The sequence below is a fragment of the Cynocephalus volans genome, chromosome X, assembly GCF_027409185.1.
Source record: "Cynocephalus volans isolate mCynVol1 chromosome X, mCynVol1.pri, whole genome shotgun sequence".
Taxonomy (NCBI): Eukaryota; Metazoa; Chordata; class Mammalia; order Dermoptera; family Cynocephalidae; genus Cynocephalus; species Cynocephalus volans.
The window spans coordinates 116,903,063-117,024,958 of record NC_084478.1 but is presented as its reverse complement, the minus strand read 5'-3'; the positions used below and the strand labels follow the sequence as shown (position 1 = coordinate 117,024,958).

The following is a 121,896-nucleotide window of genomic DNA, read 5'->3' as shown; positions in this document are numbered from 1 at the left end:
AGTCCATATCAAATAATATTTTTAGTGTCACCAAATAAGAATTTCAAATTTCTTTAAAATGTTTTTCTTAATATGAATAAACGCAGGATAGTTCCTACAACAAAATAAAAGTGTTTAAGGGAGAACATATGCTCAGATTTTTCCTTTATCTTACCAAAGGATTTCAATGTATATATCTTATGTGCCAGCTAAAATTAGAAACTTCAGTAAGACTGTGGACCTTTGGTAGACTACATAATATTTCATAATTTACTAATTGATTTGTTAATATAAAGGTGGCATCACAGTAGTATATTTGTGCTGCTCTGGAATTAATGAACACATATTATTACTTGAAGACAAATTCTTCTGATGGTAGCGTGCTATTTTTCTTAGGAAACTGCCATATTAGCTACCCAATTTTGCAACAACTGGAAATATGGACACAGATGTTTAACTCCAAATTTGGATAGAAACATTACTAGAACATAAAATAAATTGCCAGGCAAGTTTTTAAAACTCCTAAAATAATAAAATAATTCTTATTTGCCATGCAATATAAGAACAACATTTAAACCTGTGTGTAGGTTCGAAATATCTGCCTGAGGTTTTCAGTCAATAGCTATTTAAGTTTTTTTTCCTCTCTCCAACATTTATGTGGCATTAAAATTGAATTGCCTTTTAAAAGTTATAATAGCTTAACATAAAAATCTAGATTCTGTTTGACAAACAACAGTCTTCAAATCCATATGGAAGAATCCTCTTGACTCATTTAGCAGGTACTATATAGCTCCCAAATATGGAGGAAACTCTACCAAATACATTCAGAATGAAACAGGAGACCAAAAAAGTTACTGTATTTTAACTTCTTTAATAAAAACGTTATTGTATTTTAATTTCTTTAATAGTACACTCAAAATAGTAACATCCACTATTTTAATTAACATTTAAACACAGTTATAAAGAATAAAAGACTGAACACATTTATTAACAAACCACAGTATATCTTCAGGTTCATAGGCTGCCCAACACATTTAAAATGTATAGCATATGAAGTCTCAGAACTACAGGGCTACTAGGAAAAAACCCACAAGTTAAAAGCTTAACTACAATCAGATTCATCTTGAAACAATAATATTTAAACTCAATTGCTGGTCATTTTAGCTCATCTAACAACCATGTAGATGTCAACCACAGTGTCCTGCAAATGCAGAGTGGCTAATTACATTTAAAATGAAGTATAATAGATAACCAGAATAAAATCAGTTATCTTAGTTACTGTTTTCTACTTTCAATATGAACACATAATTTTAATATGAGATAACATTACACATACTACAAATGAATACAGCAAGAATACAGACACACGCAGCCTCTGGCTGTAACATCATACACTGGTCAAAATATTCACAAATTCAGAGAATATGAAGTCAAAATATGGGACGGAAAAACCTTAAGACAACTTAATTCGGCCCACTCATTTACAGCTGACCAAACTATAGAGCAGGGGCAACTGGAACATAACAATCCATATGCACTTTTGAAAATGATAGAAGCTACTGTGGCTGTGAGAAATGCAGGTTGACCACATTAGGACAATTTAATCTTCAAATTGGCAATTCAAAATTTCCTAATATTTGTGAATAAAATTGGAAGGATGTTAAATCTCCACGAAAAGTTACTCTTGTAAGTCAGAACGACTTATACTGAGGCTTTAGAATAAACATATACTTCACAAATGGAACAGAGAACATAAATTCTCACACGTCAAGATGATAGTCATTTAGAAGTAATGTAAATTTTTTTGATACACAAACTTGTTTTGATGACCTTTTCCAATAATGAATCTAAAATGAAGTGTGTTAGCTCCAAGTACAAGATGAACATAAAACCACTTAATAACTTTAAAGCTCATGTAGTAATATTCCTGCTGAAAACAGTTACTGAAATTACCAACAAAATGACAGAATTTCTTTAAAGCAATGTTGTCTTTATAACCTGTAATAATTTCATTTGCCAATTTTTAAGAAGTATTCTCTGGACTATAAATTTTCTGCAAATAGACTTCCACTTTGTTGTTACCCAAATTACAGATATCCAAGATACCGATGATATGTACTCTATCCAGTTCAGTTACTGCTTTTATAATATCACCTAGAAGTAAAAAGCAGATGGTAAGTATTGTAAAATAGTTAAATATTTACTTGTATTTAGTATCACATGAGTTGATTTTTTTCTTATAATATTAACACTGTCCATCTTCCTCTTCCCTCCAATTCATCACATGCATTTACCAAAGTTATGATACAGTAACACCTGCAGATAGAGGTAAACACATCAAACAGATGCTACCAATAATGTCAAGACATGGACTGGTACTCTGAAGCCATATTTAGTTTTTGTGTCATTTTTATTTTTGTTTGTGGTTAAACAAAGTAAATCTACATATTTTGGGGGTCATTTATAAGGTTCCAAATAAACAACTTATTCTTACACTTCAAAGAAGTGCAAAGATAATGTTTTCTATTTTGAAAATCCATTATCGATTTTTATTTGCCAAATCTATAAGCCATAAAGCAAAAATATATTTACCTAATACATTTTAGTTGCGTGTGTGTGTGTGTGTAATTAAAGTTTCTTTAAAAGTGTATTTCCTTTGAAGTGGCTTAATTAGCTAAGACTTAGCTTTAGATACTCTCAAACTTTATCAAAAATATAGGTGATTTTATTGTTCCATATAAATGTCTGGATAGTTTTTTCCATTTCTGAGAAAAATGTCTTTGGAATTTTGATGGGGATTGCATTGAATTTGTATATCACTTTGGGTAGTATGGACATTTTCACTATGTTGATTCTTCCAATCCAAGAGCATGGGATATCTTTCCATCTTCTTGTATCCTCTCTAATTTCTCTCAGCAGTGGTTTGTAGTTCTCATTATAGAGATTTTTCACCTCCTTGGTTAACTCAATTCCTAAGTATTTTATTTTTTGGTGGCTATTGTAAATGGGCAGGCTTTCTTGATTTCTCTTTCTGTTCACTATTGGAGAAAAGAAATGCTACTGATTTTTGTGTGTTGATTTTGTATCCTGCTACTGTGCTGAAATCATTTATCAATTCCAGCAGTTTTTTTGTAGAGGTTTTAGGCTGTTCGATATATAGGATCATGTCATCTGCAAACAGGGACAGTTTGACTTCATCTTTTCCAATCTGAATGCCCTTTATTTCCTTCTCTTCTCTGATTGCTCTGGCTAGTACTTCCAACACTATGTTGAATAGGAGTGGTGAGAGTGGGCATCCTTGTCTAGTTCCTGTTCTTAAAGGAAAAGCTTTCAGCTTTTCCCCATTCAGGATGATATTGGCTGTGGGTTTGGCATATATGGCTTTAATTATGTTGAGATACTTTCCCTCTATACCTAACTTATAGAGGGTCTTTGTCATGAATGAGTGCTGAACTTTATCAAATGCTTTTTCAGCATCTATAGAGATGATCATATGGTCCTTGTGTTTGAGTTTATTAATATGGTGTATCACATTTATTGATTTGCGTATGTTGAACCAACCTTGCATCCCTGGGATGAATCCCACTTGATCATGATGAATAATTTTACGTATGTGTTGCTGTATTCTGTTTGCAGCCTCTCTGGAAAATGGTATGGAGGTTCCTCAAACAATTGCAGATAGATCTACCATACAACCCAGCTATCCCACTGTTGGGAATATACCCAGAGGAATGGAAATCATCAAGTCGAAGGTATACCTGTTTCCCAATGTTTATCGCAGCACTCTTTACAATAGCCAAGAGTTGGAACCAGCCCAAATGCCCATCATCGGATGAGTGGATACGGAAAATGTGGTACATCTACACAATGGAATACTACTCAGCTATAAAAACAAATGAAATACTGCCATTTGCAACAACATGGATGGACCTTGAGAGAATTATATTAAGTGAAACAAGTCAGGCACAGAAAGAGAAATACCACATGTTCTCACTTATTGGTGGGAGCTAAAAATTAATATATAAATTCACACACAAACACACACACACACAGACACACACACACACACACACAAACGGGGGGGGGGGAGGAAGATATAACAACCACAATTACTTGAAGTTGATACGACAAGCAAACAGAAAGGACATTGTTGGGGGGGGGAGGGAGAAGGGAGGGAGGTTTTGGTGATGGGGAGCAATAATCAGCCACAAATGTATATCGACAAAATAAAATTTAAAAAAAAAAAATAATAAATAAATAAAATAAATAAAAAATAAATTGAAAAAAAAAAAAAACAAAAATATAGGTGAGCGACATCACTGAAAATGGCAAAGTTAGGGAGCTTTTGTTTCACCTAGTTTGGAGCATTCCCACAGTTGGGGTGGCTTTCCTGATGGTGGCTTTTGTTGAAAGCATATAAAGGCAAAAGTATTGGCAAGGGCAGCTGGGTAGGGCATAAAGTTGGGACAAGCACCAGACAAAACAAAAATACTAGCTAGAAAGAGGTTGGGAAAAGAGATATATGGGGGAATAAAGGCTTTTAAAGGCTCCTGTGTACACTGGGGAATCAAGAAGGCCATATGCATACCGAAGGCTGGACGCATGCTTAGGAAAGGCCTGAGAAGACACTAATTATTCATCTTTAGCTGACCTTCAGGCTCTGAGCAAGCAGGAATTAAAGGCTAAGGCAGAGTTGTAAACAGTCTGGCTAAGTATGGAAGGAGTGCCACTACTCAGGGCCAATAAGCAAAAGCTGGGAGAGTATTTTTTTTCTTCCTTTTTCCTTTTCTTGGCTCCAGGTATTTAAGGAAGCTCTGTCAAAACACTAGCCAGCTGTTACCAAGCTAACAGTGGACTCCAGTGGCTACACACGACACAGACTTTATTTTGAATATGAGCAAACTAAAACACTTAGAGTTTAAGTAACAAGCAAGATCACATGGTGATTCTAATCCAGACGATCTGGCTTCAAGACATATTCTTTTAATCTTTTATGCTACAGCTACCTCTCTACAAAATTGTGCTAAAATCCAGGAATGTATCCAGGTTTTGTGGAGCCTAAAGGGTATACTATTTGAGGGCCCTTTTTATGAAAAAATACAAAATACATAAGAATATCAAATAGGCCTTGGAAGAGACCTACACAGCTTAGGCTTCATTAGCTTCACAGTAAATCCACTGCTGCTAGACACATCAAAAAATATAATGAATGATTTTAAATTGTATAAGTTCACTAAAGCACAATGAATATTACAACAACTGCTACTACTATATAATTTTCTTCTTTTTGAATAGGATGGACTTTAATCCAGATGTTTTTGAAAAGCTTTCAAGATCTTCAGATTTGATGCTAATGGAAACAATCCAAACCTTAATAATTCTAATTGCTGTCATACGTTGACTTCTACAAATAATGACTTACATACTACCCACAACATAAAATATAAGTCTTCTGTTTAGGTGACTCTCTTTAGTTGTGTAATACTTTGAGCAAATAATCTTTCTATGCCTCAATTTCCTTATCTAGCACCTACATCATAGGGTGTTTTGAGTATTAAATATATGTAAAGCACTCAGAATGGTGGCTGACAGATAGCAAGCACTCAATTAACAGCGGTGATTATATTTTACTTAAGCAAACCTATCAGGAAATTAGGGTATTACTTACATCACAAAAATTCTTTAAAAAGGATTCGATTTTACCTATAAAATGAGCTTCTATACATTTCATTCTAAATTGTTATAATTATAAGAATCGAACATTTTTAGGAACATCACAAATGCATAAGGTGAGTGTGACAAAGGCAATGTATGTGTTCTCCCCTCTGTTTCCTCTTCTTGGTCACAGGAGAAGACAAAGTGTCCTGGTTTCCCTTGTAGCTAGGTAGGGATCACGTAAATGAGTTCTGGCAAATGAGAATGTAAGTGGAAGTGATGTGTCACTTCCAGTGTAATATAATTAAAAGCCAGCATCTCCTTCATAGCTTTCTTCCTCTGCTTTGAAAACCCTGGAAGCCATTTGTTCCTGCTGGGTCAGCAACTTGATAGAAACAGGCTGGATTCCTGAATCACTGCTGGAAAGGGAGCTGATAACTGACTGCATCAGATTTGAGCAAGAAATAAACTTTTATTTTGCTAAGTCTCTGTGAATTTAGAGTTGCTTTGTAATTGTGGCATGGTCCAACCTATCTTGTGATACAGTGTGGTATTCCTGTCCCTGAAAATAAAATGGGAAATCCTGGCTACCTAGGGAATAACAAAATTGTTTTCTTCAATGTGCTAAGACTCTTCCATATTATGCTATACTTCTGAAATATCTGTATCAATGGGTAAGTTAACTCTGCTTTCAAGGAGGTGGAAGGCATATCTGAGGGTACTTTAAAAAGTTTGTGGAAAAATAGGATTGAAAGGTAATACGAATCTTTCCATGAATTTTTGAAGTCCCCTCATATAACCCTGTACTTCATAGCTAAAGATGATACTAGCAGGATATATCAATAAAGATTATTATTCAAAAAATGATTTGGGATAAATGGCTAGTCATTTGGAAAAAAATATAAAGCTGGATACCTATCTCACTCTCTACACAAGAATCAATTCCAAATAGATTAAAAAGGAAGCCATATGAACAAAAATAACAAAAAATCCAATTCAAAAATGGGTGAAGGACTTGAATAAACATTTCTCCAGAGAAGATATACAAATGGCCAATACACATACGAAAAGATGCTGAACATCATTAGCCATTAGGGAAATGCAAATCAAAACCATAATGAGATACACTTCACACCCACTAAGATAGCTGTTATCAAAAAAAAAAAAAAAAAAATCAAGCGTTGGTGAGGATGTGGAGAAATTGTAATATTGGAATCCTCATGCACTGTTGGTGGGAATGTAAAATAGTGCAGCTGCTATGGAAAACAGTTTGGTGGTTCCTCAAAAAATTAAATATAGAATTACCATATGATCCATCAATTATACTCTTAGGTATACACCCAAAAGAATTGAAAACAGGGACTCATACAGATACTTGTTCACCAATGTTAATAGCAGAATTATTCACAATAGCCAAAGTGTGGAAACAACTCAAATGTCCATTAACAGGTGAATGAATAAACAAAATGTGGTATACACATACAATGGAATTTAGCCATAAAAAGGAATGAAATTCTGATATATATTACAACATGGATGAGCCCTGAAAATGTTATGCTAAGTGACATAAACCACCCACAGACAAATATTGTACAATTCCATTAGCACAAAATACCTAAAATAGGCAAATTCATAGAGACAGAAAGTAAAATAGCAGTTACCAGGGGCTGGGGAGAGGAGGGAATGGAGTGTTACTGTTTAGTAGGTACAGAGTTTCTGTTTGGGATGATAAAAAAGTTCCAGAAGTGGAAAAATAAAATTACTTAAAATACCAAAACAAACCTCTCATTGAATAAATGTCAAGCTGGGTAAAAGTATTTGTAACACATGATAAAGGGTTAATTTAATATGCAAAGAGAATTTACAAATTAATAAGGAAAAGAACACTTACAGAAAAATAGAAAAATTATAACTAGCACAGAAAGTTCTAGAAAGTTCATAAAAAGAAAAAACAAATGGCCAACAAAACATATGGAGATTTTCAAGCTCAGAAATAATTAAGAAGTGCAAATAAAAATAATGATATATTACTTTTTGCCTATCAGTCTGCCAAAGATGATTAAGACCAATAATACCTAGTGGTATTACTCACACAAGGTAATACTCGTGATGTGGCAATACTCGCACAAGGGTGTGAGTAAAGTGGCACTCTGTTAGTCAAACCTTTTGGAAGAACAATTTGACAATATATACTAAAATTTTAAATGCATATACCTTTTTAGTCAGTGACTTCTAAGGAATTAATCTTACAGATGTATTTATATAAGTGTACAAAAACTCAAAAACTACATACACACATACACACATATATATATGGATATTCTTTGCAGTACTATTTGCTAATAGCAAAAACATCTGGACACAATCTAAATGTCCACCAGTAGGGAACTGGATAAGTAAATTTTGCTATATCCAAATAGTGGAACACTTTGTAGTTATTAAAAAGAATGAGGTTACTCTCTATTTACTAATATGAAAGATGTCCAAGATATACTGTCAAAGGGAAAAGGCTGGTTATGAAACCATAGGCTTACTATAATTCCATTTGTGTATATTTCTTTGAGAGAGAGAGAGAGAGAGAGAAATAGAATAAATACTGTTATATGCAAAAATAATTTTTTAAAAGGATTCAAAGAATACTGGTTATCTTCAGAGAGTAGGTGAGTGGGTTGGTGGAACAGGCCAGACCTGGAAAGGCAAGGAGGGGAATTTTCACTTTTACTCAGTACCTTTCTGTACTGTTTGAATTTTCAAATTACTAACATGTATAGCTTTTGTAATAATAAATTAGTCTATGAAAAATGTTTAAAAGATGACACCAGTCTTATACCAGGAGCCACTGTATTCTATCACTATGTAACTATTTTTATCTTTCATGAAAGATAAATCAAGAAAGTAATGAAAAAGTTTGGAGTCAGACAAATCTGGGCTCATATTCTAGCTCTGTTACCCATGCTGGTGAATCACCCCGATTTTCAGTCTAGTTATCTGTAAGTAGGGGATTGTAATTTTCACCTTGCAAGGTTCTTATTAGGATTAATAGTAACTTATGTAAAATGCCCAGGCACAGTGCTTGGCACAGACTTAAATGGATACTATTATTATTATTAATGCTATACCATCATAAAAAACATGGTATTCCACTTAAAATGTATCACTTTGCTTTTGACTACCACTTCATTTTCTTCTGTAGTGATTTTTGTCATTGATGTCAATAATATTAACTGCTTTATCGGAATGGTACCAGGCATTTTTAATGTGACCATGTTAGTGATCGGCACTAGCAACAAGCAGATAACTGAGAACTCTGACCTGATATTTTATATCAATAATAGCATATACATATAGCATAAGACATGTGACAGAAGTGGATATTATATGAAACAAGAACACGAATGCACAAATATTTATTTTATTTTTTTTTTTTATTTTTTTATTTTTTTTTAAATTTTATTTTGTCGATATACATTGTAGCTGATTAATGCTCCCCATCACCAAAACCTCCCGCCCTTCTCCCTCCCCCCCTCCCCCCCAACCATGTCCTTTCTGTTTGTTTGTTGTATCAACTTCAAATAATTGTGGTTGTTATATCTTCTTACCCCCCCCCCGTTTGTGTGTGTATGTGTGTATGTGTGTGTGTGAATTTATATATTAATTTTTAGCTCCCACCAATAAGTGAGAACATGTGGTATTTCTCTTTCTGTGCCTGACTTGTTTCACTTAATATAATTCTCTCGAGGTCCATCCATGTTGTTGCAAATGGCAGTATTTCATTCGTTTTTATAGCTGAGTAGTATTCCATTGTGTAGATGTACCACATTTTCCGTATCCACTCATCTGATGATGGGCATTTGGGCTGGTTCCAACTCTTGGCTATTGTAAAGAGTGCTGCGATGAACATTGGGGAACAGGTATACCTTCGACTTGATGATTTCCATTCCTCTGGGTATATTCCCAACAATGGGATGGCTGGGTCGTATGGTAGATCTATTTGCAATTGTTTAAGGAACCTCCATACCCTTTTCCATAGAGGCTGCACCATTTTGCAGTCCCACCAACAATGTATGAGAGTTCCTTTTTCTCCACAGCCTCGCCAGCATTTATCGTTCATAGTCTTTTGGATTTTAGCCATCCTAACTGGGGTTAGATGGTATCTCAATGTGGTTTTGATTTGCATTTCCCGGATGCTGAGTGATGTTGAGCATTTTTTCATATGTCTGTTGGCCATTTGGATATCTTCCTTAGAGAAATGCCTACTTAGCTCTTTTGCCCATTTTTTAATTGGGTTGCTTGTTTTCTTCTTGTAAAGTTGTTTGAGTTCCTTATATATTCTGGATATTAATCCTTTGTCAGATGTATATTTTGCAAATATTTTCTCCCACTCTGTTGGTTGTCTTTTAACTCTTTTAATTGTTTCTTTTGCTGTGCAGAAGCTTTTTAGTTTGATATAATCCCATTTGTTTATTTTTCCTTTGGTTGCCCGTGCTTTTGGGGTCGTATTCATGAAGTCTGTGCCCAGTCCTATTTCCTGAAGTGTTTCCCCTATGTTTTCTTTAAGAAGTTTTATTGTCTCAGGGTGTATATTTAAATCCTTAATCCATTTTGAGTTGATTTTAGTATATGGTGAGAGGTATGGATCTAGTTTCATTCTCCTGCATAACGATATCCAGTTATCCCAGCACCACTTGCTGAAGAGGCAGTCCCTTCCCCAGTGAATAGGCTTGGTGCCTTTGTCAAAGATCAGATGGCAGTAAGTGTGAGGGTTGATTTCTGGATTCTCTATTCTATTCCATTGGTCAGTGTGTCTGTTTTTATGCCAGTACCATACTGTTTTGGTTATTATAGCTTTGTAGTATAGCTTAAAGTCAGGTAGTGTTATGCCTCCAGCTTTATTTTTTTTGCTGAGCATTGCTTTGGCTATTCGTGGTCTTTTATTGTTCCATATAAATGTCTGAATAGTTTTTTCCATTTCTGAGAAAAATGTCTTTGGAATTTTGATGGGGATTGCATTGAATTTGTATATCACTTTGGGTAGTATGGACATTTTCACTATGTTGATTCTTCCAATCCAAGAGCATGGGATATCTTTCCATCTTCTTGTATCCTCTCTAATTTCTCTCAGCAGTGGTTTGTAGTTCTCATTATAGAGATTTTTCACCTCCTTGGTTAACTCAATTCCTAAGTATTTTATTTTTTTGGTGGCTATTGTAAATGGGCAGGCTTTCTTGATTTCTCGTTCTGCATGTTCACTATTGGAGAAAAGAAATGCTACTGATTTTTGTGTGTTGATTTTGTATCCTGCTACTGTGCTGAAATCATTTATCAATTCCAACAGTTTTTTTGTAGAGGTTTTAGGCTGTTCGATATATAGGATCATGTCATCTGCAAACAGGGACAGTTTGACTTCATCTTTTCCAATCTGGATGCCCTTTATTTCCTTCTCTTCTCTGATTGCTCTGGCTAGTACTTCCAACACTATGTTGAATAGGAGTGGTGAGAGTGGGCATCCTTGTCTAGTGCCTGTTCTTAAAGGAAAAGCTTTCAGCTTTTCCCCATTCAGGATGATATTGGCAGTGGGTTTGTCATATATGGCTTTAATTATGTTGAGATACTTTCCCTCTATACCTAACTTATAGAGGGTCTTTGTCATGAATGAGTGCTGAACTTTATCAAATGCTTTTTCAGCATCTATAGAGATGATCATATGGTCCTTGTGTTTGAGTTTATTAATATGGTGTATCACATTTATTGATTTGCGTATGTTGAACCAACCTTGCATCCCTGGGATGAATCCCACTTGATCGTGATGAATAATTTTTCGTATGTGTTGCTGTATTCTGTTTGCTAGTATTTTAGTGAGGATTTTTGCATCTATATTCATCAAGGATATCGGCCTGTAGTTTTCTTTTTTGGTTATATCTTTACCTGGTTTTGGTATCAGGATGATGTTTGCTTCATAGAATGAGTTTGGGAGATTTGCGTCCGTTTCAATCTTTTGGAATAGTTTGTAAAGAATCGGTGTCAATTCCTCTTTGAATGTTTGGTAAAATTCTGCTGTGAATCCATCTGGTCCTGGGCTTTTCTTTGTTGGGAGCCTTCTGATAACAGCTTCAATCTCCTTTATTGTGATTGGTCTGTTCAAATTTTCTACGTCTTCACGGTTCAGTTTTGGGAGCTTGTGTGTGTCCAGAAATTTATCCATTTCCTCCAGATTTTCAAATTTGTTGGCGTATAGTTGTTTATAGTAGTCTCGAATGATTCCTTGTATTTCAGATGAATCAGTTGTAATATCGCCTTTTTCATTTCTAATTTTTGTTATTTGAGTCTTCTCTCTTCTTTTTTTTGTTAGCCATGCTAATGGTTTGTCAATTTTATTTATCTTTTCAAAAAACCAACTTTTTGATTCGTTGATCTTTTGAATTGTTTTTTGGTTTTCAATTTCATTCAGTTCTGCTCTGATCTTAATGATTTCTTTCCGTCTGCTAACTTTAGGATTGGATTGTTCTTGTTTTTCTAGTTCTTTAAGGTGAAGTGTTAGGTTGTTCACTTGCCATCTTTCCATTCTTCTGAAGTGAGCATTTAATGCAATAAATTTTCCCCTCAATACTGCTTTTGCAGTATCCCACAGGTTTTGGTATGATGTATCATTGTTTTCATTAGTTTCAATAAACTTTTTGATTTCCTGCTTGATTTCTTCTTGGACCCATATGTCATTAAGTAGAATGCTGTTTAATTTCCATGTGTTTGTATAGTTTCCAGAGTTTTGTTTGTTATTAATTTCTAGTTTTAATCCATTGTGGTCTGAGAAGATACATGGGATAATTCCAATTTTTTTGAATTTATTGAGACTTGATTTGTGACCTAATATGTGATCTATCTTGGAGAATGATCCATGTGCTGATGAGAAGAATGAATATTCTGAGGTTGTTGGGTGGAATGTTCTGTAGATATCTGCCAATTCCAATTGGTCTAGAGTCTTGTTTAGATCTTGTGTTTCTCTACTGATTCTTTGCCTAGATGATCTGTCTAATATTGACAGTGGAGTGTTCAGGTCCCCTGCTATTATGGTATTAGTGTCTATTTCCTTCTTTAGGTCTAATAGAGTTTGTTTTATAAATCTGGCTGCTCCAACATTGGGTGCGTACATATTTATGATTGTTATGTCTTCTTGATGGATCAGTCCTTTTATCATTAAGTAGTGTCCCTCATTGTCTCTTTTTATGGTTTTTAGTTTAAAGTCTATTTTGTCAGATATAAGAATAGCCACTCCAGCTCGTTTTTCTTTTCTGTTTGCATGGTAAATCTTTTTCCATCCTTTTACTCTTAGTCTGTGTGAATCTTTATGGGTGAGGTGGGTCTCTTGTAGGCAGCATATAGTTGGGTCCTGCTTTTTGATCCAGTCAGCCAGTCTGTGTCTTTTAATTGGGGAATTTAAGCCTTTAACATTAAGAGTTGTTATTGAAAGGTGTTGATTTATTCTTAGCATTTTATTGGTTGTTTGGTTGTCTTAGGTGTCTTTTGTTCCTTGCTTTCTGATTTACTGTTTGGTTTCTTTGTTTGTTGGTTCCTTAGGTTGTAGATAGTGTTTTTGTTAGCTTGTTTTCTCTTCATGAATGCCATTTTTATTGTACTAGCGGGTTTAGATTTTTCTTAGGTTTTTATGGCAGTGGTAGTTATTTTTCAGGAACCAAACCCAGTACTCCCTTGAGGATTTCTTGTAAGGGTGGTCTTGTGGTAGTGAACTCCCGCAGTTTTTGTTTGTCTGAGAAATATACTATTTGCCCCTCATTTCGGAAGGATAGCCTTGCAGGGTAGAGTATTCTTGGCTGGCAATCTTTGTCTTTTAGTATTTTGAAAATATCATCCCATTCCTTTCTAGCTTTTAGGGTTTGTGATGAGAAGTCTGATGTTAACCTGATTGGGGCTCCCTTATAGGTGATTTGACGCTTCTCTCTTGCAGCTTTTAAGATTCTCTCTTTGTCTCTGAGTTTTGCCAATTTGACTATGACATGTCTTGGAGAAGGCCTTTTTGGGTTGAATACGTTTGGAGATCGTTGAGCTTCCTGGATCTGAAGATCTGTGATTTTTCCTATACCTGGGAAGTTTTCTGCCACTATTTTGTTGAATATGTTTTCAATGGAATCTCCATTTTCCTCCCCTTCTGGAATACCCATGACTCGGATATTTGAGCGCTTGAGGTTGTCTGATATCTCTCTCAGATTTTCTTCCATGTCCTTGATTCTTTTTTCTTTCTTTTTGTCTGCTTGTGTTATTTCAAACAGCCCATCTTCAAGTTCAGAGGTTCTCTCTTCAACTTCGACAAGCCTGCTGGTTAAACTCTCCGTTGTGTTTTTTATTTCGCTGAATAACTTCTTCAGTTCAGCAAGTTCTGCTACATTTTTTTTCAGGACATTGATTTCCTTGTATATTTCCTCTTTCAGATCCTGTATACTTTTCCTCATTTCATCATGATGTCTAGCTGAGTTTTCTTGTATCTCATTCAGTTTCCTTAGAATTATCACTCGAAATTCCTTATCAGTTATTTCAAGGGCTTCTTGTTCTATAGGATCTAGAGTATGAGATTTATTAACTTTTGGTGGTGTACTTTCTTGATTTTTTGTATTTCTGGTGTCTTTTTTTTGGTGTTTATTCATTGTGGCAGGGGGTTTCACAGTCCACCGGTTTAAGACTAATGACTAACTAGGATGTTGCTGTGGTTGCCAATTTGGTATGGCTCCCGCCGTGACTGCTCAGTTGGCCTCTAGTGTCTTGTGTGTGTGGTTGCCTCGGGTCTTGGGCTTCTCCGGGGATCCACCTTTCTGGTCAGCTTGTACTCTGCTGGGCTGGTGGATCACGTACCACAGGGTGTGTGATCTCTGTTGAGCTTTCACTTTCTGTACAGGACTTCTCCCCGTTCAGTGTGCTCTGGCCCAGGCTGTTAGATCGTGCAGTGGCGACCCCACCGGGTGTGTGGTTTCTGTCGAGTCTCCGCCTCCCTGGCCGCACGTCTCCCCCCTCTGTGCACACTGTGCTGGGTTGGGGCGTGTCTTCTGCACCCCTCGTCTATCAGCTGGGCTTTCAAGACCCTGCTCAGCACCGCCTCGCCCAGGAAGTCTACCAGGTTTCTGCTAGGCACAGACGACCAGTCTCTCTGGGTGCCTTTGTAGCACTGTGTAGATCTTTCTCGGGTCTTGTTCACCTTTGTATCCCCCCGGTATAAACCGAATCTAGTGCCCGCCTGCAGCCTGCTCTCCGGCAGGTTCAAGCAGACCTGGGAACTCTCCTACCACACTATTCCCAACCAGAAATTCGTTAGGCTTTTTTCCAAACTGGTGGTCGCAGAGATGGTATCTGCCTCCCAGTAACAGGAAGTTTACCGGGGCCGGAGTCCAGGGTGTGGTGGAGTGACAGTCGGCCCGCCCGTACTTCCTAGCCCTCCCAAAACTGGTCGGGACGCCCCACACCCCCAGCCCTGCCAGAGAACCGTGGAGGGAGTGGGAGAGGAGGTCGGCCCGCAGGGTCCGGAAAGCCCCACGCCAGGCCAAGCAAATGGGCTCAGTGATGGCCGAGCAGGGCGGAGCTGCCCGCACCTGGGAAAATGGAGGCAGCACCGGGGCAATGAGTGGCCTGGTGGTGCAGGCGGGGAGCCGCGTGGGCATCCACCCCCCGAACAGAGCTTTGCCAGGGATCACTCACAGTGCTGTGCCAGGTCGGGCGCTCGCTCTGTCTCTGGTTTGTTGCCTTCCGTGTTCTCGGCGCTGCCGCCTCGGGCTGTTCAGTCGCGGCGCCGCTCGGGCGCTCCCAGGAGTCTTCTTTAATGCCGGCCTGAAACCTCGAATCCTGGATAGGGCAGCTGGCCGCCTTCAGTGCGGCCCCAGCCTCCGGGATCCTGGCTGCATCCACAGCAGCCCTGGCGCCGTGTTCCCTGTTTCAAGACTCGCTTTTGCAGCTAAGAATCAGTTCTTTTCCTGCTCCACACTTCAAAGCTGTTGCCTGTAAATGAGGCAGCCTCTCCTGCCGGGGGGCAAAGTGGCGTTGAGCCCCCACGACCGGCCAGCAGCAGCAGTCCTCCCTTAAGAGATGGCCAGAGAAAGGTCCACAAGTTTCCCGGCTGCCTGAGGCCCAGTGGCCACCTTTTCCACCTCAGCTACTCCGCGCCAGCCGCCGCAGCCGCCGCCATCTTGAAACTCTCCCACAAATATTTAAAATACATATTAGGGCACTAATTAAGAAATTTGGCTTAACATGATGGTTTCCAGTCAGGCACAGAAAGATAAATACCACATGATATTATTCATATGTGAAATCTAAAAAAAAAAAAAAAAAGTGGTTCTCATAGAAGTATATTCTACTCTATAGAGAGTAGAATAATGGCTACCAGAGGCCAGGGGTGGGGGGAGGAGAAGTGGTGGACTAATGGGCACAAAACTATGCTATGTACCCTAAGTGAGTCATTGTGCAATATGTGCATGTATTGAAACAACACATTGTACCCCTCAAATATGTACAAGTAAATGTTAAAATATTCTGAATAAAAAAAAATAAATTAATTTCACCTCAAAAACATTGTTTTTCTTTCCCTGTATCCCATCCAGCCACAGGCAGAAATGAACAGTTGCAGCCCTTCCATGCAGGGGAAACTGCTCATCCAGGGTCAAAGGGCAAGAGAAACTGTGTCCTGAGGCAAGGCCCCTCCAACAAGAGAGGGAAAAGTCACTGAGCACCTTGTTCTCACTCACTTCCTCCCCTATAATCTTGTAAATCACTTGTCCTTTTGGGAAAAGAAGACCCTGCAAAGACTGAAGGGAACTCCTCCTGGGGCATGGGAGCTCCCTCTCCTTAAAAAAAGAAAAAAAAAAAAAAAAAAAGAAAAGAAAAGAAAAATAAAAGAAATTTGGAATTACTGAAAGTCTAAGAAGCTGCAATGCAGGAGATAATACCACAAGTCAACTAATATATCATCTTTAAAATGGACTCTGTGTGGGGGGGGAACTCATCTCATAAAATTAGATACTCAAGTTCACTTTGCAGCTACTGCCAAAAGTTCCTTCATCATCAGGCACAGCTCATAAGACTCTTTCAAAAACAACATACACTCAAGAGTTTCATCAGGTTAGAAAGACCCACTACAAAATCCCAAGAAAATAAAGGTTTTCTTAAAAGCTCTTTTAAATGTAGTATCTTGATAAGCTCATTGAAAACTGCTAGAAACTATACCACATGCTTGGGAATAGAAATAACAACAGCAAGTGAATTGGACAGATGATTTTACAGGTATATAGAAATTAAAGTTTGGTATATTATGCAGTAGCCTAAATAATTAGTTCATTGAAGAATTTCACTACTGGGATTACATACACTCCTAACAGTCCTCAAGGAATTTATTAAATGACGCTTGAATAACTAAACATTTATAAGAGAAAACAATTGTACTGCACTATACTGTGGAGGTATTATGATTTCAGGCAATTATAGTGTAAAAGGACAAATTGTCTTGCCTGAGTTAAAAGGAGAAAAGAGTAGAATTTGCATTGCTCCGTGTGCATACCACTTAGGTCTGATAAAATAATTAGATTTAGAATTATACTGTAAGAGAATATTCTTAATGCCTGCCTGGAACAGAAACAAGCTGTTCAATTTATTTAAAAGGCATATTCTCATTTATAAGTCTTGGGGTACAGTTACCAAATGACCCTTTAATTAAACTACATTACATTTTAAGGCTATAAGTGTTTACATAATAAAATCTTAAGGTTAGGTCGGTCTGTTTACATCTACACAATGGAATACTACTCAGCTATAAAAACGAATGAAATACTGCCATTTGCAACAACATGGATGGACCTTGAGAGAATTATATTAAGTGAAACAAGTCAGGCACAGAAAGAGAAATACCACATGTTCTCACTTATTGGTGGGAGCTAAAAATTAATATATAAATTCACACACACACACACACACACACACACACACACACACACACACACAAACGGGGGGGGGGAAGAAGATATAACAACCACAATTACTTGAAGTTGATAGACAAGCAAACAGAAAGGACATTGTTGGGGGGGAGGGGGGAGGGAGAAGGGAGGGAGGTTTTGGTGATGGGGAGCAATAATCAGCTACAATGTATATCGACAAAATAAAATTAAAAAAAATAAATAAAATAAAAATTAATTATTTTTTTCTGAGTAAAAAGAGCTCTGAGATTATCTTACCTGCAAGTGCTCTCGAACCTGAAAGTTGGTCATTGGCAGTTACTTCCTGTGGATATACACAGCTGTAATTCATGCAGGTTAACAATGTGTCTACTTGAGATGTCCGGAGATCTTCTGGACAATACATGGGCAGAAATGCAACGTCAATTGCTATATCATGGTTCAGACCTGTTGGAGAAAAAATTCACAGATTATTAATAGTTCAATGTGTTTGTATATGGTGCTAATGAGGGCACATTTGCTGGTTTGAACTTAAAGTGCCAAATAGCTTCAGACCTGGAAAAACGTGCATTTCAAAACTGCAGACTCAACTCTTAGCTTAACAAGCAATTTATGAATACATGCTATTGGTTCAAACAGTAGACACTATAGCACAACCTATCACCACTGCTGAAAATAAAAATTCAAAATGTTTTCCATACTGATGGAAGATTGAAATCTTACTATCCAGAGGACTGTCATCTCTTTATGTGGGTCAATGTCAGTTAGGGCAGATAAAAAAAGACTTCCTAGAAGAGGACAAGGGAAGGTTTGATCTGGATACTAAAGGATGAGCAGCATTTAAATAAAGATAGAGAAAGGCATTTCCAACAGAACAGAGAGTAGCACAAGCAAAAGGTATAGACCAGAGTAAGGAGACAATCCTGGCTGGAGCAAGGGTAAACAAACACACAGACCACAGCTTTAAAACTATGAATTCCACCCAGTCACCCAAACCAGAAACCAGGGAGTTTATTCTTAATTCCTCCCTTTCACTCTTCCTGGATATTTAGTCACCTTGACTCTGTGACCTTAACATTCCTCCTATTCCCTTGTAGCGATTCTTAGGGCCAATGATGAGTAAACAAAGTCCCTGTTGTTAAGCTGCAAACTGATCCAGAAATGCAAGTTCTTTGCTTTTTATGGGCAAATGACACTAAATCGCATAGCTTTAATTTAACATACAACTAAAGGCCACTTAAAGCTTTTTAAGGATTACTAAAATTTGGTATTCATAAGCTAAAACAATCATGCTATCCAGAATTTCCTGAGGATTCAATTCAATATTATAAGAGGTATACCTACCCCACAATTCTAAGCAATGCAGCAAAACTCCTGTGAATGTGCACGTGCTGGTATCTTATTTCCTTGATTCTAAAGCTAAACTTAACTCTTAAGATTGAACTTAATAAGTTTTTTTTATAAAAACAAAACACTGCATTAAATGTACCCATTGACCATAAGATGCATTCCAACTTGAAAATGTAAAAAAGAAAGTATGCCTTAGAACTGAGAAAACATCAGAAGTTGGAAATCCTGATATTTTCAGGAAGGTATCTTTATTATCAGTGTGTCTTTACTAATATTTTGAGTTGCTTTCTAAATTATAAAGCACTGTGAGTTTAACTTCAACATTATCAGTGAAATTTGTTCTCAGTTGTTTGATTAAAACTAGAGTTCAGAGTGTAAATGTGTAAGTCAACAGGCATCAGGGCTTCTGTGCTTGCTGCTCCTCTGCCTACAATGTTCTTTCCCCAGATAACCACGTGGCTTGCCACTTCACCTCCATTAGGCTTCTGGTGAAATGTTGACTTTCTCAGGGAGACCTCTGCTGACCATTCTATTTAAAATTTAACCCTTTCTTACTACAGCACACCTCAGCCCCCCCTTTTTTCCCTAGCACATATCACCACCTCACTCTATAATAAACTCTCTTAGGGCAGGGTTTTTATCTGTTGTGTTCACTAATGTAACTTTAGCACCTAGAACAGTGCTAGGCACACACTAAGTGCTCAGAAATATTTGTTAAATTGAGTAAATAAATGTACATTTGTGTGTTTACCTATAATTTTTCCAATACTTAAGACATTTGTCCATTAGTGCTCAAATATAAATTTACTCATATTCCCATTACCAAGAGGCGAACATAAGTATCCTGTACAAATCCCAATAACAAGGCTATGATATGAGAAGAGCTATTAAAATAATCTTTTTTAGTTTTGTCAAAGGATTTTTTTGAACAAAATTTGTCATATGCTTTGTTCTTTTCCTTTTCTCTAAAATGCATTTAAAAGATAATTTAAAATTTTAATAGCATTAATTGTGACATCAAGGTAATGTAATATGCTCTAGTTAAATTGAAATAATAAGACACCACTTATCTTGAATTTTTTCTTCTATTAAAGCAGCCAAGACTGACATAATTCCTTCCCTCCTTGGTATTAGCCTGCAGACTCAGGACCAATTACTTGTATCTCTGAGGTATGCCGAAAGCTTACTTGAACGATTAGCTGAGTAGCACTGGGTTTCCTCACTGTTGGTTCCCTCACCAATTAATGCTATTATTGAAGTTTATATCTCTTGACTTCCAAAAGACAAATCGATGGCCTTCAGAGACTTATAAAAAGCTGGCTGGATTATGTTCCTAACTGTCTAAGTCAAATACAAATTGAAGAGAGGACTCAAATTTTGATAAACTCATAGGATTTTATGGGTGACTAAATCAGTGTTAGTACAACTGACGATATATTAATAACATCTGTAAGTCCAATCAAGCTTTTGAAAAGTGCCTTCTTATATTTAGGGAGAGAAATAATTCTTAAAATTGAAAGAGACTGACCAACAGATTTAAAATTTTGTACCCGGGCTATAAGCACTGAAAATTTAGTTTGTTACTTCATCTCAGTATATTCAAAGTGTGTGATCTTACATAATAGGCAACGGGCTGACGTTTGAGTGCTTCATATCTATGAGGGTATTTCAAAAAGTTCACGAAAAAATTTGTATTATCTTTTCATTTTATTTTTCCATGAACTTCCTCTTATTGATTTGAGGCAAGTGAGACGGTGTAGCAAGGATTTTAAGACAAGAACCAATGCTTCTGGGTTAGGTTTCTGATATTACCACAGTACCGACCTGGTTGTTGAGAGCCATTAGGACTGTGGGAAGGAAGACTAATGATTGGGTTGTGGTCCGAATAACCTTTCTGGCTTTAAGAATAAGGCACTTCAAAATTGCTGGCTCCTCTAGACATTAGCAAGATATGGCAAAGGGATAATAAACCACTAGAAGATAGTATCAATGTAAGTTAGATAATCTTTGTGCTTGGAGAACTTTAAACATCATACAGATTTCTCTGCCTGGACTGGTTTAGGCAGTCTTAACTTAGAACAGAGTCTAGAAAAGAGGTCAGCAAACTATGACCTTGGGGTCAAATCTAGCCTGCATCTGTTTTTGTACATCCCATGAACTGAGAATGGCTTTTATATTTTTAAATGGTTAAAAAATCAAAATAATAATATTCTGTGATACATGAAAATATGAAATTCAAATTGCAGTGTGCATAAATAAAGTTTTATTCAAACACAGTCACAGACATTCATTTACATAATGTCTATGACTGCTTTCATGCTAAAACAGCAGAGCTGACCATCACTTACCTGCCTGACAGCCGAAAGCCAGCATTATACATAACTCTGTCACGACTAATCCCTTTTGTTGCTCCACCACTGGTCATGATGATGACAAAGACTGTTTTCTCTGTATTAACTTCTACTCAGAGGGCTTATGGAGCCAGTTTCCTATCTTTCTTGGATGGGTGGGGGGGTCAGATGGGGTTTTGCTCTGCCAGAAGGTAGTCCAGCCAAACCAGACTTCCTTAATATAGCTTAGTATAGCCCATGTTGTGTTTTCATGGTTCACATTCCTTATTTCTGAAAGACTCAGTGAAGGCTTAGTTACAGTAATAACAGGTTTTGGGATAGTAGTCAACTTTTTTTTTTCATTTGTAGTCACTTCAGTAGTTAAAAATATTTATCCAGAGAAAGGACCCAAGAGACCTGGCCAAGTAGAATAAATAAATAGAAAACTACTTTGTAGATAACATTAGCATGTTGGTTACAAGCCTTGTAAAGGTTGCAATTTGGCATCACCTTTTTTACTTCTCCTGTTTGGCTCTTTTTTCCCCACCAATGATAATTTATTCTTCACAGATTATTTTTAATTTTTAGAAATCATTATTCCATAGTAATTAATTCAGCAACAGCTTGAAAATCTCTGACAAGTCCTTTTCATGTCATAGTGGTCACAAAGTCTTTTTTACTTCAATGTTTAATTGTCTTGAAAAATGTAAAATTTAAAAAAAGATGAAAAATAAAACAGTAGAGCTGAGTAGTTGCAACAGAAATTGTATGGCCTGCAAGACCTCAAACATTTACTACGTGGCTCCCTACAGAACAAGTGTGCCCCTTGTACAGGATACTCTTAAAGTCACCCTTCAGTTTTAAGATTCTACCTTTTAACAAATAGGACATTAATACGAGATTCAGTACTCTCTTCTGAGTTCATTGCTCACATCTATGCTTAAAAGATACGGATCATTTGTCTGGTCTTGTAATACAACTTGGGTTCATACTTTCCTAAAAGATAGGACAAATTCACCTCTTTCACATCTGATAGCTCGCATTTTAACCAGTATCAGAGAATGTCTGTCTATACTTCAAGTACTACTTAAAGAGCAGTAGTTCTCAACCTTTATTTTACTCTTGCATACCTAACAGAGTGCATTCTTGCCACTGGCTCTCTATGATTTAAGTCTCCCTTATGGAGCAGGAAGCTAAATGGGCTGCTTCTCTAGCATGTACCAGAATTACAAGGAGTTTGGGTAGGCCTCCCTCAGATGATTTGGATAGGCTACTCCCTCCCACCAAGATTATATTAGAATCACTAGATCCAGTACCGTTTATCTTGGTTTTCTAGATTTTATCCCTATATTGTTAGACCATTAGAGAGCAAAGTGCTTGGATTAAATACTAATAAAGTGAAAATATACTCATTCATAGAAGTGCCTTACGAAGATATGACAAATGATTATACAGATTATTACAAGGTTGATGCAGGAATAAACTATCTGAAGAACATTTCCATACTTTTAAAAAAGAAAACTGTAACAAGTCAGGCACAGAAAGAGAAATACCACATGTTCTCACTTATTGGTGGGAGCTAAAAATTAATATATAAATTCACACACACACACACACACACACACACACACACGCACAAAAAAAACCGGGCTGGGGGTGGAAGAAGATATAACAACCACAATTACTTGAAGTTGATACGACAAGCAAACAGAGGGGACATCGGTGGGGGGGAGGGGGGAGGGAGGAGGGAGGGAGGTTTTGGTGATGGGCAACAATAATCAGCCACAATGTATATCGACAAAATAAAATTAAAAAAAAAATAAAAAAAATAAAAAAGAAAACTGTAGTTTAACATATCAACCCATTTGTTATCCTGTACTATTTATATAATAATTTCATATAGTAAGTTCAGACTGGAATTTTGTTTGAGAAAAATAAATAACAGGGCTCCTTTATATGAGTGTTCGTTTTCTCTGCAACAGAAAATATGTTTAGAGACTCAGGAGATCTGATTTCTAATCATGGCCTGGCTTTGATCTAGTCAGGAGGGTAAGACTAGAAGATATCCAAGTTTCTTTTAGCTCTAAAATTGAAAATGTTATCAGAAAAAACAACCCCCCCCCCCCAAAAAAAAACCCTTTCTCTCTCCCTGCCAGAAAGCTCAGGGAAAATTACTGCCAAATGGTAGTAATTTGGTTATATTCAAGTACCTAGTAACATCTACTTTTTCTGTTTCCTTTAAAATGTTCTGTTTTGTTTTTTTCATAAACAGCTTATTTTTCACTGTCTTTAACCTGCAAACTGTCCTTGAAAACAGGTAGGATATAAAATTTATATAAAAACAGCATACTTCTAACATGGATTATAGCTGGTGGGCAGAATGATAAATTGGCCTTCTTTGCATTTGATCCTTGTTTTTAGCTGACAAAAAAAAAAAAAGCTGCAAAAGTTTACAATTACATGTAAGACTGATGAGATATGTCTTAGTCAATCTGTTTCAGTGGATCAGTAACATATTAAAAGGAAGAAAAATATTCAATTTATGTTCCCAGATGAACTCATTATTTCCATGATTACTTTTTGTGAGGTATAGGAAATCTTGCTATAATTTTTGTTTCCTAAACATAATACTGAGGTTGATAAACTACCTGGAGAGACCAAGAAATGCAGTCTAGTGAAAAGAAGCAATTGAAACTTAGGTCTGCGATTGTCTAACAAAGTCGGTGGAAATTCATACTTTTAATAAATTATACACATACTTACTCACATGTATGTACATATTTATGTGTGAGAAGGTAGAGAAGAGAGGGTGGGAGAGAATAATTAGGATAAAATAATCTTGATAAAAGTCAAGGCAATTCATTCTAGTACAATAGATGTAAAAAGCCATGAACTACTTTTTTCAGCCATTAAATTAATTTGCTAATAATTTTTCTTCATTTATTCATTTTAAGGTAACAAGACCTAGTGCTAAGATCTTCCTATGAATCACAAACACAAATACAAATTTTACCTTGACTCTGAGAGACATTCTGGCTGAGATATTATTTTAGAATTATTTTTTGTGTAAAGTTTTCATTTATTAGAGACAACCTTAAAAAATAAACTTAAGTTTAAAAGTGTTTTGACTCCTTTAAATTTTTACAAATTCAGTTTGGAGCAATTTGGGAAAGTCAGTTTATTTTCCCTTACCAGACAAGGGAAGTCTTTTCAATAACTTCTTTCTGTTCAATTTAAGTTACTTGAGAATTTTATTTTCTTCAGGGGCTAAACAGACCTCTTTTCATAGGGGCTTCTCTTGATTAGTACCCTTTTTTTTAAAAACTTATACTTTACCCTTCAATGTTTCAGATGTACTGAGAAAGAAGTAGAGAATATGAGCAAAAATGTGGTGGATAAGGGAGAACAGAACAGTCTAGGAAGTAGTCAGTCAGGAGTGAGGAAAGTTCCTTTAGTTTCCATTCTTCTTTCCCCAAATACTTTCCAAGGACTTGCCAGTGTTTAAAAGGCCACAATTAGAGTTTTTTTTAAATTCCAGAATTAGTGCTCCAGTCCTTTTGTTTGAGTCAAACAGGAGCTACCCCCTTGGGCTTAATTTGGCGGGGGAGGGGCTTAAATTTTTAAAGCAAAATAGTACATGTATTTAAAATATGTTAAATTAATAATATTCAGAGAGAAGAATTGTTGACTTACCTAAGATGGTTACTTCAAAATGTCCAAGGCTTCGAGCACTGTTAAAATCATCAAGTTTTAGGGGCCTTCCTTCTGGTGGTATGTATTTGGAAGGCTGAGAATTATACTGCTCGGTAAGAAATTTTCTGTGTTCAAAAATAAATTTCCGTGGAATACTTTCAGGATAAACATGGCTGTAATGTAGGTGATTTTTGAAGCCAAACTTTTTCTCTCTCCACAGCTGACTCTCCCACCTATCGCTTATATTTTTTCTGGCTCTCCCTTGGGTTCTAACACTTGTGCTTTCTTGATCTGTTAAAGACACAATGAGATAGAAACAATTGACTTATAAACTAACCAAATCAAGTCATTCACTACAAAACAAAAAAAGCACAGATTAATGAGGAATAGTTTAAGTAACTTTAAAAATCAAACAACCACCTACAAAATATAAAATGAATATGCAAAAAATCATTCTTATTATAGTGAGGAAAGAACTAAATTCAGTTTCAATATAAAATTTTCCTCCAAAATATTAAAAGTGATACTATACTATTTTCTCTGTCGCTGAAATTATAGAGATTTGTAATCACTGGCTTTATAATTTTTCTGTATTTTCTAAATACTCTTAAAAAAGCATATATTCTGGGCCAACCCCGTGGCTCACTCGGGAGAGTGCAGCGCTGGGAGCGCAGTGGTACTCCTGCCGCGGGTTCGGACCCTATATAGGGATGGCTGGTGCACTCACTGGCTGAGCGCGGTGTGGGCGACACCAAGCCAACGGTTGCAATCCCCTTACCGGTCACAAAAAAGACAAAAAAAAAAAAAAGCATATATTCATTTTATATTAAGTGACAAATTCAAGTTAAGTCATATTCATGAGAATAGTACTTGTTAGGAGATCATTCAGTATTGGTGGAATTTCAGCTTAAAATAAAATTTTGTTAATCTCTGCTAAAAGCAGCCTAAACAAATACATTCTTTTTCTTGGATACATCTCTCCTTCAGAAGGACCATTTATTTATTATATATGACACTCCTTTCAAGTATAAATAATATGGAAAACAAAGAGGAAACTAAATTGAGATGAAAGACACCCTCAATTCTTGCTTATTCTCTACCATCAAGTAAATTTATCATTTATGTACAATTCATCTAACACATTTAGTTTCTAAGGCAGAATATAATTTACCCCTTGTACATTATGATTTATTCACGCATTCAGCAAATAATTATTGAGCACCTATTATGTGTCAGATACTGTGCTAAGGATTTTGGCCCAAATAATATTTTTAATGAATAATATACCCTGAGAACTGAAGACATATGGTAGAAGCAGAAAAAAAAATTGATACTGGAACAAGACTCTCATGTCAGTTCTGCAAGCTGAGGGCAAGCTCACAGCAACTCTATTTCAGAGTTTACCAAGGTTGCTGAGTTGAATCCTTGCAGGCTGTCTTGCCCTAGTGCTGACTCTTATCCTAGCATTAAAAACTTTGCTGAGGCAGAAGGTGGCTTCAGCAGCAAGACTTCCATATGGTTAATATATCACTGCTGCTTTTCAGACTTTATTCCTTATTCTCAGACCACTTGCTCAATTTCTTAAACCCAGCTGGAGACTTATTGAAAATGTATTACAAGGTAAAATATCAGATTGAGTTGTAAGGAAAGATGAAGAATTCAAACACATACTTCTTACTCACCAGGAATTTAAAATAGTGTAATATTACAAAAGAATTGAACACATTTATCTTCCTATAATAATGCTTAATAACAAAAGGGATAAAAAACTTAATCACAAATGAAAAGGAAAGAAAGAAATAAATCAAAGCCAAGAGAAAACCTCAAAGTTAATAGGCCTAACTATGGAAAATGATTTCATCTTTTTTATTTTCTAAAAATTAATCTTCTCTCCTCTAACTAATAAAAGTATATGTTAGAACAGCAATGAATAGCTATTAAAATGATTCCAGCCATATTAAACATTCCTAACAGACTTGTTCTAGAATATCACATGTAAAAGAAAGTTATATGCTATTCCAATTTTTAAAAATTAAGTACTTATATTTACCTTATAAAAAATCCTATGACTGGCCCTGTCAGGAATATGTCAGAATATTTTCTATGCTTATTTTCTTATGTGAATGTTAATATTAAAAACTGCTTTTTCATATAAAAGCTTATATGAAACATTCCTCTAAAAAACATGCTTTATTTTTTATTTTAGTAACTTGGGACTATAATTACCCACCCCCAATTACACTTGTATATTCATAATTAGTTAATACAAATGGGTATAAAATCAATACAGGAGACACTGGCAGTTACTGGTTGTGAATAGCAACATTTCAAATGCAATCATTAGGAAAGAGACAAAATATATCTACAGCTCAGGTTTTTCTAAAAATAAGATGAAAAATCATGAACTAGAATTATCTTTAGCTTGAGTACTACTAAAGTCCCCTATGAAAGATGTTATGTTTTAATGAATGCATAGATAAAATATAGGTTAATTACCTAGAAAAATTATATTTTTATATCTTATAATTATAATTATCACTTTATTATTTTAATTATCTATTTTACCCTTATTTCTGGTGAGACAGGTTTTATGCTTTAATGAGGAAAATTTTTAGAAGACTACATTTAGGTTGTGAGGTAAAAAGGACACAGTTCAAATGTATGTATGTAGGCATAGTGATTTTTCTCCTCACAAAATTTACTCTGAGCATTTCATTACGTGGATAAGAGTGGCAGGCAGGACTGTATGCAGGCATGGGGAAAGTAGAGGAGATATTTTCTTTGCCACTTCCCTGTTGCCTCCAATGACCTCACCCTGGTACAAGATCTACAAGGCTAGAAAGGAACAAATTATTCCAGTCAGTGATCAGGTCTATGCTTGGTAGGAATTATATAATGGACTTTCTGAAGGATGTGTAAGTCACAAAAATTAACTGAACATGGATCAAAGACTAAATCTAAGACCTGAAAATACGAAACTACTAGAAGAGAACATAGAGGAAATGCTACAAAGAATGGGAGTGGGCAGCACTTTTTTGAGAGAGGCAACAAAGATACAATTACCTAAAACAAAAATACATAAATGGGACTACATCGAACTACATAAAAGCTTCTGCATAGCAAGGTACACTGTCAACAAAGTGAAGAGGCAACGTACAGAACGGGAGAATGTTTACAAACTACACATCAGTCAAGGGGCTAATATCCAGAATATATAAGGAACTTTAGCTCACCAGCAAAACCCCCCAAATAACCCAATTAAAAAATGGGCAAGGGACCTGAACAGACATTTCTCAAAAGAAGCCATACAAATGGCTACCAGGCACATGAAAAAATGCTCAAAACCACTAATCATCAGGGAAATGCAAATTAAAACCACAGTGAGATATCATCTCATTCCAGTTAGAATGGCTATTATCAACAAGACAAAAAGTAACAAATACTGGCCAGGATGTGGAGAAAAGGGAACTCTCCTACATTGCTGGTGGGAGTGTAAGTTGGTATAGCCATTGTGGAAAACGCTATGGAGGTTCCTCAGAGAATTAAAAATATATCTACCCTGAACCTAGCTATCCCACTACTGGGTAGATACTTAAAGGAAATGAAATCAATGTATCAAAAAGACATCTGCACTCCCATGTTTGCTGCAGCACTGTTCACAATAGCCAAGAGGTGGAATCAACCTACATGTCCATCAATGGATGAATGGATAAAAAAACTGGTATATATACACAATGGAATACCACTCAGCTACACAAAAAATTAATATCCTATCCTTTGTAGCAACATGGATGGAACTGGAAACCACCATGTTAAGTGAAGTAAGTCAGGCACAGAAAGACAAATACCACATATCACTCATATATGGAGTCTAAAAAAAAGCATTTCTTATAGAATAGAATTCTTATAGGAGTAGAATAATGGTTACCAGAGGCTGGTGGGGGGGGGCAAAAGAGCGGGGAGGAAAAGTGGTGGCCAAATGAATACAAAATTATGCTATCCAGCCTAAGTGAATCATTGTGCAGTATACACACATATTGGAAACAACATACTGTACCTCATAAATATATATAAGTACATGTTAAAATATTTTGAATGAAATAAATAAAGGATTGCATAGGTCAGAGGCTACCTACAATCTTGTGATCTCAATTGCATTGTTCTTGTTTATTGTCAACTTTTCAAATGTATATCTTACCTACTTATTGAGTTACTAGATATAAAGAATAAGATGTTAAACTTAGTGGCCTTTGAAATGCCCAGCACAATCAAACCACTCACATACACATGTTAGCTATATAGTCACAAAATTAATGACTTTTGAATTTACAAGTATAGAAAAAGCCAAAGCTATCATGAAACATAACTGGGACTACATTAGTAACCATGTTGACACATACAGATCTAATTTATTCATTAAAATGGCAATAGGGCATTATAGTGTATTAATATGCTAGTTATATTTTATTTATACATTTTCTATTAACTAACATTTAGCTTTTAATTTTTCCTATTATAAACAATGCTCTAATAAACATCTTAGAACAAGTCTCCCTGTGTGGCCCATATAGGTGAAATAGCTGGGTGACAGAGTATAACACCTTTTCAACAAATTAGGTATTTCCAAATTACTCTTAAACAGTAGTTGTAGCGCATCTATTTAAGAAAGGAGGAGCATAATTCTTCTCCTTCTCTCTGATATATGCACATATCGGCTTATATTATAAAAACAAACAATGGAAGGATATACCATAAAATAAATGTAAAAGTTATCTATAGGGGAGTGAAGGAATAGGATGCACGGAACAGGGATGGAAGCTAAATTCCTTCTAATATATATCCTTTTGTATATTTGATTTTAAAACCATGAAAATAATTTACAAAATTATAAAACAAAATTAGAATGCTTGGCAAGATGTCTGACTAGAGGTGGCCAGCCCTTGCCTCTAGTGCAAAGAAAGTCCAAAGCAGCAAACAGATAGTCACCTAAAGAGTAGTGTGTCTAGGAGAAAACAACAGAATCCCCCTTAACAGTGAGGAAACCACCCCCAAGACCTGGAATCTTGAGACATAGAAGGAACACAGAAGGACAGGAGAAATTCCTGACCAGGACTGGCTTGGAGAAATCCTGGATTGCCAGGACAAGGTAGGCAGGGGAGGGCCGGTGGCTGGTGCCTCCACCTTAGATGCCTACGAACCAGATTGTGGGGTAACTGTGTGGGACTTGTGGACAGTGAGCCCAGCATATAGAGCGCCTAAGAGCCCACAGGACTGTATTTTCCCAGAGGGGATCTATGTTTGATGTCAGCCCCCCCCACCCCCCCCGCTGCTAGAGGAGCCAAGGGATATCGAGTCCCACCAACTCAGTGGCCTGCACACCTCAGCAGCGACCACGGAGGAGTGTACCGCCTGCCTGGATACACACCCTCCTTCTTTCTGAGAGTACAGAGACCTACTCAACACAGGGGAGCTGCCTGTGCCAGCAGAGTTGGAGAGTGTGATGGTTGTCTGGATCCACGACCTCCTTCCCCCCTACCCAGCTCAGAGCCATGCTCAATTCAATGCTGTACCTGCTCCAGCAGACAGCAAGCCAGGGGGATGCGCCAGCCACTTGTGCTGGTTGCCTACATCCATTCTCTCTTCCTCTGGGAGCTGTGTCTGCTCCAGTGGACAAGGAGCCAGAAGTTGTGCCACACCTTTGCACTGGTTGCCTGGATCTATGCCCTCCTTTGGGACCCCAGAGCCCCGCCCAACTCAATGTTCAGTATCCGCTCCAGCAGACAGCAAACTGAGGGCTGCACCAGCCCCTTGCCATGGTTGTCTAGATCCACACTCTCCTCTGCTGGGAACTCAGAGTCCTGCCCTGATTCTGCTCCAGTGAACAATGAGCCAGGGGCTGCACCAGTCCTTTGTGCTGGCTGCCTGAATCCATGCCCTCCTACCCCCAGGGCTTAGATGTCCCCCTGATGCAGTAAGCTCACCGGCACCAGTTGAGAGTGCACTGGGGGTGTAGAAGCTGCCTAGATCCACAACACTCTATGTGAGCTCAGTGTCCCATCTGACAGAGTGGCCCACCAGCACCAGTGGAAAAGGTGCAGGCAGTGAGCCAGCTCTTACTACAGTGCCCACCCAGAACCAAACCTATGTAGCCAAACCCAGCTATCAATATAAAACACTTTTACAGGTTAGAATCTCTTCTCTCAAAAACCATTCCAAAAATTAAAAGAAGCAACTACACCACCACCAGATGCCCAGACATTAACACAGAGATAAGAGAAACATGAAAAGACAGGGAAACATGACTCCCCCAGAAGAAGACTACAATTCTCTAATACTAGACCCCAAACAGGAAACTGGTGAATTGCCCAAAGAGATAACTCAAATGTCAATATTAATGAAACTCCACATGATGGACAAAAATATAGATAGAAATCACAATGAAGTTAAAAAAAAAAAAAAAAAAAAAGAGAGAGATCCAGGACATGTATGATAAATTCAACAAAGAGATAGAAACAATACAAAAGAATCAACCAGAAATCCTGGATCTGAAGAATGCATTCAATAAAATAAAAAATACAACTGAGAGCATAAGTAGGAGGCTAGAAGAAGTGGAAGAAAGAATTTCTGAACTAGAAGACAGGATTTTTAAATTAACACAGTTGGACCAAAAAAAAAAAAAAAAAAGAACTAAAAAAATAAAGAAAGCCCATGAGATCTTTATATGATAACCTTAAGTGTACAAACTTCTGTAATGTGGGTATACCGGAAGGGAAAGAGAAAGGAAAAGGCATTGAAAGCCTATTTAATAAAATAATAGCCAAAAACTTCCCAAGTATGGGGAAAGATATGGTTCCACAGATTCAGGAAGCTCAAAGATCCCCAAACGGATTCAACCCAAAAAGGACCTCTCCGAGACACATTGTAGTCAAGCTGTCAAAAGTAAAAGACAAAGAATACTAAAAACAGCAAGAGAGCATGAAATCACCTATAAGGGAATCCCCATCAGGCTAACAGCAGACTTATCAACAGAAACCCTACAGGTGAGGAGAGAGTGGGATGACATATTCTAAGTCCTAAAAGAAAACAACTGTCAACCAAGAATACTATATCCAGCAAAGCTTTCCCTCAGAAATGAAGGACAAATAGTCCTTCCCAGACAAACAAAGCTGCAGGAATTCACCACCACAAGACCAGCTCTTCAACAAATCCTCAAGGGAGTCCTACATCTTAAATCAAAAGAGCGATATATATCACCACAAATATGAGAAAGAATAAAAACCATTAGTGGAACAGATATGTATAAGAGAAAGAGAAAGAAAATGTATCTTATCACTGCAAAAACCAAACAAACAAAAAAATGCCAAACAGCAAAGACAATAAAAGGGAAAGAAAGGAACAAAAGAAATTCAAACCGTAAAAAATTAGTAAAATGGCAGAAACAAGGCAATACATTTCAATAACAACCCAGAATGTAAACGGATTTAATTTCCACTTAAAAGGTATAGACTAGCTGAATGGATTAAAACACTAGACCCAACTATATGCTGCCTGCAGGAAACTCACTTCACCAATAAAGACACAACTAGACTAATAGTGAAGGGATGGAAAAAGATATTCCATGCAAATGGAAACCAAAAATGAGCAGGAGTTGATCTACTTATATCAGATAAAATAGATTTCAAACAAAGAACTATAAAAAGAGACAAGGACATTATATAATGATAAAAGGATCAGTGCACAAGAAGATGTAACAATCATAAATATATATGCACCCAACATAGGAGCACCCAAGTATATAAAGCAACTGTTATTGGAGCTAAAGGGAGAGACAGACCCCAATACTTTAACATGCTGCTGTCAGCAACAGACAGATCATCGAGACAAAAAATCAACAGAGAAATACCGGATTTAAACAGCACTTTAGACCAAATGGACTTGACAGACATATACAGAATATTTCATCCAACAACTGCAGAATACATCCTTCTCATCAGCACACTGATCATTCTCTAGGATAGATCACATGTTAGGACAAAGAAAAAGTCTCAACAAATTAAAAAAGATTGAAATTATATCAAGTACATTTTCAGACCACAATGGAATAAAATTAGAAATTAACAACAAACAAAACTCTGGAAACTATATAAATATATGGAAATTAAACATCATGTTCCTGAAGGACCAATGGGTCAAATAAGAAATAAAGCAGTAAATCTAAAAATTCCTTAAAATGAATGAAAATACAAGCACAACTTACCAAAATGTATGAGATACTGCAAAAGCAATACTATGAAGAAAGTTTATTGCAATAAATGCTTACATCAAAAGAATAGAAAGACTTCAAATGAACAACATAAGATTACACCTTGAAGAACTAGAAAGACAAGAACAATCCAATCCCAAAATTAGATGGAAAGAAATATTAAGATCAGAGCAGAACTAAATGAAATAGAGACTAAAAACATGATACAGAAGATCAATGAAATAAAAAGTTGGTTTTTAGAAAAAACAATCAAAAGGGACAAACCATTAGCCAGGCTAAGTAAAAACAGAAGAGAGAAGACCCAGATAATAAAAATCAGAAAAGAAAAAAGAGACATTACAATGGATACCACAGGAATACGCACAATCAATACAGACTATTATGAACAAATATATGCCAACAAATGTGAAAACCTGGAGGAAATGCATAAATTTCTGGACATATGTAGACTACCAAGACTGAACCAAGAAGAAATAGAAAACCTGAACAGACCATAACAAGCAATGAGATTGAAGCAGTAATCAGCTGTCTCGCAACAAGGAAAAACTCAGGACCAGATGGCTTCACTGGTGAATTCTACCAAACCTTTAAAGAAGAATTAATACCAATTCTTTTCACGCTACTCCAAAAAAATGGAAAAGAGGCTATTCTCCCAAACTCATTCTATGAGGCCTGCATCACTCTTATATGAAAAATCAAAGACACAACAAAAGCAGAAAAACAGAAAACTAAAGGCCAATTTCCTTGATGCACATAGATGCAAAAATCCTCAACAAAATATTAGCAAACAGAATACAGCAGAACATCAAAAAGATTATACATCATGACCAAATGGGATTCATCCCAGGGATCCAAGGATGGTTCAACATATGCAAATCAATAAATGTGATACTCCACATCCACAATAAAGACCCCGAATAGCCAAAGCAATCCTGGGCCAAAAAATAAAAAAAATAAAAAAATAAAATAAAAATAAAGCCAGAGGCATTACACTGCCTGACTTCAAAATATACTACAATGTTATAGCAACCAAAACAGCATGTACCTGCATAAAAACAGACACATGGACCAATGGAACAGAATAGAGAACCCAGAAATCAATCCATTTACTTACAGTGAACTGATCTTCAACAAAGGCACCAAGAACATCCACTGGGGAAAAGACAGCCTCTTTGATAAATGGTGCTGGGAAAACTGGACATCCACAGTAGAAGAATGAAACTAGACCTGCACCGCTCACTATATACCAAAATGAACTCAAAGTGGATTAAAGACTTAAATATAAGACCTGAAGCTATAAAACTCCTAGAGGAAAACATAGAGGAAACACTTCAGGATGTAAGACTGGGCAAAGATTTTGTGAATAAGACCCCAAAAGCAAAGGCAACCAAAGAAAAAATAAACAAATGAGATTACATCAAACTAAAAAGCTTCTGCACAGCAAAGGAAACAATCAACAGAGTGAAAAGACAACCTACAGAAAGGGAGAAAATGTTTGCAAACTACACATCTGACAAAGGATTAATAGCCAGAATATAGAAGGAACTCAAACAACTTAACAGTAAAAAAACAAATAATCTGATTTACAAATGGGCAAAGGAGCTGATAGACAATGTTCAAAGGAAGCCATACAAATGGCCAACAGGTACATGAAAAAATGCTCAACATCGTTAATCATCACGGTAATGCAAATCAAAACCATACTAAGATATCATCGCACCCCAGTTAGATTGGTTATTATTAAAAAGCCAGAGAATAACAAATGCTGGTAAGGATGCAGAGAAGGAGGAACCCTTCTACACTGTTGGCGGGACTGTAAATTAGTGAAATTAGTGAAATTAGTGCAGGCATTATGGAAAACAATATGGAGGTTCCTCAAACAACTATAGATAGAACTGCCATATGATCCAGCAATCTCACTACTGGGTATATACCCAAAGGAATGGAAATCATCATGTTGAAGGGATACCTGCATTATATGTTTATCACAGCTCTATTTGCAATAGCTAAGAGTTGGAACCAACCAAAACGTCAATCTACGGACGACTGGATAAGGAAAATGTGGTATATATACAAAATGGAATACTACTGGGCCATAAAAAGAATGAAATTCTGCCATTCGCAGCAACATGGATGAGATTGGAGAAAATTATGTTAAATGAAATAAGCCAGGCACGGAGGGAAAAACATCACATGTCCTCACTCATAAGTGGGAACTAAAAAATAAATAAAGAAAAAGATAAAAAAAGAAAGAGAGCAAGAGGGAAAGAAAGAAAGAACAATCACAATAATAATGTGTTGAAATTTCAGAAGAGATCAGAACTGTGATTACTAGATTTGAGAGAAGGGGAGAGGGAGAGAGGTTAGGGAGAAATTGGTTAATGGACACAAAGAATGATTACATTTTGCAATGGTGAATACTATAATCATTCTGATTTGATTATCACATATTGTACACAAATACCAACAGTCAACTCTGTACCCCACGAATATGTATAATCAATTATGTTTCAATAAAAATAAATAAATAAATTTTAACAGGAGTTAAATCCTATATAGCAGTTCTCTGACCACAGTGGAATTCAATTAGGAAACACTAAGAGAAATATGCATGGAAAAATTCTAAAAGTTTTGGAAAATAAACAACATAGTTACAAACAAACCAATGGGTCAAAGTAGAAATCACAGAGAAGTTAGAAAATAATTTGAATTAAATGAAAATTAAACACATACTGCCAAAACTTCTGTAAAGCAGCTAAATCCAAGCTTAGAGAGAATTTTATATCTTTAAATGTTGGTTTTAGAAAAAAAAAAGTCTAAAATAAATGTTCTAAACTTCCTTCTTAAAAAGCTAGAAATATATAAATATTAAATTCTAAATAAATGAAAGTGATAAAATAATAATAGCTTATACTGAACAAATAAAAAAATAGACAAACAATGTAGAAATAAACCAATAGCTGGTTCTCTGAAGAGATAAATAAATACCATGGATCAATTTCTCCCTATATACAGATCAACTGAAAAGGAGGAGAAATATCACCAGTATCAGTTATGTAAAAGTACACACCACATAGTAGATTCTAAAAAACATTGAATAAATGGTTAGATAATTAATACACAAATTAGCCTTATATTGAAATGGAAAATTTATATCTTATTTTCAAAGTCAAGAAAGTGCTTTCTCATAGAAAAGTAATTGTTTTGAATGCTGCTTGAAGAATTTGAAAGTGTGTAACTCTTTCCTTTGACAGTTATAGGTACTCATAGTAAATGGTTCCTTGCGAAAAAAATTTCTATTATAGGGGTTTTTGTAGGTAATGCCATTGAACTGAAATACTGCTTATTTTTTTTTAACTCTTTATTGATGCTAAATATTTTGCATTAGGATTAGTGCCTTCTCCAGATTCATTTAAATATCAATTCATTCAAAATGTGGAACACTTTGCTAGACAGGTGGAAAACATTCTTTTATCCCCCTAGTAAGCAGAATCAAATAACATTGGCAAAATCATATATAGTACCACCCATCAGAAAAAGGGTTTCAGCACCTACCATTTCTCCTATTTCTGGCCTAAATTGGAAGTACTTCTAGATGGTTTTCTTTGATATTTGGCTGTTGTGAAGTATCACTTCAAAATCACTGGGATGATGCAAATATAAGTTGAGACAAATTGCTAATATACATTCAAAATACTTATGTTTTCTCTATATGTATTCTTTTACTTTAAATCAAATTCATGTCATTCATATACATATATGTGAAAATATACTCAATATTCAATAATCTTTCAATTTTAAATAGACTGACATTCTGAAAATGCAAACTAATGTAATACTATGAAATATGACTGAAGAAATGTAAAATATTAATTTATCACCAAATAAATTACAATCATTAAATACATTTGTATTTGCAATAAAGTAGATAAAAACAACTTCACAACAGTTTTTCCATAACCCATCCAGTTTCTGCACTTTTTCTTAATACATTTTACTTCTATATAGACTAGAAACCTCACAAAATATATTTTTATTACTTTCATCTATAATAGTTTAAAACAAGAAAATATCTTTTATTTTGCTCACATAGTTACTAATTCTGGTGCTTTACCTTCCTTTATTTGAACCCAAATTTGCATCAGGAATTATAAGTTTTCTGCCTGAAAAATTTCCTTTAATATTTTTCATTGCGTAGTTGAATTCTCTCAGCTTGTTTGTCCTTATTTTTAAAAGTTATATTCACAGTGTATAGAATTCTAGGTTTGTAGTTCTTTGGCTTTCAGTACTGTGAAGCATTGCTCCACTGTATTGTTGGATTACATATTTTCTGAAGAGAAACCGGCCATCATGCTTGTTTTGTTCTTCTGTAAGGAATGTGTCTTTTTTTTCTTTTCCCTTTGGCTTCCTTTAGGATTTCATTTATCACTGGTTTTCAGTGATTGTGTGTGTGTGTGTGAGTGTGTGTGTGTGTATGTGTATGTGTTTAATGATTTTTTGTCTCTTTGCTCTATTATTTTTAGAGAGGACTGTATTACACTTGCTATGTGTGTCAATTGCTCCTTTAAAATCTACCAGGTTATTTACCTTTTTGGATGTTGTATATTAGATGTATGAGCGTACTTCAAAAAGTTCATGGAAAGATTTGTATTGTCTTTTAATTCTATTTTTCCATGAACTTTTTGAAGTACCCTTGTATGTACGTTCATGATTGTTATCATCTTGGTGGAATGCCCCATCTATCATTCTATATATTCTATCTTGTCCTTCTTTATCTCTACTGACAGTTTTTGTCTTAAATTCTATTTCAACCTTTCTGTTGGTTAGTATACATCAGGTATATATTTTGCCATTCCTTTATTTTCAACTTTTCTATACAATTTTGCTTAAGCATGTCTCTTATTTACAGGTTATAACTGGATTAATTTTTAAAATTGAAATCTGAAAATTTAATGTGTTTACCTTTATTTAAATTGCTGATGTAACCAGATTGCTGATGTAACCCAAGGTTATAAGCCTCTCCTTAAGGCAGTTTCACACTTGCCTTTGTCACTGATTTCACTGATTTCACTGATTTTGGATGAGATATTCGCATTAATTCATTAGCTCAGTGTCCTTACCATTTTAGTCATGTAAACTGTGACCATACTTCCATGCTGCACAGGCCTGAGATTCCAATTTCTCTCAGGTGGCTTTTTTCTACCCATTGCCCAGGGGATGCAGGAAGTACTTTGACACTTCCCCACACAGATGGGCATGATTTTTCTGGCCTTGCATAACCTCCCAACTTTATATTAGTTCTACTTCTTCACATGCAGCAGGCTTGTGGTCTAGACTCTTATTCCCATGTGGTTATTATAACTCAGCTCATGATAATTAAGGCCTCTATCTAGTACTGAAATGCTCTTGAGCAGTTTTAGTTTTGGTTCCTACTCAGTACTAAATTTACATTCCTTTTTTGTTTCTGGAACCTAGGGATTTTTCATTTTTGTTTTGGGCTTGGTCATATGTTTATATTATAATGTTTTCCCTCATTTTCTACATTTTTTTGGGGGGGTGCAGATCCTAGATCATTTTGTGGCTTTTCATTCTGCCACAATGACTAGAAGTCAATCTCTCCTTTTACTACTTGTCTAGCAGGATAATCTTGAGTTTATTTATATCTCTAGCCTAAGACTCAATCAATTCTACTCTTTTATTTCAGTTAGCAAGTGATTGATAAACTTGCAGCTAGACAAAAGTTTCTTCCAAAGCAGTATGAAATAGGAAGGAAAATATGAGATTGATTTCAAATAATCACTCCCTATGAGATAAAATGTATATGGAAATCTCAGCACAGTGCTTGGCACATGAATGTTCAATAAATGGCTGGTACTAGTATTATATAAATGTGGGAAGTACCATATTACTTCCTGTAAGGCAAAAAAGAAAAGATAATTTAGGCAATCATAAAAATTTTTATGAACTTTAATCACCGAAACTGACAAACTGAAGAATAGGAATTCAATTGCTTTCTTGGATATTCAGCAGAGAATCACATTTAAAATTTAGAATCCAGTTTAAATCTATTTCCTGAATAATGCTTCTCTATTTCCAATTATGATTAATTGGAAAAAATTTTTTTCTGAGTCTCAGGATTATATTTTTTTCAATGAAACCTTCTAAAATGCTCATTGAAACTTCTGGACAAAATATTCAAACATATTCAGAGAACAGTCTATCTAGAATACAACATGAGAAAAGAATAAATATCTATTATTAGCTAACCCACATAAATCTAATAGGCAAGGGTTAGCACAGATGGGTATTATTTTTAAAAAAAGATTAAACATTTTTAGAATGGGATTGATCAATAAAATTTTTTAAAAAAGTTCAACATAAAAAAAATGTTCCAATTTCATATCATGTGACAATCAAGAAAAATCATATTAAAATACTTTGGAAGGGTTCATTGAGACATCAAATTTAGGGCAGTTTGGAATAAAATGACAGTATCATTTCTGTCTAGGTGGAGAATGAAAACAAAATAAGAATAACACCAAAAGCAAGAAGATATGAGCTAAAAATATAGTCCAGAGAGATGATCTCTTATAAAATCTGATTTAAACCAAATTACTCTAAGAACACCCTAACAGAACAAAACCATATTATGAAATAATTTCAGAAATGAACACAAAGTTCAAAACAGTCAACTGATAGCAAAGAAAAAAAAATACAATTTACTTTTAAGTTTTAGCTATATCTACTATCAATTAAAAATTAAATTTCCTACTTAATTATTCTTCTGTTAATTCAAAATAGTACATTTGAAGAGATGTACTACTACCAAAGAAACAAACTGATAAGTTCATTTATAGTTACTTTCACTTTGAGGATGATACCAAATTGATCAGTACTTTTGACATTACTAAGCTAATATAAATGACAACCAGCAACAAAAACACCTAGCTATATATCTACCTAAAGCACTTATATCACACTAGTGGTAGGTATGACACAAAAATGCAGAATCAAATCAAATAGTAATCTGCATACAATACTGTTCCATAAAGTTTTCATTAATAATAATAATAATAATAATAATAATAATAATAAACAGCAACGTACATTGGAAGATGCTTGGCATGCCTGGTTTATTTCCTTTTGTTTGTGCAGAAGTGTTTGGCTGAGGTACAGCAACTCTACAAAGGATGAAAAAAAGATAACCAATGGTTAAAAATAGGGACTTGAATGGAAAAAAAAAACTTCTTTGGTTCTATTCAGAATTTATTCTAATTCAATAAATTTAGAAAGTATACAGGTTAAGTTTATTAAAGCAATGCATTAAATATACTCATAATTATAAAAAAACCCCACACATAATATAATTCAAATACTGCAATAGACTTCAATTTTCTTTTAAGGATTATTGCATAAAAGGGAACGTTTAACTTTATTAAATATCAACTAAAAATGAAAATATTTTCATTCTCTGTGATAGAAAATGAAAAATTACTGCAATGGCCTGGTTTTCATGTTTTCTTTGTCAAGAATTATGGAAAACAATCTGGCCTATCTCTCCAACCTCATTTAATAGTTTTTTAATAAGCTCCATGCTGCTTCAAACCTTCATGCTTTTCTTTCTGTCTGGTACAATACTATGATCCTTTTCATTTGCCTAGTTTACTCTTATTCATCCTTCAAAATTTAGCTCAGGCATTATTTCCAAGAAAAGCTTCACCTAATCTCTTGTCAAGGTTAAGTGCTCCTTGTATATGCTGTTATAGCATCATGAATAAACTTCTATCACAGCATTCATCACATTATATTGAAATTACAGGTTTTTAAGTCTGTCTCTTCCATCAGACTAAGCTCCTTACAAAGGTCTAGACTTTATTTTACTTGTTTTTGTATTTCCATCTAGTAGCTGCTCAATAACTGTTTACTGAACTAAAATGAATGGAGGAAAGGGGAAGCGTCTTATTTTGAAGCTAAGGAGAGCCATGCTTTTACAAAGATTTCTACCTTATGGGCTTGTAGCATACTGCTGTGATAAGTTTTTTCTTATTGTTGTATTCCCAAATCTAAAGGCATAAATTGAAACAAATGTCAAGTTGTAGAATGCCACATAATATTTCACAACTTATTTTATCAATAGATATATATGTTGTAATAGTATTCTTAATTCCAATAGTCAGTTATGAACAACCTAAAAAGAAGTAGCACTCATGAAGGACAAATGCACCATGTAACTATAAAATTTTGGCAAGTAAAAACTTTATAGTTGTAGTTTTATTTATTTTTTGATTAATGAAAACATATTTCTAGAAATTAATAAACAGAAAACATTAAGATAAATCTAAATAACTGAAAAATAAATAAATTACATGTATTTTGTGATGCTTAAGCATCACGTGTATACTTTTTAAAAAGTGTGATTATAAAGTGATTTTTTTTCATCTGGAATGAATTAGAAGAAATAGTTTTCAAAACACTAGCATCGCCATTATATTATACGGATTGTTTAAAAAGTGGTTTTGGAGAGTCTCACTGGAATACATAAATCATTCATTTGTATGACATAAATGTCTTAAAGGTGAGGGGCTAAATGACAGAAGTAGTATTATACAATGTCTTTGGGTACTAACTGAGGGAATTAAAAAAAGAGAGACAAATAAATGAAAAATGAAGACTAGAAGGATAACAGGTTAGAAAGGGTAAAGAGGGCTTAAAAAAGAAGATAAAGATGCATATGGTATGTATTATAAAAATTATGTCAGAGGCTATAAGTTGTACTCTAACATTGCCTTTATTACCAATTTATTGAGTTCAGATAAAAATCATATAGATTCTATTGTATGTCATTCCCTCACCTATAACAGGATTATAGTTAATATTATTATAGTCGTATAAAGTGTCTTTCATGTAAAGACATTAAAAATACTTAATACACACATATAAATCCTATATATAATCCTTTGTGAACCTACGATTCCCTCATCTATAAATATGAGATAATTGTATTCTCCTCTCTCACAGGGAAGTTGAGGATCAAATGAGGTAATGTAAGTCATCTTGCTTTGTATATTTAAATGCTCTATACAGTAAGGTGAAGAAATATTTTCAAAGTCTTCTGCCTAAGAAAAGTAGAAGACATTATACAAAAAGGACAAGTATATAAAGTTTTTTGTATGAAGTTGGTAACACAAGCAAATTAGAAACAGTTTATAATGATAAAAATGCTAATGTCTTTTTAGATCATTAATTCAAATCAGCAAATGCTTTTCAGGAAACAACCATTACTTAAAAATCTTTCCTATGGTGCCTTCCGCTTTTCTTAGTAGAAGATACCGAAGATATTTTTTAAAAATAATTTTTAATGATTCATCTAACTTTGGTGTGGTTCACTTTCTCTGTTTATGGAGTAAACACTACCAACAGAATGAAATGAAGAGGTTTTAATGTCCTTACTACATTTTATTTCTTCATTGCTAATTTTTCAGTGAGTTGATGGATTTTAGCTGCATTTTAAAAGCTAACAGAGAGCACCTGGAACCCCTTAAGTTGACTATCTACCATTTGAATTAAAATGTTGGTTCACACAAGCTCTTAAATAGTCATACTGACTGTTATTATACCAACAGGTAATCTACACATTGGAGTTAACAGGCCATGTTTTAAAATACTATGATTAATATGTTCAAGAAAACAGAGGAAAAGATGGACAAAATAAATACAGAATTTCCAAAGAGAACATCTAAAAGAAGAATCAAGTTGGCTTCCTAGAATTGAAAAGCAGAGTAGATGAACTTAAGAACTGTGATGTAGTAAAAAATATACTTTATATTTGTCCCTGGTTCCTGGCAGAGAGTTTCAAAAACACTTGGAATTTCCTAATGATAGGGGTGCCTTTGTTATGCTAATGAGATGACTCCTGGTGAGCCCCTCCATAACTGCAGGATGTGTGCTTGTCACCAGAAAGACCAAGCAACTAATTCCAGGGTTGCAACATGGGGCTACCAGACCTCTGGGGAAGGAAAAGGGGCTCGTTATTGACTTCAATCACATGGCAAATGATTCAATCAATCATGCCTATGTAATGAAATTTAAAAACAACAACAACAAAAAACCACCTCTGGAGAGCAAGATTTGGTGTAGCTCTGTGGTTCGTGAACACACTGAAGTACCAGTAGAATGACATGCTTGGATTACATGAGGAGAGGGTAGAGACACTCTGTATTCCTTCCTGGACCTTGTCCTATGTGTTCCTTTACTTGGCTCTTCTTGAACTGTATCCTTAATAGTAAAACAGTGATTGTAAGTATAATGCTTTGCTGAGTCCTGTGAGTTGTTCTAATAAATTATCAGACCTGAGGAGGTTGGGAGAACCCCAGAATTTGTACCCAGTTGATTGGAAGTGTAGGTGGCCTGGGGACGTCCTCAAGTGTGCCTGGTATCTGAAGTAAGGGCAATCTTGTGGAGGTCTGAGCCCTTAAGCCTGTGGAGTCTGGTGCTAACTGTTGGTAGTTAGTGTCAGAATAGAACTGTAGTATACCCAGTTGAAATGGAAACAGAACAAGTTCTTCAGCTTCAACTGGGTATACTGCAGTTCTATTCTGACACTAACTACCAAGAGTTAGCATCAGATTCCATAGGCGCAAGGGTTCAGTCCTCCACAAGATTGCCCTTACAGAGCAAGAACTCAATGACCTCAACTGACAGGTTTAATAGCACATCAGACAGAGTAAAAAAGTAAATTAAGAGACAGGTTAATAGAAAATATTCAAACTAAAGACAGAATCAAAAAAAGAATGAAATATACAGATGGACCCAATTTATGATGGTTCAATTTACGATTTTTCAACTTTATGATAAGTTTATCAAGTTATTACATGCATTTGCAACTTACAATATTTTTGACTTATGGTGAGTTTACTGGGATGCAACCCCATTGTAAGTTGAGGGGCATCTGTATATATACATATATACACACACATATATATATACACATAAATATGAATAAAACAGAACAGAGTGTAAGAAACATTTGCTCACAGTTAGAAGTGCTAACATGTGTAACTGGAATCACAGAGAGAGAAGATAATGGGGAAGAAAAAATATTTGAAGAGACAGTAGCTGATAATGTTCCAAAACTGATGAAAGACATCAATTTACAGATTCAAGAAGCTCAGCAATCCCAAAGTAGTATAAAACAAAGAAAGCCACTTCTCAGCACATCCTATTTAAAGTGTTGAAAATTAAAGACAGTAAGAATCTTAAAAGCACTTAGAGAAAAAGGATACAATACTTTTGAAGGAGCAATTATAAGACATTCACCTGACTTCTTAACAAAAACAGTAGATACAGCAAAACAGTAGAATTACACATTTAAAGTGCTGAAAGTAAAAAACAACACATGACCCTGTAACCTGGAATTCTGTATACTGTTAAAATATCTTTTAGAAATAAAGATATTTTCAGACAAACAAAAACTGAATCTGTCATCAGCAAGCCACATTAAAAACAAATGCTGAGGGGAATTCTTCAGTCATGGAAAATAATCTCAGAGAGAAGCATGGAAATACAGGGTAGAAATGAAGAGCACATAAAGAAATTAATATGTGGATGAATATAAATGAATACTAACCATACAATACTAATCATGTCTCATAGAGTTTAAAATATGTGTAGAATTAAAATGTAAGATAAAAATAATAAAATGGTAATAAATGAAGTTGAAGTGTTCTAAGGTTCCAGCATTATCAGGAAAATGATATAATTTGTATTTATAATAAGTTAAGTATTCATGTTTTAAGGCAACCACTAAATAATATGGGTAACCACAAATTATGTAACTATCAAAATAAAAGAGGGGAAATTGAATAATGAAAACTATTTGATTAAACATACAGTATGAATATTGATATAACAGAACTATATCATTAATACCATTGAATGTAAATGGAATAAATAAGTAAAAGACTAAGATTATCACATCAGATTAAAAAAAACCAAATATATATTGCTTAAAAGAGATAACTTTAAATATAAAGACACAAAGAAATTCAAAGTAAAAGTGGTTCAAAGTAAATGAAAAATATATGCCATACAAACCTTAATCAAAAGAAAATTGGCATAGGTATACTAGTATTAGACAAAGTAGACTTTAAAGCAGAAAAAATTGGGAGAGAGAAAAAAAAGAACATTTCATAATAACAAAAGGGTCAATGCATCACAGAGGTATCACAATCCTAAATTTGTATTCACTCAGTAACACTACTTCAAAATATATGAAGCAAAATTTTACAGAACTGAAAGTAGAAATACATCTACAATCACAGTGGAAATTTTTAACACACCTGTCTCAATTAGCTGATGGAAAAAACAGACAAAAATCAGCAAGTATGTAAAAAATACGGTCAACACAATTAACATAATTGGACCAAATTGACGTGTATTGAACAGTACACACAATAATTACAGAATTCAAACTTTTTTCCAGGTACATATGAAGGATTTACCAAAATTGATCATATGTTTGCCTGAAGAAAGTCTTTTAACAAATTTCAGAAAATGAAAATCATTCAGAATATTTTCTCTCTCCAGAGTGGAGATAAGTTGAAAAAATAACAAAAGATAACTAGAAAATCTTCATGAAATTAAAAAATATACTTCAAAATAACCTGTGAGTCAAAGAAGTATCACACTGGAATCTAAAATAGTGTTTCTAACTGACAGAATATAGTAGAATGCAGATAAAGTAGTAAGCAGTACTTAGAGAAAACTTTATCGCATTACATGCATATATTAGAAAAGAAGAACCAAAAATCAGTAATTTCAAAATCTAGCTTAAGTAGCTAAGAAAAGTACAGGATGACTGATCCAGGGGGAAAACAAAAAAGACCCCAAACACAAAACTATGAGTACCAGGAACAAAAAATAGCACATCATTATAGATTTTACAAAAAGATGAAAAACAATAAAAACACTACTATAAACAACTTTGCATCAATAAATATTACAATTTAGATGTGAATGTCAAATACTTTGAAAAACAAAACTGCCAGAGGGAGAAATAGAAAACATGAATATCCCAAAATCTATTAGAGAAATTGAGTCCCTTATTCAAAACGCTCCCTCAAAGGAAACCTCTGACCCAGATGGTTTCACTGGAGATTCCATCTAAACATTTGGAAATAACACAAATTTTACACATTCTCTTCCCAATTCTTTTTAACGAGACCAGCATAAACTTGATATATAACCCTGACAAGGGTAATACAAGAGAGAAAATCTCTGTAATAAACATGAATGCAAAATGCTAAACAAAATATCACAAAATCAAATCCACTAATATATGAGTATGACAAGGATAATACATCATAAGCAAGTAAAATTAATGATAGAAATCTGTGGACGATTTAACATTCAAGAAATTAATCAACAACTAACTACATGAGAAGAACAAAAGGTAAAAAATAGTAAGTCAATAGACTCAATAAAAACATCTGGCAAAATTCAACAAACATTTTTGAGAAAAATGAAGCAAATTAGGATTAGAAGAAAATTTACTTAACCTGATATAAATTATTCACCAAATTCCTCAATGGTGAAATCTTGAGAAATTTTCTTCTGAGATCAAAACTGAGACATGGATTCTCCCTGCCACAATTCTATTCATCATTGTACTGGAGGTCCTAACCAGTACAATAACGTAAGAAAAACAAATAAAATGCAAAAATAATTGTAAAGGAAGACGTAAACTGCCATTACTTGCAGAATACATGATTTGTATAGAGAACATAAAAAAATTATAAAACAGAGAAAAAAACTGTACAAACTTTTAGATATAATATCACAATGACCTAGGCATAATATGACCTTATATCTAGCACTCTTAATAAATTCACTTATTTACAACCCAAAACTGTTGCCCAATTGGGCACAGCTACCATAAAAGACTGGAGATTAAAAAAAAATCTTAAAATCAGAAATTATTCTGCATTCTAACTGCTTTATGAGTGTCTGGGGTTTCCTGACACTTTAAAGAAACCAAAACCGATAATCATATACATAATAGATGAGGTTTATGTAGGAAAGACCCACATTCAAACAATTGGTAAACAAATGTAAGCTATAATGTTTTAAATTAAAATAAAATGTTTAAATAAAATTAAAATGCTTATTTTTAAAATAATTCCCTGTTTTAAACTCATTTTTAATTAGCCCATGCTGAGTATGGCATATAAAATATGGGTTAAATGTGTTCCCCCAAATTCATATGTTGAAGTCCTAGCCCTGAATACCTCAGAATGTGACCTTATTTGAATACAGTGTCATTGGAGATGTAATTAGTTGAGTTAACAACTAGTTAAGTCAACTAGTTAAGTCGTACTACAATATGGTGGACTCCTAGTCCAATATGACTGGTATCCTTATAAAAATTGAAAATTTGGGTACAGATAAGCACACAGGGAAAACTCCCTGTGAAGGCAAAGGGTTGAAGATAAGGGTGATGCTTCTTCAAGCCAAGGACCAACAATGATTGCCAGAAAACCACCAGATGCTGAGGGAGAGGCATGGAACAAATTCTTCCACACAAGCCCTCAGTAGGAATCAGCCCTGCTGATACCTTGATCTTTGGCTTCTAGTCTCCAGAACTGTAAAACAATAAATTGCTATTCTTTAAGCCACCCAGTTAGTGGTACTTTGTTACAGCAGCCCTAGCAAATTAAAACATATTTTGGTACTGGGAAGTGGGATGCTGCTGTAACAAATACCTTGAAATGTGGAGGTGGCTTTGGAATTGGGTATTGAGTGGAAGCTGAAAGAGTTTTGAGATGCACAATAGAAAAAGCCTAGATTTCCTTGAGGAGACTACTGGTAGCAATATGAACTTTAAAGGAAAATCTGGTGGATGCTCAGAAAAAAAGAAAAGAGAGAGCTATAGAGAGAGCTTCTATCATCTCAGACAATACATATCATCATGAACAGAATGTGGCTAAAAATACGAATATAAAAGGTGCTTCTGGTGAGGTTTCAGACAAAAATGAGAAATGTGCTACTGGAAAGGTGACCCTTGTTATAAAGTGGCAGACGGCTTAGCCGAATTGTGTTCTGTTAGATGTAAAGTTGAACTTGTAAGCAATGAACCTGGATATTTAGCTGATGAGAATTCTAAGCAGAGTGTTGAAAGCACGGACTACTCTCTCCTTGTTGCTTATAGTAAAATATGAGAGGAGAAACATCAATTGAAGAGGGAATTGTTAAGCATAAAGGAACCAGAATGTGAAGATTTGGAAAATTCTCAGCCTATCTGTATTAGTCTGTTTTGTGTTGCTTATGACAAAATACTTGGAACTGGGTGATTTATAAAGAAAAAATGACATTTATTTGGCTTACAGTTTCTGAGGCTGGGAAGTCCAAAGTCCATCTGGTGGTGGCGACAGTGACTCAGGGGTCTCACGTTGCAAGGTGGTGGAAGCAGAGAGAGTAGAGAGACTCTCTTCTTTTAAAGCCCTCAGAACCATGTCCCTCACCACCATTTTTAATCCATTCATTACTGCACATCCTACAACCCAATCACCTCTTCAAGGCCCCTATATTAGGATATTAGGGAGTTTCCACCCTGTTAACAATTATCATATTAGGAGTTTCCACCCTGTTAACATCCACAGTGGGGGCTAAGTTTCTAATACCTAAAACTTGGGGGATACAATTCAAGCTTCACTGAGTTTCGGGGGGACATAATTCAATCCACTACACTATCCATATTGCAAAAAATGAGAAAGCTTGCTCCATAGAGAGCATCAAACGTGTGGCTGGACAACCATTTGCTCGAGAGATGAGGCTTGTGACTTATGGATCCAATCAATCAACCATCAAAGCAGAAGGGCTGCCAGCTTGGACTGAAGGGGACAGAGATGGAACAAAATGAAGGAAAGCTGTCAGACTTCTGAGATTCTACAGGCAGGAAATGAGCTGACAGAGATATCTGGCTGCAAACAGGTGTTATTTTTCATGAAAAGCGAAGAATGACCCTGAGGGTCAAGCCACTTCCTTGATTCCAGAAGGCAGGCCTGGCTTTCCAATTCCAGAGGGTGAGGCTATCTTTTTGGCTCCAGAGTGTGGGGCCATGACCCAGGGCTGACAGGGTGGGGCTTCTACTTTGGTGGGCCCAGAGGACACAGCATCAAGCCAGAGAGGATAACACTGAGCCTTAAAATCTAACTGAATTTGCCCTGCTAGATTTGAAGTTGCTTGTGACCTGTCACACCCTTGCCCCTTCCAATTTCTCCCTTTCAGGATGGGAATGTCTAACCTATGCCTGTCCTGCCATTGTATTTTGAACAGATAACTTGTTGTCTGATTTCAAAGGTTTACAGATGGAGAAAAATTTTGCCCCAGGATGAATCACCCTGAGTCTCATCCATACATGATTTAGATAAGATTTAGATGAGATTTTGGAGTAGACTTGATGCTGGTATGCTTTAAGACTTTTGGGGATGTTGTGATGGGATAAATGTATTTTGCAAGTGAGAATAATATGAATTTTGGGAGCCAGAGGGCAGACTGTTACGGGTTGATGATGAAGTTCACATGCTGAAGTCTTAACCCTCAGTACCTCAAAATATGACTTTATTTGGAAATAGGTTGCAGACGTAACTGGTTAAGATGAGGTCATATGGAGTAGGATGGGCCCCTAATCCAATATGACTGGTGTCCTTATATAAAGGGGAAATTTGGACACAGACAAAAACACAGGGAGAACTCCATGTGAAGATGAAGGCAGAGGTGGGGTGATGCTTCTACAAGTCAAGAAATGCCAAAGATTGCCAGAAATCCAGCAGAAGCTAGGTGAAAATCAGGGAACAGATTCTTCCTCACAGTCCTCAGAAGGAACCAACCTTGTCGACACCTTGATCTTGGGACTCTAGCCTCCAGAACTGTGAGACAATGAATTTCTGTTTAAGCCACTCACTTGTGGTACTTTGTTATGGCAGCCCTAGCAAACTAATACAGTTATTATCATAATTGCTTATTTTACAGGGTAGAGATGAATCAAAAGAAAAAAACATGCTTTGCATATACTGTACTTAATACAAATGACTTACGGTTTAGCATATGGGCCTTGAAGAATTATTTTTTTCTTGCTTGGACACAAACATGCAGATGTAGTTTGAAAACACTGAGAACTCATAGGCCTGTCATCTTGATGCTGTTGACCATCTCTTTTCTGACTTTCACTTTCTCTTCTAGCTGCTTGGGATGTGGAGGGTTGGTTAGCATTCTAAACCAACAATTCAGAGAAAACATTTTAGATTAATTCACAACAATTATTTCTCGCTTCAAAGACTATACTTTTAGTTTACCCATTTTTCATAATCTTAACATGGTGGCAAAACTTTGCAATCTTAACAGTGCTTTTATAAAGATGATTAAATCTACCTATTAAAATATTTTTTAAAAGGAAGATAAAGTCTTCCTTATACTAGTACAACTGAAAAATTGGATAAAATATTTATTTTTGTATGAATAGTAATAATCCTAGACACAGTTTGTAAAAAATAAACTCGTGGAAAAAAACCAACTTATTTGCCTGATTGTGCCTAGATTCCAGAATTGGCCTCTTCTGTTAGACCATTTATCCTATAAGAGTTATTGCTGTCTCTTATAGAACGTGGGTGAAACTACCATGTCAGATATAAAGGAAAAAACTTCCCGCGGAAGCTTTCCTGTAGTTCTAGCCTGGACAAAAGATAGGAAAACAATGTAGTCATATATGCTACCCGGAAGTTTAAGACATTCATGATAAGCTAAAATTATGCAGGAAGAAAAACAAGATGCCAAGTTTTAAGGGTCTTGGGAAATAACAGAAGCTGCAGATATTACCCTAGTCTGCTCCAAAATAAATGACAGAAAAAAGAAACAAACAAAAAACTAAAATGTATTTTTTCTCTTAGGTTAATATCATTAAAAGTCAAAATACATGTACATTCTGAATAAAATGTACAAGGTACCAGTTGTAATTATGATCACAGTACTTTCTGAGATATACTATTAATTCTCTGGCACCATACCCGGAGTGTTTCTGATGCTGAGGCACTCTCAGTTGCACCACTCGGGGGAATATACTTTATAACAGTAATTATCCCCTGAATTGCAATGCGCTTTTGTTCCCTATACTGCAAGCCTTCAATCTCCTTCCTCACTTCACTTAGAGCTGTCAAGAGCGACTCAACTGCAAAAGAGTAATTCCAAGGAAAATGTAAGTTTTAAAGAACTGAAATGATAAAAATAAGAATTAGATTTGCAATGTAATTTCACAACATGAAATTATAAACTTGCAACATTAACTTAAAACTTAATTTTGTGAGACTCTGTGCTTATATTTGGCATCCCCTTATGTAATTTTTGTAAAATAGGCAAAATGCACTTATCAGTTAAATTGTGATACAGGCTTCCAGTCTGGAGTCTTCATTTGCAACAGAAATTTTGCATACTGAATATAAATTATATATCATATTTCAAACTATAAAGTGTTACCTAGCCACTGCATAGAAAAACACATTTTAATTATTTCAACCATATTCTACATATTGCTAGCATTATGATGTACAAGAGGATGCCAATATTTAGATGACAACAGTTTGGCATTTCAACGTTTCTCTTTTTTCCCAAAACTGTGTAACTATATCATACCTTTAAAAAAAAGACATTGCTTATCTTAAACTTTTCAACTGTCATATGAGAGTATTTCCAAAAGTTCATTGAAAAATGGAATTAAAAGATAATATGAATCTTTCCATGAACTTTCTGAAGTACTCTTGTATATTCATTCTACTAAAAAGTAAATTAATCTTAGGCCTCTCATCAGTACTTCAATTCCAAATTCAGCATCTCATTTATTTTGGTGTCATTTTTTATTTAAAGGTAGAACTCAATTATGTTATACATGATATATATCATTCCACAAGACTAGCATAATACAGTTGTCAGTGTCTGTGTATCAAACTTCCCAGTGTCTCTTTTAGTTATCTTTAGTCTTTCTACATAATGTCATAGGAGTTGCAATCTACCAAGGTCAGATCTGATCTCAATGACATTAAATTAAGATATTATCTCCAGTCAGTCATCTTCTACATTCTCTCTTTTCTTCCACCATAATAAAATCAAAACTAACCTTTAGGAGGCATAACATGTATTTTTAGGTCTGCATTAAAACAAAATTATTATCAGTGAGTGTTGCTACACTTTGGCTTGCTCTCATAAAAGAATAAAGATGACTAACTGAAATGGCACATACCATACGAACAGCATATAAACCTATGAAGGACCGGCAATTATATTAGTACCTTTAACAGAACTACTATACTTGGAAAATGTCTCCGGCACTGGTGGATAGGGATAATATCCACCAATAACAGTATTCTTCACTCCCTCAGAATCAGTCTTTGTTTTAATCCACTGAATAAAGTTTTTTACCTTGGATTCGTAGGTATACGGCTGGCCTCTATGACCTCCTTGCACGAAGGGTAAAGCATAAAAAACAAGAAATAAAAAGGTCACTGTAATAACTGCATAAGATTTTTTTAATAAAAATGGTTTAATATTAAACAGTCTCTTTTATGACCAAGAAAAAAAGTCAAGTTCACTTATTCACTATGTAGCAGATATTTATCCAAAGACAGTAAATAAATCTTAAGAAGGAAATCAGACATATTAGAGTTTAAGTAAACTAAACTGTAGCTGTCTACAGGATGCTAAAAACCACAGAAAGAAGAAAAACAAATAACCTGGATTTTTCTAACTATCCAAATGGGTGGCATCTTTTGAAAAACAATGTTTTTCAAATCACACATTAACCTAAAAGTATGGCATCATGTTTGAACTAAACTGCCTGTGAATATAAATAAATAGCATTTAAATATTTAAATAGCATTTAAATTCCTGTTCTTAAAGCATACTTAAATGTGCCATATTTACATCTGATATTACTAGTATTTATAAAATATTGACAAAGACGTATGCTACACCTTTCCTAGGACTCTGTTTTTGACAAATTTCTTAATGATCAGTATGGTAGCATTCTGGTAAACACCCCAGTCTACACTATTTCCTCACTCTCTCATTTGGAAACTTTTACCTTTATTGTTTTGACTCTGTTATTGGGGAGAATATAGAAAAATCTTGTACTTATAGGCAAGAAGTAAGACTCATCTTGCTATATAAATAAAATGTGCAAATTGGGGACAAAATTTGACACACAGTTTTGTTTTATTTAGTATTTTAAAATATTCTTAAGTGTATCTGTTTTGCTGTATCTGGCCTAATAGTCTTCAATCTATCAAGCAATTTATAATTATCTACATTCTACATCAAACAGGGAATAAAGTTAACCCAAGGACATAAACACATTTCTCCAGCAAGTCACAAAATCACTGACTCAATATAAATAATGTAGAAGCAACATACTTCATAGGCCAAATATTCTTTGTTAATATATTCTTGAATATTATAATGTAAAAGTTAACATGTGCTAAGAGTTCTAGTGAAGACAAAATATATTACACTATTAATAAATTATATACGAAGAAATTACTCACCAGTAATAAACACTCGACTTTCATTTGTAGTGGTAAGGTAAAGCAGTTTAGGTATCCGAGTGTCATTTCTGACAACTTTCAGCTGTGTACACACAAAATATGTCACTGTAGAAAATGAAAACACTTATGAAATTACTTTTGCATTCCAAGGCTCACATACAAAGATCGGTTTCTAACACAATGCTTCTTAAACTTTAATTTTTTAATTTTCTTATTTTATTTTCTTTTGTCAAAATACAATGTGGTTGATTATTGTGGCCAATTACCGAAACCTCCCTCCCTCCTCCTTCTCCCTCCTCCCTCTCCCTCCTCCCTCCCAACAATATCCTTTCTGTTTGCTTATCGTATCAACTTCAAGGAATTGTAATTGTTGTGTTTTTTTCTCTCTCCCCACCCAGTTTTTTGTGTATTTATTTATTTATTTTTAGCTCCCACCAATAAGTGAGAACATGTGGTATTTCTCTTTCTGTGCCTGACTTGTTTCACTTAATATAATTCTCTCTAGGTCCATCCATGTCATTGCAAATGGCAGTATTTCATTCTTTTTTACAGCTGAGTAGTATTCCATTGTGTAGATATATCACATTTTCCATATCCACTCATCTGATGATGGACATTTGGGTGGGTTACAACTCTTGGCTATTGTAAAGAGTGCTGTGATGAACATTGGGGAACAGGTATCCCTTCAACTTGATGATTTCCATTCCTCTGGGTATATTCCCAGCAGTGGGATAGCTGAGTCATATGCAAGATCTATCTGCAATTGTTTGAGGAACCTCCATACCATTTTTCTATTGAGGCTGCACCATTTTGCAGTCGCACCAACAGTGTATGAGAGTTCCTTTTTCTCCGCAACCTTGCCAGCATTTATCATTCACAGTCTTTTGGATATTAGCCATCCTATAGAACAGCCTAAAAACTCTATAAAAAACCTCTAAGAGCTGATAAATGATTTCAGCAAAGTTGCAAGGTACAAAATCAACACGCAAACATCAGTAGCATTTTAATACTCCAACAATGAACTAGCAGAAAAAGAAATCAAGAAAGCGAGCCCATTTACAATAGTCACCAAAAAACACAAAACAAACAAACAAAAAACATAGGAATAAAGTCAACCAAGGATGTGAAAAATCTCTATGATGAGAACTACAAACCACTGTTGAGAGAAATTAAAGAGAATGCAACAAGATGGAAAGATAGCCCATGCTCTTGGATTGGAAGAATTAACATAGTGAATATGTCCATATTACCCAAAGTGATCTACAGATTCAACACAATCCTCATCAAAATTCCAATGACATTCCTCACAGAAATGGAAAAAAAAAATTCTACCTTTTATATGTGTTGGGCTTTAAAAACTAACACCACCTTAAGTGACATTACAAGTGGCGCCATTATGGGCCCACAAGGGTGTATCAACGTGGCAGGCTAAGACGGCACCGGGAGGAAGTAGGGTGGGAGTGTCTGCGGGAACCTTGCCTTAGCCCTTATTGGCCAAATACGTGCTTCTGCACTCGTGACCACTGCGTGGTTGCAATAGCTAGGCACTGAGACAGGATGCATGCCCTTGACCTTTAAGCTGATTGGATTATGTTAAAACCTCCCCTCCCTATCTGCCTATAAAATCAAGTGCTTGTGTGATAATAAATGGAACTGCTCGACAGAACCCCCACCGTGTCTGAGTGTCCTTTAATCGGGCTGTTTTTGGGGGGCCGGCGGTTGTGCTCACCTCTCTTCATGGCTCTCTTCCCCCGTCTCCTTCAAAAGGGGACAGGAGGGAAAGAGGAATCCCGGGCCATTTGCTTGCCCACCGAAAGGAACGAGGCTAGGGCTGTTCAGGTCGGCCAGTGGCAGACCCGACATATATGGAATAACAAAAGACCACAAATAACCAATGCAATCCCAAGGCAAAAAAAAAAAAAAAAAAGAAAAAAAAGCTGGAGGCATAACACTACCTGACCTTAAAGTATGCTACAAAGCTATAGCAACCAAAACAGCATGGTACTGACAAAAAAAAAACCACAGGGACCAATGAAACAGAATAGAGAATCCAGAAATCAGCACATACACCTACTGCCTTTGACAAAGGCAACAAGAATATACACTGGGTAAGAGAGTGCATCTTCAGTAAATGGTGCTGGGAAAATTGGACATTCATATGTAGAAGAATGAAACTAGACCCGTACCTCTCACCATATACCAAAATCAACTCAAAATGGGTTAAAGAATTAAATATACATCCTGAAACAATAAAACTCCTTAAAGAAAACATAGGGGAAACACTTCAGGAAGTAGGTTTGGGCATAGACTTTATGAATAGAACACAAAAAGCAGAGGCAACCAAATGAAAAAATAAACAAATGGGATTATATCACACTAAAAAGCTTCTGCACAGCAAAAGAAACAATTAACAGAGCAAGAAGACAACCAAAAGAGTGGAAAAAAAATATTTGCAAGACAAACATCTGACAAAGGTTTAATATTCAGAATATACAAGGAACTCAACAGCAAAAAAACAAGTAACCCAATTAAAAAATGGGCAAAGGACCTGAATAGGCATTTCTCTAAGGCAGATATACAAATGGCCAACAGACACATGAAAAAATGCTCAATGTCACTCAGCATTTGGGAAAAGCAAATCAAAACCACTTTGAGATATCATCTCACTCCAGTTAGGATGGCTGATATGCAAATGATAGAGAATAATAAATGCTGATAAGGATGCAGAGAAAAAGGAACCCTCCAACACTGTTGGTGGGGCTGCAAAATGGTGCAGCCTTTATGAAAAATGGTACGGAGGTTCCTCAAACAATTACAGATAGATCTACCACATGACCCAGCTAACATACTGCTGGGAATATACCCAAAGGAATGGAAATCTTCATGTTGAAGGGATACCTGTACTCCCATGTTTACTGCAGCACTATTTACAACAGCCAAGATTTGGAACCAACATAAATGCCCGTCATTGGATGAGTGGATAAGGAAAATGTGGTATATCTACACTGTGGAATACTACTCTGCTGTAAAAAAGAATGAAATACTACCATTTACAATAACATGAATGGACTTAAGAGAAAATTATGTTAAGTGAAACAAGCCAGGCAGAGAAAGAGAAACACCACATGTTCTCACTTATATGTAGGAACTAATAAAAATAAATAAATAAATACACAAACAAACAAACAGGGCAGGTGGGGAAGACACAACAATTACAATAATTCCTTGAACTTGTTAAAATAAGTGAACAGATATGATGTTGATGAGGGTGAGAAGAGGAGAGAGGGAGGGGGGCAAAAGGAGGAATTCATAAAGGGACATAAAAATCAACTACATTGTATATTGATAAATTAAAATAAATAAATAAAAAATAATTAAAGTAAAATTATTCATGACACCCCCCCAAAAAGTTATTTCCTACAGAGAAAATGCTTAGTTTTTCCATGATACTTTCACTGATTAACCAAGTGATTATCAATGCCCCCTGAATTACTTCCACTTCTTCCACCAGATAGGGCTATACAGTATTAATTTATATTTGCTTATGCAACTGTTTTATATATCTCATGTACAAGAGTACTTCAAAAATGTCATGGAAAAACAGATTTGAAAGATAATACAAATCTTTCCATGAAGTTTTTGAAAACCCCGGGTATTTATTTTAATTAGACTTTAAGGCTCAGTGACAGGGCTTATCTCATCTATTTATTTTCTTTTCACCATGCTAACTTGATAGCTAAAAAGAATTCCTGAAAATGAAATTATAATGTTTTCAGACTTCAACTACTTTCAAAAGCTATCGAATGTTTTTTAGTTACTTAGTTATTAAATTTCAATAATTCAATGTCATTTTAAATTTTAACTGATTACATGCCAAAATAATTATGGTACTAAAAACTAGGAGATTAAGAAATAAATGTAAATTCTCATAATCACACAAAGTAAGTTTTCACTTGAGAATAAAAATTTCTCTAGAGCATAACTATAAATTGACTTGATATAGCTTACTAGTTCTCTGTTCTGTGCCAATGAAGATAAATAAAATCTGTTCAAATGCTAAGAATTATCTTTTTTCCTTTATTTCATAAACTTTACAACATATGGATATCAATGGCTAAATATGTTGATAAAGGAATATTAAAGAGACCTCTAAGAGCTGTTAAGAGGGTGAGTCACATATTAAGTGTTTTACTACAATAAGATAAATATTAAAAAAAGATAAAGAAACTTCTAATTCTAATTTCATGGTCATTAAAGATCTGAAAGTCAGATCTAACACCTTCTAGCTGTTTAACATCCAAGAAATTACTTGACACTTCTGGATCTTTGCTGTCTCACCTGAGAACTTGTAACATCAGCTCTTTAAAGGGTAACTGGGATTACAAAATGAGGTAACATCTATAAACATCTGGTACATAGTAAACACACAATATTAATTCCCCTTAGTTCTTCCCTTTCCTTAATCAAAAGTGAAAAAGATGCTGTATTATCTAAGGATTGTGATATTTTTCCAGAAAACTCTTGGTCATACTCCCCTTCATGGGCCTGAAGCCCCCTTAATACTCACCATTTAGTTAATGGGTTTTTCCTTCGCTCTTGATCAAAAGAAAATAAATTGTGACTGTTGTCAACTACTGTACTAGAATAAATCTCACCAAGGTCTGTACATACCTTTCTTAGAAAGACACATTTCACACTATCACAAGAAATAGACATACATACTTGGCAAAGTTTCTTTAAGAAATCTTCATCCAAAATTTATGTCAACTTGTTATTTAAAGTGGCTACAAACAGAGGGGCCTGGCCATAAAACCCACCCAAAACATGGTAATGGAATCACCAGAGGTTATCACTGCCAATCATTTGTGCCCTTAGAGAAGTTATATGAGAGGTCATAGCCCACTCATCTTGGAAGCCAATGCCTTGGTTATGGTCAAAACTCTTTCTGTCCCATCCCCCAAAAGTTGGGGTGAGGTTCAATTCTACTCAGATATGTTAAAAAATTTAATCTTACATAGTCTGCCAATTCTCTACAAGTTAATGCCACATTAGTAAAGTCTTCGGCATCTTTAATGGGGTCTACTTAGTCAATTTCCAAATGGAAACAAAGGGAATTGACTACTCGTGTTTTAGTTTTACTGAAACAAACTTTTTTTAAAGTGTGAAATTCTAACAATGAGAATTGATAAGAGCACCTCTTTTCTAGGAAAACCGGTTTCAATTCCAAGTTAATTCTAAACAGACAACCAGCAGTGGTTAGTATCTCTTATACCAAATACAACATTAATACCAAAACAATTTACACATGTTGCTTAAATTGCTAACTCAACATCATGCTACTTCTAAAAGTTAGCTAACTAAGTTAATGCCCCTACTTCCAAAAATAAAAAGATAAAAATACTAAGAATTGAGTACTTGGGTAGATATTTTCAAAGATTTCTGGCTGAGATGTAGAAAACAGTTCCACTATAAATGGTTGCTCTGAAGTCCCGTCAGCAATGTGAATCCAGCGATAAGACCAAAAATCTTCACGGTTTTCTATATGGACAGGACATTAAAATAAATGAAGGTAACTGATTACATTTGAACACAGAACTATTCATTGAAATGCTTTTTAAGATTCTCAATTTTAAAAACTTACCTTTCTTTTTTGACCGCTGGACTCTTCCTACAAAAACTAAAATTCCAATAACATCGCAGATATGATTTTCTGGTATATCATCTAGTTCTGATCTAAAAAAAGCAAAATTATTAAACAGATATTGTATCTTCAAACAGTAAAAAGTATTCTACAACTGTGATTGTGAAAATGTATATCTACATCATTACTATAGCATAACTTTGGGTATATTTTGAGCAAATTACAATGCATTATTTTTCAGTAACTAACACTGAAAATTAATATTTAAGACATTTTACAAAAAATGATTTTACCTTGTGACAAATCGGTGATTTAATATTGGCAATCTCCATTCTGATTTCACCTGCCTTTCTGGAATGATGATTATATTAGTTGGAGGATCTCGAAGGTTCAGACAGATTTCTAAAAATCAAATATATTACTTTAATATAATATTTGATACATACCAAAGAATACACATGTGCATAAATTACATAGCAAAATAATAGAATACTTTTGAGTCCACCACTAAAATCAAGCACTAGATCATTATCAATGCTCTTCTATCTCCATTATCACATCTACTTATATCCCCACCAAAGGTTAACCATACCTTGACTTTTGTATTTTTCCAAGTCCTTAACTTAAAAAAACAAACAAACAAACAAAAAACCCGATTTTACCACTTACGTATTTTTTCCCAAACAAATACTGTTTGGCTTTGTTTTTAAACTTTATATGAATGGGATCATACCATGTATGATATTCTAGGGCTCCTTTTTTCACTCTACATTATATTACTAAAATTCATGTAGCTGCATGGTTTTATTTTCATTTCCACAGTTTAATAATATTTTAGTGTGTGAATATACTACATTTTATTTATCCATTATTTTGTTGATGGACATCTGGATTATTCCCAGTTTTTTGCTATTACAACTATTTTACATACTTATGGTTCATACATGTATCCTCTTCTGTGAAACACCTCTTTACATCTTTTGCCCATTTTTCTATTAGATTATTTGCCTTTTTCTTGTTTATATGCAGGAGTTATTCATATTTTGGATATTAATTATTTGTTGATTATGTAGTTGCAAATATTTTCATCCAGTTTGTGGCTTGATTTATCATTCTTTTTATGGTGTCTTTTGATGGACACGAATACTTAATTTTCAATGTGGTTAGGTTTCTTAATACTTCTTTTATGGCTACTATTTCCTGTGTCTTATCCAAGAAGTCCTTCCTTATCCCAAGGTCAAATTCTGAGTTACTATCTATAAGTTCTTCTAAAAGTTTTGCCTTCCACATTTAAGTATTTGACATATCTGGAATTGATTTTTATATGGGATGCAATAGGAAAACAATGTCATTTTTCTCATCTATAAAAATTATCTCAATAATATTTACTGAATGGTTCCTCCTTCCTTGATGATCCGTATAGCACATCTGCCATATATCAAAGTTTTATATGTAGAGTGTTATATCTCGGCTCTGCATTGTTCACTGGTCAACTTGTCTATACTTGGGCCAATACCACATTGTCATAAATACTATAGCATTATAATAATTCTATATATTTGTAGGACAAATCCTCACTCCTTCTTTAGCTCCCTATTCATTTTCTTCAGCTATGTCTTGGCTATTATTGGCATTTATGTGCTTCCATATGAATTTTAGAATCAGTTTGTCAGTGCTAGAAAAAAATCTGATGAAATAGCACTGAATCTATTGATCAAATCGGGGGGACTTGACATATTTATGAAATTGAGATTGACCTCCTACCTATCAATATGGGATATTTCTCCATTTATTTCAGGCTTTTTAAATGTCTTTCAACAATGTGTCATAATCATCTCCAAATAAGTCTTACATATCTTCTGTCAGATTTATTTCTGGATACCCTATAGTTATTACTGACAATGCAAATGATGTTTTTAAAATTATAATTATAATTATAAAATTATAATTATAAAGTTATAATTTAAAATGATAAATGTCCATACTACCCAAGGTCATATACAAATTCAATTCAATCCCTATCAAAATTCCAATGACATTTTTCTCAGAAATGGAAAAAACAATCCAGACATTTATATGGAATAACAAAAGACCACACATAGCTGAAGCAATGCTGAGCAAAAAAAATAAAGCTGGAGGCATAACACTACCTGAATTTAAACTATACTACAAAGCTATAATAACCAAAACAGCATGGTACTGCCATAAAAACAGACACACTGATCAATGGAATAGAATAGAGAATCCAGAAATCAACCCACACAAGTACAGCCATCTGATCTTTGCCAAAGGCACCAAGCATGTACACTGGGTAAGAGACTGCCTCTTCAAATAGTGCTTGGATAACTGGATATCAATATGCAGGAGAATGAAACTAGACCCATACCTCTCACCATATACTAAAGTCAACTCACAATGGATTAAAGAATTAAATATACACCCTGAAACAATAAAACTTCTTAAAGAAAACAGGAGAAACACTTCAGGAAGTAGGACTGGACACAACTTCATGAATACGACCCCAAAAGCACGGGCAACCAAAGGAAAAATAAACAAATGGGATTATATCAAACTAAAAAGCTTCTGCACAGCAAAAGAAATAATTAACAGAGTTAAAAGACAACCAACAGATTGGGAGAAAATATTTGCAAAATATACATCTGACAAAGCATTAATATCCAGAATATACAAGGAACTGAAAAACTTTACAAGAAAAAAACAAGGAACCCAATTAAAAAATGGGCAAAAAGCTAAATAGGCATTTCTCAAAGGAAGATATACGAATGGCCAACAGACATATGAAAAAATGCTCAACATCATTCAGTATTCGGGAAATGCAAATCAAAACCACACTGAGATACCATCTCACCCCAGTTAGGATGGTTAATATCCAAAAGACTGTGAATAATAAATGCTGGCAAGGTTGTGGAGAAAAAGGAACTCTCATACATTACTGGTGGGACTGCAAAATGGTGCAGCCTCTATGGAAAATGGTATGGAGGTTCCTCAAACAATTGCAGATAGATCTACCATATGACCCAGCTATCCCACTGCTGGGAATATACCCAGAGGAATGGAAATCATCAAGTCGAAGGTATACCTGTTCCCCAGTGTTCACTGCAGCACTCTTTACAATAGCTAAGAGTTGTAACCAGGCCAAATGTCCATCATCAGATGAATGGATATGGAAAATGTGGTATATCTACACAATGGAATACTACTCTGCTATAAAAAAGGATGAAATACTGGCATTTGCAACAACATGGATGGACCTAGAGAGAATTATATTAAGTGAAACAAGTCAGGCACAGAAAGAGAAATATCACATGTTCTCACTTATTTGTGGGAGCTAAAAATAAATAAACAAATACACAAAAAACCAGGAGGGAAGAAGACACAACAATTACAATTCCTTGAATTTGATACGACAAGCAAACAGAAAGGACATTGTTGGGAGGGAGGGGGGAGAGGGAGGAGGGAGGGAGGTTTCAGTAATTGGCCATAATAATCAACCACATTGTATACTGACAAAATAAAATTTAAAAAAAAATAGCAAAACAAACAAACAAATAAATAAATAAAAATAAATAAATAAATTTATAATTTCTAAGTTTTTATTATTGGAGTGTACAAAATACGTTGGCTTTGAATTGATCTCATACTTAGTTTTACACATATCTTATTATTTGTAATTCTTTGTGTTTATGAAGTTTCAGTGTAGAAAATAATTTAATTTGTAAATAATGAGAGTTTTATGTTTTTCTTTAAAATCCTAATACCTTTGATGCATTTTGTCTTCTCATACTGGCTGGGACAGCCAGTAAAACATTAAACAGAAACAGTTGCAATAGGAGGCATCCATGTCCCCCATTTTAAAAAGGAGTGTTTTTAAATTTTCTCCATTAAGAACTGTGTTTGCTGTTTTGCTCTGTGCTTGTAAATATCCTTTATCAAGTTAAGGAAGGTTCCTTCTCTAGCTATTTTCTTTTTAAAATTAATTAATTGGTGTAAAATTTTAACAAACACTTTTCTTGTGCCTATTAAGACGATCATTATTTTCTTTAATCTATTAGTGTGGTGAGTGACACATTTTTATATGTAAAGCCAACTTCGTATTGCTGGGGGAAAATGCAACATGGTCATAGTGCAAGATCCTTTTTTTTTTACATATAAATTAATTCAGTTTGCTAATATTTTATTCAGAATATCTGTATATATGTTCATTGCTAAATATATTCTATAATTTTCCTCTTTCATATTATTCTTTGGTTTTAATTATCAAGGTTATATTGGTAGCAAAAAATAAGTTAGAGAGTATGTCCTCTTAGTCTATTCTCTAGAATAGCTTGTAATAATACATTCCTCAAATATTTGGTAAAATTTACCTGTAAAATAATGTGTGCCTGATATTTTCTTTATGGGAAAATTTTAAACCTCTGATTCAATTCCCTTAATAGTTAGAGAGCTATTTGGGGTTTCTACTTATTTTTATGCCAGTTAGTTATATTTTTCTAAGAATTTGCTCTGTAGCAAACAAAGAGTAAACCAGTATAAAGATACTTGATTTCTAGTCCTGCCTAATACTAGCCATATGACTGAAAAAACTCACTTTACCTTTATGAGTTTCAGTTTATTCATACATAAGCAAGGAAAGTTTGCATAACATGATATTACCTTGCACCTAGAAAACAGTTTGCATGTTACCAAGCTCTTTCATAGTTATAGTATCACTCGATTTTATTTAAGGTCTCTTTCAGCTCTAACATGCGAGGATTCCTAATTAAATAATAGCCCCTCCCTGCCAAAACCCAAAACAATTGATGATATCATCTCAATATGTGTTATGCAATACAGCTTGAAAAATCTCAGGATTTTAAAAGGTTTATTATTTCGGTATGCCAGCTGAATGCTACTTTGTAAAAGGTAGGAAGAATAATATACAAAATGGCAATATACAAAACCACACATTACCAGCAAGTAATATATAATTTGGTTTGCAATAGAATTTTCATCTTTATAGGTTTACATTTATAGTCTTTTTAAAAATTACATCTCAGTTTCTCTAACTTGGAACTAAATGTGTAAACATGAAAAAAAAAAAAACAAGACAAATTGACCCCAATAGTTTTGTCTTCCAACATCAACACCGAGAAGGAAATGATATCACAAATCCCTATTCCCTTACTGAACAACTCTCCCCTCAACTACACACTCTTGCTCATTAATACTGCTCATAACATTTAAACTACCCTGCTACTCTTCTTAACCCCTGTAACACTCTCTCTTATCCAACCCATTCTCCTACTCTCCTGTCCATTCTTTGTTTAACTCCAGTTTCATTCATTCCCTTTTGCCTTTTGTCTATCACGTTTTTTAAATGTTTATTGTCATTAGTCTTTCATTTTACCGTATTTGTTTATCTTACATATCTGTCTTGTTTTTAAGGGTAGAGCTGTATATCAGTTGCCATTCTATCTCCTATGCCTAGCATGGTTTACAGACTGCCTTTTTTCCCCATCAAAAGATCATTAATCACCTTTCTACTCTCTATTTCTATAAGATCAACTTTTTTAGTGAGATCATACCAGTATTTGTCTTTCTGTGCCTGGCTTATTTCACTTAGCATAATGCCCTCCAGGAATCTAAAAAAGTTGATCTCCTAGAAACAGAGAGCATAAAGGTGGTTACCAGAGGCGGGGGCCAGGTGGAGGTGGAGGGGGGTGGGAGAAGAAATGGAGAAAGGGAAGATGTTAACCACAGGGTCCAAAGTTTCAAATAGACTGGAGGAATAAGTTTTAGGGATATATTGCGCTATCTGGTGAACACAGTTAATGTATTGTATATTTCAAAATTGTTAAAAGAATAGATTTTTAATGTTCTCACCATAAAAATAGGTTGGTGAGGTGATTAATGTTAAACAGCTTGATTGAATCTTTCTACAGTGTATACATATATCAAAAAATCACACTGTACCCCATAAATATACACAATTATTATTTGTCAATTAAAAGTAAACAAAAGAAAAAAGATCATCAATTAGTCTGAGGTAGGTAATTTTTATAGATCATAAATACATAGTTCTCAACTCTGCTGTACATTAGAATCAGCCAAGGAGTTTTAAAGACATACCAATGCCTTGGTTCCTTTCTCAGAGTAATTAAATCAGAATCATTGAGGGTGGTGCACCAGTGGTTCTTTAAACATCCCCAAATGATTATAAAGTACTGTACTGGATTGAATTATGTCCCCCCAAAACTCCTTGAAGCTTGAATCGTGCCCCCCAAGTTTTATGTATTAGAAACTTACTTAGCCTTCACTGACTGCTAAGAGGGTGGGAAATCCTATTATGGTAATTGAAAGGTGGAGCCTTGAGGGGTGATTGGATTGTAGGACCATGCTGGAGGGAATGGATTAAAAATGGTGGTCAGGGGCATGGTTCTGAGGGCTTTAAAATAAGAGGAGAGTCTGTCTCTCTCTCTCTCTCTGCTCTCTGCTTCCACCATCTTGCAATGTGAGATTCCTTGGTCACTGTTGTCACCACCAGATGGACTTTGGACTTCTCAGACTCAGAAACTGTAAGCAATAAATTTCATTTTCTTTATAAATCACTCAGTTCAGTGTACTTTGTTATAAGCAACAAAAACGGACTAATAAACATACATTCAGAGTTGAGATCTTCTTATACATATAGGCTGGACAAACTACAGGCTGCAGGTGGCTTCCCAGTTTTGTAAATAAACATTTATTGGAACACAACCATGCCCATTTATTTAATATTGTATATGGCTGCCTTCACTCTACTAAGGCAGAGCTGAGTAGTTGTGACAGAGAACACATTGCCTGCAAAGCCTAAAACATTTACTATCTGGCCCTTTACAGAAATAGTTTGTTGGCCCTTTGACAGAGAGGGAAAAAGTCTTGTTACTTATCAAAAAGGTATGGGATAAAATAGAGACTGCTGCTAACATTAATAAGAAGTAAAACTAAAGACTAAAAGGCACAGTTTAAATATATTCTCATTAAGGCAAGCATTTTAAAAATTAATTTCTGTATCTACAATTATTCACTGGAAAGCATAAATAGTTTCTTGCATATTAACAAGAAAGTTTCCATTATGAAAATCTGACCCTATAATTCTATGTAGCACAGGTAGCATAGTGTGGCTGTTTATCTACTGAGTACATGCTGTCTATTGTCCTGCTTTTCTGTTTTTAAGGTTTAGAAGCAGTTATTAGTACCATACATATTTCTAGGTTTGTCCACAGCCATGTAAAAACTATGACTCAGATTCTCTTTACATAAGAAAACAGTATCTAGTAGAAAGAGCACTGGGCTAGGTATCAGGAGAACTAGATTTTGATTTTTATGATTTATTATGTGTCATCAACAAAGTCACTTACCTTATCTGTTATTGAGAAAGAATGTCTAAATCCTTACTAAAGCAATTTCGTCACTTGGATATGCTTGGTTGGGGAATATAATTTATAATTTGGTAGACATAATAAATACTTGTACATGTTGTAAATTATCTTCCTTTTGCCAAATGTTACCGTATTCTCTCAATTAACTTACAATATCTCAATCAATTTAATTTTTCACCTTTCTATAGAAAAGAGTAATGAGATAATGGACTAAGTGTACCAAAATATTTAGGTAATAACTTCTTCATCTAGCAAGATCTGACCAATGCCTGCAAAATGCAAGATTTTAATAAAGAATCATATGAGGTTTTCCCAAATAAACACATATTTAAGAAAACAATGAACAACTACTACATTTATTTGAAGATTAAGTAATTAAGCTTAATGGATTATCTGGTGAATTTAAAATACATAGAAATATAGGTTCAGAATAAAACTATTACAAGCCAAATAAAATCTTTAAACTTGTGAGTGATGTAATCTACAATTCTGAAAAGTGAAAGTGAAAAAAAATCACATCCACATCTACAAGTAATCGTTTTAATATATTAATCCTAATGTTCCCAAAATATTTGGGATGCCAAGATGTCAAAACTTTGATTTCGATACTAATTCGGAAAATCTCTTTCAAGATTGCAGCAATTGGCAAAAATTTAATATTGACTATTTGTTAGATAACAGTATTGTATCTATTTAAAATTTCCTGATTTTACTAATTGTTCTGTAATTATGTAATGGAATGGTCTTACTCTTAGGAAATATATTCTAAAATATTACTGAAGTGTTTAGGGTAAAAGGGTATGTATGATGGCTGCCACTTTCTCTCAAATGGTTCAGAGGAAAATATATATGATTTATAAGGGGGGGAGAGAGAGAGAGAATGATGAAGCAAAGGTAAACATTAGCAATTGTTAAATACAGGTGAAGGGTATATGGGAGTACTTTACACTATTCTTTCAACTTTTATGTAAGTTTGAAATTATTTCAAAATAAAAAAGTGAACAAAAGCCCTTTCGAGATAGCTCTTAGTAGCAACAGTAAAATATATTCAAGTCATTAACTTAATATTATGTGACAAAACATAAAAGAAAACAAAAATAATACACCCCATTCTATAAGCAACAATAAGTATCTCAGAAGATTTTTCTTAATAAACGTAATAATAAATAAGTATATTTATTATGTGATTGCTTGAAAATTTTATGGATTAAGAGATTTACAGGTTTGTGAGATTCTAAGAGCTTCAGTAATTTTTATAGTCCTTTGTCTGATATGGTACTTTGCAAATTTATATAAACAATATAGCCATAAGAGAACAAACTGATTGAATACTTAACCCATTGTAGAAATTAGTTTGGTCTCTGGATCCACAGGGAGAGGCTGCACCCTGAATGGGTAACTCTTCTTAATGGAATAATCTTGAAGCAGAAGAACTAAACCAACCTGCAAACTTTTATACCACTCAGGACACAGAGCATTCCACATAATCACCGACACCATGCCTGAACTGTCAGCAACTTCCAAAAAGGTCTAGAAAAAAAGAGTAAAAGCACATACATATTTGCTACTTTATCTATACAGGTGATATACAGCATATTATCTGTGATAATTTAGGCTGATAGAAAAGAACATTTAAATTTTAATCCCTTATTAATAATGATTCAGTTGTCAACTCTGCTAATATTGGTGATGTAAAGGAGAGATTGCTACAAGATGCATGGAAGTCCCAGATGTAGTACTATCTTATTTGTGTGATTGTAAGTTCTGTGACACGGGCCAAATCTTATTTAAATTTAGTTCTCCCATAATGTTCAGCACAGTGCCTTAGACAGAGTAACCACAAAATACATTTGTGAAATGAATGAGCAAATCACATTTTAGAGGTTTTAAGTAAAGATGCTGACATCATTCTTAATTATCTGAATCACTGGAGGGCCTTGATATTTATATTACGGATATACAAGGATACTTCAAAAAAGTTCATGCAAAAGATTCGTATTATCTTTAATTTCTATTTTTCCATGAACTTTCTGAAGTTTTCTCATAAAACTAAGTGGGCACAATGCCATTAATACCCTGATTATATTAATTTAATTATAGTGGTATAGACTCTAGTATAAATGACATGGGAATTATTTCTGAAATACTACTTGAGTAATTATGCTAGTAGAAAAAAGGATCATTAATGTCAGTATACATTATTGCTGAGTCTGGGTATAGTTGAAATAGAGAAGTCTATTGCAATAGAAAATACTTTATGGAGTTTTTTTCAGTTTTAAAACATAGTGACAGACAACTTTGGTTCTGCCTGAAAGGCAGTCTTTGAAGTGTTCTCTAGCTCACTTAATTTCTTCTTAAATGATGATGTTACATTCTCAGACCCTTTCTCTTACTAGCGAATATACATTCTGGGTAATTTATTCCTTTATTCATTAAACATTTATTGAGTCCCTATAATGTTACAGACATCATGTTAGGCATTGGGATAAAGAGATGAATCAGACACTATCCCTAATAATAATAGCTAAAATGTATATAGGACTTATTGTGTGCCTGAAACATAGGTAAATATATATTAACCTATATATAATAATATAAATAATATAAACCTATATTAACTAATTCAATCCTCACATCAACCTTGTAAGGTAAGTACAATTAGTATCCCCAATTTTACAGATAAGTAAACTGAGGCAGAAAGAGGATTCATAACTTTCCCTATGTCATAAAGATAAGAAGTGGTAGACAAAACTGAGACTCAAACTCAGTTCATCTGACTACAGGGCATATCCTCTTAAGCACTATACCACACTGCCTCCCTATAGCCAAGGAGTAGGGTCAGCAAATCTATTACAAATATGTGTAACTGGCTTGTGCATGCTCTGATAGATATATGAAAGGGCATGTAGTTGGGTCTTGAATAGACTGTAGTTGATTCTCCCTAGTGACTATGCATACAGTTATACATGGAAAGACTTAAAGCAGAAGTAAGTATTGAACTGAATCTTAAAGATGGCTTTGCCAATCTGATAAGAGTTGAGAGGAAGAGCATTTTATGTAGAAGGAAAAACACAAGCAGAGGCATGAAAAGGTAGAAAACAATTGTTTACATTTGGGAAATTCTAGGTAGGGCAATTTTGGCTAGAATGAGGCATGGAGAGCTCAGGAGGAGATGAGACTGGAGAGGTAAGCAGAGGCAAAATGATGGAGATACAAGGAGGTACAGAAACAAAGGAACAAGCATAGTCAAAACTCCAGGGAGGAAAGTATTTCAAGAATGAGGAAGCAAAAAATTATAGGGAAATAACTGAAAAATTTATGATATCATATGATAGAATCTATAAATATAAAAAATTATGAATGACTTTTGGTGATATGATAAAACACTTAAGAAAATGTTCAGTGATACAAAATTGTATGCACAACATGGTGCCCATTTTGTAAGATAATTTAATGTAATATATGACATACATGGTTACATGCAATACATAATACACATACATATGCACACATATGTGATACATATAATATGATATACATATTATTTGATAGATATATGTATATACATGATATGCATATATATGTGTATACATGAGTAACTGATTTACACACACCCAAGAAACAGAATAAAACACACCACGTTAACAGTGGCTCTTTGTGAGAGGCAGGATTTGGGGTGGTATTATTCACTTTATATGGCTTTCTACATTTTCTAAATTCTCTAAAATAAGCATGTATAATTTTGGCAAAAAGACTGCCTCTTTAATAAACGGTGCTGGGAAAACTGGATATCCATTTGTAGAAGAATGAAACTTGATCTGTACCTCTCACCATATACCAAAATGAACTCAAAATGAATTAGAGACTTAAATATAAGGCCTGAAACTTTAAAGCTCCTAGAAGAAAATATAGAGGAAGTGCTCCAGGATTTAGGACTAGGCAATGGCTTTATGAATAACACCCCAAAAGCACAGGCAACAAAAGAAAAAATAAACAAATGGAATTATATCAAACTAAAAAGCTTCTGCACAGCAAAGGAAATAATCAACAGCGTGAAAAGACATCCTACAGAATGGGAGAAAATATTTGCAAACTATGCATCCGACAAGGGATTAATATCCAGAATATACAAAGAGCTCAGACAACTTTACAGAAAAAAAATGCAATTAAAAATGGGCAAAGGAGCTGAATAGACATTTCTCAAAGGAAGACATGCAAACGGCCAACAGGTATATGAAAAAATGCTCAACATCTTTAATCATCAGGGAAATACAACTCAAAACCACTTTGAGATGTCATCTCACCCCAGTTAGACTGGCTGTTATAAAAAAGACAGAGAATAACAAATATTGGTGAGGATGTGGAGAAAGAGGAACCCTTCTGCACTATTGGTAGGACTGTAAATTAGTATAGCCATTAATGAGAACAGTATGGAGGTTCCTTTAACAACTATGGATAAAACTTCCATATGATCCAGTAATCCCACTACTGGGCATATAACCAGAGGACTGGAAAACATCAGGTTGAAGGGATACCTGCACTCCCATGTTTATTGCAGCTGTATTTACAATAGCCAGGTGATGGAACCAATCTAAATGTCCATTGATGGATGATTGAATAAGGGAATTATGGTGTATATACACAATGGAATACTACTCAGCCATAAAAAAGAATGAAATTCTACCATTTGCAGCAACATGGATGAGCTTGGAGAAAGTTATTCTAAGTGAAACAACCCAAGTACAGAAAGAGAAATACCACATGTTCTCACTCATAACCGGGAGCTGAATCCATAAATAAACAAATGAACAATAAAGAGAGACTGAGAGAAAGAAAGAAACAATAATCATAGTAATACATTGAACTTTTAGACAACTAGAGGTGGAAAAGTTGGGGTAGGGCAGAGGGGCTAATGAGGAATTGGTCAATGGACACAAAGAATGATTGTGTATTATAGTGATGAATAAGCCAACTATCCTGATCTAAACATCGCACATTGTACACAATTACTGAAAATTAATGTTGTACTCCACATATATGTATAATAAATTATCCAAAAAAAATATTGGAAGAAAATAGGTAATGTAGAGATAAAAAATATTAGACTAATAATTCTACGTTGTGTTTATAAATTTAAAATTGAAAATGTATATTGTATAATGTTGAATATACTAATTATTCAGATTTGTGCATCACATATTGCACACAAGAATTGATATTCAATTCTGTACCCCACAGATATGTGCAATCAACTATGTTACAATAAAAAGAAACGTTTTGCAAATAAATAAATAAATAAATAAATAAAAGTTTAATAAACCACTTAAAATAGTTCTTGACAACAAGGGAAAATACAGTATAACATTAAGTTAAAAATAGAACACAAACATATCATCAAGAAAGTAGATCTCATCAGCATTACATGGCACAGAGTCAAGACAATAGAAAAGTGTCAGATTTTACAATTACAAGTTTAGTAATGAAAGAAAAACTGAAGAAAAAAGCCAAACTAATTGTGTTGAGAAGTAAATGGGAGACAAGAATGTGAAAACACTTAGTGTAGGCTACTTCTTCAAGAAGCTTGCCTGAGAGAAAGAGAGAGGGAATAGAGGAATCATAAGGTCAAGCCAGATTTTTTTCCTTTATTTTTTTTTAAATGGAACACTAGAATATGTTTATAGGCTGGTGCAGAAAGCTCAGCAAGGAAAAGGTTGAAGAAAAAGAAAAGGGTATGAAAGGGACCTGCTGGATCAGAGAATTAAAGGGCACTAATACAGAAGGAATTTCTTTTCACACAATAAATTATACAGAAAAATAGTTTGCAATATATATTTATGTACATTTAAAAATGATTAAATTGAATGTATGAAATGTTATTTAAACAAATAAGTTGTCCTAATATAGAGTGGGTCTGTAAATTATAATCTATGACTTTAAATTAACATAATATTTTATCATTACATGTACCTGGTATGGTTCAACCATCTTTTTATCAGGTTTCCCATAGTATCGTAGTTTTGATTTATGCAAGATCCTTACAAGCAATGCAGGAAAATTCCTTCTGTTAGTCCAGGTCATCTCAAGGTGAGAAAGGGAAATTATTTTTGTGTCTAGAATATAAAAAAGAGAAAAAAATCCTACTTAACATATCATCTATTTTACTGGTTAAAAATGTTAGTCAGATTATCTCCAAAGCAACTCGTTCTTATCAACTAAGCAAGTCTATATACTTCTATATAATTCTCCCACACAAATTACATAATTACATATGCCTGGAACATAGGTAAATACTTATATTAAGTAACACATTGTTCCATCTAGAATGCCCTCCACATTACCAAACCATTTAATTACTTCCTGAAAAACTTGGATCTAAACTTACCTTCCTTAAGATGTTTTCTGGAAAAAACTCAATGTAATGGAATATTTTCCCACCAGTAAGCACTTATATTTAATTTATAGAACTGTTTTATGACACATTTCTATATTGTCCTCACCTCAGTTTCATATATAGTATAAGTTATCTTCTCCAAACATGCCAGACATGGTCCTGTGAACAGGGCCTTTGCACTTGCTGTTCTGTCCGTCTTCCCCTTAGATATCCAAGTGACCTCTTCCCTCACCTCAACTTTTGCTCAAAGGTCACTTTTTTTTTTTTTTTGGCAGCTGGCTGGAATGGATATCTGAACCTGTGACCTTGGTTCAAAGGTCACTTTTTCAGTGACATTATCCCTAATATTGCTGTTGAAAACTGACCCCTTTACTTATCTCCTATCTCACTTTATTTTCTACATGGCACTTATTATCTTCTCAAATACCATATAATTTATTTAAAATGTTTTAATTTCCAAACCTTCTGGAAGCACAAAACTGCTTAAAAGATATTCATCATCTTAAAGGATTAACTTGTACTTTTGATTTTATTCTTCCTTGGATACACAATTTGTGGTAATGTGCATGCTGCCAGTGTGAATCTGGCCTTCACATCTTGGTCCTGAGGGGTGACGATCAGCTTTGTATCTCATGAATATTCATAACCAATAAAAAAACCTAGAATATGGAATATTTGAATTAAATTTTAAAAACTTGATATAATAAGGAACTTCATATATAATAAGCTTTTTCTAAGCTTTTGGAGGTTAAAGAAGAAGTGCAATTGAAAATTAGAAAATATGAATAATGAATAACAATAAAATCTCTACACTTCAAATCCTGGGGAATACAGCCAAAGCAGTATCCATGAGAAACCTCAGAATTTTAAAAACCTTTGGAAGAAATAAACAAGGAAATAAATGAACCTAACTGTTCAACTGAAGTAAGTAATACAAGAAAAATATTAACAAAGGAAGTAGAAGGAATTCAAGATGATAGCACAGAGTAGAAAACATCTCCCTAATATAGGTTCCTTTATTAGCAAAGTCAAGAGTCTTTTTAAAAATAACAACAGACAAACCGCTGAAAAGAATGATCATGAGAAAAGGTGAACACACAAACATCAGGGCTGTGAAAGGAGGCATAACTAACCAGATAGATTAAAAAATACAGATTATTATTTACAACTTTGAGTTCTAGGTGAATGAGATCTCCAAGTGAAATATCAACTCTCAAAGATGGACTCAAGAAGAAGCATTATTGGTCTGATTGCTTTCTCTACAAGAAGTGGAAAAGGAGTCATTCCTACCACCCCCTAATCCTGGCCCAAGACACTAGGTTGATAGTTTTAGGGGTAAATTCTACCACACCTTCAATGAACACATAATTTCTGTATGCACAGAAAACAAGGCACACTTCCCAACTCATTCTATTAGGCTAATATTAACCTGATTTTAAAATTAGACTGAAAAAGTAACCCCCCGCCAAAAAACTTGATGGACCAAATTCACTTAAATATACAGATGTAAAAATAATAACCATGACCAAGTAGGAATTAAAAGTGGCTCAACATTAGGAAATCCATCATTGTAATTTAACTCATTCATTCCTTTATTCAACACACACTTACTTGAATACCTAGTATTTGCAAAAAGATTGTTCTGGGTATAGGGAATATGGCCCACAGCAATGAAAAAAAGGGTCAGGGATCTTATAGAAAGGTAGGAGGAGAAAGAAAACCGAATAAAATAATTTCAGAGTGCTATGATTCTATGAAGGGCATTTGCAAAGTGATGTCATAAGAATAAATGGGGAGAAAACACTTATTTAAATAGCTCTTTTTAATGTGTTCATGGAAAAATAGTATTAAAAGAGAATACGAATCTCTCCATGAACTTTTGGAAGTACCCTCGTATTTGAGCTGAAACCTGAGAATGGGAAAAAAATTTCCAGAAAGAGGAAAAAGCAGGTGTAAAGTACCTGAGGCTGGAAAAAAAGGGGACGTTTGAGGATCAAAAAGAAGGCTGGTATTGCTAAACCAAATGGTGGAGGAAAGGGGTTAGAGATAATGTTAGAGGGGATTCTGTAGGGCAGGGCTCCACAAGCTATGGCTGGTAAGCAAATCCCACCTGCTGCTTGTTTTCATAAATAAAGTTCTATTGGAACAAAGCCAGACCCGTTCATTTACATACTGCATATGGCTGCTTTCACCATACAGTGGCAAAACTGGATAGTTGTCTTTACAGAAAGTTTGCCAACTTCTGCAAACTTGTAGGGCCTTGTGGACCCTGGCAGGAAGTTTGTATTGTGGTCTAAATGCAATAGGGAGCCACTGGCGAGATTTAGGCAGGAGAATGGCAGGATCTAACCAGTTTAAAAGCTGTCTTTGAGGTCACAATATGAGTTACCTTATGGGCAGGGTACTGGCCAAGAGGAGGCATGAGGGAATATTTTGGGGTGCTTAAAATGTTCTATATCTTGATGGGGGGGGTGGTTGTACAGGTGTATATATATGTATATGTATAAAGTTATCAATCTGTATTTGTAAGACTTTTTCACTTTAGTGTGTACAAGTTACACCTATTGTGTGTACAAGCACACAAATGTACCATAAGCAAAATTAAGAGAAAAAGGACAAGAGTGCAAGAAAATAATTTGCAGTATATAGCAGACAAAAATTTAATACCCATTAGCAAAGAAATCCTATAAATTAACCATAAATATTCAAAAGATATAATTTAAAAATAGTAAAATATGGAGAAATGGGCACACTCATATATAGGTTGGTGAATGTAAATTAGTATAATCTTTTTAGAAGATTATTTGCTAACATCCACTAAATTAAAAAATTCGAATACTCTTTAACCCAGCAATTTCACTTCTAGAAATCCATCTATTCAACAGAAATACTTGAACATAGTGAATAAAAATATGTGCACATCCTAACGATGTTTAGCACTGTATTTAATACTGAAAAATGAATAATTGCCTAAAATTATAAGTGAGTATAGAAGTTATGGTAAAATCATACTGTGGAATATTGTATGCACAGATGTACATGAAAGATGCCTGAGATACATTTAGTGGAAACAGCAAATTACACAATGCCACATAATTCATTTTTTTTTTTCAAAGATACACACAAAACTGCTCACAGTTTGGAATTTTGAAGAGAAAGTTGAAGGCATGGGGGAAGGTGAAAGAGGTCGGTCACTCCACTCCAACATTTTATAATTAACGATTTCAAACACAGCAAACCTGAAAGAATTTTACAGTGAACACCAATATACCCACTTAGATTTTACCAACGTTTTATTATACTTGGGTCTTACACTTTTAACACAATATACTTTTAAATATACAGTTTGAATTTTTTTAGCACACGGATATTGCCTTTTGTAATAAAATATGATTTCAATAAATGAATAGATATGATTTTCATAATCAGAAGAAAAACAAAATACACTTTAACAAATTATTATCCAGTTAATTATTCTTCTACGGAGCCAAATTTTCATTTACATATTCAATTCTAAAAATAAAAGTGATCAATATTTACAGTAGTAATGCACTACTGCCTTATTCCCTGCTTGAGATAAAAATGAGTCTATTATTTCATCCCGGAAATAACTATCTTGCTTTTAATATTTAGTTATTTAAATCATCCTTGGCTATGTATTTCTATAACATCTTTTCCCCCTTATAACTGGATGTGACTATAATTGCACAGTTTTTGAGCCAGTTATCCTTCACTTTGTTTGTTCATCCTAAGTTTGTTGCTTACACGTCATAGTAAGATTTTCTGTCATGTAGCATTGTGACCACAAAGTAAAAAAAAAAAAAGGACTGAAAAGCAGTAAACGCCGAAAATGATAATCTTTCTCTTTAAAGTCCTTTATTTTTCTGCATTTTATTTCTTCCACATTCTATACGTGTTCATGCCTATAGTACTATCATTCCCCTCAATTCCATCTCTTATAGAAAAAATATTTTAGAGCAGTTGCTGATGACGAGCTGGCATTTTCAGGTTAACTTCCTGCTTCTGATACAGAAAAGCTGAACTTCTTAGATCAGTACTGTGCGTAGTAATAAGATATTTACATAACTGTTACACTGAAAGACACAAAAGTGGCGTTTCAATTAATGTAAAATTATTAAGAAATACCTCACGGTACATCCTTTTCGAACGAAGGTTAAAACATTCAAAGCCGAAAATATGTACAACTTTTATGCTCAATTGAAATCTATATGCTCTTCAACTGACACAATGTACTATTTCCACAACTGGAATGAGAATGAAACTAAGACTAATTCCACCGTAGTCAAACGTATAACGCACGCATGAGAAATAGTAACTTCACAACAGTACGTTCGCCAGATTAAATTTAACATGTAGTCAGACGCTTCCTGAATGGCCACTTTTGCAATCAAACCAAGACACAGGCTGTGAAAATTTCATTAAGAAAGCGTCTCTCCGTCATTCAAGAAAACTTATCAACCACCACTGCTGGCTTGTAATTAACAATCACAAACCAAAGCACCTTCGTTTCCTTTCCCGTTAGCGCAAGCTCCTGAAAACTATTTTTAAAAATCCTCCTTCTTTCCCTCCAATTACTTACCGCTAAAATCGTGCTCCTCAGGTTGCTTGTCGTTTAGCCAGATATCTCCGTATGGATCTTCGTTATTCCACAGAGCCAGATAATGACTCTGCCCACCCCTTAAAGGCCTCTCTGGTTTCTCCTCGTGTGCTCTATTTCTGAAGGGAGTTTCTAAAGAAATTCTGTCCAACGTATCCCCACAGTGGACGTTATCTATGCACAGAATCCCCTGGCCTAATCTTTTCTCGTTGTAAAGACACGAGACTTTAGTTATTTTCACTTCTATGCCAACTTTAAGAATATTTTGGTATACGAGAGAGTTCAAGCTCGGGTCCAGGTAGCACTTCTCCTGGTACACCCCATCCGAGATCGTCACATCATAGCAGTAAAGAGGAGGCTTGGGCACCGTGTCGCGTGGCTCATCCTCTAACAGGTACCTTTGGACGGCCAGCACAGTGACAGGCACCACCTCTGAGGGAGTGACCCACTGGCGAGGTGAGCCCGTTATTTGCTCAAGAACCTTTTGGATCCAGGACCTGGGTCCCCGGGCGCCTGCCCGTCGGATCACTCCTCCCGGGACCCCAGCCTGATTTCTCCCAAAGCTAGGCAAATTGAGCCCAGCATGTGAGGGACCAGCCTGAGGCTGGCCTGACTCACCAGACATTGTGGAATAATTGTGTACTCTCTTCACTCCTAAAAGCTAGTTTGTCCCATCCAAAGGAAAGAAACCAGCGCTCTGGCGATGATCGCTCCTCTGCCTCTGCTGCCTGGCAAGGTTCCGCCCTGTAGCTACGCTGCAAAGTCCTTACGCGTGCGCGCGCCAGCTCTCTCGCCCCTCCCTTTGTCCGCCGCGCGTCCGACTGCGAGGCTCCGTTACTAGGCAGTCACAGGCGCTTTTACGTAGCTAGTCAGCCCTAGTGCCCTCTGGATTGTCATCCGTCGTGGGGAGGGGTAGGAGTGGAGAGGGAGGGGTAGGAGTGGAGGGGGAGGGGGAAATGTTATAGTAAAGGTTCCCAAGGCATAGCTGGAGGGAGGGGGAGGAACGCGCGGGGCTCCTCTTTCTAGGAGGGTTCCTAGAGGCAATGCAAAAGAGAAAATAGAATTAAGCGGGGTGCAGGTAGTCATAGCTCAGGGGGTTAGGAGTTCGGGGGTTTGGGCCTTGGGCCAGCAACAGAAGGTAATTTAGAGTTGGTTAATATACATGAATGTGATAACATTGGTTTCCTGTAGTATGAATAAAACCAGACAATGTATGCGCAGCCTTCAGGACAGTCTGTAGCACAAAAAGTCCTTAATAAACATTAGCTGCTATTGCTGTTAGCATTAGCATAATTGTCTGTAGTGGCTCCCTGAGTGGAGGAAGGGTGAATTAGTGATTAAGTGCAAATGAAAATAGAAAATTGTAGAATTGGTAAAGAGCTGCCTTTAGACTTCCTAAAATGCACTTAACGTTTTATATAGTACCTGGCTTCGCATACAGCTAGGATATAGAATTTCAGAAACTATTTCTTAACTATGAGGCACAGATCAAGAATGAATATAAAGTGAAAAAGCTAAGTCAGAATTAAAAATAAAATATTTATTCGATGTATTCAGATGTGCCAGTATACACAGCATGTAGTAATTGTCCTCTAAGAATACTTTCTAAAGATGGTTATGAGCTAATTTTGTTCATATTAATTTCCTTTTGCTCTCTATTTTATCATTTTTTATTCACTATTTATGAAGTCCCTACTATGAGGCAGGCACTGTTCTAGGCCAGTGGTCATTTAAAAACTCAATCCTGCCATTATTAATATTTAACAAATTCACTTATTCTACACTATTTCTTGATTGTCTGGTCTGGGCCAGGTATAGTCTTGCTATGGAGACCAAAAATCATAGTAAGGGGAAAGGTGGTAGAGGGGGCAGGAGCTAATATTTTATGGAGAATATGATTAGGGACGTTCTCTCTAATAAGAGATTGAACAAAGCAGGAGGTGAGGGAGTGAAACATGGATATCTGGGGAAGCATACTTGAATCAGAGGGAACAGCAAGAGCAGATTCCACGAGACAGAAGCACACTTGATATTTTCAAGGAAATGCAAAAGCAGGTCAGCTGCAGTGGAGGGGTGAGGGGGAAAGAGGTAGGAGATTGAGGCCAGAGAGGCAGCAGAGCCATGGAGGCTTTCCTCTGTCTTGAATTGAGCAGAAGAGTAACATAACACCAGCTTGAGCCCCACTTCCTTCATGACGCCTCCCCTTAACAATTCAGTCTAGAATGATCTTTCTCTTCTCTGGATCACTTTGTATATATCACTCATTTAACGTTTATCATATAATACCTAGTAATTTTTTAAAAAAACTTTTTTTTTTTTTTTGGTGGCTGGCCGGTGAGGGGATCCAAACCCATGACCTTGGTGTTATAAGGTTACACTCTAAACAAATGTGCAACTGGCCAGCCAAAAAACAAACAAACAAACCTTTAATGTATGTATCCACCTGGGTATTCTTGACATTTGTGGGCCAGAAAATTATTTGTGGGGCTGTCCTGTGCACTGTAGGATGTCAGCAGCATCCCAGGGCTCTCTACCCACTAGATGACTGTAACACTTCCCCCTCCAGTTCTGACAACCAAAAACACCCCTGGACATTGCCAAATGTCCCCTGGGGGACAAAATCGCCTCCTCTGGTTAGGAACCACTGATTTATCTAGACTGTAAGACTTTCCAGACAGAAACAGATTTGTTCTTTTTTGTGTCCTATAGTTCTTTCTCTACTGCTATGAATAAAAGACACTCGAATATTTTAAATAAATGAAACATACAATTCCCACTGCCTCTCTACCAAAGGGAATATACAAGTGTGGCTGTTCATAAACAAATAAATACAGTATACAAAAATTGGGCTGGCCGGGTACCTCACTTGGGAGAATGTGATGCTGGTAACACCAAGGTGAAGGGTTAGATTCCTATACCAGCCAGCAGCCAAAAAATAAATAAATTAAAAAATACACACACACACACACACACACACACACAAACTTACAAAACATAAAATAAGTTCCTGAGTGTAAGTACTTTGTTAAGTTCACCACTGAATCTCCAGAGGCAAAATCAGTATCTAGCATATAGTAGGTGCTCAATAGTAATTGTTGAATGAATAAATGAAATTATGGATTTTTATTGGATTTACTGTAGGAGTCATTAAATATCAAATATATTGTTTGTATAAGAAGAACTTGTTTGAAATCTTTCAAATCTGCTCCATGAACATCCCCAAACTATATGTTTCATGGAATGTATGCATAATAGTATTATTTCATCACATTCTGGGTTCTTCTAGGTAATTCATGAAAGATGGACTTTGGCAGTGGTGCTCAATAGTTAGATAATTACTGGAATCGGGAAGTAGCACATGTTTGTTTTTATGCTACTACTCACAATAAAGCTGTACAGTGACTATGGGCACACATTTGGAGTTTCTTATATTGTTCTACTGACAATCGGCTGATAGCGTGCATCTCCCCAAGAATTAAAGTGTCTACTTCAGTAGTATTCCCATTTATGGAAGTACGAATGCTCCCTGATGTGGCATTACTAAACACCTGTTTTAGGAATGGTAAAAGCAGGGAAAACAATATTTTATAAGATGGGAATGTTCTAAGATATTCAAAACACTTTAAATATATCATGAAATTTATTTTGATGGCTCACTAGATTTGGTTCAGGTATCAGCCACATTGATTTTCCTCATCTTTAAAATTGGGCTAATGTGAGGAATGGCTGCCCCTGCCTCAAGGTCATTCTCCCACCATAGCAAGGGCACCTCATCCACACCTGGCTCTTTGCCCTTGGGGACCAGCTAGGAACCTTTCAGAGCTGAAGTAGGACCTAGGGGCAAGAGTGCCGGATGATGGAGTCAGAAGCACTGAAGCTCTCCTACCTATCCTTCCTCATCCTCTGACTCAAGGCCGCTCCATCTTCCAGCTGTTCCCAGTGGCTTCCAGGTATGCGTTATTCAGGAGCAACCACAGCCTTGAGTCTGGCCAAGGAAGTAATTAAACAGCTCAGCTTCTAAAAAAAATAAAAAAATAAATAAAAAAATAGAATTAGACTAATGAAAGTCACAGTTACTGAAAAATTGAGTTAGTTCATATAGGTAAAGTGCTTTAAACAGTCCCTGGCACATAGTAAGAGCTCAATACATGCTAGCTATTGTTACTGTTATTCTAAAAAGAAGATAAAGGCACAACAAAAATCATAGAATGCTAGAACTATAGGAAGCCAGTAGATAACCATAGTTCAGTGTTCTTCAAACTGTGGATTGTGAAGCTTTACTAAGGGTATGAAGTCAATTTACTGGGTCACAACCAGCAATTAAAAATATGAAAAAAAGGCCGAGCCCGTGGCGCACTCGGGAGAGTGCGGCGCTGGGAGCGCAGCGACGCTCCCGCCGCGGGTTCGGATCCTACATAGGAATGGCCGGTGCGCTCACTGGCTGAGTACCGGTCACGAAAAAGACAAAAAAAAAAAAAAAAAAAAAAAAAAAAAAGAAAGAAAAAAGAGGAACACTCCTGCTCTGTTGGTGGGACTGCAAATTAATACACCCATTATTGAGAATAGTATGGAGGTTCCTCAAACAACTAGACAGAACTACCATATGATCCAGTGACCTCAATACTGGGGATATATCCAGAGGATTGGAAATCATTAGGTCAAAGGGACACCTGCACTCCCATGTTTATTGCAGCTCTTTTTACAATAGCCAGGCGATGGAACCAACCTAAATGTCCATTGATGCATGACTGGATAAGGAAATTGTGGTATATAATACACAATGGAATACTACTCAGCCTTAAAAAAAAGAATGAAATTCTACCATTTACAGCAAATGGATGAACCTGGAGAAAATTATGCTAAGTGAAACAACCCAGATACAGAAAGAGAAATACCACATGTTCTCACTCATAACCGGGAGCTGAATCCATAAATAGACAAATAAACAAATAAACAATAAAGACAGAGAAAGAAAGAAACAACAATCACAGTAATACATTGAACTTTTAGAAAGAGAAAAAAGAACTGTGGTTACTAGAGGTGGAAAAGGGGAGGGGAGGAGGAGAAAGAGAGGGGCTAATGAGGAATTGGTTAATGGACACAAAGAATGACTGCGTATTGTAATGATGAGTAAGCTAATTATCCTTATCTAACCATCATACATTGTACACAATTATTGAAAATCAATGTTGTACCCCACATGTACATATAATAAATTATCTAAAAAAATAAAAAATATATACATATATATGAAAAAGAATAGAACAAAAAATATCAGAGTGCATCACCAAATAGTAAGGGTGAGAATTGCCTCGTAAAATTTTTGTTTCAGATCTATTGGTATGTATATGAGTATAGTGAGTCGCAATGTAAAATGTATTTCTTACTATATGTTGCAGCCAGAAATGTTTAAAAGCAACTACTGTAGTTCAACTGCCTCTTATTACAAATGAATAAACTCAGACCCAGAAAGGGGGACTAACATGAACAAGATCACACAGTGATAGGTGTCAGAGCATCAAAACTACTAGCCAAGTGTCCTAATTATTAAGCCTTAGAAAAAGGCTTTCCACAACATTAAGCTGTACAGATCCTGCATCATCCCCCAAATATATCAACTTTTTTATTGGAAGAAACTTGTTTTGGTCTATCCTCTCATTCATTTAACTATTCTTTCCTTCATTTGCCTGGGTAGGCAAATTAGCATTATTCCCTGGCCTTGGGCATTGTGGGTTCATCAAATTCATAAGATTATAATAGTGTAAATGGATTTGAGGGGGAGGAGGAAAAAGAAGTGACATGACCAGCTGATGCTAAAAGGATGTGGAGAGTTCGGATGCTATCTCAAAGAGTATTTAGGTAAGCTCTCCGAACATCACCACGGTAACAAGAGACGGCCTAAGGGTGGCTGCCTGGCAACCAGAGCACTACAACTCGCAGCTCCGTGCTGCCCTTTTCCAACATCTTTCTCTTTTAAGTCTGCTGTTGATGATTTTATCAACAAAATTGTCTCTATATACAAGGATGGATCCGCATAACTTATAATACCTCTTCTCATGGAATCAAGGATGTTCCTAAGTTTCCTTTCTATCAGATGTCCAATGTGGTTTGATTTATTTATTGGAAACACGTAAATAGAAGTCTTTAACACAGACTCATCGTTTAGATGGTCTAGACTCCTTATCTCAGACAAATGCTCATATTTGTCCCCGTGCCTTTGCTCATCCTGAGCACATATTTGATGCACTACAAATGGTTGATCAATATTGTTCACCACTTCCCTTCTGTCCATTCAAATCCTACTTCTACTTTTTTTTCTTCTGGGTCTCAATATTATATATATGTAAGAGACTTGGAGTTTAGAATACAGATTTGCTTATTTTCATTTTATTAGGCCTTTGTTTTCCCTACTAGAGAAAGGGGGACTGCTAGTAAACTCCTGGGATTCTACAAATTAACTTATTCCCTCTTATCCTCATTTGTCATGATGTGTGTAGCATGTATGTGTGTAACTAGTATGATGTGTGTAATAGCATGCTTCAATGCTTATATTCCTCCTCTCAAGAATTTCTGTTAAAATGTGTGACTAAAATTTTATGATGAGGGCCGGCCCGTGGCTCACTTGGGAGAGTGTGGTGCTGATAACACCAAGGCCACGGGTTTGGATCCCTATATAGGGATGGCCGGTTTGCTCACTTGGGAGAGCTGGTGCTGACAACACCAAGTCAAGGGTTAAGATCCCCTTACTGTTGATCTTTTAAAAAAAAATTATGATGTTTTGGAATTCTGAACACCAGTGTGTATTCTGGGTTGCCTTACCTGAAATAGGACCGGACCAGAAAGTTGGTTCTCAATAGGCTATTTATCTAGAGATATCTGTTAGTCTTTTTTTTTTTTTAAAATAGCTTTATTGAAATAAAATTCACGGACCATACAATTTAGCCATTTAAAGTGGAGAATTCAGTTGTATTGAGTGTATTCAAAGAGTTGTGCAACCATCACCACAATCTAATTTTATATCATTTTGTCACCTCATAAAGAAACCCTATAAACGTTAGCAGCCATTCCCAATTCCAACTCCCCACTCCAGCTACTGGCAACCACTAATCTACTTTCTGTATTTCTCTATTCTGGATATTTCATATAAATGGAAATATACATTGTGTCTGGCTTCTTTCACTTAGCAAAAAGATTTTAAGGTTCATCCACGTTGAGGCATACTTTATTCCTTTTTATGACTGAATTTCATTATATGGCTATACCACTTTATGTTTATCCATTAATCAGTGGATGAATATTTGGGTTGTTTCTACTTTTGGCTGTCATGAATAAGTTTGCTATGAATATTAGTGTACAAGATTTTATGTGGACATGTTTTCAAATCTCTTGTATAGATACCTATGAGTGAAATTGCTGGCTTGTATGCCTCTGTATATTTAACTTTCTGAGGAACTGCCAAACTGTATTCCAAAGTGTTGCACCATTTTACTTTCCCACCAGCAACATATGAGTTCCAGTTTTTCCACATCCTTGTCAACCCTTATTATTGTCCCTCTTTTTTGATTGTAACCATCATTATGGGTGTGAAGTAGAACCTCACGGTGGTTTTGATTTGCATTTTCCTAATGACTAATAATTTTGAGTATATTTTTATGTGCTTATTGGCCATTTCTATATCTCGAGACATGTCAATTCAGATACTTTTACAATTTTTATTTTATTTTATTTTTTTTACTTTGTTTTTTAATTGAATCATAATTGATTATACATATTTTGGGGATTCAATGCTGACATATGTTGATTGTATGTATATTGTTACAAATTGTACTTATACTTTATGTCCCTTGTCCAATCTCTCCCTATCCCCCTCGCCCTCCCCCCTCCCACCACAGATAACCCTAGATTTCTTCTGTCCCTCTGAAAGAGTGATGGTTACTCTGCTGATTTGTTGCCTAGATGATCTGTGCAATGCTGAGAGGTGTGGTCAGGTCCCCCAGTATTATCATAGAGCAGATGCTTCTTCTGTCACTCTGGAATGGGCTTTGTGGAGAGAGTCATCCTCTTCATTTCTTTGGTCTCTGCTCTTGACTCTCCTTGTGTCAATGCACTCCAGTGGCTGGTGGACCATCTGCGTGGTGGTTGTGACATCTAGTCACTTTTGTGGCAGCTGTGGTTACTATGTTGGCTGTGGTGGGCCACCCACATGAAGGTGATATTTTTGGCATGCTCCTTGGCACTGGCGGTGTGCTTGGGCTGGAACTAATTTTTTGTCCTTTACTTACTTCTAAAACTGGGGAACTTCCTGTGGGAACCAGTACTTGAGCTGTGTGGTTGAGCTAAATTGCTGCTTTGCTGCTATTTCCCTAGGGAAGGCTTTTTGTGCAGCTCAGGGTTTAATGGTTGACCTTATAGGTACTTCTGGCTCTCCAGAGACCCGGTGCACCTGGGTTGTGTAGAAACTCTGATCTGGGCCTGAGTCTTTTCAGCAAACTGCTCCCCCTGCAGTTCTATATTCCTGACCAGTCTAGACTGAGTGGGCCTGCACTGATTTGGGGGCAGATCAGTTGTCTTTGCTGTGCCCAATGTTCCCCCGTTGGCCCATTTCCCTCACCACCCACACTCCAAACACTTTCTGTGGGACAGGCCGTGTTCTGGTCCCTTGCAATGACTCACCAGCCTCTGAGTGGCTCCTTTTCTGAGTTGTTGTGGCTCCTGGCTCCTGTGTGGGTCCACAGGAACCCTATCAGTGCTCTTGCTGTCCTGGGGGCCACCAAGGCCCTCTTCTCCCCTGCAACCTCCAAGCAACTCCATCCCAAGGGCACAGCTGTGGCTTCTGTCGGCTCCTGCTCCATGCTCCCAGCAGCTCTAGCCTTAAGGCGGCAATGGCACAAAAAGCTCTGAGCAGTTTTTTCTTTCTCGTTGCGGCTTCTCCTGCCTTCATGAACTCCGTAGGTCTCTCCTCCTCTTCCCCTGAGCTCCAGTGGACCCAGCTTGGCTGTTGTTACATTTTTAATAAGTTGGATGATTTGTGGGAGAGAGTGACGTTGGGGACCACCTATTCTTCCATCTTGACTGGAACTCCCTTAGACCATTTTAAAATTGGGTTATTTGTCTCTTTATTTTTGAGTCATAAGAGTCTTTGTATATTCTAGATACAACTCCTTTATCAGATATATGATTTGCAATATTTACTCCAGTTACGTGGGTTGTCTTTTCATGTCCTTAATGGTGTCCTCTGAAGAATAAAAGTTTTACATTTTTATCTAGTCTAATTTATGTACTTTTTTCTTTCCTTGCTTGCACTTTTGGTGTTACATATAAGAAGCCATTGCCTATTCTAAGGTCACAAAGATTTACTCATATTTTTTTAACTTAGTGTTTTATAGTTTTAGCTCTTACATTTAGGCCTATGTTATATTTTTAGTTATTGTTTGTACATGGTATGAGATAATAGTCTAACTTCATTGTTTGGCCTATGGATATCTAGATGTTATAGCACCATTTGTTGAAAAGAAAGTTAATTCCTAGAGTTCTAAAAAAGTTGATTTTGAAATTTTTTGCCAGTGTTCTTATTACTTTTACAGAGGAGTAAATTTTTGGAGGTCCTTACTCTATTACTAAGAAATTCCTCCTGTATTAAATTTGTTTACAAATAAATTTGAATAGTTTTTAGTAGAAGCTTAATTCTGAGGTAAAAGTTAACATTTAAAGACACTACCCAGCATCTTAAAAATTGATATCATAGATTGTGTTTTATCACAGTGTTCCTAGCACATAGTACATGGTAAGTAGTCAATAAGTCATTGTCAGACAAGTACACGTATGATGGGATGATATTCTATTCGAAGTTACCTTTGACAAACCATTTCTGTCTTTAAAAAAGTATTTTCTGAATTGGCTATGAGGATTCACTGTCAGATAAAGTCTTTATAGCAAATGTCATAGGATTTTTCTCCCTGGAGTTTTCTGAGATAATAGTGCTGCCAAGCTATTCAAGCTCTGTGTAGTGTAAAAGGCTTATTGCCTCAGCAAAAGTGAATACAGGAACTTTGACTAGCGAATTCACTAGTGTTTGGAATGTCTGCTCATAGACTGTGTTCCTCCTCCCACCTCTCTTTTAAGTATCCACAGACCATTGGTAGTGCCTTTCTTTCAATGCTTAAGGCTGTCCTGTACTGTTGGCACTTTTAATCAAAGAGTATGATTATAGCTGATTGTCTGAGTCTCTTTGTGTCATGTTTTATGGATAAAATCCAGAAAAATTAGGAGGTGCGTGTATTATATATAGAATAAATGTAGATTATATGTTGAATAAATGTACTTACTTAAATCAGTACACATTGTGCCTCAAGTTCCTGAAGTTCTAAATTGTCTAGTATGAAGTCTGTGGTTTCCGATGTTTGATTTCAAAAAGGGGTATTAAGATATTAGTGTCAGTAACCCATGCAATCATGCAATTCATATGGGCGCTTTAGTGTATTTGCAGGGCTCCAGTCACTTAGAGTGGCTGGAGAGTATTGATAGGGGTAGCATATGCTGGTGATGCCTCCCACAGATCCCCCTTACTAGGCTTTGCTCAGAAATCCTAGAGAGGTTTCACCCTGCTCTACCCCTCTCCTTTCTATAGCCCAAAGCCAACTGATCCAGGCAGAGGGACAGAGGCCTAGCCCCTTTGACTCAGTGTGGGAAAATTCTTTGGTGCCATTCACGCACTAGAGCTTCCTTTGTGATCAAGCTGAAGTTAGATTTAGGTAGAAATCTCATCTTTGCTTGGCTTCTTTCCCAGATGTATCCTGCTTTCTTTAATTCCTTACAGGTTTTTCTACTGAGAGTACTTCCACCTTAAATCACTTGCCCAGGATTTCCCATCCCAGAGTCTCTTTATAGAGAACCTGATTCCAGACAGTGAGGAAATTGACTATTTAGAGATGCTTGTTTATGTAGACAATACAACTGTGTTTGAAAGTACTTTAGAGCAACGTGACAAGTGGCTTCTTAAGAGGTTAGATTACCTAGAGGAGGAATAGTTGGAACAATCTCTTGTCAAGTGCCAGTTCTAGCACACTTCTGTAAATTATATATGGCATGCAGCATCTCAACAGAACACGAACACGGACTCATACAATATTTTTGCAAATAGAAGGTAACATTCCTCAGATATGTGCATGGTTTTCTCCCTCACACCCTTCAGCTATTCGCTCAAAGTTCAGAAAGGCCTACCTTGATTACTGTATATAGAATACCATTCCTGCCCCCTATGCTGTTCTCTTTCCTAAATAGCATTTTTTCCCATTACACTTACCTTTACTAGCGATATTACATATTTGCACGTTTGTTCATTGTCTGTCTTTCCTCCTTAGAATATAGCACTATGAGGGCAAAAAGTTTTATCCAGTGTTCTATCTTCAGTGCCTCGAACAGTGCTCGGAAAGTGATAAATAATTATTTGTTAAAAGAATGAGTAAATAAATGAATAAGTAAAGATATATTTAATGGGCATATATGTACATTACATTGTGAAATTCTGAAAACAATTCTCTTTAGAATGTTCAGGAGTCATATTTCTGCTCCCCTTTCACACAGGTCACATTCCACTCATCGAGAGAAAATATATGAAGAGGGTACTTCAAAAAGCTCAAGTAATAATGGAATTGAAAGATAATATGAATCTTTCCATGAACTTTTTGAAATACTCTCGTGTATGCCTACTTTATAGATTTCTCTTCATTCTATTCTTCCATTCATCAGTGCAAGAGAACTACTAAAGAAAACGCTGCTTAAACAAAGTTTTCCAAAGTCCCTCAGTGGGGGGCTTGTCAGCTAGGGTGAGTTGGAATCTGTCTCCTTCACTTTCTGGGGGGTCTTCAAAAAGTTAAGGGGAAGAGTAGCATTACCTTTTAATTCCATTTTGCCACAAACTTTTTGAAATACTCTTGAAGCTTCTATCTGACAGTATGCATTGGAACAAAAGCGTATATCCAAAGTTAAATTTTGTATAAGGTATGAGACTTAGGTCACAATTTATTTCTGTTGTTGTGACAACAGAGTAATATCCAAAAAAGGATAGAACTGACAAACTATTTTTCCAGAGTGGCCATACCAGTTTATATTCCCACTAGCAATGTGGGAGTGATCCAGTTCCTCCACATTCTCACCAGCATTTGGTATTTTCGCTATTTTTTATTTTAGCCATTTTGTTAAATGTAGTGCTGTCTCACTGAGGTCTTAATTTGCATTTCTCTAATGGCTAGTGATGTTTACATTTTTTTCATGGGCTTATTTGCCATCTGTATATTCCCTTAGGTGAAATATCTCTTCATGCTTTTTGCCTATTTTCTAATTGGATTGTTTGACTATTTTTACTGTTGGATTTTGAGAGTTTGTTAGACATTCTAGATACTAGTCCTCTGTCAGATATTTGGTTTGCAAACATATTCTCTTAGTCTGTCGCTTGTCTTTTCACCTTAACTTCTTAACTTTTTCATAGGGCAAAAGTTTTAAATTTTGATGAAGTCCAATTTATTGATATTTCATTTTAGTGACAAGTATCAGAACTCTTTGCCTAGCACTAGATCTCAAAAATAACTTATTTTTTTCATAAAAATTGTATCATTTTACATTTAAGTCCATGATCCGTTTTGAGTTTACATTTTGTATAAGGTGGGAGACTTTGGTCAAGTTTCATTTTCCATCCCCCTTTCCCCACTCCACTTTGTAGCCTAGGTATGTTCTCTCCCTCTGTAAGTCCAACACACCACTGTGGTCTTTCTTTCCTTTCTTCTTTCTCTCTTAGCTCCCACTTATGAGAGAGTACATGAGATATTTATCACTCTGTGCTTTGCTTATTTCACTCAACATAAGTTTCTCCAAGCTCATCCATGTTGTTGAAATAGGAGAATTTCATTCTTTTTTATGGCAGAGTAGTAGTATTCCACAGTGTATATATACCACGTTTTCCTCATCCAATCATCCGTTGATGGACATTTAGGTTGGTTCCATATCTTGGCTATTGTGAACAGAGCTGCAATGAGCATTGGCATGCAGGTTTCCCTTTGACATGATGATTTCCATTCCTTTGGGTATATACCCAGAAGTGGGATTGCTGGATCATATGGAGGATCTGCAAATGGCCAATAGGTACATGAAAAAAATGCTCAACATCACTAGTCATCAGGGAAATGCAAATTAAAACCACATTGAGATATCACCTCACCTCAATTAGACTGGCTATAATCAAAAAGAATGAGAATAACAAATGTGGAGAGAAGGGAATGCTACTACACTGTTGGTGGGACTGTAAATTAGTACAACCACTATGGAAAACAGTATGGATGTTTCTCAAACAAAAAACTATTAAAATAAATTTTTAAACTCAAACATGCCATAACTCTAACAAGAAAAAAATCTGTAAGTAAAATAATAGGGATATTTGTAATATTTTTAGTACAGATTTGTTTTAAGGATACATAAACCCTGATTACTATGGATTGTATTTTTGTACTCATCTACTTCTTTGCCATCTTTATCCTAGGATCTCGAATCTCTTTATTGGGAGGCATCATTACCATTTTTGATAGCTTCTCCTGAGTGATATCATATTGTTCCTGGCATTCATGTAAAAAGTGCTCTGCTTCATATGCAGCAAGGATAGCTTCAGCATCATCATCCAGGGATCCTTCCTCAGGAACTTCAAAAGGAAAAAAGCAGTTAAAGAAAGAATAATTATATAACTGCTAGATTGGCTGAAAAAGGATATGGACCAATAAACTGCTAGTGGGAGTGTAAATTGTTTCAACTAATTGTGAATTTGAACATGTGCATATCCTACGATCCATAAATTCTACTCCTATGTATATACCCAAGAGTAGTGTTTGTCAAAAGGGAGGATGATATTAATATTTTGTGGGAGAATGATTTCTCCTTGTACTGGAAAGTACCAGACATTATAGTATATATAGTAAAGTACCTGCCCCTAACACTCTGAATGCCAGTTGTGCTCTCCAATCACGGTGATAATCAACTCTCCTCAGGTGGAAACTACTGGCCTACAGAACCCTGAAGAGCTGCACTAGTAGATGTGTAAAAGACTGTTCATAGTAGCATCGTTCATAATAGCTCTTAGCTGGAAACAACCCAAATGTTCATAATAGAAAAATGAATAAATAAATTGTTGTGTAATCATATAACAGAATAACCTGATGACTTCATAATATCAGCATACCAGCCCTCACTTGCCTATGACTTGGAAAGAAGTCCTGGCCATTTGTATGGACCCCGCCAAACAAATGTGGTATTGTAATGAGGCTTTTCCCCTTTTAATCACCAAATTGTTCCCTAAAAATATACGACACATGTATGAACTAGATATAATGCTGGCTGATGCAATATGTTTATGATACAGTATTCTGAATTTAGATGCTGATATTATTTTTGAAATGAAAGTGTGTGGTTGGCTTTTAGCTATATGATTTATATAGTGGATTACTATGCCTGAGAAACGCAGCCTCTGAGTGTCTGGCCACCTTTGATGTAATTAAGTCACTCAGACTCTGGATATCTGGTGATCTTCTATAAGATGCTTGGATAGCCTGGACCTTGAATGATTGCTAATTTTCAAAAAAATGAGGACTTGAATAGCTTTATAGGACAGAAGGCCTAACAGTTTCATCTCTTAAACAGCCTGGAAACAATTCATATAACAAGTCTGTGCTAGTGCTATTATAACCTCTGAAAAATGCTTAAAAATGTGTTATTCCTTCTTTGACTAGACACTATTTCTGGAGGACTACGTTTTGGTGGGGGGTAACTTTAGACTCTTGAAATAATTTAATTCACTTTTCTCCTCTGTTGGTTTACCCTATACTTTGAGGAATGATGAGAAATTGTATAATTTCAATTATACAGGCATCTTCCACTTTCTTCCCCCCTGGATCTCAGAAAATGTGCATCGGCAACAGCATATGTGTGTACTTTATCCATAGTTTGCTTCTAGTTTCACTACTAGAACTGGAAAGCTAGCTTCTAATTAGACTAACATGAATTTGAGTTCTTATTCTCCCACTTACTAGTTGTTTGACCTTGACTTAGTTACCTAAACTCTCTAAGCCTGTTTGAATCTTTTAAATGTGAAGTCAAGTATCTATCTCACAAGGTTGTTATGAAATTTAAATAATAGTGTACTTAAAGGTCTGGGGCCTGGCCTGTTTGAACATTAACACTATTACAGGGTTTAAATAGCAATTCCTCAAGAGCAAATGATCACTAAAAAGTTGTTTTATAATTTAAAGTGTAGATATAATACAAGGCAGAGATGTAGTAAGAAATAAGTGAATTTGAATATATGTATATATGAAATCTAAATGACCAATAAACATAGGAAAATTATCCAAACTTTTTCAGTAGTCAGGAAAATGCTAATTAAAATTACCTACTAAATTGCCAAAAATTTTGTGATAATGGGTTATTGGGTGGCAGCCATTTTGTTTCATCTCCAAGTGGTTGGACCCTAGGGAAGGAGAAGAAGACCTTGTTAACTGAACTGTAGGGAAGCTACCTGCCTCAAGGATACTGAACTTCACTGAAATGTGACTAGGCTGCTCATAAATCATTCATGCTTTTTCTCCTCCTATACTATGGGGCTGATCTAAACTCTCAACACCACATTAAGACCAGAAGACATCTCTTTTCTTCCCTGTAATACCATAGGATGTCTCTAGGGCAGAGGTATATTTTAAAATATAAAAGTTGTAACTTGAAAATCATGCATGAGGCTTTTACTTTAATTTTTTTATTTTTTGAATATAAATTTATATTTTAATTATAAAAATTGTAATTGTACAAAGCAAAGTACACTATTACAATAAGTTAGTAAATTTAGACAAGGCAAAATATCCATAATCACATCACACTGATATAACAACGACTGTTTTGGGTGTTGGTGTCTTCTTTCATCTGCCTATTTTGACAGAGATGTAATACCCCAGTATGTTTAATTTTGTATCCTGCTTTTTAAAATTTAACAATATAGAAATGCATTATGATGAACCCTTGAAAACAAAAATGTTCTTAACTATCTGACTTAGAAAACTTAAAATTGGCATAAGAGAAGAGATGCAGAAAAGAAATAAAGCAAGGAAAAAACCTTAGATCATAATGAGAAATGAGTTTTGACCTTGATTTCAATCTCTCATAACAAAATCCGTCAAAGAAAATGAACAATAGTTGTATATCTAACAAATTACACAATATATATAAAGATTATTATACTCTAAATGAGTTATGTAAAGTTAATGATTGACTAAAATATTTACATCAATGGTGACTTGTAGACTGTTTATCATTTTCTTTTTGATTCTTTAAAAAAAATCAACAAAATTTGCAAACCTTTATCTAGATTGACCAAGGAAACAAGAGAGAAGACAGAAAGTACTAAAATCAGATACAGCAGGGGCAAGGTAGAGCAATTGCTTCTTCTGTTGTGCTGGAGTGGGCTTTGATGAGAGAGAAGTCCTCTTCTTTTTTGGGTCTCTGCTGGTGACTCTCTTCGTTTCAGTGAAGTCAGTTGTCTGGAGGGTGGCAGGCATAGTAGCTGTGGCTACTGCTGTGTCGTTGAGCTGCTTTTGCGGCAGCTGTGGCCTTTGCTGTGGCTGTGGTAGGCCACCTGCAAGAAACTGGTGTTTTCGAGTGCTCTTTGCCTGCTTCCCAGCAGAGGGGGGCTGCCCTTGGCTCCTGCCTTAGGACCCTGGGGTGCTCTGTTTCTTACCTGCATGATCAGGGAGGGGTGGGTGGCTGGCCCTTGGCTCCTGCCTTCAAGCTTTTACTTTTAGTTACAATGGAGCAGCTGGCATCAAACTAATTGTACTGTTGACAATAATTATAAATGCTTGACAAATATTTTAAAAAGCTGTTTGGAGACATTAGAGGCCAACCAAAATAGCTAGGACATGAGAGAACAAATTACTGTGAGGGAAAAAATATTGAGATGAGTTTTGCATTTACTGCTACTTTCTCCCCTTGAAGAATTGACCTGTTCACAGAGTATGTGGCACAAAGGCCAAACAAAAGGCAGCAAGTAGAGATTGCAGCACTCTTTTTTTTTTTTTTTCCTTTTTTTAAATTTTATTTTGTCGATATACATTTTGGCTGATTATTGCTCCCCATCACCAAAACCTCCCTCCCTTCTCCCTCCCCCCCCCCAACAATGTCCTTTCTGTTTGCTTGTCGTATCAACTTCAAGTAATTGTGGTTGTTATATCTTCTCCCCCCCCCCGTTTTTTTTTTTTTTTTTTTTTGTGTGTGTGTGTGTGTGTGTGTGTGTGTTACTGGGCTTGAAAGACCTAAACTGAAGGTCGTGGCTACTAAGCTGCTGGAACTTGAACGGCCAAGGTTCCTGAAAAAAAAAAAAAAAGGAGATTGAAATGGGATAAATGTTTGTATCTCCCCCAAATTCATCTATTAAAAACTTAACTCCCAATGTGATGATATTAGGAGACAGGGCTTTTGGCAGGGAATTAGGTCCTGAGGCTGGAGCTCTCTGTCATATTAAGTCACAAGAAGATAGCTGTCTGCAAATCAGGAAGTGGGCCTCTACTAGAATGTTGATTTTGAACTTCCCAGCCTCCAGGACTTTGAGAAATAAAATTCTGTTGTTTATGTCACCTGGTCTATGGTAATTTATTATAGCAACCCAAATTAATGAAGACAGAGCTACAGAGGAATTGTGATCAACATTCTGCATGAAATTTTTCCTTTAGTCATTAGGTAACTGTTCATGGTGAGAGGCAAAGAAACCAAGTATAAAGCAGTTGCTAAAATGCTTTAAAAGCTAAACATATTTAGCAATATCACAGTGCTGGAAGGCAAGAATGGGAATTCAGGAATCTTTAAGGAGGTGGGACCCTGGTAAATAACCAAGGTTTTTAGCTGAGCCCCAGGAACTGTTATACTTATGAGTAAGGGTAAGTTGGCAATAGACGAGCCTCAATTGTGTCCAGGTGACCTACCCCACTCTGACCTATCCATACTTTGTCTGTTGTTTAGAGAGAGAGAAAAAAAAAACATTTTCTCTTCTTCCGAGGAAGATAATATCATCCAGAGCCACTATAATTTTCCATACATAATGTCTAGCACTCAATAAAAAAATTATCAGGCATGCTAGGAAACAAGACCAAATGACCAAAAATCAAGGAAAGAAATAATAGAAACAGCTGCACAGGTGATTGAGAAGTTAGAATTAGCAGACATGGCTGTTAAAAGAACTATGATTAATATGCTCAGTGAAATAAAGGAAATTATGAAGATCTTTACTAGATATGTGGAAATTATAAAATAGAATCAAATGAAAATTAAAGAGTAAATAATAGAATAACTGAAATTAAGAATTCAATAGATAAATTTAACAAAGATTAAACAGAGCAGAAGAGAACATTAGTGGACAGGATAGTAAGTCAGTAGACAATATCCTGACTAAAACCCAAAGAGAAAAATATTGGAGGATTCAGAAAAGAGAATAAGAAACATAGATAACATGATGAAACGGTCTAAAATATATGTAATTGGAATCAGAGAAGGAGAGAAGATAGAGAAAAGAAAACAAAAGCAATATTTAATGAAATACATGCCAAGGATTTTCCATAAACTGAAGGAAGGCATCAAACTATATGTTCAAAAGGCTATATAAATCTGAAGCAGTATAATGACTGTAGCAGGTATAATATGTCCACACCCTAATCCACAATAAACTGTGAATATGTTATGTTACATGGTAAAAGGGAATAAGGTTACAGGTGGAATTAAGGTTATTAATCAGATGACTTTAAGATAAAGAGATTATTCTGGTTTATCCAGATGGACCCTTAAAGGTGGAAGAGTAGGACTTGATCAACCATTGCTGGCTTTAAAGATGGAAGAAGGGGGCCATGAGCCAAGGAATGCAAATGGCTTCTAGAAGCTGGAAATGATCATAAGCTTAGAGCAAGCAAAAAATTGTGACTTCAGTCCTACAAGTACAAGGAACTGAATTCTGTCAGCAACCTGAGTGAGCAAGGAAACAGATCTTTTCCTAAAGCTCCAGAAAGGGACTCATTCCTGCCGACACCAGGATTTTAGTCCAGTAAGACATTTAATGGATTTCTGACCTACAAAACTGTAAGATAATAAACTTGTGGGGTTTTAAGTAAATAAGTTTGTAAAAACGTGTTATGACAACAATAGAAAACTAATACAGTGAGAAAGAAAACCAGACCTAGGTATGTCAAAGGGAAACTGATGGATACCAAAAACAAAGAGAAGATTTTGGGAGTAACTAGAGAATAAAGACCCATTATCTCCAAAGTAGCACTAATAAGTTTGACAACTGCTTTTTCAACAGAAACAGTGAAAGAAAAAAATGGAATAGATGTTCAAAGTACTGAACAAAGAAGAGCTAATATAGCACAAATTCTTTCAAAATGGAGGTCAATCAAAGACATTTTAGGATAAACAAAAATTAAGAGAATTTTTCAGACATACCCTAAAAGAAATACAAAAGGAAATTATCTAGGCAAAAGGAAAATGATCCCAAATGGAAGCAAGGTAATTCAAGAAGGAATGAAGAACAGTAGAAAATATTAATATGGGTAAATCTATATGAATATTGGCTATTTAAAACAACAATAATATCTTTTGGAGTTTTAAATATATGTGCAATTATAATACATAATTATGAAACAAAAGGTGGGAGAGTGTAAATGGAGTTGAAGTGTTTTAGAGTTTTACCTTGTCTGAAAAGTAGTAAAAGCACTATCTGAAGGTAGATTTTAATAAACCAAGAAGGAATGCTATAATCTTGTGTAACTAAACTATTAATAAAAAGGTATCATAGACAAGTTACAGGAATGTTAAAAATGAAATAAAAAACAACTTGATTACTCCAATAGAAAGCAATAAAAATTTTAAAAAATGAATAAAGAAGAGAGGGCAAATAGAAAACGCACAATGAAATGGTAGATTACAACCCAAACTTCCCAGTAATCACATTAAAAGTAAATGGACTAAATACTCCAATTAAAAACAAAGATCACCAGACTGGATAAAAATACAAATCACAACTTTGTCTTGCTTATAAGAGTCATACCTTAAATAAGACATTGAAAGTTTGAAAGTAAAAGTATTGAAAAAGATATAACATGCAAACATGAACCAAAATAAAGCAGCTACAGTTATACTAAAATCAGACAAATTAGACTTCAAGGCAGGAAGCTTTATGAGAGATATTAAAGAGATATTTAACAATAATTAATGGGTCAATTCAACAAGTTAAAAAAAGCTTAATTGGTATGCTCATATAAAATAGATCCAAAACACATAAAGTGAAAACTGACAGAATGCTAAATATAAATAGATAAATCTATAAACATTATTGGAAATTTTAATACATCTCTACCTGTGACTGATAGAATAAGCAGACCACACACACACACAAAAAGAAGGTATGGGTATAAAAGAATAAGTTAAAATACTAACAAAGATGTTCTAACGAAAGTATCTAGAAAATTTAGAACACGCATGCAATCAGTGTACACATTCCCTTCAAGTGTGCATTGGCTATTCATAAAAATCGATCATATGCTGGGCCACAAAGGAAGTCTCAATAAAATTTGATTAGTTTAAATCATAGAACATAATCATGTTCTGTGATCACAGCGGAATTAAGCTAGAAATCAATGACAAAAATATACTAGAAATCCCCAAATATTGGAAAACTAAGTAATATGTTTCTAAATAACCCAAGTCAAAGAAAGACCCAAAATGGACATTATACAATATTTTGAGCTCAATCATTATAAAAATATGACATCAGAACTTGTCCAATGCATCTAAAGCACTGATTAGAGAGAGCTTTTAAGCCTTATCTGCATATATTAGGAAAAAAAGAAAAGCTAAAAATCAATGACGTAAACACCCACCTCAAGAAGGTGAAAAAAGCTGCAAATTAAATTCCACAAAAAAGAGGAGGGAAATATTAAAAGCAGAAACCAAAGACATAGAAAATAAACAGACAATAGACAATCAACAAATCCAAAAGTTGGTTCTTTGAAAAGACTAATGAAATTGATAAATCTGTAGCAATACCAATAATGAAAAACAGAGAGAAGGCATAAATTATAAGTATCAGTAATGAAAATGGGACATCAGTACAGAATCTATAGATACTAAAAAGATGAGAAGATACTATGAACAACAAATTTGGACAAATTACTTGAAAAATATGATGTACTCAAACTGATTTTAAGAAGATATGCCAAATCCAAAAAGTCTTATACATATTAATGAAATTGGTTCCATAATTAAATACCTTCCTACAACAAAAATACTAGACTCGCATGGTTTCATGGCGAATTTTCCCTAATATTTAAGAGGAAAAAACCACCAATCTTGCATGAATTCTTCCAGAACCTAGAAAAAGAGGGAGCCACACATTGCCCTACTTGTTTTATGAGTCTATTATAACCTCGATACTAAAACCTGTGAAGGACAGTACAAAAGAAAGGAAAACAATATCTCTTGTAAATATAGACATAGAAATCCTATACCAAGTATTAGCAAAATGAATCCAGGGATTTATAAGAATAATAAATCATAACCAAGTTTAATATATTCTAGGAATAAAAAAATAGTTTAACATTTATAAAGCAATAATATAATTCATCACAGTAACAGAAAAAAGTAGAATTTATGATCATCACAATGGAGGCAAAAAAAGCCTTTGTTAAAACTCAACATCCATTCATATGAAAAACTCTTAGAAAACTATAGACAGAAAATTTCTTCATTTGATAAAGGGAATTTTTTAAAAGTACATCACGTGACATATTTGTGAATGAAATATTTAAAGCTTTCCTTGTGAAATCAGAAATGAAACCTGATTGTCTTTATTACCATTTCTAATCAACACTGTACTGGATATTCTAGCCAGTAAAATAAGATAAGAAAGAGAAGTAAATCTTTAAAAGATTGGAAATGAATGCACACTATTTACAGTAGCTAAGAGTCAGAACCAGCCCAAATGTCCATCACCAGATAAGTGGATATGGAAAATGTGGTACATCTACACAATGGAATACTACTCTGCTATAAAAAAGAATGAAATACTGCCATTTGCAACAACATGGATAGATCTAGAGAGAATTCTATTAACTGAAACGAATCAGGCACAGAAAGAGAAATATCACATGTTCTCACTAATTTGTGGGAGCTAAAAATAAATAAATAAATACACAAATAAACTGGGGGGGGAGGGAAGAAGACACAACAGACAAACAGAAAGGACATTGTTGGGAGGTGGGGAGAGAAAAGAGGGAGGGAGGTTTCGGTAATGGGCCACAATAATCAACCACATGGTATATTGACAAAATAAAATAAAATTTTAAAAAAAAAGAAAAAATGATTCATTATTAACAGATGACACAATTATGTGTTTAAAAACTCCGAAAGTATTTACAAATAACTTATTAGGATTAATAACTAAATTGTGCACGTTTTCCAGTTATAAGGTCAGTATATAAAAATGAGTTGTATTTCTATATACAGCATTAGCAACAAGCAGAAAATAAAATAAAAATACCATTTGCATTCGTTTGAAAAATTGATTATTGAGGATTCGAATTAACAAAAGTTGTGCAAGGCCTCAACACAGAAAACTAGAAAACATTGAAAGAAATTAACATAAACCTAAATAAAAAGAGTATTATACACTGACCATGGATTAGAAGACTATATTTTTTATAGACACATAATAATTGTACATATTTATGGAGTACATGTGATAATTTGATAAATTTATACAATGTGTAATGATCAAATCAGGGTAATTTGGATATTTATTACTTCATAAATTTATCATTTCTTTGTGTTGAGAACAGTCCAGTTTTTCTAGCTATTTTGAAATGTAGAATAAATTATTGTTACCTGTAGTCACCCTACTGTGCTATCAAACAATAAAACTTATTCCTTCTATCTAACTGTATTTTTATACCTATTAACCAAATTTTCTTCATCATCCCTGTCCCCAACTCTTCCCAGCCTCTGGTAACCACTATTCTACTCTCTACCTCCAAGAAATCAATTTTTTTTTTTTTTTTTTTAGCTCCTACATATGAGTGAGAACATGCAATATTTGTCTTTTTGTGCCTGGCTTATTTTATTTAACATAATGTCCTCCAGGCTCATCCAACTTGCTGCAAATGACAAGATCTCATTCTTTTTTATGGCTGAACAATATTCTATTGTGTGTATATACCACATTTTCCTTACCCAGTTATCTATCGATGGATACTTACATTGATTCCATATTGTGGCATCATGTATACTGCTGCAATAAACATGGGAATGCAGATATATTTTGGGCATACTGATTTCCTTTCTTTTGGATATATACCCAGCAGTGGGATTGCTGGGCTATGTGGTATTTCTACTTGTAGTTTTTTGAAGAACCTCCATACTGTCTTCCCTAATGGCTGTACTAGTTTACATTCCTATTAACACTGTAACAAGAGTTTCCCTTTCTCTGCATCCTCACCAGCATCTGTTATTTTTTGTCTTTTTGATAATAGCCATTTTGAATAGGGTGGGATGATATCTCATTGTGGTTTTGATTGGCATTTTCCTAGTGATTAGTGATATTGAGCATTTTTTAAATATACCTATTGACCATTTGTATGTTGGCCATTGTATGAGGTCTCACTCCCCAAAATCTTTGCCCAGACCAATGTCCTGAAGAATTTCCCTAGAGTTTTCCTCTAGAAGTTTCATAGTTTCAGGAATTACATTTAAGTCTTTAATCCATTTTGAGTTGATTTTTGTGTATGGTGAGAAATAGGGGTCTGGTTTCATTCTTCTGCATATAGATATTCAGTTTTCTCAGCATCATTTATTGAAGAGACTGTCCTTTCCCCAATGTATGTTCTTAGTACCTTTGTCAAAAATGAGTTGGCTGTAAACAGGTACATGAAAAAATGTTCAGCATCACTAAGCATCAGGGAAATGCAAATCAAAACCACACTGAGATATCATCTCACTCTAGTTAGACTAGCATTATCAAAAAGACAGAGAATAACAAGTGCAGGTGTGGATGTGGAGAAAGGGGAACCCTCCTGCACTGTTGGTGGAGTTACTGTAAATTAGTGCAGCCATTATTGAAAACGTTATGGAGGTTCCTCAAACAACTACAGACAGAACTGACATATGGTCCAGTAATGCCACTGCTGAGTACGTACCCAAAGGAATGGAAATCCTCATGTCAAAGGGATACCTGCACTCCCATGTTTATCGCAGCCCTATTTATGATAGCCAAGATATGAAACCAACCTAAATATCTATCAATGCATGACTGGATAAGGAAACTGTGGTATATATACATAATGGAATAATATTCAACCTTTAAAAAAAATGAAATTCTGCCATTTGTAGCAACATGGATGAGCTTGGAGAAAATTATATTAATCAAAATAAGCAAGGCACAGAAAGAGAATTACCACTCGAACTCACTCATAAGTAGGAACTAAAAAATAAATACATATATACGTACATATGTACAGAAAGAAAGACAGAAAAATAAAGAGAGATACAAGAGTCACAATAATACATTGAACTTTCAGAAGGAAAGAATAGTACTGTGGTTGCTAGAGATGGGAAGGGGGGGTCAGCAGGAAATTGGCTGATGGACACGCAGAATGGTTACATTTTGTAATGACTAATATCCTAATTATCCTGATTTGATCATCACACATTGTGCGTAAGTTTTTATAGTCAACTCTGACTCCACAAATAAGAATTTCAATTATGTTTTGATTAAAAAAAAAGAGTTGGCTGTAAATGCATGAATTTATTTCTGGATTTTCTATTCTGATCCACTGGAGGAAGGCTATTTTAAAGCTGTGAATTGTCCCTAATTTGAGCTCTGATTCATAATAATAATTCCAGTAGGCTTATTTTTTGTGGAAGTTGACAAATGAATTGTAAATTTTAGTTAATTATTTATTTTTTTAAAGATTCTCCATTGTATTGGACAGTAATTACATCTTTATGTTTCATATTATTTTCATCTCCCAAAACTCTACCCTTCAGAGTACATTTACAGCACATTCTCAGAGTAAAATTGTACTCCACTCAAATTAGAAGGGCCAAAGAAATCAGAGCAAATAGCAGTCAGTTTATGTGAATGAATGCTAGAGGTACAAAGATTTTTTAAGTACAGATTTAGTCACAGAGTGTATATACTGGCACAAAATTTCTATTTATTCATATTATTAAAACTGCAATAATAAAAATGAAAGCTATGTTAGTGAAAAAGGAACTCAGGAATGAGGTCATTAAATATAACTAAATATATTTTAAATATAAATACCAGGTATTTCCTAATTAGTATCAGGTAAATATCTAAACTATCCTGAATTCCAGTCTCAGAGAAAAAGTTCAGAGACAACTACAAAGCACTTCATATTATCAGGTCCATTTTTAAAACAATGAAATCCTTTGGGAAAATTGTTTCAGTCTTTTTATCAGAGATTTCTTTTCTTTCTTTCTTTCTTTTTTTTTTTTTAACTTAAGACTCTATTGGGGACAGATTTTTATAGGAGAAAGCATGCGGACCCCAGACAACTGGTGGGAGGGAGTTCACCAAGTGGTGAAAAAGGCTAAGACTGGAGGCCTGAGATAATTTGAAGACATGATGAGGTGAAAGTGATTTTTTTTTTTTTTAGATAGTGCATAACATTGTATTATATAAGTCATGTATATGGAGACAAATAACATATAGATAGATAAAGCTTTTTATTAACAGCTTTGTTGATGTATAATTGATATACAAAAAAACCTGCACATTTTTAGTGTATACAGTTGGTTGGGTTTGGGATAAAGCTTTTATACATACCTTTAAATTTTTTTTATTTGTATTTATTTTTTTAATTTATCAATATACAATGTAGTTGATTTTCATGTCCCTTTACCAATTCATCTTTTTTCTCCCTCCAACTCCACCCTCCCCCATCAACATCATATATGTTCACTTGTCTTAACAAGTTCAAGGAATTGTTGTGATTGTTGTGTCTTCTTCCCTGCCCCTTTATTTGTTTGTACATTTATTTATTTATTTTTATTAGCTCCCACAGATAAGTGAGAACATGTGGTATTTCTCTTTCTGTGCCTGGCTTATTTCACTTAATATAGTTTTCTCTAAGTCCATTCATGTTGCTGTGAATGGTAGTATGTCATTTTTTTTTTTTATAGCAGAGTAGTATTCCATTGTGTAGATATACCACAGTTTCCTTATCCACTCATCTGATGATGGACATTTGGGCTGGTTCCAAATCTTGGCTATTGTAAATAGCACTGATATAAAAAAGGGAGTACATGTATCCCTTCAACATGATGACTTCCATTCCTCTGGGTATATACCCAGAAGTGGAATAGCTGGATCCTATGGTAGATCTATTTGTAATTGTTTGAGGAACCTCCATACCATTTTCCATAAAGGCTGCACCATTTTGCTGTCCCATCAACAGTGTAGGAGGGTTCCTTTTCACCACATCCTTACCAGTATTTATCATTCTCAGTCTTTTGGACATTAGCCACCCTAACTGGAGTGAGACGGTATCTCAAAGTGGTTTTGATTTGCTTTTCCAAAATGCTGAGTGATGTTGAACATTTTTTCATGTGTCTGATGGCCATTCTTATATCTTCCTTTGAGAAATGCCTATTCATCTCCTTTGCCCATTTTAAAATTGGGTTACTTATTTTTTTGCTGTTAAGTTGAGTTCCTTGTATATTCTGGATATTAATCCTTTGTCAGATGTACATTTTGCAAATATTTTCTCCGACTCTGTTGGTAGTCGTTTCACTCTGTTAATTGTTTCTTGTGCTGTGTAGAAATTTTTTAGTTTGATATAATCCCATTTGTTTATTTTTTCTCTGGTTGCCTGTGCTTTTGGGGTTGTGTTCATGAAGTCTGTACCCAATCCTACTTCCTGGAGTGTTTCCCCTATGTTTTCTTTAAGGAGTTTTATTGTTTCAGGATATATATTTAATTCTTTAATCCATTTTTAGTTGATTTTGGTTTATGGTGATAGATAATGGGTCTAGTTTCATTCTGCTGCATATGAAGGTCAAATTTTCCCAGCACCATTTACTGAAGAGACAGTCTCTTCCCCAGTGTGTAGTGTTGGTGCCATTGTCAAAGATCAGGTGACTGTAGGTGCATGGGTTGATTTCCGGATTCTTTATTCTGTTCCATTGGTCAGTGAGTCTCTTTTTATGCCGCTGCCATGCTGTTTTGATTACTATAGCTTTGTAGTATCGTTTAAAATCAGGGAGTGTTATGCCTCTGGCTTTATTTATTTATTTATTTATTTTGCTCAGGATTGCATTGGCTATTCATGGTCTTTTCTTTTTCCATATAAATGTTAGGATTGTTTTTTCCAATTCTGAGAAAAATATCTTTGAAATTTTGAGGGGGATTGAATTGAATCTGCCGATCACTTTGGGTATTATGGACATTGTCACAATGTTAATTCTTCCAATCCAAGAGCATGGGGCATCTTTCCATCTTCTTGTGTCTTCTTTAATTTCTCTCAACAGTGGTTTGTAGTTGTTGTCATAGAGATTTTTCACATCATTTATTAACTTTATTCCTATGTATTTTATTTTTTTGGTGACTATTGTAAATAGGCTAGCTTTCCCAATTTCTTTTTCTGCTAGTTCATTTTTGGAGTATAAAAATGCTACTGATGTTTGCATGTTGATTTTGTATCATGCAACTTTGCTGAAATCATTTATCAACTCTGAATTTTTTTTTAGAGTCTTTAGGATGTTCTATGTATAGGATCATATCATCTGCAAACAGGGACAATCTGACTTTATCTTTTCCAATATGGATGCCCTTTATTTCCTTCTCTTCCCTGATTGCTCTGGCTAGTACTTCCAACACTATGTTGAATAGGAATGGTTAGAGTGGGTATCCTTGTTTTGTTCCTATTATTAGGGGAAAAACTTTCAACTTTTCCCCATTCAGGATGACACTGGCAGTGGGTTTGTCATATATGGCTTTTTGTGTTGAGATACTTTCCTTTTATACCCAATTTATAGAGAGTCTTTATCATGAATGAATGTTGAAAGTTGTCAAATGCAATTTCAGAGTCTATAGAGATGATCATATGGTCTTTGTCTTTGAGTTTGTTGATGTGATATATCACATTTATTGATCTGCTTATGTTGAGCCAACTGCATCCCTGGGATGAATCCCACTTGATCATGGTGTATAATTTTATGTATGTGTGGCTGTAGTCTATTACCTAGTATTTTGTCGAGGATTTTTGCACCTATATTCATCAAAGATAATGGCCTGTAGTTTTCTTTTTCTGTTGTATCTTTGTCTGGTTTTTGTATCAGGGTGATGTTTGCCTCATAGAGTGAGTTTGGGAGAATGGCCTCTGTTTCAATTTTTTGGAATAGTTTGTAGAGAATTGGTATTAATTCCTCTTTGAAGGTTTGGTAGAATTCTGCAGTGAAGTCATCCAGCCCTGGGCTTTTCTTTGTTGGGAGACTGCTGATAACAGCTTCAATCTCTTTGATAGTTATTGGTTTGTTCAGATTTTCTGTGTTTTCTTGGCTTTGTCTTGGTAGGTTGTGTGTGTCCAAAAGCTTATCCATTTTCTACAGATTTTCAAATTTGTTGGCGTATAGTTGTTTATAGTAGAGAATGATTTATATTAGAGAATGATTTATATTAGAGAATGATTCCTTGTATTTCTGTGGTATTGGTTAAAATATCACCTTTTTCATTTGTAATTTTTGTTATTCGTATCTTCTCTCTTCTGTTTTTGGTTAGCCTTGCTAGTGGTTTGTCAATCGTATTTAACTTTTCAGAAAAACCACTTTTTGTTTCATTGATTTGTTGTATCTTTTTTGTGTTTCTATTTCATTTAGTTCTGCACTGATCTTAATTATTTCTTTCCATCTGCTAACTTTGGGTTTGGATTGTTCTTGTTTTTCTAATTCTTTAAGGTGAAGTGTTAGGTTGTTTACTTGCCATCTTTCTATTCTTTTGAAGTAAGCATTTAATGCGATAAATTTCTCCCTTGGTACTGCTTTTGCAGTATCTCACATGTTTTGGTATGATGTGTCATTATTTTCATTAATTTCAATACATTTTTTGATTTCCTGTTTAATTTCTTCTTGGACCCATATGTCATTAAGTAGAATGTTGTTTAATTTCCACATATTTTTATGGTTTCCAGAGTTTCATTTGTTATTGATTTTAGTTTTAATCAATTGTGGTCTGAAAAAATACATGGAATAAATCCAATTTTTTTTTTTTGTTTAAATTTTATTTTGTCAATATACATTGTGGCTGATTATTGCTCCCCATCACCAAAACCTCCCTCCCTTCTCCCTCCCCCCCTCCCCCCAACAATGTCCTTTCTGTTTGCTTGTCGTATCAACTTCAAATAATTGTGGTTGTTATATCTTCTTCTCCCCCCCCGTTTGTGTGTGTGTGTGTGTGTGTGTGTGTGTGTGTGAATTTATATATTAATTTTTAGCTCCCACCAATAAGTGAGAACATGTGGTATTTCTCTTTCTGTGCCTGACTTGTTTCACTTAATATAATTCTCTCAAGGTCCATCCATGTTGTTGCAAATGGCAGTATTTCATTTGTTTTTATAGCTGAGTAGTATTCCATTGTGTAGATGTACCACATTTTCCGTATCCACTCATCCGATGATGGGCATTTGGGCTGGTTCCAACTCTTGGCTATTGTAAAGAGTGCTGCGATAAACATTGGGAAACAGGTATACCTTCAACTTGATGATTTCCATTCCTCTGGGTATATTCCCAACAGTGGGATAGCTGGGTCGTATGGTAGATCTATCTGCAATTGTTTGAGGAACCTCCATACCATTTTCCATAGAGGCTGCACCATTTTGCAGTCCCACCAACAATGTATGAGAGTTCCTTTTTCTCCGCAGCCTCGCCAGCATTTATCGTTCAGAGTCTTTTGGATTTTAGCCATCCTAACTGGGGTTAGATGGTATCTCAATGTGGTTTTGATTTGCATTTCCCGGATGCTGAGTGATGTTGAGCATTTTTTCATATGTCTGTTGGCCATTTGTATATCTTCCTTAGAGAAATGTCTACTTAGCTCTTTTGCCCATTTTTTAATCGGGTTGCTTGCTTTCTTCTTGTACAGTTGTTTGAGTTCCTTATATATTCTGGATATTAATCCTTTGTCAGATATATATTTTGCAAATATTTTCTCCCACTCTGTTGGTTGTCTTTTAACTCTTTTAATTGTTTCTTTTGCTGTGCAGAAGCTTTTTAGTTTGATATAATCCCATTTGTTTATTTTTCCTTTGGTTGCCCGTGCTTTTGGGGTCATATTCATGAAGTCTGTGCCCAGTCCTATTTCCTGAAGTGTTTCTCCTATGTTTTCTTTAAGAAGTTTTATTGTTTCAGGGTGTATATTTAAATCCTTAATCCATTTTGAGTTGATTTTAGTATACGGCGAGAGGTATGGATCTAGTTTCATTCTCCTGCATATGGATATCCAGTTATCCCAGCACCATTTGCTGAAGAGGCAGTCCCTTCGCCAGTGAATAGGCTTGGTGCCTTTGTCAAAGATCAGCTGCCAGTAAGTGTGTGGGTTGATTTCTGGATTCTCTATTCTATTCCATTGGTCAGTGTGTCTGTTTTTATGCCAGTACCATACTGTTTTGGTTATTATAGCTTTGTAGTATAGCTGAAAGTCAGGTAGTGTTATGCCTCCAGCTTTATTTTTTTTGCTGAGCATTGCTTTGGCTATTCGTGGTCTTTTATTGTTCCATATAAATGTCTGAGTAGTTTTTTCCATTTCTGAGAAAAATGTCTTTGGAATTTTGATGGGGATTGCATTGAATTTGTATATCACTTTGGGTAGTATGGACATTTTCACTATGTTGATTCTTCCAATCCAAGAGCATGGAATATCTTTCCATCTTCTTGTATCCTCTCTAATTTCTCTCAGCAGTGGTTTGTAGTTCTCATTATAGAGATTTTTCACCTCCTTGGTTAACTCAATTCCTAAGTATTTTATTTTTTTGGTGGCTATTGTAAATGGGCAGGCTTTCTTGATTTCTCCTTCTGCATGTTCACTATTGGAGAAAAGAAATGCTACTGATTTCTGTGTGTTGATTTTGTATCCTGCTACTGTGCTGAAATCATTTATCAATTCCAACAGTTTTTTTGTAGAGGTTTTAGGCTGTTCGATATATAGGATCATGTCATCTGCAAACAGGGACAGTTTGACTTCATCTTTTCCAATCTGGATGCCCTTTATTTCCTTCTCTTCTCTGATTGCTCTGGCTAGTACTTCCAACACTATGTTGAATAGGAGTGGTGAGAGTGGGCATCCTTGTCTAGTGCCTGTTCTTAAAGGAAAAGCTTTCAGCTTTTCCCCATTCAGGATGATATTGGCTGTGGGTTTGGCATATATGGGCTTTAATTATGTTGAGATACTTGCCCTCTATACCTAACTTATAGAGGGTCTTTGTCATGAATGAGTGCTGAACTTTATCAAATGCTTTTTCAGCATCTATAGAGATGATCATATGGTCCTTGTGTTTGAGTTTATTAATATGGTGTATCACATTTATTGATTTGCGTATGTTGAACCAACCTTGCATCCCTGGGATGAATCCCACTTGATCGTGATGAATAATTTTTCGTATGTGTTGCTGTATTCTGTTTGCTAGTATTTTAGTGAGGATTTTTGCATCTATATTCATCAAGGATATCGGCCTGTAGTTTTCTTTTTTGGTTATATCTTTACCTGGTTTTGGTATCAGGATGATGTTTGCTTCATAGAATGAGTTTGGGAGATTTGCGTCCGTTTCAATCTTTTGGAAGAGTTTGTAAAGAATCGGTGTCAATTCCTGTTTGAATGTTTGGTAAAATTCTGCTGTGAATCCATCTGGTCCTGGGTTTTTCTTTGTTGGGAGCCTTCTGATAACAGCTTCAATCTCCTTTATTGTTATTGGTCTGTTCAAATTTTCTACGTCTTCACGGTTCAGTTTTGGGAGCTTCTGTGTGTCCAGAAATTTATCCATTTCCTCCAGATTTTCAAATTTGTTGGCGTATAGTTGTTTATAGTAGTCTCGAATGATTCCTTGTATTTCAGATGAATCATTTGTAATATCGCCTTTTTCATTTCTAATTTTTGTTATTTGAGTATTCTCTCTTCTTTTTTTTGTTAGCCATGCTAATGGTTTGTCAATTTTATTTATCTTTTCAAAAAACCAACTTTTTGATTCGTTGATCTTTTGAATTGTTTTTTGGTTTTCAATTTCATTCAGTTCTGCTCTGATCTTAATGATTTCTTTCCGTCTGCTAACTTTAGGTTTGGATTGTTCTTGTTTTTCTAGTTCTTTAAGGTGAAGTGTTAGGTTGTTCACTTGCCATCTTTCTATTCTTCTGAAGTGAGCGTTTAATGCAATAAATTTTCCCCTCAATACTGCTTTTGCAGTATCCCATAGGTTTTGGTATGATGTATCATTGTTTTCATTAGTTTCAATAAATTTTTTGATTTCCTGCTTGATTTCTTCTTGGACCCATATGTCATTAAGTAGAATGCTGTTTAATTTCCATGTGTTTGTACAGTTTCCAGAATTTCGTTTGTTATTAATTTCTAGTTTTAATCCATTGTGGTCTGAGAAGATACATGGGATAATTCCAATTTTTTTGAATTTATTGAGACTTGATTTGTGACCTAATATGTGATCTATCCTGGAGAATGATCCATGTGCTGATGAGAAGAATGAATATTCTGAGGTTGTTGGGTGGAATGTTCTGTAGATATCTGCCAGTTCCAATTGGTCTAGAGTCTTGTTTAGATCTTGTGTTTCTCTACTGATTCTTTGCCTAGATGATCTGTCTAATATTGACAGTGGAGTGTTCAGGTCCCCTGCTATTATGGTATTAGTGTCTATTTCCTTCTTTAGGTCTAATAGAGTTTGTTTTATAAATCTGGCTGCTCCAACATTGGGTGCGTACATATTTATGATTGTTATGTCTTCTTGATGGATCAGTCCTTTTATCATTAAGTAGTGCCCCTCATTGTCTCTTTTTATGGTTTTTAGTTTAAAGTCTATTTTGTCAGATATAAGAATAGCCACTCCAGCTCGTTTTTCTTTTCTGTTTGCATGGTAAATCTTTTTCCATCCTTTCACTCTTAGTCTGTGTGAATCTTTATGGGTGAGGTGGGTCTCTTGTAGGCAGCATATAGTTGGGTCCTGCTTTTTGATCCAGTCAGCCAGTCTGTGTCTTTTAATTGGGGAATTTAAGCCTTTTACATTAAGAGTTGTTATTGAAAGGTGTTGATTTATTCCTAGCATTTTATTGGTTGTTTGGTTGTCTTAGGTGTCTTTTGTTCTTTGCTTTCTGATTTACTGTTTGTTTTCTGTGTTTGTTGGTTCCTTAGGTTGTAGATAGTGTTTTTGTTAGCTTGTTTTCTCTTCATGAATGCCATTTTTATTATACTAGCGGGTTTAGATTTTTCTTGGGTCTTTATGGCAGTGGTAGTTATTTTTCAGGAACCAAACCTAGTACTCCCTTGAGGATTTCTTGTAAGGGTGGTCTTGTGGTAGTGAACTCCCGCAGTTTTTGTTTGTCTGAGAAATATACTATTTGCCCCTCATTTCGGAAGGATAGCCTTGCAGGGTAGAGTATTCTTGGCTTGCAATCTTTGTCTTTTAGTATTTTGAAAATATCATCCCATTCCTTTCTAGCTTTTAGGGTTTGTGATGAAAAGTCTGATGTTAACCTGATTGGGGCTCCCTTATAGGTGATTTGACGCTTCTCTCTTGCAGCTTTTAAGATTCTCTCTTTATCTCTGAGTTTTGCCAATTTGACTATGACATGTCTTGGAGAAGGTCTTTTTGGGTTGAATACATTTGGAGATCGTTGAGCTTCCTGGATCTGAAGATCTGTGATTTTTCCTATACCTGGGAAGTTTTCTGCCACTATTTTGTTGAATATGTTTTCAATGGAATCTCCATTTTCCTCCCCTTCTGGAATACCCATGACTCGGATATTTGATCGCTTATGGTTGTCTGATATCTCTCTCAGATTTTCTTCAATGTCCTTGATTCTTTTTTCTTTCTTTTTGTCTGCTTGTGTTATTTCAAACAGCCCATCTTCAAGTTCAGAGGTTCTCTCTTCAACTTCGACAAGCCTGCTGGTTAAACTCTCCGTTGTGTTTTTTATTTCACTGAATAACTTCTTCAGTTCAGCAAGTTCTGCTACATTTTTTTTCAGGACATTGATTTCCTTGTACATTTCCTCTTTCAGATCCTGTATACTTTTCCTCATTTCATCATGATGCCTAGCTGAGTTTTTTTGTATCTCATTCAGTTTCCTTAGAATTATCACTCGAACTTCCTTGTCAGTCATTTCAAGGGCTTCTTGTTCTATAGGATCTAGAGTTTGAGATTTATTAACTTTTGGTGGTGTACTTTCTTGATTTTTTGTATTTCTGGTATCTTTTTTTTGGTGTTTATTCATTGTGGCAGGGGGTTTCACAGTTCACCGGTTTGAGACTAATGACTAACTAGGATGTTGCTGTGGTTGCCAATTTCGTATGGCTCCCTCCATGACTGCTCAGTTGGCCTCTAGTGTCTTGTTTGTGTGGTTGCGTCGGGTCTTGGGCTTCTCTGGGGAGCCACCTTTCTGGTCAGCTTGGACTCTGCTGGGCTGGTGGATCACGTACCACAGGGTGTGTGATCTCTGTTGAGCTTTCACTTCCTGTGCAGGACTTCGCCCTGTTCCGTGTGCTCTGGCCCAGGCTGTTAGATCGTGCAGTGGCGACCCCACCGGGTGTGTGGTTCCTGTCGAGTCTCCGCCTCCCTGGCCGCACGTCTCCCCACCTTGTGCGCACTGTGCTGGGCTGGGGTGTGTCTTCTGCACCCCTCGTCTATCAGCTGGGCCTTCAAGACCCTGCTCGGCACCGCCTCGCCCAGGAAGTCTACCAGGTTTCTGCTGGGCACAGAAGACCGGTCTCTCTGGGTGCCTTTGTAGCACTACGTAGATCTTTCTCGGGTCTTGTTCACCTTTGTATCCCCCCAGTATAGACCGAGTCTAGCGCCCACCTGCAGCCTGGTCTCCGGCAGGTTCAAGCGGACCTGGGAACTCTCCTATCACACTATTCCCAACCAGAAATTCGTTAGGCTTTTTTCCAAACTGGTGGCCGCAGAGGTGGTATCTGCCTCCCAGTAACAGGGAGTTTACCTGGGGCCGGAGTCCAGGGTATGGTGGAGTGACAGTCGGCCCGCCCGTACTTCCTTGCCCTCCCAACACTGGCTCGGGACACCCCCAGAGAACCGCGGAGGGAGTGGGAGCGGAGGCCAGTCCGCAGGCTCCGGAAAGCCCGGCGCGCCAGGCAAAGCAAGTGGGAGGGCTCAGTGATGGCCGAGCTGGGCGGAGCCGCCCGCACCTGGGAAAATGGAGGCAGCACCAGGCGGTGAGTGGCCTGGTGGTGCAGGCAGGAGCCGCGTGGGCATCCACCCCCCGAACAGAGCTGTGCCAGGGATCACTCACAGTGCTGTGCCAGGTCGGGTGCTCGCTCTCTGTCTCTGGTTTGCCTCCTTTCCCAGTTCTCGGACGCTGCCGCCTTGGGCTGTTCAGTTGCGGCGCGGCTCGGGTGCTCCCAGGAATCTTCTTTAATGCCGGTCTAAAACCTCGAATCCTGAATAGGGCAGCTGGCCGCCCTCAGCGCGGCCCCGGCCTCCGGGATCCTGGCTGCATCCACAGCAGCCCTGGCGCCGTGTTCCCTGTTTCGAGACTCGCTTTTGCAGCTAAGAAACAGTTCTTTTCCTGCTCCACACTTCAAAGCTGTTGCCTGTAAATGAGGCAGCCTCTCCTGCCGGGGGCAAAGTGGCGGTCACCCCCCACGACCGGTCAGCAGCCGCAGTCCTCCCTTAAGTGATGGCGAGAGGGAGGTCCACAAGTTTCCCGGCTGCCTGAGGCCCCGTGGCCACCTTTTCCACCTCAGCTACTCCGCGCCAGCCGCCGCAGCCGCCGCCATCTTGAAAAAGCCTAAATCCAATTTTTAAAAATTTGTTGAGACTTCACTTGTGCCCTAACATGTGCTCTATCCTGGAGAATGTTCCACGTGCTGATGAGAAGAATGAATATTCTGAGGTTGTTAGATGAAATGTTCTACAGTTATCTGTCAAGCCCAGTTGATCTTAACTGTTGTTTAGAACTTGTGTTTCTCTGTTGACTCTTTGCCTCGATGATCTGTCCAATGTTGAGAATGGGTGTTCAGGTCACCTACTATTATGGTATTAGTGTCCTTCTCTTTCTTTCAGTCTAATAACATTTGCTTTATAAACCTGACTGCTCCAACGTTGGGTTTATATATATTTATGATTGTTATGTTTTCTTGTTGGATAGATCCTTTTATCATTATATTGTGGCTTTCTTTATCTTTGTTTACGGTTTTTGCTTTAAAGTCTATTTTATCTTATGCAAGAATAGCTACTCCATCTCATTTTTTGTTTCCATTTGCATGGTATATCTTCTTCCATCCTTTCACTCTTATTCTATGTCTTTGCAGGTGAGGTGAGTCTCTTGAAGGCAGCATATTGTTGGGTCCATCTTTTTAATCCAGTCAGTCAGTCTGTGTTTTTTGTGTGGGGAATTCAATCCTTTTACATTAAGAGTTATTATTGAAAGGTGTTGATTTATATCTGGCATTTTATTGATTTTGTTTGGATGTTTTAAATGTCTTTTGTTCCTTTCTTCCTGATTTGCTCTTTGTCTTCTTTGTTGGTTTCATGGGATGGTAAATAACCTTTTTTTTCTTTATACTGTTGGCATTTTTATTTTTTGGTGGGTTTTGTTCTTTCTTGAGTACTCATGGTAGTGATAGTTGTTTTTCAGGTACCAGAACCAGTACGCCCCTCAGAATTTCTTGCAAGGTTGGTCGTGTGGTAGTGAACTCCTGCAGTTTTTGTTTGTCTGGGAAATACACTATTTGACCTTTATTTTGGAAGGATAGCCTTGCTGGGTAAAGTATTATTGGCTGGCAATTTTTGTCTTTTAGTATTTTGAATACATCATCCCATTCTCTTCTGGCTTTTAGGGTTTCTGATGAAAGGTGTGATGTTAGTCTGATAGTGGCTCCCTTATAAATGACCTGATGCTTCTCTCTTGCAGCTTTTAAGATTCTCTCTTTGTCTCTGAGTTTTGCCAATTTGACTATAAAATGTCTTGAGTGTAACTTTTGGGGTTGAATATGTTTAGGGATCTTTTAGTCTCCTGAATCTGAAGATCTTTATCTCTCCCTATACCTGAGAAGTTTTCTGCTATTATTTCATTGAATATACTTTCAATGCCATTCTTTTTTTCTCCGCTTCTGGAATACCCATGATTCGGATATTTGAGCACTTAAGGTTGTCTGTTATCTCAGATTTTCTTCAATTTTTTAAATCCTTTTTTCTTCTTTTTTGTCCTGTGTTATTTCGAACAGAACATGTTCAAGGTCAGAAATTCTCTCTTCTGCTTGTTCTAGCCTTCTGGTTAAGCTCTCTGTTGTGTTTTCTATTTGGTTGAATGAATCCTTCATCTCTGCAAGCTCTGCTACATTCTTTTTCAGGGCATTTGATTTCTTTGTACATTTCTTCTTTCAGGTACTGTATACTTTTTTTCATTTTGTTGTGTTGTCTAACTGAGTCTTCTTGTATCTCATTTAGTTTCCTTAGAATTGTTGCTCAAAGTTCCTTGTCAGTCATTTCAAGGACTTCCTGTGCTATAGGATCTAGAACTTGAGAGTCATTATATTCCTTTGGTGGTGTTGTACTTTCTTGGTTTTTCATATTTCTAGTATTTCTCCATTGGTGTTTAGTCACTATGGCAGAGGCTTTCATGGTCCACTTGTTCCACCCTGGTGTCTGCAGCATGGCAGGGAGTTCTGCTGATGCACAGCTTCTTGTTGCTGTTGGGTACTGGAGGTTGGTGGTTCAGGCCTCTGGGTGGTGTGGACTCACATGGCCTGGATCCTGTGGGGGCTGCCAGGTCAGAACTGCTGCCTCGGTGTCTGAGGGTCTGTTGTTTGGGCCTTTCAGCGGTGGAGACCTGCATTATAAATTTTAAATACAATTGCAAATGTCAAGAATAGCACTAAAAATCTTGAAGAAAAACAAAGTTTGATGAATTTACAAAAACTAAAGATATTTTACAAAGCTGCAAGAATTAAACCAATGTGATATTATTGTAAATATCTCTAACTCTATCTCTATCTATCTATCTAACTATCTATCTATCTATCTATCTATCTATCTATCTATCTATCTATCTATCTATCTATCATCTACCTAACCATCTATCTATCTATCTATCTATCTATCTATCTATCTATCTATCTATCTATCTATCTATCTATCTATCTATCTATCTATATGTAAACCAATGGAATAGAAGAGTCCAAAAAGAGATCCACACATATACTGTCACTCTGTTTGTGAAAAAATAATCCATAACAATGCAGTGGGGGAAAAAGTGGTCATTTTAATAAGTAGTTCTTGATTAATTGGTTATCCAAATGTATCCAAATGAACCTTTGTGCACCTATTTCAAGCTATATACAACATTTTTAAAATAAATTTTATTTTGTTGATATACATTGTGGTTGATTATTGTTGCCCCTTACCAAAACCTCCCTCCCTCCTTCCTCTCCTCCCTCCCCCCCAACAATGTCCTTTCTGTTTGCTTGTCATATCAACTTCAAGTAATTGTAGTTGTTATATCTTCTCCCAAATGGACCACAGATTAAATACACAAGGTAAAATAAATAAAAGTTACTGAAAGAGAATATCTTAATGACCTTGATGTAGTCAAGCATTCATTTAAAAAGATACAAAAGCCACCAACCCTACACAAAAACAAACAAACAAATAAATTTGACATCATTAAAATTAAGACTATTTAAAAAGTGAAAAGACAGGGCACAGAGTGAGAGGAAATATTTCCAATGCTTGTATCTGAGAAGGGACTTGCATTTATAATATATACAGAACTATAAACCAAAAAAGAGAAGGCAGCACTATCATTTTTTAAAAATGACAAAAATCTTAAACGGCCACATCAAAAATAGGTTATACAAATGACAAATGAGACAATAAAAAGGTACTCAATTTTGTTATCAAGTAAATGCAAATTAAAACCACCATCAGATAAAACTATACATCTATCAGGAATGCTGAAATTAGAAAAAAAATAATCATACAAGTGTTGACACGGATATAGGATGTCAGAACTCTCACTTCTGGTGGGAATGTAAATTGGTACCATTACTTTGGAAAACTGATGGGCTTAGAGCATATCATATTACCCGGCAATTCTATTCAGATATATAAGCACAACAGAAATGCCTGTATATATACATCAAAAGAAATGTATGAGAATGCTCAAAGCAACATTATTTGCAATAGTCATTAACAGTAAATAACCCAAATGGCCATCAAGAATACAGTGAATAAATCATGTTGTACTTATACAATGGAATTGCAGCAGTAATGGAAATGAGTGAACCACAATCACAAATAACATGGATACATTTTACAAAAATAATAAAAGAAAAAGAAGTTCGATACCAAAAATATGCACATATTATTGCATTATACAAAGTTCAAAATAGGCAAAACTCATCTGTGGTGATAGAAGTCAGAATAGTGGCTTACATTGTGGTGCCAATGACTGAGACAAGATCGGGGAGGTTTCTGGGGTACAGGTGATATTCTACATCTTGATCTGAGTGTTGTTTCCATGGATGTATTCATTTTGTAAAAAATATATGACCAAGCTCTACACTAAAGATGCGTGCATCTTATTGTCTGTATGTTATATTTCATAAAAAATATTTATAAAAAAGAGTGCTGACATCCAGAACTGAAAAGGATGTGTTGAAATAGATACTCTTGTACATTTCTAAATGAAATTTGACTGCTATTTCCTTTTTGAACATTGGAAATCATACTTATGAAAAACTAAATTATACCTATCATTGACCAATAATTTCTATTTCTTGGAATCTGTCTGTTGTAGTCAATATCATCGGTTGCTTAATATTTCTGGGTTTCATTCTAGGTGTGTGGTAGGGTTGCTCTTTCCAGCTCCCTTGGATTTAGGTATTGCTGTGGACTGGCTTTGACCCTTGAAATTTTCATAAACAAAATAAAAATTACCAAAGGTTAGGTAAACAAATAAACAAAAACCACGAACAGTTAAGTAAATTCAAATATAAATAGTACCGAGATTTAATTTTTCACCTTTTGTATTTCCAAATTAAAGAAAATAAAAAAGACCTAAGGTCAACTATATTGGCAGTAGGGCAAGGAACTGGGCACGTTTGGCACCTGCCCCAGGTCACACACCTGGGAAGTGGGCAAGCCTAAATCAGAACCCAGGCCTATCTGTATCTCCATCTTTCTCCTTGGCAAGCATAGAAATACTAAGTACTAAACGCTGATCAGAACTAGTCATCTATACAGGGAGATGACAAGGAAAACACACCCAAGGTTATTCAGGCAACTAGAGACAACAGATATTAGGGTGCACTGTTCAGCCATGGAAAATTTTATTCTAACTAAAGACCAGAATTACGTGTATTATGTGTATTATGTATTTTATTCTAACTAAAGACCAGAATTATGTGTGAAAGTGTGTGATGTGTAACACAATGGGATACACCATTTTCAGCTCCTTTTCCTCTGATTATAATACTATGACCTGAAGTGAGAGAAAACAAGAAAAACATACTCTGAGCAGTCAGAAAACTCTTGACATCAAGTATATATGCAGCACTCTACTCTCCAGACCCATAGAGAATTCCATTCTCACCTAAAGATAAGTGTGTGTGTGTGTGTGTGTGTGTGTGTGTGTGTGTAATAAAATGGCATGAGCCATTTTTAGCTTCAATATTTTTCTGATTTTATAAATGTTCACTGAAAAATCTAATAGGAGACTCAAAATTTTAAAGAAGGAATAACATATTATCAGTGATTTCATCACCCAGAAGTGTTTGGTGTTAATAATTAGGTCTATAAACTTCCAAACATTTATTCTATTTCTTGCGGATTAAATTGCATCCCCGAAAAAGATATGTTGCAATGCTAACCCCAGTTACCAGTGAATGTGACCTTATGTGAAAATTATGTGTTGAAGAGGTAATCAAATTAAGATGAGGTCATATTGCTCTGGGTGGGCTTTCATCCAATATTATAAGAAGAGAAGAGACAGAGAAACTGAGAGAGAGAAGAATACCATGGGAATACACAGACACATGGGAGAAGGCCATGTGAAGACTGAGGCAGGGTTTGGAGTGATGCATCTGCAAGCCAAGGAATGCCTAGGATTGTCAGCAACCACCAGAAGCTAGAAGAGGCAAAGAAGAATTCCTCTCCTAGAGCCCTCAGAGAAGGCATGGACCTGCTGACACCTTGATTTTGAACCTCTAGCCTTTATAACTGGAGAGAATAAATTTCTCTTGTTTTAAGCCACCCATTTTGTGATGTTTTGCTATGGCAGCCATAGGAAACTAATATAGTACTCATACATTTTAAGTAAATTACTTGAAAATCATTTAAAAAACTCATTAGCATATTTGACATCCTTCCATGCTCATACTGTCTACATCATTATTTTGTGAATCATTTTCAGAAGGAATAATTTCTGCATATCTTCAAAATTTTTATTTCATTTACTTTTCTGTCTACAAATAAACAAATAGTAGGAAAAAATCTGTAAAATAAGATTTAATTGCCCTGTGACCCCTCTCCTAGGCTCCTTTCCAAGATATTGTCAATAAACAGTTTTGTATATATTATTTCAGATAGTATTCATTTCAGATTTGGTACCAAGAGAAACGTAACTCTTTCTTTCTCTTCCTCTCTCAATGAAAGGTATATGTATTTTATTGACAAACTCTGTTATCATAAGCATGCTTATTGAAGCATTGTCTATAATGATAAAACACTGGAAGCTAATTGTATGTCCACCAGCGGGTGGATGCTTGAATAAGTTGTGCTACATTCATAATAGGCCATTTTCTTTAGCTATTAGAGAAAGAATGAATTATATCTATATTAACTACTAGAAGGGATATTCATGATTTATTAAGTGAAATGTACACACACATCCACACACACAATGAATATTGTGGAAAGTGTGAAATATACTCAGCAGGTTATCTGGAGTTTGGAGGTGAAGAAGGAGAGGACATTTGTGTATGTGAAATTTTATTTCTTTTTTATAAAATCATTATATTATTATTTCATTTTATTGCTTGCAGTGAACACATGTTAATTTTATAATTTTGGAAGAACATTAGATCACAGATTGAAAAAATGCACAAATTTGAAAACCTTTTATTTAATATGGGTATATAAGTTGAATAATAAATTGTTTATCATTGTCTTTCATTATAAGTTTTAAAATTATAATAAACTTATTTCCTAAAAGTAGAAAAATAGCATATTGCATAAGTCCTTAATATTTAGGGTCATAAACATAAAAGAAAATGTATTTAACTTATGAATTCTCTCACAGAAAGACCTTTATTTGTATACATATTTTTTTTCCTTTAAAGGACCAAATAATCATTCAATAAATAATATGAATTATAAAATTTTATTTATTCAAAATCCTCATTGATAATAGATAAAGGTTGAGTAAAATTACTTATCAGGAGGTGTTATAACAGCATTAGCAGAAACCAAATAAGAGGATGTTACAAATAGCTTTTTTGAGAGGCTCTTCGGTGTCATTTACTTGCTCTTGCTATGTGATTCCTTTTCAAATTTCTATTTCAGAATGTAATTTTGGAGTAGCTCCTGATTATAGTAAATGACCATTTTTCCACAAAATTTATGACGTTTTAGCAAAACTAAATAGCCTCTGGCACAGTAATTTTCTTCTGTCTGCACATTGCCATCATCACAGTCTTCATTCTAATTTGTTTTGGGGACTATAACACTGTCAATATTTTCGCAGTCTGATAAAGACTGGCAACTTATTGAGAAATTTCATAATGTGTATGTTACAAGTGGTGCTGCCATGATGTCCCCGAGATTGTCTGTAGCAGCTTTTACTGGTTGTGAGCACAGCTTAGTGGATCACAATGTTTTTTGTACTATGCGTCATATCAAATAATTAATTGAATGCTTCCTGTGTGCCAGGAACGATGCTATGCGTTGCACAAGCATAATGTAATTTAAAATCAATAATTATCCAGTTAGTTAGGCATTATTACCCACACTTTACACCAATGCTTAGGGTTTAAACCATTTGTCAGGTAGCATGTGGCAGAGCTAGGGATTGAATTAACAGTTTGTGACTACAGGTATACTCTTTACCTATATGCTATACTACTTCCAATAGTATCTGAGGTATACATTACTAGAGTTCAACAATATATGGTTGTCCTCCATGTTAAGGGCACTGTAAAGCTGTAATTCCTAGTCCTCTTGTAGTTGGTCAATGCCGTCTAACTAGTTCTGGCCAAGGGTCTGTGAACAGAAATGATGTGTTTCATTTTCAGGTTGAAATATGTAATTGCTAATCTGCAATTCTCTTGACACCTGTCTTTCCTAGTTGCAACTAAGTAGGCCTTGTGTTGAGATGCTGGAGCTTCAAAATTGAAGTAGCCTGATTACTTATACATATTGAGGGCAGATACTTGGGAGAATTGTCTAAATCCACAGTGTAGTTTGTATGAGTCAGAAACATGCTTCTGCTGTGTTTCTGCTGTGTCACTGATATTGTAGGGCTGTTTATTCCCATAGTCTAGCTTAACCTATCCTGATTAATACAGAAATTGGTACTAAAAGTGGAGTCTTGCCATAACAAATACCTGAAATGTGACATTGGCTAAGTGGTTTAGTGGCAGGATTTTGCAGTAGCAAAATTTTGGTAAAACTGTCACCTGCAATGGACTCAGCACTTGTAATTGGGGAACTTGTAATTCTAGGA

At 35.5% G+C, this 121,896-nt stretch overlaps 1 protein-coding gene across 2 annotated transcripts; it reads right to left on the bottom strand.

Moving 5' to 3' along the window:
- Positions 1-2,002: 2,002 nt before the first annotated feature.
- Positions 2,003-78,490, bottom strand: RADX (RPA1 related single stranded DNA binding protein, X-linked). Of its 2 annotated transcripts, XM_063084393.1 has the most exons (14): positions 77,848-78,490; positions 72,824-72,966; positions 68,194-68,386; positions 59,729-59,837; positions 59,436-59,527; positions 59,210-59,332; positions 53,795-53,899; positions 52,544-52,708; positions 51,269-51,429; positions 50,303-50,478; positions 40,317-40,390; positions 24,947-25,237; positions 17,853-18,020; positions 2,003-2,133 (listed from the first exon to the last, which is right to left on the bottom strand). In XM_063084393.1, the coding sequence occupies exons 1-14, from the start codon at positions 78,488-78,490 to the stop codon at positions 2,003-2,005; spliced, it is 2,574 nt and encodes an 857-aa protein (XP_062940463.1). The 2 variants fall into 2 exon arrangements, with proteins under 2 accessions (XP_062940463.1, XP_062940464.1); XM_063084394.1 differs by lacking the exon at positions 51,269-51,429 and having other exon boundaries at positions 52,674-52,708.
- Between the last annotated feature and the right edge of the window lie 43,406 nt (positions 78,491-121,896).

What these genes read in the sequence shown, in the direction of transcription:
- RADX (XM_063084393.1), bottom strand. Translation starts at nt 78,490, where the DNA reads ATGTCTGGTGAGTCAGGCCAGCCTCAGGCTGGTCCCTCACATGCTGGG. An exon ending in TTTTGAAGTAACCATCTTAG is followed by an intron (nt 18,021 to 24,946) that starts GTAAGTCAACAA and finishes TTTCTCCAACAG; the next exon opens with GTCTGAACCATGATATAGCA. An exon ending in AGGTTCGAGAGCACTTGCAG is followed by an intron (nt 2,134 to 17,852) that starts GTAAGATAATCT and finishes TTTTACTTCTAG; the next exon opens with GTGATATTATAAAAGCAGTA.